Raw genomic sequence first — 144,179 nt, forward strand, 5'->3', positions numbered from 1 at the left:
CTGGCAAGTCATTAAGCTTCATGTTCCAAATGGTCTCTTGCTGAGGCTTGAGATGGGCACAAATGGTGGGGGAGATGAAGTCACAGGAGAGCTTTGAGCAACAAGATCCCAAAGATGCTCAGAGAGGGTAGGAAGGAGCAAGCTACAGTTTCCCATTGTTCTCACATTATTTCAGGGTGAAATTGTGGAGAAGTTCGGATAGAATGTTCAAATATTTGCTTAGATTTGTACTCGGTTGCTCTATGAGGACCCTCATATACAGCAACGTTGAAACGTTCATTGTAAAAAAGAGCGTACAAAGAAATTCACAAAAAAGAGACAATTAATGTTGAGCAGCCAAAAAGTCATGGTTTATTATATCGGAAGGGATTTCATAATTCAAACACAACCAAACTGTACATTTTACAATCACATTCTATTTGTAAACAGTTAAAAGCCACTGACTTCTTTTGCATCTTAGGACACAAACAGTTAGATCAAGGCAATGAAATGATGGCAAATTCTGCGCTGTTAAAATGTTTACCCTTGTTTGGCCCGTCTTCTTTGACTAAGCAAGCATTATAATACCATTTGTGGGCAAAAAAAGGGGGCGAGGAGAAAGTAAGTTTAAAAATGGTGTAACTCGTTAGTTTGCAACAACATTTAAAATTTTCTTTATACAATGAACAATTCTGTAAGCCCAATACCTTGGCTACAGTATGCATAGTTACTGATTTCGGCTTTAAGGTACAACAGTTCAACATTAACACAGTCACAAGAGAGCAGAAACAGAGAGAGCCACTTGATGGGGTTACAAAAAATTATCACCTATTATTAGCAAACCATCATCACTCACTAATAAAAAGACAGCATCTGAAAGCAGAATGTCAACTCCAGCTTTAAGCGATTTTTTGTTTTTGTTTTTTTTTGTTTTTTTTTTTTGTTTTTTTTTTTGTTTTGTTTTGTTTTTTGGCAGAGAAAATTCTTTAACAGAGCAATATGTAGTATCAGTGCTAAAAGTTGGGGTTTTGTTTTTCCTATAAGAAACTACAAGGAGTTATTTTTTTTATTTTTTTATTTTTTAAATTTTTTTTCCTAACTGGGGAACTGGTTTTCCTGAGAACCATGCTCTTGGATTTAGGACAGGAATAGAAAACAAAAGAACATGGCCAAATGCTGCTCCTTTTTCCCAGAGATAGAAAGCATCTTGTAAATCATCCTCCATTGTTTTTTTTTTTTTTTTTTGTCTTTTAAATTTTTTTTAAATGATGGAAGAGTAAACATTTTTTTTTTTCTCAAAAAACAAACAAAAAAATCTGTAAACAAGAAGGTTCACCGTGGGAACCTTCAAAACAAAATGGAAAGCCTATTCAAAGTGCAGGGCCCGTCCTGGGTGGCAGGGGGGCTGCAAGTCACAGCTGTGGCCACAGTTTTTCAAACTGCAGAGCGAAATTCTTTAGTTTTATAACATGAAAACACTGGTGCAATACTTTCATTTATAGTCCTAAGTCAGCATCAGAACTCGGTCTTTTAAACTCCACGACACCACAGTAAGGTAGGCAAACATCAAGGCATAGTAGAGAGCGCACACCTTTAAGAACATCCTTGAGTAAACATTTACACTGGAACAGCTGCCCCCCCATATTGCCGATTAGACGAGAGAACATCATTCAGTGCAAAGTTAAAAGCTCATACATTATCAGCCCAAAAAAATGGTTTTGCAAAAAAAAAAAAAAAAAAGAGAGAGAGAAAGAAAGAAAGAAGAAAGAGAGGAAGGAAAACAGGGAGGGAGGGATGTGGAGGGAAACAGGGAAGGGAGGGTGGTGGTGAAAAAAAGAACCCAAAGGCTAAACATGATGAATATACACAAGTGAGCTCATTCTATACGGTTTAGCATGTATGGCGCTATTTGGGAGTGTAAATAGATAGATACCTTTTCACATTATAATATTGGCCTGCATGATTCAAGTATTCAAACTGATATGTTTCAGGGAAAACAAAGTGGAAAATGTGCAGAGAAGAGCTGTTCCCACAGGTGGCCCCTGGCTGCAGGCGGCGAGCCCAACTTAGTGCTCCTTTCTTTCGCTTCTTGAGGTCACAGTTCGTGAGTCTACATCTACACGTTACATGGACTCTCCACCCCCACCCAGGTGGTCAACAGAAAGAAAAGCATTAATGGGGGATGGGCTGCTAATTCCCCGGGGGTCGCTGCTGCTGGGAGGACCCCACAGGCTTGTGGAATAATGTGGGGTCCCCCAGAGTGAAGTGCCGTGAAGGTCTCCACAGTTAGTTCCCGACAGCCCAGCACCATTCCAGTGATTGAGATCGGTCCGGCTGGAGAACGAGTGGGAACAGTCGAGGGAGCCCAGCCGGCTCTGGCTGGACCCGAGAGACTGCCAGCCGGGAGAAGGGGTCAGAGACTGACTTTGTGCAAAGAAACGGCTGATCTCCTCTTCACTGGCAAACTCAGCAAGAATAGTAGTGTTCCCCAATACACACCTGGAGGGAAGAGACACAGGGGGGTGCGGTGAAGACTCAGGGGATCTGGAAGATCTCACTGATTCGAAGTGAGAGGAGCACTCAGCTTCTGCTCAAAAGGCGAGGAGGATGGTGGGGGGTGGGGTGGTGGTGACACGCCCACTGCAGGGCTCTCCAGGGCCCGGAGCAAAACCTGCCCCGCGTGTATGGTGGTGGTATCCAGCTAGATTAAGGCCTTTTGCCTCCTATAGGTGATTTAAGAGATTTCCTAAGGCCGGTTTGAGGGGCGATGCTTCACCTTAGGAGTACTGACCTTGGAACCCAAGATAGAGGCGAGGTCGCTGCCTTACAATGCCCTTTCACCGCGGGACCCCACGCGCTGGCCCGGAGAGGACACACAGTGCCACCAGCTGTCCTTCCATACACAAGGGAACCCCACACTCTACTCATCAGGAGGGCATTTTCCAGGTGTCACACACCGGATGGCCAACTTACATGTGCAGAGACTTTTGTGCCTTCACTACCTCTTCTTTTGAACTGTAACGGACCAAAGCATTTCCATGTGGGAGGTTCAGGTGGAATGTTATCAGTGGGCCATGCTGCATGCACAGAGTACGCAGAGTTGAGCCGTCAATCTAGGAAACAGAGCATGAGGGGGCCGCCAGTTAGATGAGCTGCCACGAGGACCATCAGGGGACATCGTCCTCTCTTTCCTGCCCGAGGTTCTTCACTCCTGCTGCCATTCTTCACTGGGGCTCACTGCCGGGATGGGGTACGGTGCCCCCCTCCCCACCTCCACTGGTCCCAGAGCCATACCTCTGTGGCCTCTAGACTCCTGGACATTCCCCAGATCCCCACTTCCTTAGTTAGCCATGCCCCTGCTGTGGCTTCATGTCTTCTCTCTTCCCTGCCCTGAGGACAGGATTCATCAAGGCACTGCTCCCTGGGAGAGGAGGGGCGGGCTCTTAACATCCAGCCTCCAGAGGAGGGGTGGTCCGGGGCCTAAGGAGATGTTCCCATCCAGAAGAGCAGACCAGGGTTTCTCAAGAGCAGTACCAGGACCGCCTGCATCACAATGATCTGAGTGCCTTCAGGAGGGTGCAGACCCCGATCTTAGCCCGGATCTGCTCCATCAGAGGCTCTGGAGCCAGACTGGGGATCTATTTCGCTTGGCTCGGTGCACGTTCTACAGGGTAAACAAACACGGGTGGGACCGCAGCCCGCCTGAGGCCTCCGAGGACCATCCTCATCACTCCTCCCTCTGCCCGGCCTGGAGTCTACTCGGCCTCAGCTCAGCAACACTGGGACCTGCTGCGGTGCGCCTGGCGCACGTCTACTGGCCAGGACACCGGCTTGCTTACCTGAGGTGTGAGGTTCTTTAGAACAAGCCAATTTGTTATTCTCCCTGAGCTGCTCTCACCCCAACTGGAACCTGAGGACAAACAAGGCCAGGTCAGTTTTCCAAGGCTGTGGCCTCAGTGACACTGAGGACATGCACATCCCCGTCAGGTGACAGCTCTGCAGGGCCACCTGGCCCCTGGCCCCCTCCCCTTCCCTGTGGGGTCCTCTTCTCTCGGCTCAGAGGGCCCCTTGCTCCAGCTCTGACGATGCTTTACTTCTTGGGGCAGGTGGCTCTGCCTCTGGGCACTGAGCTCAGGCAGCCCGCAGCTCACTGCACCTCAGGCTTTTTGATCTATTTATAAAGCTCACACTATTTAAAAATGGCACCCTCTGGGGAAAGACCCCAGTTTCTGATTATCGAAGGTATCGTCTGGTGACCCTGCATGCATGTCTTACGGGAGATTTCAAAGCTTGCTATCAGTGCCCATCAGTAGACAAAAGGCTAAGGACAACGTGGTGTGTATACAGGATGGAGTATTACTCAGCTACAAGAAAGGATGAGACCCTGCCATGTGTGACAACATGGACGGACCTGGAAGGTATTGTGCTGAAATACGTCACAGAAAGACAAATACCATACGATTTTACTTGTATATGGAATTTAAAAAACAAAACAAAGAAACAAAGCTGAATCAGACCTATAAATACAGAGAACAAACTGATGGTTGCTGTGGCAGGGGTGGGTGGTGGGCAAAACAGGAAGGGGAAGAGGGAGGTACAGACTTCCGGTTATGGAATGACTAAGACCCCGGAGGAAAGGTTCAGTGTCGGGAATACAGTCAGTGGTACTGGTATAGCGTGTGGGGCAGAGGATAGCTCCATGTGTGGCGAGTGCAGCGTCGGTGCAGACTTGCTGCATATGTCATATGTCTGAAACCACTGTAATGATGTGTCCACTCTCCTTCAATCAGAAAGAGCAAGCTTGCAATAGCCCAGACATTTCTGTTTCTGTCTGGGCTCCAGAGGAGCTCCAACATCGGCCTTACTACTGTGCCCCAGGGCACTCGTGCTCCTGACAGCAGAACTTTATGACCCAATCATTCCTAGGAGTATGAGGTACCCCACCAACACTACAGTGTGCCTTAGGAAGACAGCTCTGTGACACAGCTCCTGCCTACTCATCTCTTCCTGAACTGAGTCATCTCACCCTCAAGTCTCTAACAACTCCAACAAGGAGCACCAGAGCTTTCCTGGGCCACTTGCACCTTGGCACACATGTCCCCTCTGCTTTGTCTGGCCTACCTTTACTTGGTTCCACCAACCCTCCTGAGCAGGGCGCTTCTAGGCCACTTTATTATCCTCCATCACTGTGTACTACTACCAGTCACTTAGCTGGCACTTGGAAATGCCTGTGGCTTGAAAGAACCGCTCACATAGGACACCAACTACATTCATATGCATTTAGTAGCTTGGATCCTTTCATGTAATTAAAACTCCAGCACACGTACATCAGGGCAGGGACACAATGCCAGTCCAAATCCAGTGCTAGTCATGTAGAGGAGGAGCAGGAAGGGAGGGGAAATGGGTGGTGGTATTCCTGGGACCGTGTGGCTTATGCCTGTGGCCCTGTGTGGTTAACTACAAGTACCCTCCTTCACGCTCACATGTCCCTCTTGAAACAATACAGGTTACGACCATCCTCAGTACACAGGCCAAGCTTCCACCCACACAGGCCTCCTTCCTCACAGCCCTGCTGGGCGGCTCCCACCTGCCCCAGCCTTTCCACACCTGCCACGAGCAGGAAGTAAGCATATGTTCTCAGACACACTCTGGAGAACTTCTGAGAGAAACAAGACGTCCATTCCTTAACATTAACACTGACTGTTGTATGTCTTTGGCAATGTTCTTAAGCAAACCAGGTACGATTTTAAGTAAAATTTAAGACTCACAAAGACCTAGAAATTTTAGAAGATGGCACTGCACTGGGAGTTGCATGTCTGTTTAAATTCAAATCCTATTTCACAGTGGGTAATGCACAGGTCTCTGTTAGATTCAACTGTGGGTACTGGTTCCTGTTCAGCAAATAAACCATAAGAAACCATCCCAGGAAGCATGTTTGTCTTACCTGGGGTGTACCTGGCGTCAGAATTTCCCCATCCTCCACCTACACGAAGGGGAGAGTTATCCCACGTAGACAAGGGTGGCTTCTGACCAGTGAGTCCCGGAGGTGGGCGGGACGGAGCAGTGATGTTTTTAGGTGGTAAAGGGACCTTCCACAGCTCATGAGCCAGAGAGGTGTTTGTAACTGAACCAGGAGACCATGTCAATTTGGAATCACTATTTCTGGCTACTCACAGGGGAAAAAAAAAACACGGGGGGGGAGGGGAGGTGGAGGAGATAATGCTTTTAGAAAAGAGAAAATTTAAATGATAGCACTCATTCTCCCAAGAAAAGCAAATCAGCCAAAAAGAACTCTGTTAAAAAATTCCCAAGTCAAACTAAACTGCCAAAAAACCCCACAAAAGCCAAAAGAGAACTACTCCCTTACTCAAAATACTCAAACCAGTTGCCTGTTATTAATAATTTCAAGACTTATGAAATTCTTAGCTCAGTGTACAAAACTGTACTGTAATCGAAATCAAAACAAAACAAAAAAACACTGCTTTCAATTGCCCTAAGACACCAACTGGGAACTCCTTACCTTTATGACTCTAACTGAGTCACTCGAGATCGTCACACAGGTCATTAAATAGATTTTAGAACACTCTGGTTTGCACACGGGAAAAAGGGCCACAAAAGTAGTCCCAGCTCAAGGAGTCATCAGAGCAGACGTTCACCAGGTGCCTCTCTGTGCTGAGCCCCAGGCTGCTGGGCACGTGGTGCATACTACCTCTAATCCTGACACACATTCTACCTAGGATCAGAGAGCTTAAGCAACTTGCCTATGGGTCCCATGCACAGCCAGGATTCAAACTCAGGCCTGTCTGGCCTTATTTTTTTTATTTTTTATTTTTTTTCTGTCTGGCTTTAAAAAACAAACAAACAAACAAACAAAAAAACAAAAAAGAGGGATCCCTGGGTGGCGCAGTGGTTTGGCACCTGCCTTTGGCCCAGGGCGCGATCCTGGAGACCCAGGATCGAATCCCACGTCAGGCTCCTGGTGCCTGGAGCCTGCTTCTCCCTTTGCCTGTGTCTCTGCCTCTCTCTCTCTCTCTCTCTCTGTGTGACTATCATAAATAAACTAACTAACTAACTAACTAACTAAAAAAGAAAGCTCACTCCCTGACGTGTGCTGCCTCATGGTGGTGGGGGTGTGCAGCGATCAGGCCCACAGTAAACTATTTGAAGATAATCCTAAAAAAACCACGAGAGGGCAGAAGTGCATGGAAAATTTTATCACTTCTATCACTGTCCACTACTTTTCTACTTGATTTTTAAAGTGGAAATCCTTTAAATCAGAGTGAGTCAAAGTGTGGTCAGAAGACTGGTCACTACGCAGGTTCTCACTGGTCTGGGACAGAATATGTACAGAAATTCAGAGCGAGCGTCTGTAAACGGACAATGGTCTGCCATTGCCACAGGCCCCCAATTATGGGATCGCTTTCTAACAATTCCAAGTTCAGGTTTACTATACTTTACAGAAATATCAGTCTGCAAAGGTTTGGAAAGTACAAAAATAAAAGCTGCTACTTTTGAGAACTGCTTCACATGAAATTGCATTTAACTGAGCTGGCTCTTGGATGATAGCAAGACTGGCTCAGTGAAAGTGGGTTGTTTTAGAAAATACAGTCAACTTTAATAAGGGACAAATGGTGTCACAAGTATTTTCCCAGGCTCGGGAATATATTCTCCTGCCTCCCTGAGAAGACTTCAGCTAGTGAGAGGAGAGTTCCACACAATAGCCCTAGCCCCAACCCCAGCCCCAGGTGCTGGCTCCCCCGTTCCTTGGCAAGCCCAGGACAAGGCCCACCTGAAGTGCTTTGTGCTGTACTGCTGAGGGGAACGTTGTAGTTGGAGGCACGAATGGATGACCAGGCACTAGTTGAAGGCAGCGTGGTGTTCAAGGATGAGGATGACCCTACGTGGGGGAAGAGCCCAATTAGTCAGCCCCAGAACAAGGGACATGGCAACTTGAAGAATAAGCAGAAGCATCCAGTGAGGCTTCAATGTAACAGTAAGGTCACAAGGAAGCAAATGGATGCTGGGACCCAGGGACGGTGCCCAAGGCTGCACCTGCCTACCTGTCTTCATAGCAGTGCACCCAAAGGGCCTGCTCATCATTCTGACTTGGGGTGGCTCAGGGAGGCATCTTCCCTCCCCTGCCTGACTCTTGGAACTGCCTGTGAGAAGGCATTCCACGGTGACACTCTGAGACAATGCTGGCTCTCAGTACCAATCTGGGCTCCAAAAGGAGGGCTAATTCCTCCTGCTCCCAAGCCCTGTCTGAACTACAGCGACATCTTACCAGAACCCCCACGCCCAGAGAACCCTGGCACTAGCACCAGCACGCCCTCACCCTCTGTCGCACCCCCAGCAGCCTCACAAACCCAGGCTTTCCCCTTATTTTCGACTCCCCCCCACCCCTTGGTTGATCATCATTCTCGCCCCAGGCTGGACTGCCATCTGAATCTGTAACAGCTCCATTCTGGCTTCCCACTCCATCCCTTTTGCCCACCACCATCAGACCACCTGCCCTCAATGGCAAGACTTCTCAAAACCTTCAATGGTTCACTTCTTCTAACATCAGATCTAAACTCTCCTGACAATCTTCCACAAACACGGAAGAAGTCGGTTTCTGCATGCTGCCTGATTCTTCTATCAACTACATACAAGGCTGTGTGAGGCTCTACCCTTGGCTCTGTCCCCACTGTTTTGCTGGGAAAGCAAAGGGTACTTTAACTACTTCTGCATAGTTGTCTGTTAAATTCAGTCATTTTAGAATGAGGAGGATTCTTTCCTTACACTGTGATATGGCAAACACTCACTAACAAAAGGTCATTCATTTAATGTAAAACAGCATTTTATACCTTGTTATAAAAGGTATAGAGGAACAGGAGGGTGTAGGTTTTGAACAGAATCAGAAAATATTTTCTTTCACTCCATTCACCTTCCTTCCGGTGCACACACAGAATACTCTACTCTGGGGTGAGGAATCCCCATATGGTAGGTGGTAGGATGATTTTATTCGATAACTTATTAAAAAGTGCATCTGGACTGGAGGGACTCTTCAACTGGTCTTAATTTTCACTTTCGGGCAAGCCTGGGTGGCTCAGCAGTTGAGCATCTGTCTTCGGCCCAGGGTGTGATCCTGGAGACCTGGGATCGAGTCCCATGTTGGGCTCCCTGCATGGAGCCGAGCCTGCCTCTCCCTCTGCCTGTGTCTCTGCGTCTCTCATCAATCAATAAATAAAATCTTAAAAAAAGAAAAAAAAAAAAAAAACCACAAAAAACAAAAAACTCACTTTCAGAGAGACAAAGCTAAATTGCTTCTTTACACAAAAGTCCTTTAACAACCAGAGTGTATAAATGAATAATAATATTCTTCATATAAATGAAGACTACCTGAACCTTTTTAATCTTTAGAAACATCCATTTCTTAATACAATACTGAAACTTGAAACTTGCTATAAGGTAGGGAACGACCCTTCAGTTGCTACTATAATTCCTGGAAGACAAATATTTGTTGGTCCTTTGTTTTAAGTAAACCTATGTGTTTATCATATCTAGTGATAATAAATCCTCATTTATAAAGTGGCAAAGAGTCACCTATAGGAAAACTGAGAATCCACTTTTCATTTTCATAATTCCCTTGGAATGTCAGGTGCTATGACAGGCTGAAAGTTTCACATCTGCCTTGAGCCATTCTTAAACCATGTCATCTAGCATCATTCAGAAATTCTGATTTGTACCCGCCTACGTACCACTGTTCCTGTCCCTGAGGTGGTCAACTTCCCGCACAGTATTAATTGAAAGATTGTTTATGACACTGCCAGGAGTGACGTAAGGGTCAGTTTCAGGGTCAATGTTTGGATAACCTTTCCATGGTTCACCAGGGCGAAATTCTGGAACAAAAACTTAAAATTAGTTCAGGCTCAATCATCACTTAAAAAAAAATCCATTATTAAATATCTAAAACTTATATTCCTAATGTCTATGCAATTCTTAAATATTTCCAGTTAATACTAGCACTCTAAAAGGCTGATTCAGTACTATGATTAGTGTAACATAAGCTGCTATTTATGAAAAACTTGCATAGTTTTGCAAATGAAATCATCTGTGTTTATATGTTTTTAGACTGTAACGTTTTATTTTTAAATTTTATTTTTAAGTAAACTGTACACCCAATGTGAGGCTCAAACTCACAACCTGGAGATCAAGAGCTGTATGCTCTACAGACTGAGCCAGCCAGCTGCTCTTAAACGGTAACATTTTAAAGTGCTTTATTAGATTATGAGCTATAGCAATGCAAACAGAAAGGAAGACTGTAAGTGCATTTTTCATAATGCCTCAGTCAGGATGAAACACCATCAAGTTAGTCCCTGACGCAGATGAAGAGGAACACTGAACAAAGGTTGTATGCTCTTCCTTACACCGGTCAGTGAGGCTCAATCCCCCTTCACTGCCTGGTTACACGCCAGACTGGCTCCTCTACCTGAGACTCAATGCTGAGCTTTCCATGCGTCATGTGTGCACTCTTCCCACCCTTAGCAGAAGTCAGTCCAATCTGCTAGAACTGGGCTACTTCACTAGAATATCTAGAGATAAGGAAATCACAATGGAAACAAAGCACTGTGATAGAAGCCGTCAGCCTTTTACCTGGTGGCCAGTTAACACTGCTAGAGCCGTTAGGCGATTTGGCACGTGGCCAGCCATCTCCTATTGAACCCGGAGGGCTGGCTGGAGAAGTACTGCTGTTCATAAAGTCATAGGGAACAAATGGAGACTCTTCCAGCCTGAAACCACTTGAAATAGCACCTAAAGAGAGAAAAATGAAAATGAATGTGAGGCAAAATACACTAGCAAATTTACTTCTTAGTTTCTTAATTTTCCTCAGGCATCACAAGAACACTCTGTATTGTATCTGTGGTCCCAAACTGTGTTCTGCAGATTGAGTGAAAAGGCAAGGGGAAAAGAAAACTCTGAACTCTTCCAGGCTTCAATCACTTTTAGTTCTCTTATGTCCTGAGGTCTGAACATTATCAAGTGAATTTTATTTTAAGGAGAAGAACAGGGCCCATAATCATCAATAAGTGACCAGAGTATGGGCACAAACTTATTTCCAAATCATTAAAACACTTGTATTTTGGCCTAAATTAAAAACAGGCACAGTGGGGCAGCCCGGGTGGCTCGGCGGTTTAGCACTGCCTTCGGCCCAGGGCATGATCCTGGAGACCTGGGATCGAGTCCCGCGTCGGGCTCCCTGTGTGGAGCCTGCTTCTCCCTCTGCCTGTCTCTCATGAATTAAAAAAAAAAAAAAAAAAAAAAGGCACAGTGGACTCCTTATCAGGGGGATGTGTGCTGTTGGGAGGTTGGTGAATAAGGAGAATTGGAGGGAAGAAGCACGGCTATGGTAAAGAAAGAATTATGGTGGAGAACACTGCAAGTGGCAGAGGTATCTGAGAATCCAGGAAACTGCTATGACCGCTGTATATAATGAAAACAAATATCCTTATCAGGATGTTTACATTTCTACCTATACACACAACCCTTGTGACTTATACACGGCATCGGTAAAGACACCTGTTACTGAAATTGAGTGTCCAATCCCACAAAAAGACAACTTACTCTTGCTTATAAACGGTCATTTGTTTTCTGGCGATTTATCCTCCATACTCATCCCTGAACACATCTTAAAATGATTAATGCTTTACACAAGTGAACCCCCCTCGCCGCCTAGCAGAACAGCTTGGGCTGCCACACTATGTGCTGGTCCTGTGGAGGCACAGACCAAGGGGCCGGGCCACACTACAGCATAGTCTACCAACAGCCTGGTGGGTACACAGAGGATGGAAAGGAAACAGAGGGAGGGCCACGCTGGCATGCAAGAAAGGTCCAGGGAGGAGACTCTGGGCAGTAGGAACAGCCTGCACAAAGACCCGAGGAGAAAAGCAGCTTGGCATGTGTGAGGAACTGAAAGACCATTTTTTTTTAAAGATTTTATTTATTTAAGAGAGCGCGCACACGCGCACCAAGAGCACGCATAAGCAGGGGAAAGGGCAGAAGGAGATGGAGAAGCAGGCTCCTCACTGAGCAGAGAGCCCAACTCGGGGCTTGATCCCAGGACCCCGAGATCATGACCTGAGCCAAAGGCAGCTGCTTAACTGAGCCCCCCCAGGCACCCCTGAAATAAAGTTCTGACAAACACCAGGAGAGTGAGTAACATGAAGCAGAACCCTGAGGTGTGCGGTGTGTGCTCTGGCTACCCCAGGCCCTGCCAACCCTGACTGTTCCTGAAGGCATGGGATTTTGCAACCCTCTCCTGCAGGGCTTTGCGGCACCCAGCAAGGAGTTCTTTACATTGTGACACCGCCTGATTTGTCCTGAGATCACAGCAGCTGCAGCATGGAGAACCGAAGGCATGCCAGCAGAGAACTTGAGGCATCCAACTGTGCCCTGTGGAAGGAGCACGGGCACCATTCACAGACGGATTGGGTGTGGAGGCCGGAGAAAGGAAGAAATCAAGTACATCTTTTAGACCCAAATATCCAGCACAGGATGAATGGATCAACCAAATATGGCACTGTCCGATACAAATGTCAATACAAACGCGCATACGTATTTGCACGCAGATGAACCCTGAGAACATCATGCCGCACCAACAGAGGCCCATCACAGAGGACTGGATCACATATGGTTCCACCGCCATGAATCGTCCAGCACAGGCAAATCCATGGCACACAGACTCGTTCTTGTGCACGACTGGGAGGGAAGGGAAGGGGCGGTGCAAAGAGAAACTCCTCCAGGGCTCTTCTGGGACAGGGGAAATGTTCGATTTGCACAACTCAGAGGATACTAAAAGTCACCGAGCCATACTTTTAAAAAGATAATTGCATTATGTGAACTAAGCTTCTAGCTTCAATAACCCAACGTGAGGATGCACACTTGCTAGTTAGGAGGAGAGAGGGTGAAGAGGAAAACCAACACCCACCCACTCCTGCCAGCTCTGAAGCAGGTGTGAGGAAAAGCCTTCATCACAGACACAAGGCTGCTCTGCTATGAGCGTCTGGAAAAATACAGCAGAGCCCTAAATGTTGCTTTAGCCTTGTTTACTCTGTGACAAAGGCTCCCCTGGTTGCAGTCATAGCGCCCAACTTTCTGGATCAGTTCTTCGGTAGCAGAGCTGGCCTTTTGACAGGACCTCATGTCACCAGTGCTGGTGGGCATCAACCGATTCCTGACTTGGCACACTTATTCCACCAATTCCATCCCCTCTCTTCTCTTGCTTCCTTATCTACTTACTTTGATCTGAGTGAAAAGTGTGTCTTTTTTGTAAAGTGAATTAAAATCACTTGGGAGCTGAGTGGGGTATGAACGAAGTAGCAGTTTCAAGTAATACACAGTAAGCAAGCACAGATGCCGAATTTTAAGTGATTCACTCTTCTGCAAGAACCTGAGATCTAAGTATTCCCCCGCTTTCAGTAAAAAATAAACAAACAAACAAATAAATAAACAAATAAATAAATAAATCCACTTCTACTTATTAAAACTTCACTTTATTAACAAGGAAAATAGGCTGGACATAAAGGCAGCTACAGTCCAGTTATGTTCTATTAACCACTGTATAGGAGGAGGTGCAGAAAATGGAAGGTAGGGTTGTATGGGTGGCAGGTGTAGCTGGAAGCGAGCAGGCCTGGATTTGCACTGGAGACACACCGTGGTCTTAAGAGGCAAGTGTGTTGGGACGCCTGGGTGGCTCAGTGGTTGAGCGCCTGCCTTAGGCTCAGGGCATGATCCTGGAGTCCCAGGACCGAGTCCCACATCAGGCTCCCTGCATGGAGCCTGCTTCTCCCTCTGCCTATGTCTCTCTGTCTCTCATGAATAAATAGAATCCTTAAAAAAAAAAAAAAAAAAAAGGCAGGTGTGTTGTGAGCCAACCACGAAGGCAGTAACTAAGAGGAAGTCCATGCTGACAGGCCACGTAAAGGGTAGTAGAGTCCCACCCTGTCCTAGTGCTTAAGTGCTCTGCAGGTGTTGCCTTATTCATCATCAAGACACCACAGGAGGTACTACACCATATTCCCATTTAGAAGGTAAAGGTTAAGTTATTTGCCAGTAGCTAATAAGTAGCAGAGTTAGCTCTCAAATCCAGGATATTAATTTTGCCATTTTGTCATCTGAGTCAACTACCATTCCCATTCTTTAGAAAAATTCCAAATGGGTATGCCACCAAATGGCAAATTCGACTTAGAATTCAGATCTGTCTGATTTAGGGTTCAAAGTTCTTTCTGCCACATGACTATCTCACCGTCAATTTCTGATAATCATTAGTCCAATGTTCACAAATCAGCAAACTGACCTTTAAGATAAGTTTAGTCAAATAAAGTTTCAGGATAAAATCCAACAGAAAGGAACAAATGTCACAAAAATATCCTTTTGGTATTAATCAGAGGAACAGATGTGATGTTGCTTAAATCAGAAAGCAAAGAGGCTCTCCTGGCTCCCCTATTATCTTAAATCACAAAGTCCTAACAATTCTGCTTACCATGGTTGTTGTTTTGGTTTGTTTGTTCTTTTGCACACCAGCAAAGCCTTCTGAATTACTTTGTTTTGGGTCGCTTGTATGCAGCAAAGATTTGGATTTTGCTTTATGATTCAATGTGAATTTCATTATTTAATAAATTAGCTTGGCCCATTTATATTTATCAATTTGACATATATTTGGTCCCAGTTTTTCATTATTTTATGATGCCTTCTATTTCTCTATAGACTCTTTAAAAACTCTGAAAATGTGGTATCTGTTTTTATTTTTTTCTGAAATTGTGTTTTTTTTTAAGATTCATTCATTCATTCATTCATTTATTTATGATAGACATAGAGAGAGAGAGAGAGAGGGAGAGGCAGAGACACAGGAGGAGGGAGAAGCAGGCTCCATGCCGGGAGCCTGATGCGGGACTTGATCCCGGGACTCCAGGATCATGCCCTGGGCCAAAGGCAGGCGCCAAACCGCTGAGCCACCCAGGGATCCCCTGCGGAGGGTTTTTTTTAGTGGATACTTTTTTTTTTTTAATTTTTATTTATTTATGATAGTCACAGAGAGAGAGAGAGAGAGAGAGAGAGAGAGGCGCAGAGACACAGGCAGAGGGAGAAGCAGGCTCCATGCACCGGGAGCCCGATGTGGGATTCGATCCCGGGTCTCCAGGATCGTGCCCTGGGCCAAAGGCAGGCGCCAAACCGCTGCGCCACCCAGGGATTCCCTAGTGGATACCTTTATAACTTGAATCTTGTCTTCAAAAAAATGTTTATATATATAGCTGACACAGAACATTGTATTAATTTAAGGTGTATAACATAATGATTCAACACTTCTCTATGTACTGTGAAACGATGGCATAACACTGTTATACTAGTCAGGCTACCATTGCTTCCTGTCTAAGCTCTGAATCATACACATAGGTTTCCCAGCCAATCTGCCTGTCTACCTCCACTCCCCAGGTATCCAAACCACAGCCAAATCCCAAAACACTTATCAGGCCACTTCTCAGCTTAACATTCTCCAACAGTTCTCCAAGGCAGAGGGGCTAACATTCAAACTCTTCAATCACTTATAATGCTTCCACCCATCACCCCTGGGGTCCCCTTCCCATCATCTCTGCTTGGTTAACTACTGTTATCTTTCATATCCCAGCTTAAAAGATCACAGGCCTTCTGGAATCCGTTCCCTACGGCCCTCAATCCTAAGACTGAATATTCTTTTATATCTGTGCCCCCTCCCCAGGACACTGTGCTGTGTGCTGACGAGGGGAAAAGATTTTATTTTTTTTAAAGATTTATTTATTTATTTATGATAGACATAAAGAGAGAGAGAGAGAGGAGAGACACAGGAGGAGGGAGAAGCAGGCTCCATGCCGGGAGCCCGACGTGGGACTTGATCCCGGGACTCCAGGATCGTGCCCTGGGCCAAAGGCAGGCGCTAAACCGCCGAGCCACCCAGGGATCCCCGGGAAAAGATTTTATAAATGGCCTTCTAGTTGCAGAATCTTAGGACCATAAAGCATCACAGATAATTTAGTCCAATCCTGCTGTGATACACAATTTTCTGATCAGATGTCCTTGCCTCCATTCCACCCTATTTCCCTTAATAAATCTAGCTTTCTTTACTCTGGGGGTTGTGCAGTAAAGGGTTAAGCACAGTAGGTCCAGTGTACACACTGCAAAGAGCTTCAGGCCTGGCTCTTAACTCCTCCAAGCCCAGAGAATACCCTGCAGGTAAGAGTACCTTTGCAGACCCTGGGCCTCAGCCATACCAGATCGTTTATGGCAATAACGTGACTTCTGGTGAACACCTGTATCTGTCTATCTAAGGCCTGGGTCATACTGTCATACTGTGTTTTTATCTGACCTCTGACAGGTCTGCAGGGGATTGGGGACTGACTGGTGCAGGTGCTTGATGACTATTATGACTGGCCGCAGTAGAAACCCAGGACATCAATCTTGGGAGAGCTTCTTTGGTCGGCAATACTTTGTACGTGGTTTCACACATCACTGCTGGAGAATTAGGTCTGTGAAACCCCAATGGGAGGGGACAATAGGAAATTTTTCCTGGACTGTGCCCTAAGCGTCTTTTTCCCCTGCTAACTTTCAATTGATTCTTTTGCTGTAATTAATACTCATAACCATGGGTATTACAGCTTTTCTGAGTTCTGTCAATTCTTCTGTCAACTCGAAAGTGGTCTTGGCCACCTCTGACACACAAGATCTCCTGCACTTGCTCTTTCTTCTTGCTCCAAAATTAACTTACTAGAGCTAAACGGTGATAAAAAGACAACCCACCTAAGATTGTGTTGCAAGTGGTCAATGCCAGCCAAGGCCTTCCCCACAGGCCTCTCCTTCCCACAGGCTCAGCTTATGTCTGATGTAAGCCTGAATATGACTATTACATCACCCCTCTTAACAATGACCTCTATGCTGCTCTACTGCTAGGGGATAACAGCCCCTCTTATCTATAACAGGGAAGCACAAATGCCAGCAAGGCTGCTCAGCATTTATAAAGAAGCAAAGGAGGCCGGTTACAGGCAAAATGCCATGGTCCTTCTCCAAACAAAAACACCACTATGGGGAAATATTTCCCCGGTTAGGGACTATAGGAAAATCTCTCTCCACCAAAGAGAGGAGGGGCACAGGTGTGAGGGGAGTGAGAAGAGAAAGGAAGCAAACCCCCCCCCCCCCCCACAGTCCCAAGTAAGGGCAAAGGCAAATGACACCAGCACTAAGCTGAGTAGAGAAGACAATAGGGAGGACAATGAGCCGCAAGCGCATGGGCTGTGGGCTACTCTGCTCTGGGTATGTACTGCTTTGGAGCCTGGGGCCGCCAGACCTCTGTATTTCTTTCTTTCTTACCTTTTCTTTTTTAAAAGATTTTATTTATTCATATGAGAGAGAGAGAGAGAGAGAGAGAGAGAGAGAGGCAAAGACACATGCAGAGGAAGAAGCAGGCTCCATACCGAGAGCCAGACGTGGGACTAGATCCTGGGACTCCAGGATCACGTCCTGGGCCAAAGGCAGGCGTTAAACAGCTGAGCCACCCAGAGATTCCCAGATCTCTGTATTTCTAATGAGATGCGAGAAGTCAGAATTTGTATGTGAAATTGCCTGAATGTTTACATAGATGCTGGTTCAAAAAGCTGACTTTCAAAATAGTGAGGGTCTAACAAAACGTAACATGTGGGCTGGCAGCTTTGGGAGAGAGCCCTCCTGAATACATTTAGATGTGAATTTTTTTTTTAAGGGAAAAAGGAAAATTACACCAGAGTATTAACATAATACGATAACATTTCTTTCTTTCTTTTTTTTTTTTTTTTAAACTTTTATGTATTCATGAGAGACAGAGAAAGAGGCAGAGACACAGGCACAGGGAGAAGTACGCTCCTTGTGGGGAGCACAACATGGGACTTGATCCCAGGACATTGGGATCATGCCCTGAGCCAAAGGCAGATGCTCAACCACTGAGCCACCCAGGTGCCCCTGTTTAATTTTATATTAGGAGAAGAGAAAACAAAGCCAACAAAGAGTGAACCCAAGAAGATGATTCTAAGTCTGCCAGGAGAGAGAAAGATACTAAGGGGAGAGAAGAGGAGCCACTGATCAAAAAGGAGCAGTTCGGGGAGCAAGTGAGAGTAACTGGAGGGTTATCATTATAAGAAAAAGCATTTTCTTTAAAAAGATTGAAAAGCAAAAAAAAAAAAAAAAAAAAAAAGATTGAAGTGCTTTTTTAAAAGGCCATTATTCCCCCCCCTTTTTTAAAGATTTTATTTATTTGAAAGAGAGAGCATGAGAGCACAGGCAGTGGTAGTGGTAGAAGGAGAAGCAGACTCCCTGCTGAGCAAGGACCCTGATGTGGGGCTGGAACCTGGGACCCCAGGATCATGACCTGAGCTAGAGACAGACAACTGACTGAGACATCCAGGTAGGTGCCCTCCTTTTTTTTTTTTTTTCTTGACAGAAAGCGAGCTAGTATGAGTGGGCCAAAGAGAGAGAATCTCAAGCACACTCCACACCCAGCACAGAGCCCGATGCAGGGCTTATATCACAACTCTGAGATCATGACCTGAGCCAATATTAAGAGTTGGATATTTAACCGATTGAGTGATCCACTGTCCCTAAAAAAGCCAACATTCTAAGACTTGAAATTCAGAAGGTTTTTACATACAGGTATCAAACTAACTGTCCTTTCTGGAGCTGAAGACCAAAACCACAACCAGCTCAAGGATTATTTCTGAAGTCACTTTTACAAAGAAGAAAAAACAACCATAAAGAAAGAATAAAAGCAACCAAACAGAGTAATACATCCTATCAAACATTCTTGATTTTAAGGGGATAAAATAAAAGTCTGGAGATATCAATAGTACCTAGGAAATGAAGACTACTGGCCTTGTTACCTAATATTAATTAAGCCACCTGCTAAAGTAGAGAAAACAAGAACATTCTGGGGGTGAGAGAACAGGTAAATATCAAGTAATCTGTATTACTGATAGGAAAATATGCTTAAAAATTTCTTAATAGAAAAATATTAAAAAAAATTTTTTAAAGATTTTATTTTATTTATTTATTTATTTTTTTAATTTTTATTTATTTATGATAGTCACAGAGAGAGAGAGAGAGGCAGAGACACAGGCAGAGGGAGAAGCAGGCTCCATGCACCGGGAGCCTGACGTGGGATTCGATCCCGGGTCTCCAGGATCGCGCCCTGGGCCAAAGGCAGGCGCTAAACCACTGCGCCACCCAGGGATCCCCTTTTTAAAGATTTTAGAGAGAGTGGACAAGCAAGCAGGAGTTGGTGGAAGGGGTAGTGGGAGAGGGAGAGAATCTCAAGTAGACCCCACACTGAGCGAAAAGCCTGACAGGGGGCTTGATCCCACAACCCTGAGATCATGATGTGAGCTGAAATCAAGAGCCGGATGCTTAACTGACTGAGCCATCCAGGAATCTGAGAAAAATACTTTTAAAAAACAAAGAAACGGGGACGCCTGGGTGGCTCAGCAGTTTAGCGTCTGCCTTCGGCCCAGGGCGTGATCCTGGGGACCCGGGATCAAGTCCCATGTAGGGCCTCCTGCGTGGAGCCTAATTCTCCCTCTGCCTGTGCCTCTGCCTCTCTGTGTCTCTCATGAATAAATAAATAAAATCTTAAAAAATAAAAGAAATTAAAAACAATAAAAAACATTAAAAAACAAAGAAAGAATGACTAATTTTCAAATGTCAATAAGTAAATGAAGAATGGGGTAGGAGGAGAAATATGACAGGGATCTAGACTGAAGAGATAAAGTATTCACCTCTTCCTCTGTATTCTGCAGAGAACACTCCCAGAATGCATTCATTAAATTGCTACGTATGGGCAGCCCCGGTGGCACAGCGGTTTGGCGCCGCCTGCAGCCTGGGGTGTGATCCTGGAGACCCGGGATCAAGTCCCACATCGGGCTCCCTGCATGGAGCCTGCTTCTCCCTCTGTCTGTGTCTCTGCCTCTCTGTCTATGAATAAATAAATAAAATATTTATTTATTTAAATAAGTTGCTATGTATACAGTAATAAAAATATTTATTGTTTAAGCGAATTATAGATTTGTGCAAAAGAAAACTGTATGCAATAAAATACAGTTAAAAATGATGATTGATACTAAGTTTAAAAAAGAAGACAAAATAAAACACAAAACCACTTTATTAACTGAAGTCAATCAAAGCAAACAAAATTAACAGGTTGCTTACAGGAAGCCTGCACCCGCTGCCCCATGCCTACACACCAGGTTCTAGGCAACAAGGGAGAGCTGAGCTACCTTGTTCAGTCCTCTCAACAATTCTGGGAGGTATCATTTCCTTTTGTAGATGTAAACACCATGGCTTAAGAAGTTTAGGAACTGGGATGGAATACCAAGTGTATCTGACTTCAAAACCTATGTTGCCCAAGGACTGTTGTATATTAAGACATGCCATCAGCCAGGACCTTGAGCACTGGACAACACATGAGGGATGGTAATGTCCACCACAGCAGTGCAAGGGAAGGGAGAGGTCATTTTTACAAAGAAACTCAGGCTTGGATATGCAAGGCAGACACGGGAAAATTCATTTTAACCTGAGAAGACAGAAAACCATATGGTGGAAATGTTTTGCTAGTTCTGTACATCTGACCTCTCCAGCCACTCCTTTCACCATGCACGGCTCCAGGATGCTGTCCTTGTTTTTTCTGGGCTCTGTCCCTCTGGGCAACTGTATCTCTGTCCATGACCTCAACATTCTGATGAGTACCAAATCTTATTCTAGCTCATATTTTTCTTGAGTGCTGGCCTCTATTTCTAATTTCTTACTGGGTATTGGGCAATCCCCCAAATACCAGGCCCAACAAGCCTAAAATCCATTTAGTATCTGTCCCACCAGGCCTCTGATTCCCACATTTACGCCCCCTGTTACCTGCACAACCACACTCTAATGCTCCCACCCAACCAATGTTCCCTGCAAGCTGTCATGTTACCCATGATCCCATGCTTGCCCAAGGAGTTAGGTTACACAGCCAGCCCTCCTGTCCTTAATTCTAAGGCTCGTTCTGGTGCACTCCTTCCACATCCATGGCCTTCTGTCTCATACTGCCTTGAGTCTTCTTTGCCCCTGGATAGCCACCACTTTCAAGTTTTAAATGACTTATAGCATAAAGTGGTCTGTGATTTGCTCCATACCTACTATCCTAGTTTTGCCTTCCTCCTTCCTCTTTGTCCCTTCACCTGTGACAGGCCCACACAACAGAACCCATCAGACTCTTCTGTTTTTTAACGTTTCAAATGCTACATACTGTTTTTGTTCCTCTTTCTCTACTTCTCTGTGTGATAAAGTGGAAGACTCGGCACAGCAGTCTCTGTGAAGCCCTTCCACACCTACCACACCCACCATTCCTCATTTCTGACTCAATCTTCCAATGGACTTCACATTATCATGCTATTTGTACCATCATATGGAATCATATTCATAGTACTTATCATAGTGTACTAAAGTTCTTCACATACTTATTTTTTGCACAAATGAGTTCCTTCAGGGTATTTTTCCTCACATATACTCAACTGTGTGCATGCATGTCCATATGTATCTATATATTCACAGTCCTTGGAAAGCAGAAGATATTTCATTAATACAGGTGAAGTGATAATATTTGATAAGGTAAAAATGAGATTAAAAAAATTTTAATTAGGGATCCCTGGGTGGCGCAGCGGTTTGGCGCCTGCCTTTGGCCCAGGGCGCGATCCTGGAGACCCGGGATCGAATCCCACATCGGGCTCCCGGTGCATGGAGCCTGCTTCTCCCTCTGCCTGTGTCTCTGCCTCTCTCTCTCTAGCTGTGTCTCTATGAATGAATAAATAAAGTCTTAAAAAAAAAAAAAAAAAATTTTAATTGATGGGTGAGGAAAAAATAATATTGAATCTATAAATGATTTACACATAGCAGTAAAATATATGAAGAAAATGTACCATTAAACAAAAATGGCAGAATCAAATTCTGCTGGGAATTAATACTCTCATCATACTAAATTGACTAAATGTTAAGTATAACATTACAAAAGCAACAAAAAACTGCAAAAACCTAAATAACCATCAAAGGGGGAAGAATTTTTAAAACACAAATGTATATTTAATCTCTATTTTGTACAATAGCTGTAATAAAGGTTAATTTTGCTTTTCTTTTTTAACTAATTCAGTAACTAATAAAACATTTTTCAGTAATGAGGAAACATTCTGCCTGCTGCTCCCCCTGCTTGTGCTCTCTCTTAAATAAAATAAATAAAACCTTAAAAAAAAAAAAAAAAAGAATAAGCTAAGAGGGATGCCTGGGAAGCCCAGCAGTTGAGCGCCTGCCTTTGGCCTGGGGCGTGTTGGAGTCCTGGGATCAAGTCCCACATCGGGCTCCCTGCATGGAGCCTGCTTCTCTCTCTGCCTATGTCTCTGCCTCTCTCTCTGTGTCTCCCATGAATAAATAAATAAAATCTTTAAAAGAAGAAAATAAGAGGTACAAATTCCTAATAATAAATGAAATAAAAAAAAGGTCTAGGGTTAGGGGGCACCTGGGTGGCTCAGTTGGTTAAGCCTCCAATTCTTGATCATGAGACTGAGCTGGGTGCTGGGGCTCTGTCCTGGGTGTGGAGTCTGCTTAAGATTCTCTCTCTTTCTGCCCTTATCCATCCCACCCCCTCCTAAAAATAAATAATAAAGACAATAAAATAAAGGCCTATATTTAGTATTCTACATTTTTTGTATGTGTAACATGCAAAAATGTATTTCCTACCATGTTTGCTGGAGTTTTGATCCAAAGATGTGTTCACAGAAATGCTGTCCACTGTAGTCCACTTCCTTAGTCTTGACTGTGGCTCTTTAATACTGTTCATATCCATATTTACATTCAAGTTTGAGTTCAAGCCTAAAAATAAAATAATACTTTAATAGAAAAACCTCTTTATAAACAATTTTTTTTAAAAGATTTTATTTATTCATTCATGAGAGACACACAGAGAGAGGCAGAGACAGGCAGGGGGAGAAGCAGGCTCTCTGTGGGAAGCCTGGTGCCAGACTCAATCCCAGGACCTGGGATCACAACCCGAGCTAAAGGCAGACACTCAAGCACTGAGCCCCCCAGGGTGTCCTGAAAAACCACTTTATAAAACATAGCACACTTTCCTTCTGATACCACAACTTCCATTTTCCAGAAAAACACACGTAACTAATCTGTTTTCAATCCTGTGAATGTGTCTTAATAAATATCACCCTGCAAATGTGGCATAGCCAAATGATTACAGACAAGGCAAGGCAGGCAGAACAGACTCTCTGGGCCCCCAGCCAAGGCTTGCAGAAACAACACTGAAAGAGCCATGGCTACGTTATCAATGAAAGCAACAAACAGAAATCCTAAATAGCTATTCTAATATTCAATAACCCAATGTTTTCAAACCACAAAACTGTTAAAACTATAATTGCATTAACTGTGGAAAATTGTTTCTCCATATAATTTTGATTATTTTTTAAAAAAAGATTTATTCATAAGAGACCAAGAGAGAGACAGACACAGGCATGGGGAGAAGTAGGATCCTTGCAGGGAGCCTGATGCGGGACTCAATCCCAGGAACCTGAGATCACGCCCTGAGCTGAAGGCAGATGCTCAACCACTGAGCCACCCAGGCGTCCCTAATTTTGATTATTTTACAATTTCTGTAAGAGATAATTATGGAAGCCAAATATTAAAGTTTATCTCTAATAAAATAGGTCTTTTATTTTTTAAACAAGAATTATTAATTTATTAGAGTGTGCACGTGGGGCGGCATGGAGGTGGGGGGGGGGGAGCACACACCCCACATGGGGCTCGATCTCACAGCTCTGAGGATCATGACCTGAGCTGAAACCAAGAGTCACACATTCAACCCACTGAGCCACCAGGCGTCCCTAAAATAGATCTCTTTAGCTATTTCCCAAGGGCACCATGCATGAAGAAATATGATCACTTTCAGTTGTTATCTTTTGCTTGTAAATAACAATTTTCAACTGGCTGACCAGACAAAAGACACTGTCATTTAAAAGTAAAAATGTCTTGCTCTAACAACTATTCTTAAGGGTGAGGCACCCATGTTTCAGGGCGCAATTTCCTTGAACCTTGCTGATGACACACATCAGGTTCAGATATTCTCTTGGAATAAGGATGGAAATTTCAATCTTAGATATTCTGGTCAGAAAACTGACTGGTAAGCGAGGGTTTCTTAAGCGTGACCCAGGGATCATCAACATCAGAATCATGTGAGATGCTGATTAAAAAAAAAAAAAGACTTTTTAGTGGGAGACAGAATCTTTAACACATGGTCAGGTGGTTCTTATTCTAAGGTTCCAAAACAAATGTGTATGTGTGTGTGTGTTTTTTTGTTTTTTGTTTTTTTAAGATTTTTATTCATGAGAGACACAGGGAGAGAGGCAGAGACACAGGCAGAGGGAGAAGCAAGCTCCCCACAAGGAGCCCAATGAGGGACTTGATCCCAGATCCTGGGATCATGCCCTGAACCGAAGGCAGACACTCAACGGCTGAGCCACCCAGGCATCCCCAAACAAATGGTTTTAAATACTGGGGTTTGATGACAGTCCATATGATATGAGGTCAAACTTAAAAACTTTAATAATGTGAATTCTCTAATATCATACCTATTTTTGGAAACAGCAATTACATTTGCCACTTCTCTGGACTCCTCAACTAGACCCAAGATCTGACAAATTTTTCTGTGAAGGTTCAGACAGTAACTGTATCTCAGGTCTGTGGCCACAAGGTCTGTGTCTCTATGCCTTTCTGTTGTAGCAAAAAAGCAGCCACAGAAAATACATTAACAAAAGAGTACAGCTGTGTTCCAATAAAACTTTATTTACAAAACCAGCAGCTGGCCAAATCTGGTCTACAGGCTCTAGTCTGCCAATGCCTGATTTAGACAACCATACCATGTTTGTATGGGTTACACAGACTTCTTAACCAGGAAGAAGTAGCTTTTTTTTTCTCTTTTATATTAATTTGAAACAGAGAGAGAGGGAGAGTGTGCACGCACGTGCAAGCAGACGCAGGGGGGAGGAGCAGGAGTGAGGGAGGGGAAAGAATCTCAAGCAGACTCTGTGCTGAGTGCTCAATCTCACAATCCTGAGATCACGACCTGAGCCAGAACCAAAAGTCGGACTGACCTTCCCAGGCACCCCTAAAAGTATCTCTTGCCGTAAAGTCTATCAGAACAGGAAATCCCATATTTAGAAACTTATCTCCTCATTGGCCCAATTTATATGTCCAGTATGCAAACACGAGAGTCACCTCACAACCTCTCACTGTGCTGGAGTATTCTTTCACCACCGTACTACTGTCTCCAAGATCACCTGGTCACCAACAAATGGCTTCTAAGGTATTCACCCACAGTGGTAACTGACAAGAGCCTGCTTCTGGAAACGTAAAGAGATTGCTAACAATCCCAAGGACTCAGAGTGCAACCGATATCCTAGCTGAGGAGTCCATGGAATGCCAGGGAAGCCAAATCGTGCACAGTCCAGCCAGGGTGAAGCAACAGCAGGCCCCAGCCCCCTGCCCAAAGCCTGGAACATGCTAGCTAACTGTCTGGGATAGCAACCAACCAAGCTGGTTTACAAGAAACCATTTTAAGGGAAAAGACAGGAAGAAAAGATGTAATGAAGAGGGTGGGAACAATCAAGGTTCAAAACAGAATCAAAGACACAAGGAGAAAAGAGTCCCAAAGAAGGAGAAAACATCCAGGCCTGAAATTTCCCAAAGGAATAAAAGCCTGGGGACAGAACGAAGAAAAAGACAAGGGACCAACTTTAGGGGTGACCAGGGTGATCAGCTCACCTTGACTAGAAAGTCATATCAGAGATCATCCCTAAGGATGTAGGTGATGATCACAATTCCAGGGTCTTAAAGGACAGAAGTGACTGTTCCCAGCTGCTCCTACACAGCAGCATGGCTCAGGGTGTCTCTGGCATACAGTTTCTGAGAACCTTTCCCATTCTGCTCTACGAGGAAACTTGAGAGCAACTTCATCTTTATTCTAACCCACTCTAAAGAGCAGGAAGTTTTGAAGGCAGTGTCACTTTCTTGCACGGAGACAGGCCTTGTAAAGCAAGAGTGCCAGCTGAACCCACAAGAACCAAGGCAGCTCTTGGAGAGGGAACAGACCCCAGGGCTAGCATGTTTTTCCCAATGGGACAGACCTCTGCCGCTTGGGAAGACGACACAGTAAAAGCCTGTGGCCCCGAGCATTAGCTGAATGCTCAGCCCCACGAGAAACCCACCTATCGGGAAGTTGCTGAAAGCATTTATTGGTGATGGCCCTTTCTGCAGCTCAGGTGTAGTGTGGGGCATGACATTCTCGAGGAAGGATTTCATGGCTGGCTGATGGAGTGGCTGCTGCTGAGATGGCGGGGTCTGCTGCTTCACCAACAGGCTGGGATCGAGTTGCCGGGACTGCTGCATCATCTGCTGCTGCACGCTAAGAGGTCGACCCTGGAAACAGCAAGATGTTGGGAAACAGTGGACAGATAGGATTCACAGCCAAATACTCCTCCTTGTTGCTGAATTCACCTCCTCCTCCTTGGCAGGAAGGGAACAATCACTATATACCAGTTAATATGACTCCCAGACAAACAGGAGACTTAACTAACCACATATTTCATTCTATTTTAATAAAAGCATTTTCCACTGCAGTGAGTTAGGCTAAACAAAGCCAGGGGAAGGATATGATCTACCTGCTGGTCTTGCTGCTGCCGGTTCCCAGAAGGCACGCTTCTCTGACTCTGCGCCCTTTGCTGCTGCGCTAACAATCTCTGGAGAGAAAGGGGTAAAAAGGTCATCAGTGTTGCAGCATCAAAGAGGTACGAGCTTCAGGTGACCACATGGGACACACACACCTACAGTGTGACTTCATCTAGGGTAACCTCTTCCTGGGACTCCCTGGCCTCGAGCCGCTGTTGAATTCTGTTTCTCATTCAGTCGAAACTTGTACTTCACCAGGGACATTTTCCCTGATCACACCACCCTTCCCCTCTGCCATCCTGACCTGGCTAGGGGTGCTCTCAAAGCTCCTGCCCTTTGAGTTCATGATCCGTCCTCAGTGATCCCTCTAAGCTCCCTGAGGGCAACTGCAGCCAGCTTTGTTTGTTACACTTCCCGCACACAAGAGAGGCTCAATAAATGTATACTGTATAAGGTCGTTACTCTACTTACCTGTAACTGGGAGATCTGAGAAAGCTGGTTTAGTTGGGATAGCTGGTTCAGCATGGCTACCTGTTGAGGGCCAAAGAGCGGATTCAGGCCACCGTTGTTTGGTGCATACTTCAGCAATGAAACTGGAACCTTAGGATCACAATGGCAAGTCAATAATGTTGATCACGTAACTCAAAACTAACTAAATGTATGGTATATTCTGTGCTGTCAATAGAGCAATTAAATCTGTGGACTATTACTTAGGAGGGTTGGTTATACTTGGTCTTCCTTTACTTTCCGATTCATATATACATTCCTGGGTTAACTGAAAGAGGATGGGGTGAATCTTAAACCAACCAATTTGCTTTGCTATTGCCCTCCTCCCCTCAAGAGGTTTTATGGAAGGTAATGGTCAATTTCAGGTTTCATTTAATGTGGACTCATTTTCTTCACCCTACTATGTCCTTCTGTAAGGACAGCTGACCCTGAATTAGCTGCATCTCAAAGACACCAACTGACCCAAGGATGAATAATTAGTTACCTCATCCAAATATCGTTTTTTCAGGTCAATAGGAGAGAGTAGGGCAAGAGTGATTACCTGAGGGGAGAGTAATGGAGGAGGCACTTGAGCACGAAGATTAGGCTGAGATGAACTAAGAGGTTGTGCTGGAGGCTGCTGCATGCCCCGGGGTTGTGCTGCTGTGTTTCCAACACCAAACATACTGGGATTGCCATTCTACAAAAACCAAGCCAACAGCAACAGAATACCAGTGGGATTCTTTAGGGAGAGATGTTGCAACACCACACTGTATTATTGATTTAAACACAGTAACTACATGTAAGAGAGATCTCATTACTTATACAAATCATTCAACAGAGAGCCTAAAATACACACATGGACTTACCTGTCTAACAGAATTCAAGTTTTGCATACCCAGCCCTGCTATGGAGCCAAGGGCCTGGTTAGGTAGTGCACTATTTGAAGGGGGAAGCTTCATGCTTTGACTGGACATAAACTGCATGTTTTGGGATTCATCTGCTACAATGCCATCCTGAGTGGACAGACAGAAAGATGTGCAACACCAGCCAAGCAAACAAGCAGAAGGGAGAAATCATTGCAGGAACAGAAGAGAAGTCACGTGACATTGCAGCACCAACAGGAAACGGGTAGAAAACAGAAGAGATTAGTGTTAATTCTAAAGTACACAAAAAGAACCAGACACATTTTACGGGATTAAGAAGAAAATACAAATGCAATCCCTATGCTAAACTGAAACATAAAGAAGAGAATGAACTACAAATCCAGTAATAGTACCAGATTATATAGTACCTTACATTAAATGCTCTAAACCACTGATGAGAAAATTACGCTATTAAGTGTATTTATCAGCCACAGGGGTAAAACAAAACAAAACAAACAAATGACTTACCTTATCAAAGTAAGGGCTGCGCTCCATGGAAGACTCTTTGGAAATCTGAGGCCGAGAACCAGGGCCTTTCCCGACCGTTCGATTGTAATCACCAATATTTAGGCTATGTTTATCTATCTCCATTCGTTTGTCCTGTAACATTCCTAAGAAGTACAGGAAACTATGTTACGTAGGAAGACAATCTCACTGATTCAGACAAATTTACACAGCAGCAAGCAAAACATTTACTTCCCCTGGGAGGACTTTTGCCTTGACAAGGACATGTAAAAAAATACATTCAATAAATCTTGCATTCCTCAGAAGTAAAGTTAGGTTTAACAGATACTGCTATTTGAACCAATTAACTTGAAAACAGACCGGTAATGACGGTTAAGACTTTTTGGTCATCTTTAAGTTGCTTAATAATAAAGAGATAGCTTCCAGTTACAAATAACTAAAACAGACACCATGACAAAGCACCATCTGATAGATACGTACTATGTGCCAGGTACTGTTTGAATTGTGTGTTCTAATTTAATGCTGGTAACGTTACTATTACTACCCCCATTAGCAAGCAGATGAGGAAACTGGAGACTAGACAGGTTCACATCATCCCCTCTCTCAGGTCTTCCTTTGTCCGTTACTCTTCTCATTCTGACTTCTCTGCATCTTTAAACTCAATTTCTTACCTACTGAATCCACTATTCCTATGTATTTCTTATCTCTAATAATGGCCACTTATTGATTTACTGCCTCTCAGCCCCAAATTCACCCTTTTCGACTGCTCAGTGAAAACACATCTGGACGCTTTACTTTTTTTTTCTTGTGCCAGTTGGTGCCAAGACTTCGTCAGTAGAGGGCGCTGGAGAGCCACTGCAGGAGGAGATTCAACATGCTCATACAGCAGCTTCCACTCTTGCAGCTCATGGAGCTCACCAACACCCCCTGGCCAGCATCTCCCAGCATTCCCACATACCTCCAAACTGCTTTGTAGCAGTGTCTTTAGTGAGACACCTCTCTACAAAAAGCTTTTCCCAGCACCTTAGAGGGCAGATTTCCAGCAAATTCCACCAGCACAGTGGCACAGCAACTTTTCTGCCATTCAGTGAGCCATGGAGGAGGCAGAGTCTAGTCCCCACAAGAACAGATCCCATATTCTGGATGTGAATTTGCTTTTCCTGCCCATAAAGCTTCTGCCCTCCATGGTCTCACAGAAGGCCTCATTCTCACTCTACCGTGCCTGATCAAGGAACACACTCCATAGCAAAGGAAGGACAGTAATGGGATCACACCCATGGGATCAACTGGTCTGACCACATACATCATCACCCCAAAGTAGCTAGCCAAACTGATAGGTAGAACTGGTTACGAAGCAAGTCGAGAGTAGGGGTGAGGGGCAAGGATGTGCTTCTGGGGCATCTGGGGGCACAGTCAGGTATTTGACGCTTGGTTTTGGCTTAGGTCATCATCTCAAGCTCCATACTGGGCTCTGTGCTCAGTGCAGAGTCCACTTGAGTTTCTCTCTCCTCCTGCCCCTGCTCATGCTCTCTCTCTCTCTCTCTCTCTCTCAAATAAACAAACACATCTTAAAAGGGGGGTGGGGAGGAATAAGCTTCTGCCTAACAAGACACAGTGTCTCCCACAACACCAGAATATAGAGGTCTGGGAATCAAAAGGTGAGAGCTGGAGTGGCTTCTCTATTAAGATGTCTCTCAGAATTCTTACTTTCTGCTCTGGCAACTCTGTAGGTTTGGAGATCACAATCCTCAAGAAAGAAAATGCTTTCTTTCATCACACATCAGTCAGCTGAATTGGAAGATGAACAGAGCACCTGGACATTTTATCTTTCTTGTGCCACTGAGCCACCAGGCAAAAAGGGACTTGTCTATTGGCTGGAGTGATTTTTTTTTTTTTAAGATTTTATTTATTTATTCATGAGAGACACAGAGAGAGAGGCAGAGACACAGGCAGAGGGAGAAGCAGGCTCCATGCAGTGAGTCTGATGTGGGACTCGACCCCGGGTCTCCAGGATCACACCCTGGGCTGAAGGTGGCGCTAAACCGCTGAACCACCCCGGTTGCCCAGAGTGATTGCTTCTGATCAGCAAGGGGAAATGGGTTTTGTAATACAGAATGAAGGCTCTGAGGACTCTGAAACCCAGGGGATTCTCTGGGAGGTGCTCCTTAATATTTCTGAGCCTTTACTAACCTAGTAAAGGTTAATGAAAAACTACAGCAATCAAGAAAAGGAGATGATTAAGGGCTAAGACTCTCTGGGAACAACGGTTTGCGTGACTCGACCGGCAAAGGACCCCAGGGTGCTGAGGTGCTGGCTGAGAGTGGGGCAGTATGCAATGGGTGCTGCAAGAAAGAAGCCATGGACATCAACCACAGCTTGTGACCAATGACAGAAACAAGGGCAGAATGAGCTCTGCATGTTTCTTATGGCTTGTTACAGGAGTGTAGTCGTCTCTATAGGCTGACCACTTACTTCTTTCTCTTTCCCATTTTTATTTTATTCACAAGCTGTGGCGAGTTAACTTTACAACTTAGTCTTTCAGTTTCAACTGTGACTGACTTGGAGTGGTAATAGCATAGCCAATGATAAATGCATGACTCTTGGGGCTGTGTCGGTCTCCTCAGTTTGGTTGGAGGGCAGACTTCCTCACTTTTGGGAAAGAAAGCTGTACCTCGTTGAGAAGAAAGACAGGGGTGCCTAGCCACTGCAGTGGAACATAAGTGCATTTAGAAGTGTGCATATTGAAGATGGGTAGTCAAGGGGGTGGGTGGGAGTCTGTACCAATCATCTACCCACTGCCTCTCAGCTCTAAATTCACCTTTGACTGGCCTGGAAAAACAAAACAAAAACAAAAACAAAACCAAAACAGATCTGGACCCTTTACATATTTTTCCCTTTGCCAGCTGACACTGAAGCTTTGTCGGCAGAGGATGCAGGAGACACCACCACAAGACAGACTGTGTCTCCCAGGTCCGGATGCTCTCTCTTGCAGCATGGGCAGCTGACCCAGCTGCAGGCCCTTGCCGGGCTCACCCTTCCCCCCAGCAGCTGCCTTGGCAGTTTTGTAGCAGAGCACAAGTGAGACACCTTCCCAAAAGATCTATCTCCTGCAGTTCCATGGGGTGGCATCACAGTGACGTCTCTGCCATGCGATAAGCAGAGGGCCAGGTCCAGGAGTTGGGATCTCAGTCCTGGCATCATATGCTCTCCTCCATGGATACACTATCTCTGTTCTTTTTTTTTCTTTTTTTTCTTTTTAAAAAAATTTTTTAAAAAAAATTTATTTATGATAGTCATACAGAGAGAGAGAGAGAGAGAGAGAGAGAGAGAGAGGCAGAGACATAGGCAGAGGGAGAAGCAGGCTCCATGCACCGGGAGCCTGACGTGGGATTCGATCCCGGGTCTCCAGGATCGCACCCAGGGCCAAAGGCAGGCGCCAAACCGCTGCGCCACCCAGGGATCGCTCTCTGTTCTAAGTTTAGGGATTTCTCCTTACCTCTGCTACTCTTCTTTAGTGGTCTCCTTACCTCTCACTAGCCAAACCCTTATACACTAATAATTCTTTATATTTATATCAAACCTGTCCTGTTCAAATCACTGTGTAGTCCATTCTCCTGCCTGGACTCAAACTGACAGGATAACTCTACCACCTATGAAGCAACCGGCAAGAAAGCTGGAAATCAGCTTTTATCACATGCTCTCCCCCATCTCTACAATGAACTGGTTCAGATTGGTTATCAATTTTTGTTGATTCTAATTCCTTCATCTCCACTGAATTAAGAATCTTCTCATCTACTGTGATTTAGTTTAGAGCTCTGAAATATTCACTGGCTACTACAACAAATCTAGAACCACTTTTGGTATCTATCTTTTTGTCAGTCCTCTGCTGCCAATCTTTTCTGTTCTAAGATCTTTTCAACCTATAGCCATAGTTTTTTTAAAAAACATAAATCCCACTCATGTCATTCTCCTGATTAAAATTATTTAATCCCTTGGGATCCCTGGGTGGCGCAGCGGTTTGGCGCCTGCCTTTGGCCCGGGGCACGATCCTGGAGACCCAGGATCGAATCCCACGTCGGGCTCCCGGTGCATGGAGCCTGCTTCTCCCTCTGCCTGTGTCTCTGCCTCTCTGTCTCTCTCTGTGTGACTATCATGAATAAATAAAATCTTTAAAAAAAAAATAAATAAATAAAAAAAATAAAATTATTTAATCCCCTACTTTGATAATGAAATTCAAACCCCCGCTCCTCATGATTTAGCACCTGCCTCGTTTTCTATTACCTTCCACTAGTCAAACCTTCTCTCATCACCACACCACACCACAACCAATTTCTTCTACTGCATGGAACAACTTCCATTTCTCTGGCATGGTTCAGGCTGTCTTTGTCGTAAAATCTGGGCCTTTGCATCTGCTGCTTCCTAAATTACTAAGCCTCTATCACTCAACCTGGATAACTCGTTCTTGACAGGATGAGATCTGAGGTAGCCACAGACTAAAATCACCATGACCTTAGTTAGATGTGCACAGTGATTTGTACTTAGAAGGCAGTATGTGGCACTCAAACCATAGCACCCTAGTGTATGCTGAGATAGAACACTGTGATAGGAACCCAGGTCTCCCCTTGCCTGGTCCAGGTCAGTGCTCACTTAGAAGGATCACATCACCGATATATTTGTCCATCAATGATGGATACACACCCAAACTGATTTAACTTTTTCTTACCTCCGGAAAGATCCATCTTATTGCTCTGTACATTTTCTTCGGGTGAGTCTCTCTGAAGCAAGAAAACACATTGTGTTAGCGGGCCTTGACTTATTAATGAAAATAAAAATGAAAAATTTTACTTTATATTTCAGTATTTGTCAAAAATCAAATGGACCGCAAAACTCTTTCCACTGCCTAATAAGAAAATTTTAAAAATAAGATATGTGATCAATGTTTTTAGCTAAAAGTGTAAAAAGACAGAAAGCTTCATGGCCAATTTTACTCTAACCTCCAGCATATACATAAAGACTCAAAGATAATTTGTTAAGAAAACAAAAAACTGAAGTTAGGGTAAATTTACAGACCATCACTCAAAGAAGGGCTGCTATAAAAATACACTTACCGAAAAACTGATATTTGAAAACTGTTTAACGAATGGATTTATCCATGCTTCTTCTTGTTTGTTTCCACCTTTCATGGTTCCCTTTGCAAAACAAAAGAGTAGAAAGCTGCCATGGCCACCTCTATTGATCTAGGTACAGTGATGGATTAATAAAACTTCAAGACAATTCCCAATTCTCATATTTAGCCAATTAATTTCTCCTCCAACCAATTTTAGCAGAGTTGTTAACAATTACAAATCAACTTATTTAATTTTCAACTTTCTTTGCTCCAGTCCTCTGGTATGGCTGTAACGTACAGAGAAATCTCTAACAGCAAGCAGTCAGAAGGAAAAGACGGAAGCAAAGGGCCTTGATGATCCACAAAAAGAAAAAAAAAGGTCCTCACAATAACAGAGAACTGCTCATCACAATTTCCAGTTTACAACTGGACTATGTTCTAAGAGCTTAATTATAACCTCGATTTGTGGCATTCTCATAACACACCAAAGTAAAAGTACTCGTTAGGTTCCTCAGGTTAGTCCAAAGAAACCGACATAACCCACGATTTAATTACGCTATGCGCACTGTACTGAAAAACTATAAAAAAAAAAAAACAAACCAAAACTATTTTAAAATTTCAATTTGTGTCACTGAGAACACAGTACTCCAATGGCAGCTGAGCTGGGGGTTCCCCCCACCCCCCTCCACCTTGGTGCCAGTGCCGTAGTTGGCTAGGCACAGGCAGTACAGAAACGCCTTTGAGGCACACTCTCAAGGAACCACGAGCCTGGCTGTCGGGGAGGCTGGATGCCACAGGGACCAAGGTCTCCAATGAATATGAAGACCACGGGGCTGTTCTTGGTCTGACCTTAATTCCCCTTTCCCGTTGCTACCGCCTGTTCCTTCCGACTGTGGGACAGAACACAGTTTCATGATCCCCCCCAAGTGCAGGTCTCTGAAGCAAGCACCTAACCCTTGCCAAGGTTTCTGAAGTCCTCCTTGATTCCTCTGCCTCCCCCTGCCCTCTTGCCTAACTGGCTGCCAAAGCCTCTGTCCCTCTGATTTCGAAATGCCTCTCTACTCAGTCTCTTGCACTACACATCCACTTTGGTTTCCCAGTTCAAGCCCTCACTTCTCACCCGAATGAGTGCAGAAGCTTCCTGACTGAGACTCCCCCAACTCTGGTCTCTCCTCTGTGCCAATTATCTTTCATACCATCACTGGTTAGCTTTCTTTAAAGAAAGTAGTTTTTAAAAGCCCAAGGTCATGTTGCCTTCTATGCAATTTCATTGGCTCCATATCTTAGAATAAAGTTCAAATTCTTTGGCATGGTATTGAAAATACTTTACAATCTAGCCTTAATTTAACTATAGAGCCAGATCTCCTATCACCTCTTTCAGAAATTCTCCACTTTAGTATGTCAGGCTACTCTTTTCCTTAGCATATCCCACCCGCAGGCATCTTCCAAACTCAAGTGGCCACTCCTTAGCGCTCTCCTACTGTCCCATACTAGACTCTGAGTTCCTCGAAGGTGCAGCTCATTTCTTAGTGTTTCTGAACCCCCAGCACCAAGCACAGTACCTGGCACACAGCAGAAGCTAAATAAATGTTTGCAGTTGCTTTCTAAAAGATTTTTACTAGCAGAAACAAAGGAGAAAGAGTAAAAAGGCTACACACCCTTTCCCTTCTCCTTTTTTTGCCACTCAGACCCTGTAAGGAAAGACAAAGTCACAAAACAGCATGGTCCAGTGGGAAGAACACAGGGTTTGGAATTAGAAGACCTAAAATTAAGTCCTTGCTCTGTCAACTAGTTATGCATCTTTGGGCAAGTCACCACCTTTGACAGTCTCAAATTCCTCATCGGTATTCTACCTCAGAAGGTCATGAGGATCAAATGGCTTATGTAAAATATGGGAAAGCATTTCATAAGCTATATGCAGTGGCAATAGGCAAATTCAGCCAAATGCAACATCTTTTTAAATGAAAATGGCAGGTCCTAGACTGAGAATCCCAGGATTAAAAGGGAGGGACCCTGGTGGCCAACTAATGTAACTACTGGATATTTGACCTCTAAGATCCCGGGGGCTGGGGGTAGGGGGGTAGGGGCGGTGGGTTGGTGGCGCACACCAGTTTTCAAATAGAGTGAGGCGGAGAGAACCACCTGAGGGTCTGGGCACATATTTTGAAAATGGTCCCCAAGAGAATCTGGCACCAGCATCCAACACCACCTCTTAAGAGACAGTGCTCTACATCAGTGGTTCTCAGCTCTAGCTCTGCATCAGAGACATATGGGGTCCAATTTCCAAAACTACAGGAGGCCTGGGATATAGTAAGCTGTACCTGTAACAAATGCCATAGGACTCTGATGTACTCAACAGGTTTGGGAATAAGATTTGTCCACATATCAGAGGAAAATCAAATGGCTCATTCCTAGGGATTTTTGTCACAGGACCTTTAGGGCTAGGGGAAGGGATACAGATGGGGGATGAAAAAGGAAGCCACCGATTCTGGGTAAAGGGGAGGGCTGGGGACTGCGGGTGAAGCGGAACTGGGAGTCAACATGGAGATTTGCCCTTCTCTTCACCCCCACCGCTGCAAGCCCACCTTGGGGTGAGGGGCTGTCCCAGGCAGCACTGGTGGAGGGAGAGGAGGAGAGAAATCCCAAGCTGTAGCAGTGGGGAGAAAGGAAGTTCCTGCAGTCTTATGGCTTTCTAGGTGGCTGCCCATACAAAAGGCTATACCTAAATTGGGGACTGCCTGGCCTGTACTCATTGCCATAAATGGGCAGGAAGAACATAAATTTCCTGAGGGTAAACTACCTTTGGAATTGAAAATTTCAAGGGCTTTGCCCTTGAAATGTTTACCTTCGATGACATTTTCTTTGTATATGGAGGCCAATTTAAAGATGAGTTAAGCTCTTGAGATGAATTACTATTCCACATTCCAATCTCTACATCCTCTTCCTCTTCCCAGCCAGTGGGGCGATTTCCAGGCAATGGCATATCATCACCACACCAGCCATCTTGCATAGATTTTGGCCCTGATTGTGATTTGTGATACAAAGAGAAACATGATTTAATCAAACAATTCTTTCTGGAGAACAAGCACTCATTATGGGGGTGGGGAATCTAGGAAAAACCCCACTTTTATTTCCCTTCACAAATCTACATGGTAGGAATCTATGTTTTATACTTGAAGTTTCCACTAAGCAAGATTTTTTTTTTTTTAAAGTAATCTCTACACCCAACATGGACCCTGAACTCATGACCCTGAGAGAGCAAGAGTCTTACGCTCTACACCACCTGAGTGAATCAGGTATGCCTGGGTGGCTCAGTCAGTTAAGTGTCCAACTTTTGATCTCGGATCAGGTCTTTTTTTTTTTTTTTTTTTTTTTTAATTTATTTATGACAGTCACACAGAGAGAAAGAGAGAGGCAGAGACACAGGCAGAGGGAGAAGCAGGCTCCATGCACCGGGAGCCCGACGTGGGATTCGATCCCGGGTCTCCAGGATCGCGCCCTGGGCCAAAGGCAGGCGCCAAACCGCCGCGCCACCCAGGGATCCCTCGGATCAGGTCTTGATCTCAGGGTCTTGATCAAGCCTCCCACTGGGCTCCCTGCTGGGTGTGGAGATTACTTTACAAAAAAAAAAAAAAAGGAAGGAAGGAAGGAAAGGAAAAAGGAAAAAGGAAAAAGGAAAGGAAAAAAAGTATCTCCCGTTCTTTTTACAAACAGACCATTCCTAAACATGGCCTTCTTGTTCAAACTCAACAATCTGTATGGCAACACACAGGGCAGAAAGGATCGAGGAAATTTCAAAGAATTCATTTTGATATATATTTTCAAAGAGAATGGCCAGAAAGTATTGCAAGTTATGAGCAGAAAGCATCTCAACTGGATACTCAGCTTTTGGAATTCCTATGGGGACCCCACATACAACTTATGGGATAGTAATGATGTTCATCTGAATGTTGAATCAGGTCTTTCCTGAACTTTGTTGATTTTCTGTATAATATTCAGGGAGTAATCTGGAACTGAGCCAGTTTGGATATGCATCCACATTACTCTATAACCTGTCTCTAATGCTGGATAACATGAAAGTTGCTTGATTAGGTAATCTGATTTGGTAAAAGAGAACTTCGATTTGGTGAAGTAAATGCAAATCCTTATAGTTAACAGTTCTAAGGAAAGACAAGAACATCCAGAAAGCTAAAAAGAGCAAATCAAATTACAAATTCAAAGAAACAAACAGTAAAATCACATAGTAGGATACACAGATACATTTATCAATGATACAAACATTATCTGATTATTTAATTGTAGTCAACAAGAGATCACCACTGTGACAAAAGAGCCACCAGGAATTATCAATAACTTACCAGATTTGCTTAATGCTTGAGGACCAACAGAGCTGGAGCCCCACGTGGATGTGTTGGATGCTGCAGCAATGGGCTCCCCCCAGCTGGGACCACTGTCTATGGGTTTACCCCATGCTGAAGTACCATTATCCACAGTTGTGGCTGGAGTAGAAGGCTCCCCCCAGGGCTCACCCCAGCCTTTAGAAAGTGTGGGAAAAGAAGTCATCAGCACAAGGTAGGGTGGTGCAGGGCAATAAGGAGTACTCAGGGAACAAAAGATGAAGATGTTCATATTCACAGACTGAATAATGATGCTGCAATGGGCATGGGCAAAGACAATGGCTTCTGTTTTATGCAAAGAAGACAAATCATTTCCCATCATCATAATTTAACTACCGGTGTGAAATTTTTTTTTTTCCATCACCTATTTCATAATTGCCCTCTGGGTGTAGAGCGGACTTTTTTTTGAATGACCTTAATTATGGCAAGTTATCCTCCTTTGAAAATGAATTTAATTCCTGGAAAAGTCAAGTCAATCTGAGGCAAACCTAGTAAATCCAAGCAGGTAATCAAGTTGGGTAATAGTGTACATAAACGATTTTTACCATAAGTGCAACCTTTCAACATCACTATTCTGGGGCAAAAAAAATTAACTACAATACCAACAATAGGTAGACATCCTACTTTTATACACGCTGGACAACACTTCTTAAAAATCCAGAGGTATCAGGTTGTCTAATGTAAAGCCATAAACAACATTCAAAAGAACTCAAACAGCCTTTTCCTTAGATGAATACCTCTTTCTTCTATGAATTAAATCCAAATACCATAAACTATCCTGGGGGGAAAAGAATTAGACGCTGAAAGGTTAGCTCATGAAAACATTCCTATCCCTCCAACGGGACTGCTTATTATTCCATTACCAAAGACAATGCATTCCAATGACACTTAATGAAAATGTCGTTGTCAAGATAATCTGCAGAGATAGGAATTAGCTCCTTGTTATGAGAGTGGGAATATGTGGGAATACACCAGAAAGGTATTATCAAATGTTTTGAGCACACAAACATACACACTGTATAACTAATAGACTTGGATTTCATGCCTACTTAAATAAATCCCTTCCAAGGCCAAATATAGCACAGGGTATTTAGAGAATATTGTACTTGGATGCTTGTTTTCTTTCTGGGGATTCTGTAATCAAATAACAAAACAAAGTAAGTAACGACTTGACTCAGAAGAACTGAGAAGTGTACAGCATCCCCAACAGATACCACTTTCCCAACTCTACCTTCTGCTGTCTTCCTAGCAGAGAACGGAGTGTGGGAGATTCACAACCAACATGGCCACAGACAGAGCTCGGTTCCTGATGTTAAACACCTTGCCCATTCTTTTATTCACTAGAAGCTCCTCCTGGGTTGGAGGGAGGGGGGAAAGCCCTTTGTGCGCATATGCAAATACTGTTAAATCTTACAGCACCCGGTACATTGAAAGGAGGCTTACAATACTGTGAAACATTTTGTAACACCATCAGACTCCATTAAATGAAAACTTACCAGAGCCACTGCCTGCCTCTTTGTTTGAGATGGCACTTGCAGATGGTAGCAACTGGTGTACCTGTGCTTGCTGGTCTGAACGGCTGCTGCCATTTGGGACATTTTTGTTCCACATGTTCACATTTTTGTAGTTGTATTTGCTCGGATCTCCCCAAGCTGAAGTTCCGTCATCGATCTCCATTTTGCGACGTATGGATTCTGGGGATGGTTCCTCCCAGCCTGTGGGCTCTTCTTCTTTTGTTGGGGCTGGTATAGGTCCTCCCAGCCAGCCTGTACCAGGAGGTTTGCCTGTTGCTGGTGGGATTCCCCAAGACCCGACAATGTCTTGTTGCTTGTTCCAGTCTGGAGAAGTGACTGGCTTTGACGAATCTCCCCAACCTAGAGACTGATTAGACTTTGGAGGATCTCCCCATCCCTGGGAAGGATTAGGTTTAGAAGATTCATCCCATCCTGACGAATTATTTGGATTTATGTTATTTCCCCAAGTAAAAGAACTAGTTTTACCAAGTTCATTCCAACCAGAAACAGACCTGTCACTGTCACTACCTCCTGAGCTAGATTTCTTATTAGCCTCACCCCAATGGTTACTCCTTGACGTTTCTCCCCAGTTATCACTGGCAGAAACGGACCACCCTTGGTTTGATTTCTGTCCATCACCCCATCCCTGTTTGCTCTTTTGCGAATCATTCCATGCGGACTTCTCTTCTTTGCTGTTCCCCCACTGATTGCTCTTGACCATTCCTGTAGCAGCAGCATCATCTTCCCATCCCCCCTGGCAGCTTGAGCCTTTGGAATCTCCCCACCTCAGAGCAGGTTTGGGATCTCCCCACCCCGATACAGATGAGGTATCATTACTAGTAGGGCTAGTCTTATCTGTACATGCCCCTGAGTTAAAAGTCTGTGTTGCAGAGCTTCCCCAGGCCTCTGTCCCATTGTCAGTCTTTCTTTCCCCTCTAGGTGATGTTTCCGTATCCCAGGCAGTATTCTGCTTAATAGGAGTCTGTCCCCAACCAGAGTTGGAGAGGACACGTGGATCCAAGTCAGTTCTGTTTACGATGCTTTGGAGTAATGTGTGCTGATCAATTTTTCTCCGATCTCTACTCTGATTTTCCCCAGTGGCTTTCTCCTCGAGGCGTCCAGTGCTTTCTGTACTACCTTCACTCTCCACTGTACCTCCTGTTTTGGCCCACACACTGTTCTGCTCAGTTGTCTGAGATGCGGCAGAAGCCTGATCCTCTTCCTCAGTAGATTTCCATCCATTTGTAAACTTCTTACCATTGCCATTTGCACTGTCATTGGAATGCTGATTGCTAGGCAGTTTGCTCCACTCCACGCTGGGTATATTAGTGCCAGTGTTTTGTGCAGGAGTTCCCCATCCTCGTCGACTTCCTCCAGAATTTGCGCCATTTCCACTTCCCCACGATGCATTCTGGGAATTCGTTGCCCCAGACTCCCACACACCTCCTCCTTTATTTGTGTTCACTTGAAAGTTAGTGCCCATAGGCCCATTTATGCCAGGCTGCATTAGAGTTGCATTCACAGTGTCACCATTAGCTTGGCCGTTAGGGCTCGAACATTTGTCTCCAGAGTAATTAGAACCATAGGCACCCCACGTAGTACCGTAAGAGCCTCCACTTTTTGGCTCTCCATTGCTAAGATGAGAAAGGGAAGTGCCATTCATAACCGATGGAGCCTGTATCTGAGGATGATTCATTGTGCTCACACGCCAGGCCCCTGTATTACTAGGCAGTTCGTTATTCTGTACTGAACCGGAGTTTGGTAAACTAGAGGTCATAAAGTTAGTAGTGTTATTTGGTCCAGTCATCTCAGTGGTAATATTCTGAGGTTGACCACTGAATGAAACCTTCTGTGTACCACTTACTTCAGATTCACAAGTTTCCTGAAGGCTTCCCCAGGTACCATGGGTGGAAGAACCACCCACTTTAGAGTTAATACTCTGATTGTTAGGCATCTGGCCTATGGTACTACACTGAATATTGATGCCAGAACTACCGCTCCCTACAGGCCCTTTGAGGGCAAGTCCGTTGTTGTCTAATACTGGCCAGGCACCATGGTTGCTAGCTGAATTCAAAGTGCTTGGATTTAACCCTCCATTTGATGAAGAACTTACAGTGCCCCAAGCATTCATTCTATTGTTGCTACTTTCTGATTTGCTTTCAGGAGCATCCACAGAGACCTGACATGTGCTTATTATGGCTCCATGGGAAAAACCCCATGGCCCAGGACTACTTCCATGGCCCACATTATTGCTGCTGCTACCAACCACAAACTTGTTTTGGGAACCAAGTCCAGTGCTATTCCGAAGGCCATCTTTTTCACCACCTGTGCTCCCTGAAGCCATGATAGTGATGTTTCTCTCTGATTCAGAACTGGAGGCAGAATCAGCATCCATACATTCTGAAGCCAACTCTGGATCACTGCCAGGGACTGAGGGCCATGCTTCTGTCTCAGGGGAGTCGTTTACAACAGCATTCTTACAATTTGTGCTAGAGTCACTCGGAGAAGACACAGGTCCCCGCTGTGAATTTTCATAATGGGATCCTGAAGTACTGTGGTTTATATCTAGAATAAAGGAGAAATACAAAAACTATTAAGTGCTTGGAAAGATGAGAAATGTTATAAACATATGTGGTTCCTCGACATTAACAAAATTTGATACTTGGCAGTATGGTTACAAAAGCACGGATTATATCCCAGCTACCAACTTTCCTTATCTAGTCATTAATTCCACACAGGCAGGGTATTTTGCGTTTTATTCACTGATGTTATCCTATGAGCCTAGGGCAGTACCTGGAACACAAGAGTCCCTCTCATTAGAGATCTGCTGCTGAATGAACAAACTATTACTTATCAGCAAGTAGAAGAATTTTAGTGTCAGGAAGAACTAGGTTGTAGTAATGTATTAGGATAATGAAGCAACCCAGGCCTAGAGGCCTGACGTGGAAAAAAAAAGGGGGGGCTGGGAAGGAGATGGGTAAGGACAAAGGAGCAGGACAAACTTGACTAAATGTATTAGAAACATATGAGAAATCCTTTCCTGTCTTTCCTTTCTTAGAGGAGCTTTTTCACACAACGGTTTTGGGTATTAGAACAAGTTTATAAAAATTACAAAGCCTTTCTTTCCCATTTTATTTCCATTTCATTAGTGTTTATGTTCAACCTGAAATACTGCATGCAAGTACAAATATTTTTAGTTGCATTCTCCTTCATAAAAATTTAATTTACCTTCATAGCCATATTTTTTAGGAGATCACAGAATTATGATGATTAAAAAAATCAAGTGCTGACACTGAACATCATTAATGATCAGTCATAGAATCCTATAATCTTGGACTCACCGCTATACATTATCATCTAGTTATCTTCCTGCAGGTAGAGGGCAGGCAGTTCTCATGCTTCTAATACTTCCCCAGATTCATTCCTCTCATTCGGTTTAAGGATCTGGTAGTTAAAAGTTCCTCAGGGATATTAACCTGCATAAGATGTCTGCATTTAGACTGTCTTTAGGGGGTTGCTTATGTTGTAGTTTTCAACTAGAGTAGTACTCAGAATCCTACGTAGTGCTTTTAAATAACATACATGTTCAAATCACATCCTCACATCCCAGACCTAATAAACCAACTGCTAGGAGTTGCAAGCCTAGAAAACAAATGTAACTCACTACCAATGTACTGCAAATATAGAAAATCAGGTTCATCTTCCATCATTTCTCTCAAAGCACAATCATCAAGCATTAAAAAACTAGGAGTTAGAAAGAAGAGCAGAAAAAAGACTAAAGAGAGACTAAAGGCGTATACATAATTCACCAATTACATGAATCTTAAAGTTCCATAACAAACTCTTATCTCCACTCCCAGTTGGGAATCATTTTTTTAAGCTGTCAAATGAAGTTTTTCATCATCTTTCAGTGCCCATGAGAAGCATTTTCCTCATGAAACACAGGATATCGAACAGTTTGTCTCATGGGGTAAAAACAAACCAATATATCAACACCGGCACCAGCAGTATCATCAATCAGGACCACGGATCATGTGTTTTCTCTGCATTTTTGTCACTGACTCCTTGAAACAACCCTAAAGCACCGGATACTACCTTTACTTTGTAGCTGGGAAAATAAATGAAGGCCCAGAGGCTAAGTTACAGAAAATCAGGTGAGGAAAGCAGGATTCAGCATTGAGTAATAAAGCAAGGTGGCTAAGTACATTGCTGAAACTCCACAGACACCAAGACTCAAGTCTGGGCTCTCTGCAGCAGTTGTATGACCAAATTTGCACAACAGGGAGACAGACAGTACCTCTTTACCCAGCTGTTAACTATACTGTCCTATGTGAAGTATTTAGTTCAGTGCCAGCTTCAAAGAAATGCTCCACCAGTGGCAGTTTGGTATAGTGATTAAGAGCACAACTTTGTAGTCAGACTGCTTGGGCTTAAAAGCTGCTCTGTCATTTCCTAGTTATATGATCACAGGCAAGATCCTCAATCTTTCTGTATCTTAGTTTCCTCATCTGTAAAGTGAGAACAGTAATTGCACCTGTCTCAAACAGAATACTAACTCCTGGATCATTCCCCCACAGATGCCTATTCCCAAAGGAGAAAAAAAATTCTGCTTTTTTACTGGTTTTCTTCGTCTCAGTAAGTTTCCTAAAACCTAAGATTTATCCTTGCTTGCTTACTGTGCATGGCAAATCCCAACCACCACCGAACCCCAAATCCATCCACTTTTCTCCAGATCTAACAACCAAGCCACCATCACCATCATCAGCACCTCAAAGACGTCGAGTAAAAGTACTTGTTGCCCATTATTTGTTTTTTCACATGCATGTGTGTTTCTTGCCACTTCCACAGAGCAAGCGTAAGAAAGGAAGATTGAGAATGTTCGACAAAACCGCCTAGGCTGAACACAAAAGGACAGACCTGGAATTTAACAGTGCAGCAGCAGAAGCATTCCCATACTGACAGGAAAAGGCAAGGTACTTGGCATCAACACTAATGCTCAGCCTTGCGCTGGGACTACTGACCAATGAAAGAGGACCCAGAAATAAAGGGTAAAGATAGTGGAAAAGAAACAAAAGAAGCTAACATGTATGAAGCAATAGTTTTCCTATATACCAGAAGTAGTTGACAAGAAAATGTAATTGAGAAAAGAACCTAACTCTAACAGCCACAAAAATCACAAAGCAACTTAGAATACGGCTAACAGAAATATTTAAAGTTATATGTGATTACGTTTTATTGCAGGCCACAGAAGACAACTTGATTAAGTACAGATACTTGTTCCTGAACAGGAAGACAGAATAATATTCTTTCTTAAAGTGTAATTCAATTATAAGAAATTACTAACAGGAGTCTGTAGCATGGATAAAGTGATTTAAAAATTCATATAAAACATGAGAGGATGAAAAAGAAAATCTCAATAGTGGGATGGGGACAGGGGGAAGCTGCAGGGTCATGCAACAGCTAACAAGTGCTGCACTGCCAGAGTAACTAAGCTTCAGCTGCATGGCATGAGTAAGCCAGGGAGAGACCCAAGTATTTATCAAATGTTAGTATTTTAAATCAGTAGGAGAGAAGGAATAATTCAATACTTTAAAAAGATTTTTAAAAATCAGACTATTTGGGCAGCCCCGGTGGCGCAGCGGCTTAGCACCGCCTGCAGCCCGGGGTGTGATCCTGGAGACCCCGGATCAAGTCCCACGTCAGGCTCCCTGCGTATAGCCTGCTTCTCTCCCTGCCTGTGTCTCTGCCTCTCTTTCGCTCTCTCTGAATAAATAAATAAATAAATAAATCTTTAAAAAAAAAAAATCAGACTATTTATCAAAAATAATCTCATCTGATTGTGTTAAAAGATGAAACCAAAAAGTTATCAGTAAATGAGAATTTTTTATACCTAAAAGCAAAGAAACCACAAAAAGAAAGGATACAGATTTGATTACTTACCCAAAATGTGAAGTCATTTTATGTCAGAATAAATCAAAAGCAAGGAAGCAAGCAAAAACCCCAGCAAACAGCAGGATCCATTTTGCAAACCAAACTTTATGTTAGTAAAAATTTCTCTCAGAATCTGGTCATGACCTAGTTCAGAGGAGGCAGGGGAAGGTGGTCCAAATTTGTCTTTTGCTATATATTCCTGTGTATTTTAGGAAAATGAAAGACATCATCTCACCATTGATGAGCTAAAATTTCATTTTAATCTGAAAATCACTTGATACTTAAAAAAAAAAAAAAAAAACCCAAAATTCGAAAACCGTGTTTCAGCCAAGGACCTTTTGGTTATGAAAAACATGTAGCTCAGATAGAGGTGGGGATATCCCAGTCCAACTAAAGCTGTGAAAAGAACAGGACTCCTCAGCAATCGCAACTAGTATGTCTCACAGAGACAGACTCTTTCAGAACTGGGAGAGGTGAAAATTTTAATGTTTCCCTTACAGACAGGAAGCTAAAACCCATCATCACAAATGATCCAGAGGATAAACGCAGAAGAACATTATTAACAATCCTGTTAAGTTTTTCCAGGAAATAGTGAGAAACAGTAGACTGAAGCCCCATGCTGGTGGGAGGAAAGGGAGACAGCTGAGTTTTACTGAGCGTGATGCAAAATAGAAATTTTTACAGACTGCACTGATATTAGGCAAATGAAGATCTGGAAGACTGAGCATTGCCAAAGAGCACTGGAAATCCAAAATAATACCACAAGCTCCTATTTTCACACAAAATTACCTGAGAACTGGGGCCAGCTCCAGCACCACACATCAGAACAATAGTGCATTTCTATAGCACCTATTCACAAAGATCAAAGAGGGTATGTGGGGGCAGAGCAAAGACTGGCTATAATTCAAGTGATTTGTAAAGGAACAGTATCATCTGCTCAGGAATAATTTATATTCAGGAAAATTCATTTATTTTTCTTATTAAATATACAGCATGTAAGAAAAATAAACACGTGCCTTCTGCCTTGAAGGCTTTCATTCTCACCAGAAAGGGAAAGTCCTTCAGAAGTAAATGTACTTTGGTTTTAGAGTAATTCTGGGGAAGTATGACACAGTATCACTTGGGAATATGAGAGAACCTGACATGCACAGTTTCAAATAGCACTCAGTGACAAAGTTCAAAATGTTTCTTTTGGTTATTCTGCCTCTAGCCCAGGGGCTGGCAAACTCTTTCTGTAAAGGTCCAATTAGTGAATATCCTAAGTTTTGCCAGCCAGATGGTCTCTGTGGCAACTACTGTGCCATTGTAGCCTGAAAGCAGCCGGAGCTAACATGTAAATGAATGGGCATGGCAGACTTCCAACAGGACTTGACTGAAATGGGCTGCAAACCATCCTCTGTTCTAGATAAAGATGACAAATGCAATACTACCATCCAAATGTGATGCATGGATCATGACTGGTCTCTGGTTTGAGAGATGAGGTGAAGGTGTTCGGGAGACAGCCATAAAAGACAATCTAGGGGCTGCTGCTTTAGACCGAATGGCGAGTGCCTTCAGCCAGCGGTGATGCCTGAGCACACAAGAGAGGAGGGCTGAGAGACATTTAGAGTTGAAATCAGCAGGACATGGGAAACCAGTCGCCTGGGAGACATGGAGATGGCAAATCAAACATGATTTTAAGATTTCTAGATGGGAGGTGATGGGTGTGCTAACTCTTGAGCAACAGAACCCAGAAAGACATGCTGGCAGGACGAGGAGTTCAATTTTGGATGTGTGGAGTTTGAGGGGCCCAACATCAGCTGAAGACATCTGGAAGCAATGAATCTAAAACTGAGGAGAGATCTGAAGCAAAGTCATGGGAGAGAATAAAATCTGAAAACTAGTTGAATAAAAGAACAAGAATGGTGCTCGCTTTGGCAGCACATATACTAAAATTGGAACGATACAGAGATTAGCATGGCCCCTGTGCAAGGACTACACGCAAATTTGTGAAGCGTTCCATATTTTTAGCCCTGGTGGCTCAGCGGTTTAGCACCGCCTTCAGTCCAGGATGTGATCCTGGAGACCCGGGACTGAGTCCCGCGTCAGGCCTCCTGCATGGAGCCTGTGTCTCTGCGTCTCTCTCTGTGTCTCTCATGAATAAATAAATAAAATCTTAAAAAACTCTAAGGCCTACCACCTTCAGAAGTCCACCTGTGGCAAGTGTGGCTACCCTGCCAAGCGGAAGAGAAAGTATAACTGGAGCGCCAAGGCTAAAAGATGGAATACCACTGGGACCGGTCGAATGAGGCACCTAAAAATTGTATACCGCAGATTCAGGCATGGATTCCGTGAAGGAACGACACCTAAGCCCAAGAGGGCAGCTGTTGCAGCATCCAGTTCATCTTAAGGATTTCAACGATTAGTCAAAATAAACGTTCTGGTTTTAAAAAGGAAAAAAAAAAAAAAGGTAGGTATCTATAACAATGAAAAAGGAAAAGTCTGTTACCACAGCTACATGTGAAAATCACTAAGCTTGGATTTGACATTCAGAAAACCAATGACCTTAGTAAGAGCTATTTTAGTCAAGTGAGCAGGAGCCAGATTACAGAGGACTGAAGTCATGCATTAGAGACTACAGACTACTCTGTAAGAAGGGGAAGGAGAGAAAGTCTACATGTCCTAGAGACTGGGGGTTTAAATTTTTTTTTTAAAAGATGACACAAGCTTAACTATGTTTATCGACTAGGGGGAAAGGGTACCAGTAAAGATCAAGAAGTGCAAATTCCACGACATCAAAGATGGATACCACATTGAAAAGACAGTAAAGAGCACAGATGGAGGATGGTATTTTCATCTTTAAATGTCTCTGGAAGGGCATCTAGGTGGCTCAGTTGGTTGAGCATCTGTTTTCAGCTCAGGTCATAGTCCCAGTGTCCTGGGATCGAGCCCCCCACATCAGGCTCCCTGCTGAGCAGGGAGTCTGCTTCTCCCTCTGCTCTACCCATCCACCCCGCTCATGCTTGCTTTCTTTCTCTGGAATAAATGAAATCTTAAAAAGGATTGAGGTACTGATAATATGGATAAAAACTTTTTATTTTTATTTATTTATTTATTTTCATTAAAAAGGCCCCTTTCAAAAAAAAAAAAAAAAGGCCCCATTTCTTGGTCATTTATCATTCTAGCTCAACTCTCCCAGAGATTCCCTAAAAAGAAAAATTCAAATGTAGTAAAGGCTGTAAAGAGTAATAGAGACAAAACCCACATACCCCTCCCTTAAATAACTAGTATAGAAAACTCCTGTGTACTCCTTCTCTGATCACATCTCCTTCCTTCCCCACTGGGTCACTAAGTGGTAATCACTCAAAATGCTCTATCTGAACTCATCCCTAAGCAATATAGCAGCTTTATATTTTATATAAATGCTATCATACTATAAATAAACAACGGCATTCTTGGGACAACTAATGGAAATTTGAACATAAACTACCTATTACAGGATCTGCTTAATGTGTCCCCCTTTTGCCTAGGAATGGATTGTGGTATCATGATTGTATAGAGACCATCCTTATTCTCAGGGAATTTCCAGTATTAAAGATGAAGTATACTGAATGTGCATATGAGTGCATACATATGTACATATGATGGGGAAGGTGTACATGTCTGGTCGAAGAGGAAGGTGAGGGTAAGGGTGGAAAGGAGGCATGCATTTGAAGATGGGAAAACATAAACAACTGCTGGATCTGGGCGCAGGGTATATGGGTATTTTTTCTCTATTAACTTTTCAGAACGTATGCCAGTTGGATGATAAAATGTGAGCTGGAACACACGGGTCTACAAGAACAACACTGCCAAATGAGCACCCCCACATCCTCTATTACATAAAGACCTGTAAGTCCCCCAACTTCAGAGTTATTTGGGCACTATCAGAGCCTGATACCGTGAGGCTCTAGGAAATCAATTGCAGAAGAGAAGTCTCGGTGTTGAATGAAAGCATCACTAGGGGTCTGAGGCATAGCCACAGACTGGCCACTGAGCCCGAAAAGCCAGCTGGTTTGACCAGGGCAGGTCTCTAAAGGCTTGTAAGGTACCTAGGCAGGATACAAAGTCACTACATTTACCCCAGTTCCTGTCACTCCTTTTCATCTTCTACCTCACTTACCTGCTAGCCTGAGAAAGTGCTTGGCTTAGGATCTCTGATTTATAAAACACCTCTTCTCATCCCGGGACTATCCCTGCTCCCTGACTGCACTGAATGAATGAGAACTGAGTTATGTGAGGACAAGGGAGGAGCATCCAACACACTGCACCTTTCATTTTTATCATGAAAACTTTAAGTATCTGTGTATGTATTTATTCTATGTTATTGACCTACATATCAAATCTACTCCATTCATTAACTGTATTTGTTCAGGAAACAAGTGAAACACAGATACAAAAATAAAAAGTTAAGATTATGTTCACATAGCTCTGAACTACCTGTGGTTCACAACATACAACTTTTGTGTTTGTGGACTCTTGATCAAGCTTTTTATAATGGATACTACACTGCTCTTCACTGATCCATAACCTGTAAGAGGAGGACCGAATGCGTTAATTCAGTGTGTGTGTGTCTAAGGAGCACCCTGTTAGAGTCAGTCACTGGATCACTATTGTCATTACTGTTGTAAATCACCCTTAGAGGCCAGGGCAGACCTAACAGTCTAAGAAGAAGGCTTCCCTAGTTCATAGACATCCATTGGTCTCTTAGGTGGCTAAAGTTGCTACTACTCCTAGCAGCATCTACACAGATATTTTAAGTTAAATATGTGGCATATGCTGGAAAGTGGAGATTCACAAATGTTTTTTAAAAAGACAAAAACAAAAATCTAGTTTTTCTGCAGTGCTCTGCCTTCGTCACCCACATTAATTCTGGACATCAGCCAGACTGCTACATTCTCCTGGCTTCCATCCCCACCTCCACATGAATGCAGTGTTCCTTCATAAAGTCCTCTCAGAAACAAGCAGGGCATTTGTCCTTTTCAGCCTTTGTTGAAGACTTCTTCCTATGCTCACATAGGCCTTCTTTTTATCTGAATGCACATCTCTAATATTTTTGGGATTTCTGATCCTAACCATTTTTGATAAACATTTTTACACTATTTTTCATTTCAAAAACAGCTCTCTTTCATTTCCCAAATTAAAAGTGGTACTCAACATACCACTTTCTAAATTTATGAGCCTATTTCCCCTGGTCATTTTGTTAAGTGTAATAACCACCATTGTTTAGCTCTTAATAAGTACTCAAGCATTCACTGTGTGAATAACCTCTCCTAAGGCTTAGATCACATTTTTAAAATACATGCCCATGACCCACTACATCATCTGCTTCCAGGCTGATTTCTTGGATGAACTTCAAATTAACTGCTTGGTGCTATATGTAATATGTCTAAACCAGAGTCTTCTTCCTGAAAAGTACAGGTCCTTTCGTAAAAGTTTGGGGGAAGATAATTCATTCAGTACCTAAATGTCAGGCACTAACTACCGTGCTTAAACACTCACATAATTTAATCCTCAAAGCAACCATATAGGTTGCGCACTAATGTCCATACTTTATAGCTTAGAGAGGGCTGAGGTAAATTAAGTGATATGGCCAATCTCACACAAGGTAATAAGTGATGACGAGGGTAGTATTAATTCAGGGTGATACTGAGTTTGTATCCTGTCCAATAATGTACTGCTCTGATTATCTATGTTAGAGAAATCACATTCATGTCCTCTTCCTCCTTACCTACCACATCCAGTATGCTGCCAAAGTACAGCAAGGCTGTTACAAACCCAGCTCTGGAATCAAACAGATCTTGATGTAACGCCAGCTCTGCTACTTATTAGCTGTGAAGTACCATAATCTAAAGGACAGAGGAGTCCTTGATATATGTAAGAGAGCAGAGACAGAGAGTAATTCTTGCTGGGACAGTTAGCAAAGGCTGGTCAGATGAGATGCAGACCCACAGAGCAATAAAGTAACATGCCCAAGGGCAGAGACACTGGTATGTATGGAACTAGGATTTAAAAACCTGGTCCATTTGGCTCTAGAAACTTTGTTCATAACCAGTATATGCTAGTGTTTTCATGCGTGGGAACCTTGATTCTATGTGGCTTGTAGTAAATGCTTCAAAATAGTTTGATAAATGAATGGACACACAAAATATTAGAACCTATCAGAACATACTGCAACAAACTGGCCTCTGAGAAAACCATAATCACATACATTTTCTCCCTCCCCATCATTACTGAACTCAGAAAGGCCCTTCTGTGGCAATCACTGAGTGCCATGTGCTATGTGAATACCATTTCCGGAAGCAACAATCTTTCTCTGGCACAGGGTAACTGAGTGATCATGGGCAAGTTATCAAATGTCCTGGTACCTCAGTTTCCTCTACTGAAAAGTGAGGATAAGAACAATTTATGCTTCACAGGGCTGCTGAGGATTAACTGCAATAATATGTACAACTGCTTAACACATATACTGAGGGGGAGGTGAGGGGTGCTTAATTTTAAGTGTAGACTTATCAATTTAAGCTTTTATAAATTGCTTGTGAAAATGGGTAGAACCTGGAGGGAGGGTGATTAAAATAATCATTTAAAAAGTAGAATTGGCAGTCAGTTTACAGGAAACGTTTAAGGATTCCCAATTGGTAACTTCCTGCACGGAACTCTAATTTTGTAACGCAGATATTGATGGACACAAATACATCCCCAACAAGCCATGAATGTATCAACTTGCTATGCTGCTAATGAGGACAGTTGGAGTCTCGTAAGAAATGCCTTCTCTCACCTGACTGGTTTTTGCTGTTCTGCACCTCTCCGTTATTTTGTGGCTGTTGATTTGTTAAAGCACTGCTTTCTGACTGGCTGCTTAACACTTTAACAGCAGATCCCAGGTTTGCTGCTATGACAGGAAAATGCTGACCCCTCTTTAGAAGCTGTTTGTGTTCCTGGTGGCGAAATCGTGGTGGTACTTCCCGAGGATACCGAGGCAAGGCCTGTGCTGGCTGCGGCTGCTGCTGTGGCGGCTGCGGTGGCTGCTGCGGCGGCTGCTGTGGCTGCTGTGGCGGCTGTGGCTGCTGCTGCTGCTGCGGATTGTTGGCTGTGGCTCGCTTGGCATTATTATTAGTGCTGGTTGCTGTGGAAGTGCCGTTATTAGAGTTGGCAGGCTGAGGCTGGCTTACACTGGGCTTTATCTGTTCTGGCACTAATCCCAACAAAAGAAAAGGGGTGGAAAAGATTAGCCAGTAAAGTGTACCTCCACAGTAAGCCATCTAAGTAAAAAGGCACTACGAAAAACAACCCTAAAGGAACAGAAAGTTCAAGCGTGCGAGGATATCCTCATTCACAGGCTCAGGTTTTCTTAGGAGAGAGTTCAATTTTACTTCTGCAACTACTCCTCCAACAAGGGGACGGACACCATCGGCATCCCCTGGCTTGTATGACAGCTCCTGCGCACCAGCTCTGGCCCGTATTATTTCAATCAGAGAACAAACACTGATTGTATAACTATGGAACTCACAACAGCTCAAAGAGCAAATGTGGTGAATCAAATTTTGGTTATCTTAAAAGAACCCTCAATTCCCTGTAAACTGTTCTTTGTCTGCCTCATTTTCAAAGTGTTTGGTCCCTATTCTTCATTTCTGAAAGACAACACAAGAACAGATAGAAAAGGTAGAAAACACTCTGACAAGTTCTTTACAAAAAAGGCAAAGTTTACAGGATTTGTTGTTGTTAAAAGGTAAAGTCTGAATCAAATAAGACAAACTCGGAATGGAGAAGTAAATACAAAGATTATAGAATGAAATCTACAAAACTAATCAAAACTGGAGAAATAATGTAGATCCCCTGTCTTAAGCAAATCTGAGAAACAGACATTTGTCCACTATATGAACAATGTGCGATCATAAACAATGGATTTCTAGACTCTTAAAAGAGATCAAATAAGTAAACAAACTAATGCAAATGCCTTAATCTGGTAAAGATACACCCAATCTCTAAAACTACAGAGACAGTATGGTATATGAACTTTTGATGCCAGATGGACCCAGGTTTTAATCCCAGTGCTGCCTTTACTAAGTTTTGTGTCTTTGGGCAAGGTGTATATACCAGACTGAGCCTATGGTCTCCTCTATAAAGTGGAGATAAGGAGGGGATCCCTGGGTGGCGCAGCAGTTTGGCGCCTGCCTTTGGCCCAGGGAAGAATCCTGGAGACCCGGGATCGAATCCCACGTCGGGCTGCTGGTGCATGGAGCCTGCTTTTCCCTCTGCCTGTGTCTCTGCCTCTCTCTCTCTCTCTCTGTGTGACTATCATAAATAAATAAAAACTTTTAAAAAAAAAAAAAAAAAAAAAAAAAAAAAAAAAAAAAGTGGAGATAAGGAGATAACACCTATACCTTGCAAGGCTATCCTAAAATTAAATATGTTACCACTTACAGAGTACCAAATACAAAGCTAGATGAATAGTGGGCATTTTTTAATGACTGGCACAATACCACCTTACAATTTCGTAATAGTTGAACATTTCTGTGAGAGTTTGATGCATCTTTACAGATGCCACTGTCAGATAAACAAAGTGAAACATCTCCATGTGACCAGTGAGGAGACTCAGAGAAAAAGCTGTTCAAGGGCTAAGAGCTCCAGGCCTGAAATTAGAATAGCCCACCACCAGAACTGGATTATCTCTGCGTCCTTCTCCTTGCCTGTACAGTACAGGCAGTTCTGGTCGGTACCCAGCACAATGTAAGAACCCAGTAAACAGAGCTATTCTGTGGGCCAAATAAAGGCAATATTCGTCAAATGCTCACAATGTGCATGACACTTTGATAAAGGTGGTCACCAGTATTGCTTCTAGTAGCCACCCAAACCCTGACAACATCTCTCCCGGACCTGCCCCTCCCACCCCTCTGCCCCCCTCCCCCCATCCTTGCTCTAAAGGCCCCTTCACTTGGCAGTCTGGCCTCACTACCGCCTTCTTTCTCTGAGCCACTGGTGAAGTTAGTCTACATCATATCACTTATATATTGTTAATACATGATCTAGCCTCTTATTTTTTCAAATATGACTCTGATTTTTTCTAAAGCAATGCAAGCAAATTATCGTTCAGGAGGAATTACATGAAAAATCAGACATTCTATCTACTACTTGGAATCCTTTCCATTCTTTTTGAAGGCAACTAAAAAGCTTTGTTTTAATAATTTGAGTCAAGTACGTTCTAGGTTTAATTAATTATGAATGAAATTTTTATCTCCCAGATAATTTAATGTTCCCAGAAAGTACCAATAATGTATATTCCTTTTTAACAAGGAAAATGAGGCACTAGAATATTCTAAAGTACTTCCGAAATAAAAAAAAAAAAGTACATGTAGCTATGAAATCATAAAGGACACAAAAACTCTAACTCAGCCTTTACATATTTAGTATCAAGCTCAGCATGGTTTCTGACAATTGAATGTAACCTTATAATACTTAAAATACTATCCACAGCTAAAAATACAGGCTTGCCTGCCACTTTATTACTAGGAGGAAAAGAAAAGATTATAATAAAGATTATAATAATTTAAAACCCCAAAAAGATATTGTTTATATGAGATAGCTACAGGAAAATATTCTTTAATACCTTCAAGGAAGTAGAAGATGGCCTACATGGACAATGTATGTAAGAACCTCAACACTTCATCCAAAGTGACCAGAAATTCAGAAGCAGTATTTACATCTGTCAGCCAGCTGCCCCATTCCTACCTCAAATTCAGAGAGCTGCTGTACTTACCAATAAAGTATCACAGGGAAAAAAGGCGAGATAGTTCTCTTTTCTGGGGCCAGATAATTTCACCAAAACCAGTAAAAACATTAAGATAATATAACTATTGATTATAAAACTGAACTAAATAATCTGAAGTGAAATCTCAGATGTAAACATGAAACATACCAGAAGAGTAAAGAGGAAATTAACTGTGTGTAGGTAGGGCGGTAAGGATGGGGTTGCTGGGTAACAGATATAATTACTGAATATTTTGGCTATTGTGGATGCAGAGTTAACATTTAGGTTAATTATCAGTAAATATCCAAACCACTGAAAAGAGAAAAAGGAAAATGAGAAAACAAGAAAACTCCATTCATTCGACGGATACAGAAAATGCAATAAAAAGAATTATTTTGGAACTGCAATTAATATTAAACACAAAAGATGATGTTGAGCATAAGCCCCCAAAATCTGTAATCAAAATAAATGTGAATGAATTAAAAAATAATAAATGTGAATGAATTAAATTCACTTGTTAATAAAAGCTCTTTTGTTAAGAAAAGAAAAATCTGGGATCCCTGGGTGGCGCAGCGGTTTGGCGCCTGCCTCTGGCCCAGGGCGCGATCCTGGAGACCCGGGATCGAATCCCATGTCGGGCTCCCGGTGCATGGAGCCTGCTTCTCCCTCTGCCTGTGTCTCTGCCTCTCTCTCTCTCTCTCTGTGTGACTATCATAAATAAATAAAAAAAAAAAAATTAAAAAAAAGAAAAAGAAAAAAGAAAAAAATCTAAGGAATATACTTTGCAAAAATCACCACTGAAACAAAACTATATAGGAAGTTGAGGGGGGGGGGGAAGTACAGAGACTGATGTAGAAGCAAAACTGCTAACAAAATTTAAATAAAAGTAATATTAATATCAGGTTTAAAAAAATTCAATCATAAAAGCATCATAAAGAATGAGATATCTCACAATGATAGAGGAAAACAACTAAAAAGATATAAACAGCTAAGAACACTTATGTACCAAACTTTAGTTATCAAAACATGTAAATCCAATGGAGACAGAAAACCTGAAAAAGGAAAACTATCTACTATAAAAAAAGATAACACCTTTTTTGACAAATACCGATGGAACAGTCATAGAAAGTACATACACACACACAGACACCCATACAGCACTAAAGAAAACACCACTAAATTGCAAAAAGTACAAATAATATAGGTGGTATTTCTGGATTACAATGCAACCACATTAGAAAACAACGAAACTAGCTAATATAACTGCCTTAAATTTTGAGCTAAAGAAAGAAATATCAGAACTGTATGATCATCAAGAAAATACTTGTGAAAACATACACATAATAAATTTTAAGATACCGCTAAACCAGTGATCAAGGAAAAATTCCTGGTCTTTATTGTTTTCAACAAGTAAGAATGAATATGAAGCATCTTACACAAGTTAAAAAATGAACTGGAGGAAGAAGGAGGAATTAGTGAAGATAAAAGTAGCAACTGATGACTTTACAAGTGAACTAATAACTTCAAGGCATGACTTCATGAAAAAACTTAATTTTAAAAAATGAAAATGGAAAAAATGAGATGATTTTCTAAAATTAAGGTATTTCTTTAGACTCAACTATAAATAATTTGAAAAGATGGAGGAGGGATTTAACACTGACCTCAGAAGAGGGAAGAAAATAAAGATTAATTGGCACAGAAGAAATGAAGGGATTGATAAAATCACCCATCAGGATCAGACAGTTTGATCAATATTCCCATACATTATTTTTTGTTTATTAGCACATTTTTAAGAAACATGTAACTCTAAGTCTAATGCTATTTAAATTGTTTAAGAGCACAGAAGATGGAACACCAACACTGTTACCAGTAAGTTTGACAAAATTTTAGTAATCCCAAACAATGGGGGGGGGAGGGGGGGGTAGAATATAAATAGTGCCAGGGATAAAAAAGACATAACTTCAAATGTAGAGATTCTGGAAATACAAGAAAATGTTATGTACAATCGATACCAATAAAAACAGGAAACCCAGCTAAATGGAACAATGTTCCATAACATGGCTTGGCACATCTTTCCAGTAAAGGGCCAGAGAGTAATAAGCATTTTAGGTTTTGCAGGCCATACAGTCTCTCTTGCAACTACTCTACTCTACTGTTGTAGCACAAAAAGTTGCCACAGACTACACGTAAATGAATGGATGTGGCTGTGTTCCAGCAAAATCTGATATATAAAAATAGGCAGTGGGCCAAATTTGCAAGCTATAGTTACCCAGTGTCTGTTCTAGAAAATAAAATTTACCAAAATGAGCTCATAGAAAAGATCCTTTAATAGCAGAAGACACCAAAAAGGTTCTCCAAGATTTACCTCTCTAAAAAGCACTAGGCCCAGATGACTTTATAGGGAATGTGCATATTAAAATCCTCAAGAAACATGGAATATAAATCTATACAAACTGTTCCAGAACAAAGACGTGCAGGTTCAAAAGACTGACTAGATTCAAATCTTGGCTAGACATATAACCTGGGCTAGGTACCTAACCACCCTGGCACCTCAGTTCCCTCATCTGTAAAACAGGGTAAGTATTAAAACCTCTACCACGTAGGGTTGTTGTGAGGTTTTGCAAGATGTAAAGAACTGAGAATAATAGCTGGCACCTACCTAGTACTCAATAAATGTTAGTGACCACTATTGCCATGTAGGTTAAAAAAAAAAAAAAAGAGGGGGGCATCCCTGGGTGGCTCAGCGGTTTAGCGCCTGCCTTCGGCCCAAGGTGCGATCCTGGAATCCCGGGATCGAGTCCCGCATCGGGCTCCCAGCATGGAGCCTGCTTCTCCCTCTGCCTGTGTCTCTGCCTCTCTTTCTATGTCTATCATGAATAAATAAATAAAATCTTAAAAAAAAAAAAAAAAAAAAGAGAGAGAGAGAGGAATAAAAGAACTCTCAGGTTTTTGGCCTGAAGCGTGAACAGACAGTGGTACCATTTACCAAGACATGAAACAGAAGATAAAACCTAAGTTTCAAAAAAATAAAACAAAACAAAACAAAAAAAACAACAAAAAAAGCACCTAAGTTTCAGGGATCCCCGGGTGGCTCAGTGGTTTAGCGCCTGCCTTTGGCCCAGGGCGTGATGCTGGAGTCCCGGGATCGAGTCCCACATCAGGCTCCCTGTATGGAGCCTGCTTCTCCCTCTGCCTGTGTCTCTGCCTCTCTCTCTCTCTCTCTCTCTCTCTCTCTGTGTCTCTCATGAATAAATAAAATCTTAAAAAAGAAAAACAACGTAAGTTTCAGAAATACGTGAAAGAGTAAGTTTAGCTTTTGATTATTTGTTGTAATACTATAGGACAGCAATTCTCAAACGTTTGATCTCAAGACTCCTTTGAATTTTTAAGTTACTGAGAATATCAAAGGTCTTCTGTTTAGTGGGTTATAACTATATTTACCAGATTAAAATTTTAAACAGGAAAATTCTTAAAAATAGTAATTTTTAAAATAAACCCTTACATGAATCAACATATATTTTCATTGAATGAATATATTTTCTGAAATAATTGTTTCCCAAAACAAAAAGTGAAAAGCATGCACTGTTTTACATTTTTCCAAATTTCTTTAATATGTGGCTTAAGAGAAGCAAGTAGATTCTCCTATCTACTTCTGCTTTTAATTTGTTGTAACATCTACATTATGGAGCCTCTAGAAAATACTACATACTCATAAGAAAAAAGTGAATAAGACAAAGTCTTCCTATCATTATGAAAAGTTTGACCTTGTGGATCTCATGACAGTTTCAGGCAGCCCCTCAGGAGTCCTCAGATAAACTCTGAAAACCATGCTCATAGGATATTCATGTGTAGAATATAACTCAATATACGGTTCTAAAGTTTAGTGAAAGTATGGACTGAAAATATAAATTTAGGGTTCAGCATACAGGTGGGGGAGAAAAAAAGTCATGAGAGTAGCAGAATGAGAAGAAATGGCAAGACCTACAGGATAGGTTTCCATAGCAGAGAGAGAAGTAAAAGGCAAGAAGAATAAGTCAGGACTGCCAGAGAGGTAGGAGAGAATGGGTGGGCTTATTTTAGAAAATGGCCTCACTGTTTACTCAAGCAAGGATTTCTCCCTCTCCAACAGATTATCTCCCTGATAGAATTCAACTGCATCCTTATTATCTTTAAAGTCCCTGCAGTGATTTAGGTCCTCCATCAATTTACTCTGGCAAAAACTTCCTGATTGGTCTTCTTGGCTTACATCTTGACCCCTCCCAATTTTTACCCTCTCCCGCAAATCTATTATCTCTGCCCAAGTTATCTGTGTTGTTAAAATGATTTCAGAAATCTTCTAAAGTACTAAGGATGACCCTATCTACCACTTTCCAGATTCATATCCCATTACGTCCACACGTTTCCTTCTTTCCCACACCACGTATCTGCAACACTCCAAAAGGTACCATTCTTTTGTATGATGTTCCTTGTGCCTAAAATGCCTTGATGCCTTTCTTGAAAATCTTTCCGTCCACCTTTCCTAGGAAACAATCACCTCCGACTCTCATCCTCAGTTCTGCTAAACTTAAAAGCATTTCTGACAACCAATTTCCCCTCCTCTATTCCCATAAAACTCTTCTTAATGCATTCCTTACCCTACACATGCTTACTTTAAGTGCTGGCTTTTCCTCTCTCCTCCCCCTTTATCACTGGCATTCCCAGCACCAAGCACAGCAAATGGCCAAGAACTGTTAGCTCAATGAACAACTGAAGAACTATCAGCATATGGGATGGCTGAACCAAAGTACAACACAGAATGATACTGAAGGTGAAACACTGCTCAACACTGACATTTAAAAGGTAGAATAAATAAGAACATGTAAAGGAGAGAGAGAATGATCAAGAGAAGTAGAAAGAGTAATAAGGAAGATGACGGTAGCTGGTTAGTATGTTGATGAATAACTCCGCGGTTACAAATCTGCTCTAAAAAATAAAAATAAAAATAAAAAATTCTAGAGCCAAGATCCAGAGAACAAGTCCAGTCAGTATGATTGTTTTCTGGAAAGATACCCTAATCCACCACAACATCATATCATCCATAACACCAGAAAATTGTTTCGAAGGAATTTCATTCAGCCAGTACAAAATACATATATGCACTACATTTTTTTTTAATGTTCACATTTTACCATACTGTGACCCAACTAACTGGTCTTTTGCACAGTTTAAAGCAGATGGGCAAAATTGAATAGGTCTATAAATAAACAACTTTAAAAAATTATTTTAGAATGGAAAAATTACTTGTGCAAAGAATTTAAACCAACATTTGCCTAAATCGTGCTCCAAATCAAGACTTCCCACTTTGCAAAACAGTAAAAGAATCAATATTACAATTAAATTATTAACTTTTGCTTTCATGTGTTTGATATTTCTTATGTATAAATATTCTATCATTCTGTAAACCTGAAACTGTTCTAAAAACAGCCTATTAAATGGGGGGGGGGGGGAGCCCCACAGCAACTGTCTTATATTAAGGTAAAAAGCAAGACTAGATAAGAGACAATTTAATATGCAAAAATCCTAAATATACCAAGTTCTCAATTAAAAATTTTTAAAATTTATGGTCATTATTAAAATTATATTAACATTTACTTCTATCTTTAAAATAACATTTTAAGATGCCATTTAAATAAATTTATTTCAGAAAACAGTAAATAAGTGAACTTCCTATTGGATATCTACAAATTTAATAGAAACAATTGAAATATAAAGCAGCCATCAACATTCTGAATTACCACATCTTAATACCTCAAGCCCTTCCTTTATTCTTATCCTTCCAAAGTCTATAATTTAGCTTTGTGTAAGAGTTTTCAAATTGGCTACATTGTAAATCTTCTAGAAAACATTGGCTTAAGTAACAGGCATAGTATACAAAAATGCCATTTTAAGACATGATTTCATTTTCACAGAATGGAGCATTTAATTGACCTCCAAAAATAAAAACCATACACAGATTTCCTTTTGAATCCCTAAAAGAATTGAAATAGCTGAAATTACCGGATTAAAATAATACTTAATATGCATCTATAGAATACACAGAGCTTTTTAAGACTGTTTTAGGCAAACTTTAAATTTTCCTAAAGTAACTATTTCTAATCTCAAAATATATCATTATATAGGAAAAACAAAACCATCATGCTAAGTTCTTTGAAGACAAATGGTGAGCATCAATGAAAGCTCAATTGGAAAATGTTATTCTCACATAAGGACCAAAGTACTGGATTTTCCTAAGTATTTTTTATTTTTATGAAGAAAAAATTTCCTACCTTCTCAAACAAATATGAGTAGGTATAATCAACAAGATAAAAAATGTACTAAAGTAATTCAGTAAGAAGCCAGAGTTTCCAGCAAATAAATGGCAGTATTTCTAGCTGTCAATAATTAGGTTAAATTCCAAATACTTGATGCTTAAGAAAATCCTTACCATTGCTCAAATAGTATTTTAAAAAATAAATATCATCTATAAACATTCTTTAAAATCTTCATTACAGAGAATGATTTTATGCTCTTTTAAAAAATTTTTTTAAATTTTATGCTCAAAAGTCACAAAATAACTTCTGGAGGAAAAGTTAACATGCTAGGAACTAGTATATTTACATTGTAACTGCATATCAGGCAACACCACATATTTGTCTTTCTTCCCTACTGTTAATGTTTCCAATAAGTAATTACAATCTCATTAAGCCTAAACTCTCAAATCAATCATTCTAGCTGCCCTAACACAATAAGGTAGTTTTCAATAGTCTTCACTTTAAAGACTGCCTCATGATCAGAATTAGAGCAAACAAGCACAGATGAAATCAATTCTTCCAGGTTTCCTGGTTAGTAGCAGCAGCAATGTCCCACTGGGACACAGAGTTTCAAAAAGCACAAACCTGATGAAAACTTCAAGCAGATTAGAAAATTCTCTATACCAAGAAATTTCAAAGAAGGGGGCTTCCAACTTCTGTTGCTTTCCAAATCCACAGCTTTCCCCAGAAAATGGAGGAAAGCTACAGTGTCACTTTCCCATTACGGAGGTACTGCTCGCCAATTTCCCTGTATTTAAGGCCCAATAACTCAAATTCCATCTCCTTATATTTTAAGAGGAACAGGAGGGGAAAGAAGAAGCCAGTTGGTTAAGCAATGCAAAGAGTATTCTGTTTAATTAAAATTGAGCCTATAAATCAAACTTATTTAAAACTTGGCCAAATATTATACTACTATAGGGCAGCCCTGGTGGTGCAACGGTTTAGCGCCGCCTGCAGCCAAGGGCGTGATCCTGGAGACTCTGGATCGAGTCCCACGTCTGGCTCTCTGCGTGGAGCCTGCTTCTCCCTCTGTCTGTGTCTCTGCCTCTCTCTCTCTCTCTCTGCATCTCTATGAATAAATAAATAAAATCTTCTAAAAAATATTATACTACTATAAAAATCCTCTTCTTATTCATTAACAAGCATCCTGGATGATTTATAATAGGCTTCCCCTGCATAATATACATTCCCTGCCATATACTAACTTCAGTTTGTTCTAGAATGCTGAAGGGCACTGAAGGGCACAGAGGGAGCAAGTCTGGCTTTTAAGTTGATACATATAGATCAATGCTAGAATTTTCATTGTTAACAAACTGCTGCAGTTTTAAGTGCCACAAGTCAACCTGGAAAATACCTAAATGTTTGTCAATCCGTTACCTTCTGTTAATCTTAGCAAGTAGGTTGAACTAAATGGCGATTTGAGACCATGAAAAAATAAGACCTAAAGACTAATATGAAATATAACAAGCTGTATTTATACTTTACACAAATTTCATTATTTCTGCTAAAAAGTTCCTAAAGTAGGGAAAAATAAGCGGCGAGATACCATAAACAATCAATTCAAAATTAAATACTGAAATTAAAGATTACACTGAATTCATTTAGTCATAATTCACTTCACAAATCTTCAAGAAATGGTAATTGTATCTTTTCCTGGCTCTTAGGGAAGCACCTGCCTCCAATCCCTCAAGGAACTTGATCTTCCTACTCAAACATCTCCCACCTCAAATTACTAACAAAATGAAACATAGCTGATTTGCCTCAATACAATCCTCTACTCTTCAGCAAAATGCCTAAAATCTGTTCTAAAGTACAGACCTTCTCTAACAGCTGGAGGATATCCACATGACATTCATAGCACGGAATTTCCAAGATCTATAGTTAATTTATCCATCAAATCTTGTCCAAATATGTGAGATTTAGAACAGTGGGATGATGAAAGATACAGTTTTCAGGCAGAGGCACTTGCTTTAAAAGAAAAAAAGACTGCCCTGAAGTCTCTTTCATAACTTAGAATTCTAGAAGTGATCCTTGAATTTTTGTTTTGTTTTTTTGAATTTGTTTAATTAGAACTGCTATGGGATACTTGTTTAAAAAAAAAAAAAGATTCTTTAGCCTCACAGATTTACTAAATCAGAATGTGTATTTTTTAAAACAAGATCACAAGTGGTTCTCATGTCTGAGTAAATTTGGAAAACTGTTCCGGCTGATACTGTAGCTGCATCTAGAGAGCTTCTGATTTCCATTTGTGACTCAAAAAAAAAAAAAAGGGTAACACCTAACAATTCAACTAGAAGTCAGTAATAGGCACAATTAACCAAAGTCCCAAACACATTGAAATTTTAAAAATTAAGAAAGATCACAAAAGTTATGCAATAAAGGAAATGTCCTAAATCACTGAAAAGAACATATTATTTAGGAAATACAGGTGGTTAGTTGATTCTATTAGAAAAAAATAAAGTTCAGAGGTGCCTAGGTGGCTCAGTCAATTTAGTGTGTCAGACTCTTGATACCGGCTCAGGTCATGACCTCAGAGTTCTGAGCCCCATGTAGGGCTCCTGTAGGGCTCCAAGCTTCGTGTTGGAGCTTGCTTAGGATTCTCTCCCCCTCTGGCCCTCCCCACCGCTATGCTCTCTCTCGCTCTCTCTCTCTTAAAAACAAAACAAAAAAAAGTTTAGATAAATCAAACAGTTAATAGTACTACAAAATGCTGGCATTTTTAAAAGCTTTTAGAAAACATAGGCAAAAATTTTTCTAAATCTGGATAAATGGCCGCATAAAAGGCAAGTAATCAAAAAATCAAAAATTGTTAAGTTTGACCAAATAAAATTATGTCATATAATTTATTTTAGCAAAGGTGTGAGTGTGTGTGTTAAAAATTAAAAGGCAAGCTAGAAAAATATTTGTCCTGTGGAACAAGTTTTAAAGGGATCCGTTCTCCCTCCTCTCCCACTCTCTACCCCAATTTTCCCTAATAGAAGGAAAAGAGGTACTGTTTTGGGTAAGGCCCATAAAGCTAACACCGGCAAACATTCCATAGGGTCCCTAGAGTTTAGGGCCAGAGTTCGAGCTAAGAGTATAAGTTATTTAATTTTGCTTTCCTTCTTCTGAATATCAATTTGCATCCTCTGCATATATACCCCCTTCCAGGGTCTACTACTTGGCAAAATTTAGATATTTCTGCCTGGTATCTCAAATCTTCAGAACAACTTCAAACATATCATATAGTCCAAGATATTGGAAATATTTGCATCAAATATATGAGACAGAACGCTAATAAGCATATTATACAAAAAACTCATGTAAACTGGTAACAAAAGCGCTTAAGGCCCAGGAGGTAAATGGGTTAAGAACAAGAATGGGCAATTCGTAAGATGAAAGAAAGCACAAGTAGTTAAATGATGATATTCCATTTTACCAATAAACAAATACAAAGTAAAGCAATAAAATGCCAATTTGGGCCTGCCAAACTAAAAGGTGATATATCTCATTCTCGTGCTGCAAGACCTATTCTTTGAACTATGGCAGAGACGCTGTACTATGATTCACCCATGCTGGGTTGGGCTTGATTTTAATGAGAGGAAAAACCAAATCATCGTCTGGGTGAGGAGGAGGAACTCTGAAGTGACTGAGGACACTGCTAGTACACTGAGTCAAGAGGCTGAAAGGTTTCTAGGATACTGCACAACCATAGAGGTGGGAATTCAAATTCACCAAGTATTAGCTGGATGCCAGGCACTATATCTAATACAGCTCTAGCCTCATTATTCTATAAATTTGAAATATTACTTCCATTTTACAGATGAGACAGTTAAGGCTTAGAAGAAGGCTGCCCATGGGACACCTGGGTGGCTCAGTGGTTGAGGGTCTGCCTTTGGCTCAGGATGTAAACCCAGAATCCCGGGATAGAGTCCTGCACTGGTTTCCCTGCAGGGAGCCTGCTTCTTCCTCTGCCTGACTCTGCCATCTCTCTCTCTTTCTCTCGTGAATAAATAAAACCTTAAAAAAAAAAAAAAGGGTGGCTGCCCATGATCAAGCATATAGTAAATGGCAGAGCGGAAATTTAAAACCAAACTGGACCAATGTTCCACTTCATATAAATTAAGTTTCCTCTTACTTATAAGAACAAAATCAAACTCTCCAAAAATAGGGAAGTCACTAATTATGGCTTAGTCACACTGAAAACTGCAAATCAAAAATTTCTATAATAAGATATCTATACTCAGCATTTACTACCCTCTAGTCCTATGATTTATGTTCTTTATTGTTTCATTCCACAATATCAAGTAGTCTGGATTATCTCCTTTCCATAGAGCCAAACTGAGGCGTAGAGGTTAAGGAACTTGCCCAAGGTCACAGAAATAAGAACAGTAAAGGCAATATTCAAACCCAATGCTATCTGACTCAGAAGCCTGGACTTTTAACACTATGCTGTGTTTATGCTAGAATTCCATGATTATCATCTTCAGTAGAAGATTCAATACTTTTTTGCTTCAGGCCAAATGCTCTTTGCAGCTGGTTTTATCAAGTGTATTTCCACTAAGCCTCTCACTCAGTGCACGTTTGGAAGCACAGTTACTACTCTTAGAACCAACTAAAGGGCAGCCCAGGTGGCTCAGCGGTTTAGCGCCACCTTTAGCTCAGGGCGTGATCCTGGAGACCTGGGATCGAGTCCCATGTCAGGCTCCCTGCATGGAGCCTGGTTCTCCCTCTGTCTGTGTCTCTGCTTCTCTCTGTGTGTGTGTCTCTCATGAATAAATAAATAAAAATTAAAAAAAAAAAAAAAGAACCAACTAAAGAACAAGTACAAACTATGATAAAAATACCATGTTATTTTCTAGCCTGGAAGTTTCTCTTACCTGGTTATAGCTGATCAAGCTATTCTTGCTCATCTCTCCTGACTTCTCCAAAATTTAAACCTGAAGACTCTTCTGATTTGTCTTCTTTGAAACTAAATGCCTAATTGTTCCCAAGGCAGAATCTCAGGGCTTAGGACACAACCTTACGATACTCCCACAAACCTCCAACAACCATGGGATCACTGGGCCTTCAATCTACTTTCCAAAAACAGTTTGCTTTGCTGACTGCACTGATCTCTGCTTTTCTATTTCCCATCTTTGCCTTGCCTCACCTTATCACAGACATCTAAAGTTACAAAATCTTTCATTGTTATCTAAAAATTTTGATTTTTTAAAAATTATTTATTTATTCACGAGACACACAGAGAGAAGGCAGAGACACAGGCAGAGGGAGAAGCAGACTCCTCGCAGGAGCCCGATGTGGGACCCGATCCCAGAACTCCAGGATCACACCCTGGGCCAAAGGCAGATGCTCAACCGCTGAGCCACTCAGGCCTCCCAAAATTTTGATATTTATAAGCAAACATACCTACATTTACTAGAAACAGTCCTTACGAGCAAAATGGGGTCCTTAGCGCCCTTTGCTACCTCATTGAGTATATAAACATATATACATATACAAATCATTTTCCTTTCTCAATAGGAGAAAAGGAAAAATGGTGACTGTGATATACCTAAACCTTTACTATTTCCATGGAAGCAAAAGGCCATATCCCCCTCCTGTTAGCACAGCACTATAAAAAGATTTACAAACTCAGAGACATCTTCCATAGGAAGAAAGAACTTTGCTATTAGTAAATTTTCACCAGCAAGAAACTCTGCTTCTCCTTCAAAGAGGTCAGCACACATGTGTCTTCACAATTTCTCATAAACTGAACATACTATGAGGGCACATTTGGAATCAGAACCTGGTCTGCCCAAATTACTTAATGCCTGCTTATAACATGTAAGTCTTGTTTCTACTATATATTATAGAGAAAAACACTGCATGGAAGCCCCAATTCTAACAGAACTTTCTGACCTATGTGACAGAAACAGTGTGCTGAGAGGAGGAGTGCCTCAGAGGCTGATGACCAGACTCCCTGGGACTGCCAGCCTAAGCTGGGAGTAGCTCCTCCTGTTTACCCTAACAGCCCCCCATATACCATTCTCCATGTGAGCTGTTAGATGAACAAGGTCAGGCAAAGCCACTTAAAGTCACACCTGTTTGGGCTTCAATTTCTCCTGTGAAAACCTGTGTAGCACAGGAGTTCTTTGCCAAGCCACCAAAGTTCTTAATTTCATTATCACAGGATTGTGACTGAGAAACTTAAGATCTTATGAAGTAATAAACTGAGACCACAGGTAAATGTATTTACCTCTACTCAAGTAAAGCAAAGATGAGAATGGAAGCACAATGGCAAGGAGGAGTTGGTTGTGTTCATGCACAACAGTACATGAAACAGGGTCAGCACACAAACATTTCACGAATGTTAAATGAAAAAGACAATGACACTTTATGGATCCTAACTTTAGGAGAATGGATCACCACACAATTATTTTTCATTTATCTTTGTTTCCCATGTAAACAAAGATGACCTCATGAAATTGTGCAACACAGCGAATATTGGCAGTGGCAATTAATAGAAAGAGTGCTTACTTATTATGAGAAGGGAACAAATTAAACACTTCTTCCTTCAACTCACACGGAGTCATCTCAATCATATTTCCATTGTTAAACTGTGTCCCATGCCTTTATCAGCTTTCTCGGTCAATAAGCATACAGAAAAGAAAGGATCTGACTGCTGCCCATGCTTATCAGAAGGTACTTCATCCCTCCTTCTGAAGAATGAGATGGAGGTGACGTGGGGTTCTTGCCAAAGTCTCTTTACATCTCCCTGAAAGAGGCGGAGCAAGGCATTTCAAACTTAATTAGAAATCAGGTTTTGTTCCAAAAGGGGATTAGTTTCACTGTGTAGAGGTCTAACACATGAAGGAAGCTTTCAGAAAATCAGCTTCTTGCTTGGTCCTCAAAACTCCTATTTTTTTTTTCATCAACAAAGATGATGTAAACCATTTCAGAGATTCCTGAAAAGCCAGCCACTTTACACACTGCAGTTGTCAGATGCTCCCCACGAAATTAGTGATACAATTCTCTGGTGGTGATACAATTTTCTAGTTCTTTCTTTGTGCTTGGAGAAATACCATAAAACCTGTTAAAAAATCTTTCTGGACTATTTCTAAAACATGCATTGTTAGTTCATTCAATGAATATTATTAAAGCACTAGTGTAGCCTTCCTACTTTGTTTTCTATGTAAATATAGGGCTGTTTTCAAAGAGAAAGCAGCAGTAGAGCCCACTAGAGTTAGTCATCAAATCCTGGCTCAGGCACTCACCAGCTGCAGAACCAAAAAGCAAGTGACTTTTCTTAGCCTCAATTTCACTTCTAAATATGATGATACTATCTACTTTCATAGGGCTGCTGAAGGGATTAAATGCAGACTTACATTGTTCTAGTACACATTGATGAAGCCCCACTTCCATATTAGTTTTTAAATCTCCTATTTCATGAAGCCTCAGAGTTCCCAGCCTCCTGAACCAGCCCCTCCCCTGAGTCCCACACATTTCCCAAAATTCAATAGCTAAAAGATTACTCTTACCACATGAAGCTTTTAGGACCTTGCTCCAGTATGTGTTCTGAATCACTGGTGACCATTCATTATTTGTGATTAAATATTTAGAATATTCCCTTTGATTAAAAGTAAATATAAAACTGTGCCTGACACATAGTAGGTGTTCAAAGTTATCATGATGTCTCCAATAGGATTTGACATGCAGCTGACTTAATAACTGCTGAATATTTTGATGACTTCCCAGGAGCAATGGAATAAAGCAACAAAATTGTGTTTGACATAAAAAAAATGTAGGGCACCTGCATGGGGCAGTCAGTTGTACGTCCAACTCTTGATTTCAGCTCAGGTCATGATCTCAGGGTCATGGGCTTGAGCCCCATGTCTGGCTCCATGCTCAGCACAGAGTCGGCTTGGGATTCTCTCTCCTTCTCCCTCTACCCCTCTCACTCATTCTCTCACTCTCTCAAGTAAATACATCTTAAAAAAAAAAAAATTTGCAAGACTAGACCAGAGTAAAAATAAAAACAAAAAAAAAAACAAAAAAAAAGAGAGAGAGAGAGAGAGAGAACTGAACAAGAATAATGGCTTCCAAATGTGGCAAGGAACAAAAATGTGTTTTATTATTTTTTTTTAATTTTTTTTATTTATTTATGATAGTCAGAGAGAGAGGGAGAGAAAGAGAGACAGGCAGAGGGAGAAGCAGGCTCCATGCACCAGGAGCCCGATGTGGGATTCGATCCCGGGTCTCCAGGATCGCGCCCTGGACCAAAGGCAGGCGCCAAACCGCTGCGCCACCCAGGGATCCCCAAAAATGTGTTTTAAATGTTGATGTAGGGCAGCCCTGGTGGCGCAGTGGTTTGGTGCCTCCTGCAGCCTGGGGTGTGATCCTGGAGACCCGGGATCAAGTCCCACATCAGGCTCCCTGCATGGAGCCTGCTTCTCCCCTCTCCCTGTGTCTCTGCCTCTGTGTCTATGAATAAATAAATAAATAAAATCTTTAAAAAAATAAAATAAAATAAATGTTGATGTAATTTTCTTTAAGAGTTTTTAATTAGGGCAGCCTGGGTGGCTCAGCGGTTTAGCGCCGCCTTCGGTCCAGGGCGTGACCCTGGAGACCCGGGATCGAGTCCCATGTCAGGCTCGCTGAATGGAGCCTGCTTCTCCCTCTGCCTGTGTCTCTGCTTCTTTCTCTCTCTCTGTTTCTCATTAATAAATAAATAAAATCCTTTAAAAAAAAAGTTTTTAATTAGTCCAGAAAGAGAACAGTAGCAATGAACTTCCTTTTGGGATCACCAGAAAACAAACAAAATCTTTATCCACTACTCTCCATTCCTGCTTCCATCAACCTCCCCTCATCTCCTTTCAGAGCTCCAGGGTTTGTTATTCTCTGGAATATAACTTACTTATAAAATCACCTGAAGAAAGTATTGGCATGAGACGAAAGCAGGGGGAGAGATGGGGAGATGTTAGCTATCAAAAATTAACAGTGCTTATACTTTTGCAAGGAATGTATAACCAGCATGCTTCCGACACAAATCAGTGTCAGAGCTGAAAAGCTGTTTTTGAAAAACTACTTCTCTTAATCAAGTTCCCAACAGCATTCTAAAGAAGGGATATTAACTCTTTCCCTGCCTTTACATTATGTAGGCCACGGGGCATCTTACAATGTATCCATGTATTCCTACACCTCACCATAAATTTTTCAGCATTTCACTCCCCTGCTGTTTCAAGGCGATACTCATACATATTTTTATTTTATTTTTTTTTTTTTTATTTATGATAGTCACAGAGAGAGAGAGAGAGAGAGAGAGGCAGAGACACAGGCAGAGGGAGAAGCAGGCTCCATGCACTGGGAGCCCGATGTGGGATTCGATCCCGGGTCTCCAGGATCGCGCCCTAGGCCGAAGGCAGGCGCCAAACCGCTGCGCCACCTAGGGATCCCTCATACATATTTTTAAAAGACATTTTCAAACATTCAACATTCAAATATTCATGCTCCTTAGCTTTTCAAAGCTCAAGTCACATGGTAGGAATAAAACTTCCAAGAATTTCATTATGTCTTGCATTATGTTGGTCCACATTTTTATTAGGTAAGTTATCCATTGCACCAAAAAATAAACATCCACTTGTCTTCATATAAGAAAGCTGGGGATCCCTGGGTGGCGCAGTGGTTTAGCGCCTGCCTTTGGCCCAGGGCGTGATCCTGGAGACCCGGGATCGAATCCCACGTCGGGCTCCTGGTGCATGGAGCCTGCTTCTCCCTCTGCCTATGTCTCTTTCCCTCTCTCTCTCTCTCTCTCTCTCTCTGTGTGCGTGACTATCATAAATAAATAAAAAATTAAAAAAAAAAAAGAAAGCTGGTCAAGAATTTAATTTATGATACTTTACAAAAACCCTAATTTTATATAAACTATCTTACCATGGAGTGGAAGCAATATTCATGTTATTTAACCAGAAATGACAGTAGCCTTAGAAAGAACAGTTCATTAAGGCAGAATTCTAGAGAGGGTGCTGCAGTCTAACTACCACGTTCAGTCTGAACACTAAGATCTGGACTCCAGACAATCAAGAAGACTCTAATAATTTAAAATTCAGTTCCTCAGTCACAGCAGCCACATTTCTTTCAAGTACTTGACAGCCACGAGTTACCAGACTTGGGTCTGATATAGACTCCACTACAGGACAAAAAATGACATGGACAGTAAAAACTGCAAGAGAAACTGCAATTTTTGATGATATGGATTCTCCTGATTTATATACCTTGGCAATTGGAAGCATAAAGGATAATGAAAACACTGTGTGGAGACCAGAAGAGACTAAAGAGACGAGACATGACAACTAAATGCATTTGTGTATCTGGCACTGGATTTTAGAACAGAAATAAGTTAATGGAAGAAATAGGGAAATCTCAATAGTCTGGAGTTCCATTAATACCAATATCAGTTTCTTAGTTTTGACAAAGGTGCCACAGAAATGCAAGCTATCAATCATGGGAAAATCAAGTGAGATATAAGTGGGAAAGCTCTCTACTACCTTTTCAACTTCTCTATGATTCATAAATTCTTCCAAAACCAAACGTTTAAACAGTAACAACTGTGTGTGCCAGACCCATCCCACAAGCCTCCAGTTTGTAATCTATAGTCACCATGAATCCCAAATCATAGACACCACATAGATATTATACATGGGACAAAAAAGAAAACATTTTCATAAATCAAAATAACTGACCAACCACGGAGCTGCTATTAGAGGACAGGTAGAATAAGTAAAACAGCTAGCAAAACAGCATAACGCATCTTGAAGCAAGTTTCATACACTTAGCCTAACATTCTCAGAACTGTGGAAAGTCTAAAATTAAGTTTCAAATATGTTCATATTTCATGTATGGATGTAAAAAAAAAGGATTTATATTTGGAAAGAGTATAAACAGTAGGTATTCAAAGATCATGTTGGAGAAGCAAATACCCATGGGCCAAAAATCTAAGATGGACCATAATCAAGTGCCCCAAATTTAAGATACATCATAACATCCTAAGAAATCGGGAAGGGATGATCAATGGCCACTGGAGCGATCCATTAGAAGATGAGCTCTGTGAGGGCTAGAGACACTGAAAGGCCTCCTTCTCTGAGGAGTTGAATCAAAAAAGAAATAGAAACAGGAATGAACACGAAAGAGACGAGAATGCTCTGAAAAGTATAAAGGAATGAGAGGCAACAGGCTGGTTAGATCACAGTAGGTCAGATTAAAGAGGGCCTTAAAAGCCAAGCAGAGGAATTTGAAGCAGAGCAAAGGGACAATATAAATCCCTGTAGAGGGGAGTGGTGTGCGGAAAGTGGAACTTGAAGATGATGAATTTGGTCATGTTCCTGTTAAATTAATTTGCCAACGTTTCCCCCTACATCATTCCACACCCCTTTAACTTTCTTACATGTCCAGATTCAAAGCCACAATGTCACCTTCAAATCAATCTTCTTTTTTTTTTTTTTTTTTTTTTTTTTTTTTTTTTCAAATCAATCTTCTGTCACCGGCTACAATCCTGCAAATTCTAGACCTCACGTATCTTTAATCCATCTCCTACCCCTGCTGCCAAGACCTCAGTTCAAATAATCTTTATCCTCTCTATGCCTCTACCTTCCCTGGTACTGCCTCTATTGGTGACACTAAATATTGCTGACAAAGAAAAGCTCCTAAAAGCATAGCTTATGACTATGACCTTTGTGGGCTCTCCACTCTCTCTAGGACTCAAATTGATAGTTCACTTATTTTTATTCCAGTATCACTAACAGACAGTGTCATACTAGTCTCAGGTGTTTAACATGGTGAAACACCAAGTTAATTGGTGTTTTCACCAATTTAAATTGGTGAATTCACCAATGCCATACATCACACAGGCTGGCTCCCCTCTAACCACATGAGGCCCTACATTTCCCCCTACCTCAGACCTATATCCTGTCACTTCCCCTCATCACCCCACTTATTTTCTGAATATTCCCTCCTCTTATTGACCTTTCTCTGCCCAGAGTGCCTTTCTTCTCTTAGCCCCATCTTTCAGCCAACACTTTCCATGCACAGTGACTGACAGCTTTTAAGAAAGGACCAAAAAAAAAAAACACATGTCACTCTTCTGCTTAAACTCTTCAATGGCTCTTAATTGTCTATAAAACAGAGTCCAAGTTCCTTGGTACACAGAGCATATATAAGGACTTCTTTGACCCAACCCCTACGTATCTCTTCAGAAAAGTCCTTCTACCCAACCTACATATTGCTGGATATTTAATGCTCTAAGAATATCCACTGCAAATATCACCACATTATTTCTTATCTATCTTCAATCATGTTGATTGATTCTTCTGCCATTTCATCCTTTCTTGGATTGGCTGTTTCATCTTTTAAGATTCATAATCTCAAGGACTTTCCTTAGCCCCCTGTGTCAAATAAGCTACTCATCACTCTGTGCTCCAGTACAACGGCATTGTTACCTGAAGCAAATGAAATAATTATACTACGATGTGTTTAGGTGGGTCCTTCTATTGCCACTTCCTCCAATAAAATATAAGCTAAGGGGGGATCCCTGGGTGGCGCAGCGGTTTGGCGCCTGCCTTTGGCCCAGGGGCGCGATCCTGGAGACCCGGGATCGAATCCCACATCGGGCTCCCAGTGCATGGGGCCTGATTCTCTCTCTGCCTGTGTCTCTGCCTCTCTCTCTCTCTGTGACTATCATAAATAAAAAAAATAATAATAATTATAAAAAATATATATATAAGCTAGGGGGCAGCCCGGGTGGCTCAGAGGTTTAGCACTGCCTTCAGCCCAGGGCCTGATCCTGGAGACTCGGGATCAAGTCCCACGTCAGGCTCCCTGCATGGAGCCTGCTCCTCCCTCTGCCTGTGTCTCTGCCCCTCTCTCTCTCTGTGTGTCTCTCATGAATAAATAAAATCTTAAAAAAAAAAAAAAAGCTAAGGCTGGTCTTATTCACTCTTACACACTTGCACCTAATGTTACCTTAATGAATGCTGACCTCAAATAAAAATAGGCAGTACTGGCTACATATCTCAATCAAACGCAGACTTTATACTTCTGATACAGCTACATGTAAAAAATTCAGAATCTTCAAGCCTAACAAATTCAGCATCTGAGAGCCCTACACCTTTCATTATCAAGCAGTCAGCTCCTGGGAGGGTGAAGAATTCCTGATTCAGGATCTGAGAAGAATGATGTTCCTGTTTCCTCAGCAGCCTGAAGGCTCCTGTTTGATGTGTACCGGGAGCTGTGCAGCCTGGTAAAATGACCATCAAGTTAGCAATCTACTATTCTCAGTAATTATAGAGTGGGTATCAGGGTGGGGGACAACTGTATACAGAGACCAAGAAATAACGCAAAGGACGGCATAATCCCAGACAAGACTTTCACGTGGAAGACTTAAGGGAAGGTACACGTGCTCAAAGGCTCAAATCAAGAGTATGTCAGGAAGTGGTGTCCAACCTAGCATACAGTTATGGTAGGTCTCAAGGTGGTATTATTTTAAAAGTGGTAATATACACCATGGTAAAACATTAACCCCAAGAGATGACTCCAAGGTGATGTCACTGAAGAAGTCTGTCCCCACCCCTCTGTTCTTTCATGCTCTTCGCTCTCCCAATCCTGGAGGTGAATAAAAATGCATATCAACAACCTTACTTTAATGAAAAAAAAAAAAAAGATAAAAATAGCTTTAAACAACGTACCTTTGATTTTTTGTTCAGTGGCCTAAAAACAAACAAACAAACAAAAAACAATGTAAATATGAAACTGAAAGAAATGGATTGTTATGATAAAATGTTCATATATATTATATAAGACATATACACTTTTATTAAATAAGGAATTTGTCATTTAGATGAACTGCATAGGAAAAGATATGCAAAGAAAGCATGCTTTTCCCACAGATGTGCCCCATTGTCTCTGATAACAATGTTTATTAATGAAAAATGTTTGAAGTGTTTCTTTAGATACAAAGCAGAGAAGACCTCATTGTATGACAGTAAATAATAATGGCACTGGACTTTTCTCAGTAAGTTTTTAAATGATTTTTCTATAGCTGTCACCTTTAACATTAAATGGATCTACTGAATTTTGCTTAAGTTTAAATGGATTCAAAAATTCTTATTTCAAGTGATAAAAAGTGAATTAGGTTTTCTGGAAGAGAAGCTGAATATAAACACTTTGCCAAATCAGTAATAAATTTAACTCCAGGAAGTTAGGCTGCTCTTTCACTTAAATGTAGTTAACTTTTATGTATTACTGAGTGGGAAAAAATTTCAAACCTATCCGTCACTTCTGAAGCATCTGACAATTCATTGAAATTACCGTGTTCAGAAGTTAAATTGATGCAAATGCTCCTTTCCCACGCCTACCCTGTCATCCACTCTCTCTGGCATAACAAGGAGCAGGGCTTGAGGGCAGCAGGGCTGCCTCAAGGTACCTCACTCAAACTTCAAGTGCCCCAAAAGGAAAAAACTGGTTATAGACCGAGGCCACAAGCAAAAATCAACTTTTTAGTTAAAGCCAATTGCATGGAGTCCTAAAAATAAAAGATATAAGGACAGGCAGGGAGGTGAGGAAAGACTGAATAATTGTAGCTGAAAAACCAAGAATTGTTCCTAAATATAGATAAAGCCTTCCTTAAGTGCCATGGGGCATGATAATTCTGCTTAGTTGTATTAAATTATTGCTATTAAAAATATCATTTTTTGAATCAGATCATTATAGAACTAGATGGCAGGAGACTACATGGCAATTACCCTGATCGTGAAGCCACACCAATCTTTCCCTGGTGAGCCAGAGAGTCAGTCTAGGTGGTGAGCTACTTCACCAAGTTTTAGAGCACTAGTGTAATGTTAAATAATGGAGGCCCATCTTTTACTTTATATGATTCAAAAATTTAAAAAAAAAAATTGATGGAAGGACAATGGCAAAAGACCAGTCAACTACTGGAACACTTAATGTACTTCTGGAGAAACTGTTTTTAAAATCTGATGGTAGAAAAACCGTCTTATTAGAGAGAACCTGGTATATGAATACTTTATGAGGAGTACTAAGGTCAAACAATAAGATACATAATTTTCTGAAGCCAAAACATTTTAGCTCAAAAATCATTCTGCATGCTGAAAATCTTTTTTTTTTTTTTTTTTTTTTTAACTCTCCTGGTCTCTCCCATAGTTTACTTCCAAAGGAAACTAAGTTACAATACACAGAAGCCATAACCACATTACTAACTCCCAAGATAGGGTTGTTCTCAAGGACACATACTCTCCAACTCCCTCTGTAAAACAACTCTAAAACAACTCCACGTTGCTTCAGAACAACAGTCAACTTCAAGCATTATTCTGTCATCTACAGAGAATGGCACCGAGAAGACATCCAAGGTGTTTGCCCATCAGAATATTGACTAGTATACTGAAGGTATGTGAATAATAGAACCCAAGAGCTCCTAACAGGTTAAGAGGAAACAGAACTCAGCAAGTGACTCTTCTTTAAAATAAGTCTTTGTGGGGAAAAAAAAAAAAAAAAAAAAAGTCTTTGTGGATTGGACCAGGAACATAGCATATTACTCAAACCATTAAAAGGGTAATTTTCCAAACAGGCTCAGTGATTTTAAGAGTATTTGTCTACACTGTTCAAAATGGTAGCCATGTTCATATGTTGCTACCAACCCCTGAAGTAAACGGAGTCCAAACTGCTATGTGTAAAATACCAGATTTCTACTTTTTAGCACTAAAAAAAGGTAAAATATCTCATTAACAATATTTGCTACGGATTACATGTTAGAAAATTAACATGTTAGATATGTTTGGTTACATAAAATATGTTAAAACTAACTATCATTTCTTTTTTACTTTTATATGACCTTATCATTTAAACCCTATGGGTCTCAGTTTCCTTATTCCTCAAATCGAGGGGGCTGGCAGGGACTGTATTGCTTACCTTTCAGGGCTATTATGAGGCTCAACTACAACACAGAAAGATTTTTTTTTTTTTTACAACATTATTCAAATGTTAGGTATCACTGTAGATCCTCTTGTACAACAGAATTATAAAGGAATCTGTCAAATCTAGAAGTGAGATTATTTCCATATTGACTTTTTTTTCTTAAAAACAAAAACAAAAACAGAGGTATCTGGCTGGCTCAGTTGGTGGAGCATGTGACTCTTGATCTCAGGGTCATGAGTTTGAGCCCCACGTTGGGTATAGAGCCTGCTTAAAAAAAAAAAAAAAAAAAAGCTGTGATTCCACATGCAATTACTACAATTGCCTTGCTTCATGAAGAAAGGTATCAGACAAGTGGTAGACACACAGAATGCCATGTTCTTTGTTTCTGTCAGGCTCTGCACCACTTGTCCCAACCCCTCAATCCCTAAGCGTACTTGAGTGGCTAAGAGCTCAGTGTCTGAAGCCAGACTCTGAATCCTGCCTCCACCATTTAACACTATGTGACCTTGGTCAAAATTAGTTAACTTCCCTAAAGCTCAGTTTCCTCATCTATAAGACAGGAACAAAAACACCTACCCCTGGCAGCCCGGGTGGCTCAGCGGTTTAGCGCTGCCTTCAGCCCAGGGCCTGATCCTGGAGACACAGGATCGAGTCCCGCATCGGGCTCCCTGCATGGAGCCTGCTTCTCCCTCTGCCTGGTGTCTCTGCCTCTCTCCCTCTCTCTCTCTCTCTGTGCCTCTCATGGATAAATAAAACCTTAAAAAACAAAAACAAAAACAAAAACACCTATCCCGAAGCTGTTGTGAGCCTAGATGGACTGAATTCATGAAGAGCTAGGGGTGGGGGGTAGGTGGAGGGTGGCCTTAAGGACCCTGCCAGGCATGCAGGAAGCATTCAAGAGGTATTAATTGTTGTTGCTGCTGCTGCTGTCACCAACCACATGTGCTGGTGCCCTGGCTTAGTCTTTTCACCCTGGGAAATGGCCCAACTGAAACACACTCCAGGTTCCCATGTCCCATTTCTTTTTTCTTTTCCAAATCATCTACCATATCTCACAGTGCTAGGTATTAATAACTAGTATCAGGAATAAAGAATTGATGGCTCAATTCATCCATTTTGAATGAGATAATTAGGAGTCAGAAAGCTTTTCCAGGATTTCTTAGCAAGCAGCACTCAGCCTAGACCTTAGACCGCTGCATATGGCAGGTTTTTTTTGTTTGTTTGTTTTTTATTTTTATTTTTTTATTTTTTTGTTTTTTTGTTTTTTTGTTTTTTAAAAAGGGAACTGAGACATGTCAGCTGAAATCGGGGGCAGGACTGTAAGAGAACACTTGGCTGCCCTAGAGGACTGTAGTGCTCCAGCCTGGTTATGTTACCTTACCACCCAGGCTACTGAGAAAGTTTGCTATTTGCACACTGAACATGATCCCTAGTCTCAGAACAACATGCATGGCCTTTGGGAGACATGATGATTAATACTAAAATTCCAGAAAAGAGGAATGAAAGTTGGAAGTTTCCTATAATGTAAGTCTCCCTTAAACCCAAACTGAGTACATTTAAATCCACAAAGCCTGTAACAATCCCTTTAGCTCCTAACACAGTAACAGAAATACTCATAAACACTAACTTTAAAGCATTCTCAACACTGAAAGATCCCAATTTGTATTGCTGCTTCCCTTTGGCCCCTCAACCATTATTTGCTTTCTAGGAACTACAATTACATGCTTAAAGGTTATACTAAATTATCCCTCTCTAATTAATCTATTTCTCAACCTCTTTTCCCCTCCTCACAACATTTTTCTCTAGATTCCTTCTAGATACTTCATCTAAAAACAGATCCTGGAGACAAATCCATGGTAACAAGCCACTGCTACCACTGTTGCCCCTTTTTTTTAAGTATAGAAGCTAAATTCCTTATTTCCTAAGCCTTGGACTTAGAAGACAATAGCCCTGATTCTTAGATATGAAATCAAAAGCTTTTCAAGTAACAAAATTAAAAATAGAGCCATCCAGTCACTGATCTCGTTGTGAGAGATGTACTGAGGCTGAAATGTCATGAAAATATATAAAATTTGTGTAAAATTTCTTGAAAGAGGAATTTAAATACTTAAATTTATGTTTAAGTAGACAAAATTTTTAAAAAACTACCATAATAAAAACATTACAGTGAGCCTTGCTGGTGTCTCATCATTTATAGGAGTTGTGTTACCTGGTTATTATTTAAAATAGAAAATAACCTGTAATCTGAATTTGAATTCCTTAAAAATATCACAATGGCCTCCAGGAACTATGTTTCTGTACACAGCATAAAGATCTCTTAAATGCTTTACAGAAATTACGTTTTATTATTTGCAGCTTTAAAAAAAAAAGTTCACCTTTAGGTGGTGAAAAATAAGTATAAAGGACAGGGGCACCCAGCTGGCTCACTTGGTGGAACGTGTGACTCTGAATTTCAGGGTTGTGAGTTTGATCCCCACACGGGGTCTAGAGATTACTTAAAAATAAAATCTTTAAAAAAAAAAGTACAAAGGAAACACCATGGCATCTAGTTTTGGAAAAGTGTCAGCTGGGGGTCTAAGAAGCTTCCTATCCTATTCCCAGTTCTGTCACTCTGACAAAAACATGGTTGGCCACTTAACTCATTTTAATGCTTGGGCTCCTTCTACCTAAAATGAATAGATCAGAACAGATAGTTATCTGAAGTCTTTTTCAGAAATAAAAATAGGGTTTTTTTTTTAAACATATGCATACATTACATAAAACAGGCAGATTGTTTTTATCATAGTGAGTTTATGTTCCAACATTCATATAAATGGGCCTGCCTACCTGGCTTATGTAGATGTCTGCCACCTACCTGTATACACCTGCTGGCTCCTACCACAGACAAAAAACAAGCTTAAGGAAACTTGTCTTAAAAGTCTTGTGACTCACAATCTTTCATATGGGCTGTAAGCATGCCAACTTGGGATTCTTTTTTGTTTTGTTTTGTTTTTTAATAGCTATTTGGTAACAGCCTATAGAAATACCAGCTGTCCTTACTTCACCAATGTGTGTTATTCAAATTCAGTTGTAAGCTGATTATTTGGAATTTGAAGAACAGTCTTATTTACAGTGGCAGTCTACCCTCCTACACTTAACATTTATTCGAGGTATTAAATTTCCTTTATATTGTGTTCAGTGGCCAGATATTACTGTGTCTACAGGATACACAGGAATACCCTACCAATGCTGAAGATCTGGCTGAAGAAAAAGAAAACACTCTCTGTTATCGCTAAGCCTCTGTGATGATTCCAGTAGGACATGGTTAGGGTGAGAGACTGGAATGGGGTGAGGCAGGGATGGAGTGGGAAAGAATATGAAAAGCTGTCACTTCAGAGGCCAAATGGCACAAAAGTCATCATTCTCATGTTAAAGACACTGACTTGGTGAGTCAGAGATTTGGTTATATGAAAGACCATAAAGATGAGCCTTGGCAATTAGAGCCATTATTTGTATTTGTTACAACCCTAAATATTTTTACTTACATCACTCCTTTTAAAAATGTAACTTTTAAAGAAATCATTCCAGTGACTCCCCTCCCTTTTTCAGAATTTCCTTAGTAAATAGGGTAAAATCTAAAGAAACACGCATTATGTAGTACCTTAGGCTTCTTCTCTAGCCATTTCGTAGACAACCTAACAGCTACATTCTGAATTCCTTAGAAGCAGGAATCAACAGGTCTAATGTCAACACTCAGATGCTTGCCACACTACCAATTCTACATAAAGTATACCTATGTATCTTCTTACAAGTCTCTGAAGTTTCCTAGCATGTCCCTATCACTCAGTAAATGGTCTTCACACCAAAGACCAAGAGTCTCAGAACCTTCTCCCAACTTTAACTTAAAGAAGATAAAACTTTTTCCACAACAAATTCTCAGCTAAAGACTGATCACAACATGGCAAACACCAACCTGTGTCAACAGGCCTCTCACAGAGATCTATGGTATTGGCAATGCCAAAACTACATACTAGAAACCTATTCCAAAGCCTGATTGTGACAATTACAGATGCATCCCTCCCAGTCACTTCTGAGAGCAGGCAAAAGGCCAAATGCCAAGGGTCACCTATCACCTCTTCACCCTCGATTGTCCAGAGCTCTGTAATCTACCCTTCCCCAGCACTCGCTGATCATGCGGTCAGCTCAGCACTCCAGGACAAAATTCTCTTTCTCCCTTTCTATTCCCTAATCTGGTTAACTGCTCCTGAGATGTACTCCCATCACTCAGTCTGGAACCTGAGCGTCAATTGAAGTCCCTCTCCTTTCATATCCTTCCAACAAACTCTGTGCGTTCTTTCCACAGTCCCTCTACTAGCATCCGAGCCTCTAGTTTCTACTTCTTCCAATCCAAGCCCACGGTTTGCTAAAGTAAACATTCTCAAACACAAACTTTTACCTCAGTCGACTGAAAGGCCTTCAGTGTTTTCCCCAACACCTAATAGCTGAAACCCGGAGAAGAGTCCACAGCCTACCACCACCCTCTGCAGTTTCACCCTCTGATACTTCTGCCCTTGGCGTCCTGCCCCTCACCCCCAATCAAAGCTCATACTCTTCTAAGGCTGCAGGTTGAGTATCGTTGGGTTGACTCAGCTTGCAATCCCGTTTTATTCCACTCCTGGTTCACTTGGCTAACTTCTACTCTAAGACAATTTTCCCTTCCATCGGCCCCATTCCAGGTGGAGTGAAAGCAGTTCTCTGTGCTTCAACAGCTCCCTACCTACCACAGATTTGGATGCTATTTTTCCCTATTAAATAATGTGGAGGTAAGTGTGCAGCTATAACACAGTGCCTGGCACAAAAGGTTAGAAATTAAAGTCAGAGCTGTTAATGGAATGTAAGAGTATAATAGTAATTTCACTGGGTCTTTAAAAAAATTTTTAAGGTCCTTGAAACCTTGATACAGTAGGAGATGAGTGCCCAGCTGTAATCAGGATTCAGAATTTGTAAAAACAAACAAAAACTTTATAATTAAGAACATAATCTTTTCTCTTTCCACAGTTTGTATTGTTCTGATTACAGCTTCTGACTATGTACCTTCTAGAGACCCTCTGTAGCAAATTACACCTCAGGCTTATTTTCAAATATCTTAACGTAAGTAGCAAATTCTTGAAATCAGCCCAGGTACTAAACAAAAAGTGAAAAGGAAACTGACACCTTATTTCCTACTATGTGCATTGTGTATTATCTCGTTTAAATTCTCATTTTACAAAACATAAGGAAACTAAGGCCCAGAGAGGCTAAATAAAGTTTAAGGACACACCATGTAGTACACTATGTGGGAGAGCCAGATTTCAATGCAGCTCTCTATGCAGCTACAAATTCCATGTTCTTCTCAAGTAGAGAGAGATGTATATGAGAACCTAGGAACAGCTCATTACTTATATAAAGCACTTACCTTTGAAAAAACTATCGGCAAGATTAAATAACTATGCATTAAATTGTACACACTTGGCAAGTTACTACATATGCATAATCAGAAACATTAAATATTAAAATGAATCTCCACTAAAGTTAAAACATACAATCAAATGCTTTAAAAGATCCAATAAGAGTAGTTTTCTTTTTAAATCTGTTTAGACTGCTTAATAGATAGTTTATACATATATACTACCTTCTTTTGAGCAGCTTCCTTCTTTTTCTTGTCGTCTTTTTTCTTTTTCTTTTCTTCCATCAACTGTTCTTCTTCTTGCACTAAATCCCTGAACCACACAGTTGCAATTAACTTTCCCAGAATGTATTAAGAAATAAAAATAATGTTGCATACAGATTCATTTTCACTCTTATTAGAAATAAAGACATGACAAATTACTCTTTTCATCATTCACTGAAATAAAGCACAACCTGCAACCTCAGTCTAACTCTGGGGCTGCTATTTTGTACTTTGCTTTAGTCAAGTCACAAGTAGCAGAGCTTTTATCTTCATGTCAAGTCAAGGAAGACAACCTAAAATTAGCAAATTTTACTCTAGGAAACAAGCTACTCCCTCCAATTCTAGAATGTAAATCTTGTGTAAGCCAGAGTTACCTTGCTTCTCACGCCAATCATCAATTAATAGCTAGGAGCAATGCCTCAGACCTCCCCACAACCCTCTCTCCCCAAGTATCTGGGGTATCTTTGGCTTTCCTTGCTCTAAAAAACTATTATTTTTTCAAAACACAAGTTATTCATAAAAATATCATGCATTTCAGCTTTACATTAATTTCATATTCTATAAACATTCCAAACCATTCTATCAATACATGAGAATCAATAATACACTTATTATACAAGTCTGTTTCAATTCTAAAGATCAGAAAAGCTCAGAGTTGTCAACAGAACCCCTGGTTCAGGATTTCAAAATGAGAGACTGGGCAAATGGGACTGCCTCTTCCTTTCCACTCCCCCTTACTGAAATGATAGGAAAAAAGGTAATCTATCTCTTCAGAGCTGAGGCATATGCAAAAGCAAAGAAAGCTACAACCCGAGAGAAGTCTTGAATGGAGGTACGTGCCATCCTCTGGTGGAGCTCCAGAGAGGTTCCAACAGAGCAGGAAAAGCAGAAATAGACACGGAGCAAAGAGACTGCCTGACGAATAGAAAGGCCAAACTATTCAATATCTCCTACCCACTCTCCATCCCCGTGAATACATGGCCACACTATAGCAGCTGAACTTGAATCCAGCCTAAAAGCAGAAAAACACTCTCTAAAGGAACCAGACCTGGGCAGGAGGCAGGCAAGGCTCCTGCAAGGGTTTTGTGGCCCAGATCAAAGTCTTTATTGGAAAGTATCAGTGGTGATACTTCCATCATACCCTGAAGCGAAGCCTTCCAATCACCACACTTCTCAGATACAGAGCTGCAGGCCAGCCATTCCAGTCAAGGCAGAAATATCTACAGAAATGAGCCAAGTTAGAGGAAACTCACTCTAGTTACCTACATCAATCACCCTAGATTCTAGAACGTAAACCTTTATCCACAATATCAACAGACACCAAAAACCAGATAGTTGAAGAAAATCAATACATAAAGAGGAACTACCTAATTGTCCTGAGGAAGCTTCCTGGAGAGAATATTATAAATACGGGGCAGACAAGGTAAGGTTCAAGGAACATGAAGTAGACATTTTGGGGAACTGCAAATAGTTTACTGAGGCCAAAATGCAGGTGGCACTGGGGATGCAGAAGAGAGAATCAGAGACAAGCAAATATGTGGGAAACTGGAGTGCAGTGACATCATGCTGAACTGCAGCTGGCTTAGCTGATGGGACACCCTGAGAGGAGCTGCAGGTAGGCAGTGAAAACCAGAACGAGTGACACTGTGAATGATTGATAGTAATCCAGCAAAGTTGAGTATGTGACCACTAACTTTAGTCAGAAATTGGAAAGAGAGTAGAACTGTTGCTATATTCCGTTGTCATTTTGTTCCAAGTAGAACTGCCATGTGGCTAACAGAGTAGCAAAACAGACTCATGCCAACTACAACCATGACTCACTCTCGCGCCTCTTCTGTGTCAGGGAGGCAAGTAGAGTGAGCAAGCCCACGCACTGTGATCCCGACTAAGTCAGGGATGGAACTAGCCATGGCATATGATTAACAGTATAATCAGTAAACACATGAACTTATGTCACTGTCCTGTCCTCCATCAAGAGCAGATTACCAGCTCTAACTATTTAACCTTCTATAGCCTCAGTGTCTTCCTTAAAATTGGAGATAATTTCTGTACTTCGTAACATTTTTGTACAGATTGAATGAGGAGTGCTTACTTAACACAGTGCCTCTAGTAAGCACTCAAATGCCTAGTTATAAACTCCTCTCACCAGTTCTCAGTGGCACTCATGACTGACTTTACTTTTTTTTTTTTTTTTTTTTTTTTTTTACTGTCTTTACTTTTATCAAGATTTTTTTAAAAAGATTTTATTGGGATCCCTGGGTGGCGCAGCGGTTTGGCGCCTGCCTTTGGCCCAGGGCGCGATCCTGGAGACCCGGGATCGAATCCCACGTCGGGCTCCCGGTGCATGGAGCCTGCTTCTCCCTCTGCCTGTGTCTCTGCCTTTCTCTCTCTCTCTGTGTGTGACTATCATAAATAAAAAAATAAAAATAAAAAAATAAAAAAGATTTTATTTACTTATTCATGAGAGACAGAGGGAGAAAGAGAGGCAAAGACACACAGAGAGAGGCAGAGACACAGGCAGAGGGAGAAGCAGGCTCCATGCAGGAAGCCCAACGTGGGACTCAATCCGGGGACTCGATCCGGAGACTCCAGGATCATGCCCTGGGCTGAAGGCAGGCGCTCAACCGCTGGGCCATCCAGGCGTCCCTTTTATCAAGATTTTATGGGCACTTATTATGCAGAAACATCAGGAATCTTCAGCACGGGGGTGCCCTCCCGTGAATTACAGACACAGGTCTTTGTCCAATCTTCTTGTCACTGTAATTCTGCCCTATGGCATGCTCCCTTACTATTTACCTGGAGTTTTTTCTCTCTTCTCATTTTTCATTTTGAAGGCTTTTTGATGAGGTTAGCAAGTGTTTTCCAGGCCCCAAATGGTGGCTTTAGTACTTAGAAGATGCAGCACAAAAAAAAAAAAAAAAGAAGATGCAGCACATAGTTCTCAAGGGAATACTACAGTCTCAGCTGATATTCTAAAGAGAGGGAAAAGTTCTATTCTTCAGTACTGTCACAACAGCCAACTGCCCACACCTAACTCACATCTCCTCCTCCAGAAAGCCAAGTGGAAAAATATATAAATATACCCACCTGGGCCAAAACACCTGTACCCAAACACTTTGGCTTTTGGGATTTTTTTTTTAAGATTTTATTTATTTATTCACGACAAACACACAGAGAGAGGCAGAGACACAGGCAGAGGGAGAAAGCCGATGTGGGACTCCATCCTGGAACCCCAGGATCACGCCCTGAGATGAAGGCAGCCGCCCAACCACTGAGCCACCCAGGTGTCCCAAGCTTTTGGGATTTAAATGCTAGTAGAGTCACTTAAGACATCTGACTCCTAACATTTACATATCTATCAGAAGGAGGAAAGGCTGATGGATCTGATAGATCTATGTGGTTCACCATATTGGACAAATGCTCCACAACGTAACATTTCAGTCAGCAATCATTCATTCCTTGAAGGTTACTAGCAGGGCACCTCAAATCTGTAAGTTCTGGAACTAGGAATGAGAAGAAACCTCAGAGTGATTAAAATGTCAGTGACTAGGGCACCTGGGTGGCTCAGTGGTTGAGCATCTTCCTTGGGTCCAGGGTCCTGGGATCAAGTTCTGCATCCGGATCTCTGCAGGGAGCCTGCTTCTCCTCTGCCTATCTCTCTCTCTCTCTCTCTCTGTGTCTCCCATGGATAAATAAATAAATAACCCCCCCCCCCCTTTTTAATGTGACTAAGGGTACCTGGGTAGCTCAGCCAGTTAAGCATTCGATCTTGGTTTCAACTCAGGTCTTGACTCAGAATTGTGCAATGTCCCACATCAGGCTCCATGCTGAGTGTGGAACCTACTTAAGATTCTCTCTACCCACCCCCCCACCCCCCGCCTCTCTATACCCCTCTATAAAAAAATGAACATCAGAGACTATTCTGGGCACTTCATGTATATTTTCCCATTTCATTATCACTTTTTAAAAAATGATAAAGATGTTACCCTTTTACAGATGAAAAGACTGAAACACAGAAAAGTGAAATCAATTGTCCAAGGTCATATAGCTATAGGGAGAAGTCAAGATTCAAATCAAGGTTCTCAATGTCCTGGTCTTTCCTCTACAGCATGAAACCTCCCACAGTAAAGTACCAGCTCCTTTCAGGAGTCACAGAGAACAAAACCTTTTGCTTTAGACATATTAAACTGATAGATCTTCTAGTATATCTTTCCCCAGACTGCATGCCTCCACAATCCTTTCCTTATTTCCTTCCACCTTTTACAAGAAGGTAATCTACCAATATGGTAAAATGTACTGCAGGAAAGACAAGATATTAGAGTTACAAGAACCATAGCTGTGTTATCAGGAGCAAGAGGAAAAACAAACAAACAAACAAACAAAAAACAAAGACAAAGACTGAGCAGCTGGTCTCAACAAGAGGAGACCAGGCACTGGTGATCTTTGAGAGCAACTGCAGCATTTCTTTTGTGAATGTCTATGGGATGGTGACGTGGGAGAAACAACTAGATACAGCTAGTGCGTGGCTGTAAGGTCTCATATCTGAGGAGTTCAATATCTGAGGCAAGAGGCAGGGGAAGGTAGCTAGAATGCCACCAGAAGTGAGCAAAAAAGCCTGTCCTTTAGGAAAAATTCATCATGGAAAATGTCAGATGCATGACAGAGTACACAGTATGCTATCATCTGTGTAAAAAGCAAGGGAGAGGATATGCACTCCCATTTCCCTGTACGTGTACAAACTGACTATAAAAGAACTCCTCAGGGAAAAAAAAGGAACTACTCAGAAACAAATAGTGACTGTGAGGAGGAGGGAGGAACTAGGCAGGTGAGGGATGGGAGCATGGCTTTCACTATACAAACCTCTTCATATATTTTAATTTCTGAACCATGTGTGAATGATAGCATTAAAAAATTAAATATTAGGGATCCCTGGGTGGCGCAGCGGTTTAGCACCTGCCTTTGGCCCAGGGCCTCCCCTCCGCCTATGTCTCTGCCCCTCTCTCTCTGTGTGACTATCATAAATAAATAAAAATTTAAAAAAAATTTAAATATTAAAATTTTCAAGCATTAACATTAAATGAGTAAATGTTAATATTTTAAAAAGTAAAAGGCTGTTCTCAGGTTCTGGTTTGCTGGGAGATTTGGTCAGGGGTGCCTGCAATACTTTGTTGGATTTCTTTCTTGTATCTACTGAAACGGTTATATGCTTTTCATCTTTTGATGGCTAATGATTAATTGTGTTGATGGATTTCCTAGTAGTGAACCAAATTTATATTTGCTAGTATCAAACTTCTAAATATTATTTTTAAAAACAAATTTTTCTTTTCGGTAAATGCAAATTTAAAAAATGAAATTATAATGTTATACTTTTGTTTTTCTAATTTTACTGGCAAAAATGTTCAAGAGTAATAATACCTAGTGCTGGGCAGCCCTGGTGGCTCAGAGGTTTAGTGCCGCCTTCAGCCCAGGGCCTGATCCTGGAGACCCGGGATCGAATCCCACATCGGGCTCCCGGGGCATGGAGCCTGCTTCTCCCTCCGCCTGTCTGCCTCTCTCTCTCTCTGTGTCTCTCATGAATAAATAAAATCTTTAAAAAAAAAATAATAATAATACCTAGTGCTAACAAGAATGACAGCTAAAAGGTTCTCTTATATTGCTGGTGAAAAACTATTATAATCTTTTGGAAAGTATTGTGGTAAGAGTTTTAACAAGTTATACACGTGGTAGTTAGCCAACTTATTCAGCAGAATGTATCTGAAGGTGATAAACTCCTAGTATGCAAGGCCATGTGCAATTCAAAGTTCACTGCAAGGTTCACAAGGGCTGAAAAGCAGAAAAACGAAATGTCTGTTAATGAAGAAATGGCTATTCTATGGCATAGCAGAGCATTTTGTATCGAAAAGGAGTTGATCTGTTTATTGATTTGAAGGAATATTCTTTTTAAAAATCTTTTGAAGATCTTTTAATTTTAAAAAAGTTTAAGATTTTTTAATTTTTAAAGGTTTTATTTAAAAATTTTTAAAGATTTTATATTAATTTAAATGTTTATTCTATTATAAAGATTGTACTATTTTTTAAATTAATCACTATAATCACTACACCTAATGTGGGGCTTAAACCCACAACCCTAAGACCAGGAGTCCCAGGCTCCACCGACTGAGCCAGCCAGCCACGGCAGAATATTCCTTTTTTTAAAAAAAGGAAAAGCAAATTGCAGAAATGTGAATGTTATCCCATACTTTTTTCAAGCTGTTTGTATGTGTTTGAACAACTTTATACAAATTTAGAGAAAAAGACACAAGGAAACATCCTCCTGAACTAGGAACAGAGTAACCTCACAAGTAACCTCACAACTGAACCAAGTATTTAGAGAAATTAATTTTTTTTAAAAAGTGCATCTTGGGACTCCTGGGTGGCTCAGTGGTTGAGTGCCTGCCTTCAGCCCAGGGCGTGATCCCGGAGTCCCAGGATCGAGTCCCACATCAGGCTCCCTGCATGGAGCCTGCTTCTCCTTCTGCCTGTGTCGCTGTCTCTCTCTCTCTCTCTGTGTCTCTCATGAATAAATAAATAAAATCTTTTAAAAAATTAAAAAAATAAAATAAATAAAAAGTGCATCTTGGGGGCTCCTGGCTGGCTCAGTCAGAAGTGTGTGACTCGATCTCAGGGTGGAGACTGTTCAAGTCCCATGCTGGGTATAGATATTACTTAAATACACAACCTTTAATAAAAAGTACATCTCAATTTGAAATGTTAACATGTATGTTATTTTTGTAAATTACTACCAAAGAAATGTTTAAAATACCCTAAAGCCCAGGATTTGCTTTCACTACTCCAGGCCCCACCCCATTCCTCAAAAAAGGAAAAGAGAAAAATGCAACATGATTGACAAAATGTTGGCAATTGCTGAAATGGGTGCACGTAGCTTCCTTATTCAGTTCTGTTCTAATCTATGTACGTTTGAAATTATCTGTAATAAAAGACAAAAAAATTACAAGCCTCCAAACATATGATTAAAGGCAATAAGGAGAGAGATTAGAGAGAGGAAGAAGCAAAAGAGTGTCAGAACAGTCTTGGGAGCAGGAAGAGAATGGGTAAGACAAGTGCACAGCTGGGATCTAGAATGCCCTTCCTTGTCCTGCTCTTCTCGGTGCTTGATGGGTCAGTTTTTCCTACATTCCCAACAGGAATATCATTAGAAGTAATCACTTCCAGGGTACAGGGGTGGGTCAGTCAGTTAAGCCTCTGCCTTTGGCTCAGGTCATGATCTCAGAGTCCTGAGATCTAGCCCCATGTCAGGCTCCCTACTGAGTGGGGAGTCTGCTTCTCCCTCTCCCTCTGCCTGCCATTGTGCCTACTTGTGCTCTTCCCTTTCTCTGTCAAAATAAATAAATAAAAATCTTTTTTTTTAATAAAAATCTTTTTAAAAACTAAAAAAAAGTAATCACTTTCAAAGGGTACTTTTGTAAGCTGCTGTTGAAGTATGGACTTCTAGAGTCCACCAGTGAAGAAGTTGGAAGTATCTAATATCAGATTTTCAAATGTCACTATGCTATGATCCATCAATTCCAATCTAAGCCCAAAAAAAAAAGAAATTGTACAAAAACAGATCCTGTAAAATAGCCTAAAAGCCAATCAACAGAGAAAAGTTAAACCATAATATACTCATACCATAGAATCCTACACAGCAGGTTAAGAAATGGAAGGAGGCTTGTAGATTTCCATGGCATGCAGAAAAGAGTTAACACAGCAGGTCTGAGACTGTGATCCTTACAAAGGTCAGCCCTTGGCTTGGTGTCAAGGCAGCTGGATTTCAGAGAGGTTCCCATCATTCCCTAAATGATAAGGGTAAACTATACAAACAATACAGTTTATGCTGAAAACCTTTCCCTTTGGGAATCTGGAATGTTGGTACATGTTAGACAGAGGGTGCCTATGTGACCGGCCCCTAAAAGAAACCTGAATTTCTAATGAGCTTTCATGGTAGATGTCTTACACATGTTGTCATAATTTGATGCTAGACAAATTAAGCATGTCTTGTGTGACATGACAGGGAGAGAACTCTTGGCAACAGACACCTAGTTTCCTCTGCATTTTGTTCAATGTGCCTTTTCTGATACTTTTGATGTAATAGATCATAGCCATGAGTACAGCTGTATGTTGAAACCCAGTGAATCATCAAACCTGAGGGTGATCTTGGGGACCACCTAACAAACAGCTTTACAGATAAAGATCTCTAGGACACACTCCTGAGAAGGTCACACTATTCAGATCAGTATATCATTTGTTAGGGAAAAAAAATCCCATTAAAAAGTACACTTTTTCCACAGTACAGTTGAGAAGCAGACCCTCAAAGTTACGTGGATGAGCTGACTCTGCATCCAAAACCATTTAGTGATAACTTATACAATGTTTAGTCAATGAAACAATAAAACTTGCTTAGGAATTCCTACAAGCCAAGCAGTCTCTGGCACTAGGAAAACCTAAGCAGAAAACATGATTTTAAACTAGAATTTTGTAGAAACAACTGAACACACCTAAATAAGGAAACAAGCAATCATTTGGCAGAGGCTGTAAGCAAGTACAGGAAAGTAAGATATGCACATGAGCTGTTAGAGCTACGGAAGTCTTCAAGGAGCAGTAAGTTGATCTTCTTGAAGAGTCTTCTACAGATAAAGGTGGGCCTTTTCAGGCAAGGGAGCAGAGATGGACACCAGTAAAGCAGGGAGAATGGTCAGCATGGTGATTTCAGGGAGCAGTACTGACAGGGAAAGAAAAAGGGAGGAATAGCTAGGTAAAAGTAGGACACAACCTGCTAATAAACAGGGATAGAAACCTAGTGTACTAATTCGAGTAAATGTGTAACATCCTCAGCCACAATGGTGGACTGGACTGGAAATGAAAAGCAAAGAATAACACCAAAGTAATCTTAAGAAACTAGAATAGTTGACGGTATTAATAAGAATGACAGGAGAGATAGGTTAATGACAACTCCAGGTTTTAGAAAGCAAACATTTTTAAATGGAGGCTCTGCTGTTGAAACTGATCATGCCATAATGGGACAAGGGGTTATATCTTGTTTTACGAAACAGAAGACGGGGCAGCGTTCCAGAGGGCCCAACTGGCCTATCAGTCAGCAATGTACCACAAGCCAGCTCATCACCATGCAGAAGCCAGCTGTATGTGACAAGCTGGTTATGAAAATACATTTCATATCTTCTGCCAAAAATGCTCTTCTCCTACTTTTCCCCTTACACTCTATTCTATTTTCTCCTAGCCTTCCTGCTTCCCCTTTTCTAGCTGCTTGCCAATCCTCCCTTCTCTTTTTGTCCTTCTCGCCCTCCTACATGTAAATTAATCACCAAAGCCAGTCTAGCACCACACAGTACAAAGTCACTGGTAATCGTCAGAACTATGACCTCGCCACATGGTACAGATGGAAACTCAGCTGCAGGAGAATAGGTAAGAATGAAATCAGGGGTTTGGAGATGCTTTTCAAAACCTTTGGCAGTGATACAAAGATGACAATAAAAATGAAACCTTAAAAATAAAGACAACTAGGGATGCCTGGGTGGCTCAGCAGTTTAGCCTCTGCCTTCGGCTCAGGGCATGATCCCAAAGTCCCAGGATCAAGTCCCATATCGGGCTCCATGCATGGACCCTGCTTCCCCCCTCTGCCTGTGTCTCTGCCTCTCTCTGTCTCTCATGAATAAATAAAATCTTTAAAATACATACATACATACGTATATACATACTAGTAATTATTTGCAGGTAGAAAAGGGGTCAAGGAATAAAAGTAACAGAGAAAGTGGTGGCAGAGGGGATGGCACAAAAGAGGCTAGTTTCCAGTCACAGGTAGTTTAATCTCCACAAATACTGAAGGAGTTCAATAAAAGTGATGCATCCATAAAATGGAATTTATACAACTATAAAACAAAGATGACCTCTATGTTCTGGACAGAAAGGATCAGGAAGGTGTGAAGTTAACTGGAAGAAAACTCTGAGGTTCAGTATACTATGTTTTGTGTTAAAAGGAAGAAACATAAAAATATATATCCCCATGTGTTTGTATTTGCATAAAGAAATTCTGGAAACACATACATAAATAAGAATATTTGTGGCAGGAATATGTGGAGCAAAAAGGACAAAAGAAAGGATGGCAACAATACTGTATATTTCTAGAAACTATGGGATTTTGAGCCATAAAGCATAGACAGAAAGCTTATCTCTAGAGGCACAGGTGGGAGTGAAGAGTCAGTGTATCTTTCCCTTAAGAATGAATGGAAAATAGGACAGAGAGAGCAGTGTGTCATCCAATGATAAATAGTCTGGATCTCTTCAAAGAGTAAGAGCTGAGCCCTAAAAGGGGGTTTCCACTGGCCCCATAATCTGAGCAACAAAATAAGGCAAATAAAGGATTATTATCCATTGAATAGAATATTATTAAGAATCCATGAGTTCTTACTGATATTAATAAATGAATGGATGGATGAATGAACAGGGTAAAGGGAAAGATCTTGAGGCAGAATGTCGACTAATGTAGAAAAAATGATGGGCCGTGGAAAGTCACTATTTGGCGATCCATTGACTCAGGCAGGAATCCTAATGAAAAACAAAGTATTTTACATAGTCTCAAAGTTCTCCCATCAATAATTATTAACTACAAAAGCATTTACAAACCTGACATGTATCACCCTAACCAAGTAATTGAAGTTACGATCACCAGTAATGGGATAAATGAATGTCACGCACTTCCTGACAGGACACACTACTGAACACACAACATCCGGTTCTGCGCTATTCCTGCCAAAAATGCATTAACCTGAACCCAATCGAGAAAAAACATCACACAAATATGGACTAAAAGACATCCTACCGAATAACTAGCCTGTACCCTCTAAAAAATATTAAGGCCTTCGAAAACAAAGACTGAGAAGCTTCCAGAATGCAGGTGACTAAATGAACATGAAAACTAAATGCAAAAACAAAACAAAACAAAAACAAAATGCACCGGAGTTAAATGCAACCTGAGTTCCCGGATTAAATCTCTGATGAGAAAAAAAAATTTTTATTTGCTCTAATAGGCATTGAGACAACTGGCAAAATTTGAGTAAGGTCTGTAGCTTCACTATTAAGACTGCACCAACACTACTTTCCCAATTTTTTTTTAAGATTTTATTTATTCATGAGGGAGAGAAAGAGAGAGGCAGAGACACAGGCAGAGGGAGAAGCAGGCTCCATGCAGGGAGCCCGACGTGGGACTCATCCCGGGTCTCCAGGATCACACCCTGGGTTGAAGGTGGTGCTAAACCGCTGAGCCACCCGGGCTGCCCTACTTTCCCAATTTTGATAATGGTACTGCAATCACTAAGAAAATGTCTTTGGGGTGCTTGGGTGGCTCAATCAGCTACGTGTCTGACTTCAGCCCAGGTCTTGATCTCAGGGTTGTGAGTTCAAGCCCTGCATTGGCAGTCTACCTTTTTTTTTTTTAAGTCTTTGCTTTTAGGAAATAACTATTTAAAAGTTTTTAGGTAAAGGAATATTGTGCTTTCAGGACACTCTAAAAGGGTTCAGAAAAAAATAGTATATGTAAAAAGAGAAAATGATAAAAAAATATGGTTAAATGTTAGCATTTGAGGAATACACGTGATGGATATTCAGGAATTCTTTGATCTATTCTTGCAAAATTTCTCTAAATCTGAAATTATTTTAAAATAAAAAGCTCAGGTTGAGGACAGTTGGTGAGATTAGAAACAGGAGAACAGATACCCCATCACATGACAGAAACACTCTATAGGAGCACCTGGGTGGCTCAGTTTGTTAGGTGTCTTCCTTCTGATCAGGTCATGATCTTGGGTCCTGGGATTGAGCCCCATGTCGGGCTCCCTGGTCAGTGTATGCTCCCTCTCTCCCCTTGTCCCTCCCCCACACTCACCCTTTCTCAAATAAATAAATAAAATCTTTAAAAAGAAAGAAAGAGGGCAGCCCGGGTGGCTCAGCAATTTAGTGCACCTTCGGCCCAAGGAGTGATCCTGGAGACCCTGGAGACCCAGGATCAAGTCCCACGTCGGGCTTCCTGCATGGAGCCTGCTTCTCCCTCTGCCTGTGTCTCTGCCTCTCTCTTTGCCTCTCTCTCTCTGTGTCTCTCATGAATAAATAAATATTTTTAAAAAATAAAATTAAAAAATAAAAAGAAAGGAAGAAAGGGGGGGGGGGAGAAGGAAGAAAGGGAAGAAAGTAAGCCTAAGTGATTTGTACAGTACACTGATCCAAAACCTGGTTTGCTAAACTACCTTCCTAAACTCTACTTCTCTTTTGAGGCTTAAGTTAATTACTAGTTCCTTCATGATTCTTTCCAACTCATACAAACCTCACCCTTGACCTCTAATTAAACAATGCTCATTTTCTAATTATTTCAGATGTTAATCTCACTCTTCCAAATAGGACTAATTGCAGCTCTGAGGGCAAAAACCAGTTCTACTTGTATTGTACTCCCCAGCACTGGGCCCTGCAATTAAATTCCTGCTTCCTTGCTTTTACTAACACTCTAACCCTATTACCATCACCAAAGAGGTGTTCTTTTCACTCTTACTTCTACCCGCGCGGTCTGCTACTTATGGGCTTCAGTCTCCACTACCTACTTGTGTCAGCAACTGGTTTGTTTTCTCTGAAGCTTCCATCTCCTCATTTATAAGAAGTCTCAAATTGTACTTCCTACCTAGCATTATTGTGAAAATTAAATTAGGTAAGTGGTTAACAGATGCACAGAATATGTACACTCATTGTTAGCTACAAGACTTAGGTACAAGACACTGTACTAAGACTAACAGTTGGGATACAAAGGTTGCAATTGAAGAAGGGAGAACCTACAGTAGAAAACAAAACTGATACAGCATTTCGAATGACTTTCATCAAGACAAAAGATAACAAGTGTCAATGAGCACACCAAAGAAAGGGAACCCTTTGCCCTGCTGGGAATGTAACTTGGTGAACCCACTAAGTTACAACTTAAAGGCTCCTCAAAAAATTAAAAATACAACTACCAATGACCCAGTAATCCCACTTCTGGGTATATATCCAAAGGAAATAAAAACAATATATCAAAAGTGTATGTGCCCTCCCATGTTTACTGCAGCATGATTCACAATAGCCAAGATATGGAAACAATCTAAGTATCCATCGGTCAGTGAACGAAGTAGATGTGGGGTGTGTGAGCGCACGCACAATGGAATATTATTCAGCCATAAGAAGGAAATTTTGCCATTTGCAATAACCTGGATGGGCCTCTAGGGCACTGTGCTAAGTGAAATAAGAGAAAGACAAATACTGTACTTATGTGTAGAATCTAAACAAAGTTGAACTTGTAGAAACAAAGCAAACAGTGGTTACCAGGGGCTAGGGAATGGGGGGAATTGGAGAGATGCTGTCAAAGTATACAAACTTGAAACTAGAATAGGAATAAGTTCTGGAAATCAAGTAAACAGAATCGTGATTATAGCCAATACCGTATTATATACTTCAAAGTTGCTAAAACGCTAGATCTCAAATGTTCTCACCAAAAAAAGAATGCTAACTATGTGACAAAATAGAGGTGTTAACCAACACTATGGTGGTAATAATACCACAATATATAAACATATTATATCAGTATACTCTACAACTTCAACTTACACAAAGTTAGATTCCAGTATCTTAAAAACAAAAATAAAAACAGCACACAAGGGCAATGCACTAAACTCTGGGAGGAAAATGAGTTAACCGTATCTTTATAAAGCTAGAAAAACTTGAAAACAGAACTCTACACATAAAAATAATTATTTTAACACAGTGAAGAATGATAGATGCCAGAACATTTCAAGATCCCAGATTCCAAACCAGACCAAACTAAGTACCAGGAACCAAAAGAAGACAAAGATATCAAAACTCCAGACTAATAACTTTTATGCATACAGACACAAAAACCCTGAAAAGACGACTAATAAATCGAACCAGCAACATATAAAAAGGACAAATCAAGCCCTAGTGGGATTTACCCCAAGAATGCAAGGTGGGCTTAGCATATGAAAAGCAATGTAATACAACATATTAAGAGAACAAAGGACAGAAACTACTTGATGATCTTACTAGACACAGAAAAAACACCTGACAAAAATCCAAACTTTCATGACAAGATAAAAAACACTCAAACTAGGAGAAGGAAATTTCCATAACCTGATAAAGGCCATCTACAAAAAGCCCACAGCTCACAACACACACAACAGTTAAAACCGAATGCTTGGGATCCCTGGGTGGTGCAGCGGTTTAGCGCCTGCCTTTGGCCCAGGGCGCGATCCTGGAGACCCGGGATCGAATCCCACGTCGGGCTCCCCGCATGGAGCCTGCTTCTCCCTCTGCCTGTGTCTCTGCCTCTCTCTCTCTCTCTGTGACTATCATAAATAAATATAAATTAAAAAAAAAAAAACCGAATGCTTTTTCTCCAAGATGAGAATAGAGACAAAAATGTTCACTCTTGCCACTTCTAGTCAACACTGTACTGTAGGTTCCATTCAGAAAAACTGGGCAAGAAAAATACATAAATACAGGGACTGGAAAGGAACTTATATAAAAACATCTCTATTCACCGATGATACAGGCTTTAGAGAGCTAGCCCTGAAATACACATACACACACACACACACACACACACACACACACCGGCTAATAGAAATACTAAGTTCAGCACAGTTGCAGGATAGAGGATCAACATACAATTATCAACAAATTGGGCGCCTGGGTGGCTCAGCTGGTTAAGCATCCAACTACTGATTTCATCCCAGGCCATGATCTCAGGGTCCTGAGATCAAGTCCCATGTCAGGCTCCATGCTGGGTGTGGAGTTGGCTTAGGATTCTCTCTCTGCGTTTGCTCCTTCCCTCCTCCCTTAGTTGGGCACACGTGAGTATGCGCGCTCTCCCTCTCTCTAATAAATAAATAAAATCATCAATTGACAGATGGGCTACAACATGGACGAACCTTGAGGATGTTATGCTAAGGGAAATAAGCTAGTCACAAAAGGTCAAATATTCTATGATTCCACTCATCTGAGGTATCTAGAACAAATTCATGGAGCAGAAAGCAGAATGGTGTCTGCCAGAAGTTGAAGAATGGGAAATTATTGTTTAATAGGTCAGAGTTTCAATTTTGCAAGATCAGAAGAGTTGTGGAGATGGCTAGTGGGGACAGCTGCACAACACTATGAAAGTAATGTAGTTAATGTCACTGAAATGTACACTCAGAATTGGTTAAGATGGTAAACTGGACATAACAAAATTTTAAACTTTTACGTAGTGAGGGACAACACCAAGAAAAAAGGTAATCCACAGAATGGGAGAAAATATCTGTAAGTCATGTATCTAATAAATAACATGTATCTAGAATATATAAAGAACCCTTTAGGGGCACCTGGGTGGCTCAGTGGTTGAGCGTCTGTCTGCTTTTGGCTCAGGTTGTGATCCTGGGGTCCTGGGATGGAGTCCCTCATCAAGCTCCCCGCAGGGAGCCTACTTCTCCCTTCTGCCTCTCTGTGTCTCTCATGAGTAAATTAATAAAATCTTAAAACTCCAAAATCAAGCTGGATCAAGAGTTTCAAGTCCAACAAACTAAGCCACATATAAAGAGTTCTTTTTTTTTTTAAGTTCAAGTCCCACATTGGGTAGAGTACGATTCAAGATTTTTTTTATTCATTTGAGAGAGACACAGAGACAGAGTGAGAGAGGGAGCATGAGCCTAAGCAGGAGGAATGGGTCCTTGGGAGAAGACGACTCCCTGCTGAGCAGGAAGCCCAAAGCCAGCCAGGCTGGATCCCAGGACCCTGAGATCATGACTTCAGCCAAAGGCAGACAGACACTTAACCAACTGAGCTCCCAGTGGTCCTTGAGATTACTTAAAAATCTTAAAAACAAAACAAAACAAAACTCAATAAAAAAATGACCAAATTTTAAAATGGGCACAGAATCTAAGTAGATATTTCCCCAAATCAGATACACAAATGGCCAAGAAGCACACAAAAAGATGCTCACAGCATTAGTTATTAGCGAAATGCAAATCAAAACCACAATGAGATACCACCTCACAAGATGACAATAAAAAAAAAAAGAAAAAAATGAAAAAAAAAAAAAAGAATAACAAGTGTTGGTGACGATGTGGAGAAACCAGAGCCCTCATACATCACTGGTGGGAAAGTAAAATGGCCCAGATACTTTGAACAGTCCAGCAGTTCCTTGCAAAGGTAAACACAGAATTACCATACGCCCCAGCAATTCTGCTTCCAGGTATGTACCCAAGAGAACTGAAAACACTATGGTCACAGCAACACTCACGCAACACTCATTCGGGAATGTTCACATTGTCATTATTCACAATAACCTTAAAGTGAAAACCCTAATAACACCCACCAACTGAGGAGTCGCTAAAGAAAATGTGGTCTTGGGGCGCCTGAGTGGCTCAAGGGTTGAGCGTCTGCCTTTGGCTCAGGGCATGATCCCGGGGTCCAGGATCGAGTCCAGAATCAGGCTCTCCGTGAGGAGCCTGCCTCTCCCTCTGTCTCTCTCATGAATGAATAAAAAAGAAAACTGAGGGAAACATTCAGAGAAGAATTGAGGATAGGGATAAACTAGAGACAGATAAACTGAGCACAAACAAGAGTTGGGCTTAAGTTCCAGATTCAATGGGGAGCTAGCCAAGGTTTCTAAGAAATAGTGAGGGACAAGCTCAGAACTGTGGCTTGAGGTTGATTAACTTGCAGCAGCGTAGAGGACGCACTTGATGCCCTTTCCTACCTTTATGTGGTAAGAGCCTCACACACATATGCCCCACATCACCCAGAGCTTCACAAGTAGAATACTAAGTAAAACCGACCTCTCTGACATCCTTTGTGTGGTCAACTATCAAACAGTGAAGTAATGCTTAAAAACACATTTAAGAGCAGTGCGTATTTGAGCACCACATAGTACTATTTCCTTGTGTTTTAGAGGGATACTTCAAAAGAATAAGACCAAAGTCAACAAAACACAGATGTCAAAATCATAAAAATACTCAATTATTACTGAAGCAAGCTGCTCAGTAAATGCTAAATGACTCAAAACCACTAGTAAGAACAGCAAACCAAGTGACTTGGTTTAATCTTGTTGGTTATTATACCAAATCCAATCAATCGCTGTTTGCAGAAAATATCTTGTAAGGTTCAAAGTATAAAATTCCTTAGCCAGGTTTCAATCTGTTGTGAACATTCCATCTGAAACTGGAAGTCAGCTGAGTCCTCGGCACACAACATGCTGCTGCAAATTCAACATGCTCTTCCCTAGTTTCTGCTTCATAGCCAACTCACACACCCAGAGTATGCAAATCATTTTTTAAAATAAGACCACCTTAATAGGAAATTTAAACTATATTTATTTTCATGCGTTTTTTTTTTTAAGAGAGAAACTACACCTTTGTTGAACATTACTTTCTCTTTTTGAATCTTAAAATCTCCCTTCTAGTCGCCACTGCCCAGCTCCTCTGATAGCCTCCCTGCAACATTGTTTTACTCTTTGGGGAGCCCTGACCCTCTGAAATCTGATAAATGCTAACGACCATCTTTTTTTTTTTTTTTTTTTTTTTTTTAAGAACATATTCAGTTTTTCAAACTACTTCATACCATCTATATCCCTGTGTGGAATCCAGGATGTGAATCTCTGTTCTGGCGGCATCCTTTTTCAGAATGCAGATCACAAGCCCAGGCCCTAGGTTTGTTTCATTTTCTTACTCAGGTTATCAGTTTATCAGTGGTGAAAGTTGAAAGCAAGGAACTTTTATGTCTAACAATTAGGGAGCTATCTACAGAATGACCCTTCAAAAAATCTGCAGTCATTACAAGTGATCAGTTTAAACATGAAGACCTGTAATTACTATAACCTCAACTATTTAAAAGCATATCTCAGTTTGACCTAATTGTTGGCATGTCTAAAAATGAAAGAAACAGCATGAAGGTAAAAGTACTAGGTCTACTTTCAGTTAATTTGCTTAGAAATGGTGGGGAAAGGAGCCTGACATGACTACTTGAGAGCATATCACCTGTGCACTATTCCTGCCAAAAAGGTTTCACTGAATCTAATCCTACAGAAACCAGCAGAAAAAGCCATAATGAAGACTGCAAAAACGAGTCTGGACTATTCTAAAATGTCAATGTCATGAAAGGGGAAGACAAAGGTAAGGAGCTGCTCCTGATGGAAAGAAATCACAGACAACTAAAAGTGACCCTGGGTTAAGGAATGGAGGAGGAAAAACCCAATCTATTTAAAAAGACATTACTGAGATGACTGGGAAAATTTGAATATGGACAAAAAGGCAGCGCGACAATGTTAAAGTTACCCGTGCATGATAATGCGACTGTTATATAGAATGCCCTTGTTCTTAGGAGATGAGTGCTGTCTTACTTAGGAATGAACTGGCATGATAATATGATATGGCAAAATATTAATAACTGGTAAACTTAGGGAGAGATACAGGTGTTCACTTATTCTTGCTACTTTACTGAAGGTCAGAAGGATTTTTTTTTTTAAATTTTAAATGAGAGGACATTTTCTTGACTTTGAGTGAGAGACCTGTCCTAAGTCATTCTGAGCAGAATACACACAGCACATTCTATTTTAGTCTTTCCAATCATGGGCCATGCTTCTGAGGTTGTCAGAAAACAGAAATGTAAAAGACCTTAATTTATTATACTTGCAGACTTACTTCAGATGCCAAAAACACAAGAGGTTACGGAGTGGTACTCAGACTTTTTAATGATGTTCATATTTAAATTTTCCAAAGAGGGTTGTTGCACGTTTTTAAATTAAACTTAGTTTGTGATTCATTTACTCTACCAATTGACTTACCACATAGCCACCAAATTAAGCTAGAAAGAAACCTACCAATATGAATTTGCTGGCCCATAAAACACATCACAGGAAGGCAACAGAAAAGCTCAACAAAATTGGAAGATAATTTTTTTCAGAATTATTTTTTAACAAATTGCAAGAGCAGGGTCTCTTATCTACAAAGACTTAATGCCCTGGTTAATTCCTGCTGCCCCTAATCTTCTCTTATGTAGCACCTGCCCCAGGCAAAAGTGCTTCAGATAACAACAATCCCAGTTTAGATGCTACAGAATATGGCATTAACAGCATCTTTAACAATTTTTCTTAAATGATGGTGTTCAATAGTTTGGGAGGGGGGGTGTGGAATCACCTAACACGAAATGTGTAATTTTTACTTTAGATAATACATCCTACATTATAATAAGTTACTAGAATGGGCACAAACATTTTCAGATAGAAAGGAGAAACCAACGTTATCATTCTTCTATCGTGCAATATAAAATAAAATACCACACACAGTTGCAAGACCCGGTAGTTGGAATCCCAGGTCTGTCACTTGAGAGAATATAGCCTTGACTGAGTTACTGGATCTGTTTTAACCATAGCTGTCTCATTTGTAAAATGGAAAAGATCAGAATACTGGCTGGTCTTCTCTGATGTCATGGTCCCACTCTAAATACTCAAGGATTCTATGGCTTTGGCCTCCAAAATATTTTTTTAAAATTAGGTCAGTTGGTCTTAGATTTTTTTACAACTAGAAAATGTGACTTACCATCTTCTCTCACCAAACTCCTATTTCTGTTCTGACCTCTTTTCTGTTCAGAGGCTGGGTCAATCAAGACACTGTTTAGACCTCTCTACAATTAATCCCAACCTAGTTAGCTGCCAAATCCCAGACTCCACTTCCTCTGTATCTCCCACTCTCAGCTCCCTTCTTCTACCACTGTAATTCAGGTCTTCATCAACGCCTGCCTTATTCTATCATATCATAACTATCCTACCCAAGAGCATGTAATAGCTCTACACTACTGAAAAGATCTATGCCAGAAGTCCTCAACCTAATAATATTCAAGAACCTGTGTGCCCGTCCCTGCTCTTCGGTGCCAATCTAACCAAACTACCCATTGTATTTCAAAACCCCCAGTACTTCCTGGATTTTGTGCCATTAGTTCTGGTGTTCTTACGCTGCCCTTTTCTCTGCCTTTCAAAACTGATTTCATCCTTTAAAGTTCAGTTCCAGTTGTGACCACCACCCCTATCTAGACATCACAGTTGCCTCTTGTATGCCCATGATATTGACATAAAGTGACAACTTCAATGGTTGACATGAATTAAGAAATACAGTTTACCCCAGGTAGTAAACTAAATTTCTCTTGTGCCCATTTTGTCTCACTGGCACTGGCTACCTGGCACACTGTTTTGAGGGTCTGCCACTTAGCAGAGGAAAAGGGGAATGGCTACACAACTCTAACATTCAGAGGCTAGAGGGCCAGCACAATAGGATGTGGACTTCCCTGGCATAAAGACATAGTAATCAATTTAACATTTAAATGTTTAACCTTCAAAGTCCCTATGTTTGGTTGTCTTCAGGGAATATGAAGCTCTAAGATAACAGTTCTCAACTGGAGGTGATTGTGCCTCCCAGAGAACATTTAGCAATATCCACAGACCTTTCTGATTGTCAGGACTGGGTGGGGAGTGCGACAGGCAGATGCTGCTGACCACAAATGTCAACAGAGCCCAAGTTAAGAAACTCTGATCTAGGAGAATCGCATGTACCTGCTGGTTCTGCCTCCTCAAAGATATTTTCCAAACTTTTCAAAATGAAGAACGATGTCTCTAGTAAAAGACGATTCAGTATGATCCAAAGCCTGACAGCTCCTCCAATTGCCAGTGGTGTGGCCTCCTGAAAGTTACTTAACCTCCTTGTGCCTCAAAGTCCTCGTCTATTAACCAGTAATAACAGTACCTACTTCAAACAGTGATCCAGGGATCAGAAGAGTCCATGGCAAGTCTTCAAAAGAGTGTGCCAGGCAGAGAGGAGGCTTTCAGTACTTTTAGCTACTTGGGTTCTTCCCCTCCCTAGGGCCTAGTCTTGCACTTGGAACACAGAAGACGCTCCAGAAGTGTTTGCTAAAGGAATACTAAGAAAAATGCCCTGATTTCCTGGAGGGAGCATAAATGCTTCAAGAAATACACTCATTATTTGGGAAAAAGGAAGCACAGAACTAGAGACGGAGTCAAAGGAAAGCATTTGCCCATCTAATCACACCTCTCCCCCCTCAGAATGCTATTAACCTGTAGGTTATGCTACCGTCTTCACAGTCCTAATACACTACCTTGTAACCCTCCTTGATAATTGTTCTTCCTCTTCATCCCTGAGAACCAACTGAAGATCCTCATGTATGGAATGCGATGGTATCTTAACCTCTACAGCAACTACCTTGTATTAATTATGTACATATGACAGTCTTCCTACCAGATTGTACATGCTCTCTGTGGCCAGGGATGGTACTTGACCCCTTATTATACAACTCAAGGGGCCTCACACACCTTAGCAACTGACTGGCCCAAACCTCTTGTTTTACAGATTACACACAGAGAGGCTAAATGATTTGCCAAGAGTCAAGGTCATATTTTAAGTGGCAGAGCTGGGATCCAAATTCTGATACACAGCTAATATACTCTAAGTTCTAACAATAACAGCATATGAAAATTATACCTGTGGTAAAGGCAATTGTTAATTAAGCCCCAGAAAACCTCCACAGCAACTATACTGATATGGTTACCTGACAAAGCAAAAATGGGAAGAAAAATGGACTCCAAGTTCCTTTCCACTGCTGAAAATTCAATCTGTTTTCTTTAATGGTTTCATACCTCAACATTTTTTTAAGCTTCTGACAAGAAAACTTATTAGATATCCAAAGAACAGTTGTTTAGTCAGTGATGTCAGGCTTAATTTCCTTGAACCAGTCCCCATAATTATAACAGAAAATCTCTTATTTGGCGAGTCAGTGATGCCCAACCTTCACCCACCGAAAAGATTTTTTTAACAATCACCTTAACAGATCAATATCTATAAAATCAAAAGACCAGCAATTTGGGATGATTTTTTATAGTGAAAAAAATACACACGATTTGAACTGTTATTAACTCCATCATAAACCTAAAACTCACAGTCGTCAAGGACAAACTACATTAAAACCTGAGATAGAAGAGATTTTGTTTTATCCTGTCCAAGTGAAAAAGAAGGCCGTATACTGATAAGGTTCATCTAGAAGTTTCTCTGAGTCTCTCCATATAATTCAAAAGAAGCCGGCCAATAAAGAAAGGACTATAAGAAAATGAATCTGAAAAAGAGTTAAATACAGTGCAATGCTCTGATGCTTTAAGCAATTACAGCTCAATAAAGCTAAACGTTTCCATAAAGGCAACGTTTAAAAACCAAAAAAACTCCTTTTGTGGCGATGATTTAAGTTACCAGTGCAAAAGCACTCTGGGCCCAGTAGAAATGATAACCACTTATTGGAAACAGAATTTTTTAAATCGCTTTACCAGTTGATAAAAAGAGCACACACCGACCATAGACTCAAATTTAGTTTCAAAAGAAAACAAAACGCAGTTTATGCTCGGTAAAGTTCAAGGGCAAAACTGTTTCCAGTGCAACAGAATCTGCCTGACTACAATGTGTTGGGAGAGGAAAAAAAAAATTAATAATAATAATAATAATGCGAACATAGTATCTTCTTATAAAGGCAACAATTTGAGTTACAAAGTAATAACGGGGAAGCCAAAACAGTTTGACAGCCCGCCATAAGGGCCGCCTCAATCATGAGTCACACAATGCCTGCAACCATTTACGATAGTAATTAATGCACAAGTCCCCTAATTAAATTCTAAAAGGGTGAGAACGCTTTAACTAAGTTTACAAGAATTGCTTTTCGCTGTTTTGTTGTGTGTGTGTGTGTTTTCTTTCCCTCCCCCAAAGAAAAGAACACACGCGTAATGAACGCATCTCCCCGCAATCCCTCCCATCCAATATTCCCTCCGGCCTCTTCTCCCGAATGTCTATTCCCTGCGTGCGAAAAGAAAAATGACACGGGGTGGGGGTGGGGGGGGACTTCTAGACCCAGAACGGGGCGAACCCGAGTGGAAATACACGATGAATGGGGCGACAGAGACGGAAGCTCGCCCATCTTACCTGCTAAGAGTCCTTTCTACGTCTTTGGTAGCTTTAGCTTCCAATTCTCTGCAAGAGAAAAGAAAAGGAGAGAGAGAGAGAGAGAGAGGGAGGGAGGGAGGGAGGGAGGGAGATGCGCGTGAAAACGGAGCTGCTGCGGCAGAGGCTCGCGCCGGGGCGGATGGGGGAGGGGAGGGGAGCCCGGGGGTGCTCACAAAGCTGCGGGGCTGCAGCCCGGACTGCGGGCAGGCGGCGCGGGCGAGCCGCAGCCCCCGGCCCGGCCCCAGCGGCGCAGCGCGGCCCCTCCGGGCTTCCCGCCGGGCCCCCGCAGGGGCGCCCCCGCCCCGCACCCCCCTCCCCCGCCGCGGCCCGAGGTCTCGGGGACGCCCGCCGCCGCCGCCGCCACCCGCGGTCGCGGGCCCTGCGGCAGCGCCCCAGGCTCCTCCCGCCCGGAGGGAGGCCCCCGCCCCGCTCACCTCATGTGTGTAAAGTGCACGAGCAAGTGGGGCGCGGCGAGTGAGGCTCGCGAGCCTCAAGCCCTCCGCAGCGCCGCGGGGAGAGGCCCGAGCCGCTGCACCAGCGCCATTTTCTACACCGACCCGCTGCCGCCGCCGCCGCCACCGCCGCCGCCGCAGGCCCCAGACCGGAAGTGAATGCCCCGTTCGGCAACCCCTTCCGGGGGCGCCGCGGCCACCGGCCTCAAGATGGAGGCCCTAGCAACTAGCCCCGCAGCCGGGGCAGGCCCTTGGCAACCGCCCGGGCGCGCGGGCCGGACCTCTCTGGACTGGGGTCACCGCCTCCAAGGCGCCCTGCACAGCGGCTGGAGGGGCCCGCCGAGCCCCGGGCCCAGCCTCTGTCGCCGCGGCCGGCTGCGATCCGCCTGGAGTCCCGCCCCTCCTCCTCCTCCTCCTCCTCCTCCTCCTTTGCTGCGACACAAGTTTCCTTCTCTGCCACCCGGCCCCTCCCCCACCGAAACACACCAAAAAAAAAAAAAAAAAAAAAAGGCCAAAACCGCAAATTCTACCCCTGCCGCAGCCAAATGAGCCCGCGCGGCTTTTGAAATCCGCCACTTGTAATTATTTGTTGACCTTGGGCCAGTTATTTAACCTCTGTGCTCCTCCGCTTCCTCCTCAGGTGAAGGAGGCATACCTGAGGTGGACTGGGAGGCTCACGGCGGTTTTTAGCCACCGAATTTTGCAGACCGTTTGACTCAGCAGTTCCGCCGGCGCGGATGTCTCTGCTCCGAAAACAATCCCGGGTCCCTAGGAATATTTCACCGTCAACATGGGAAGCCCGGGCGTCGGTGATGGTGAAAAAAGACTGTAAACGGCCAACATGTCCAAGCCTCGGAGGTGGCTCCCGACACCGAAGCCCCGGCGGCGTGCGAGAGGGTGGTGCGAAAATGATGGGGAGGAAGAGCCGCGGCGTGGGGACGGTGGTTACAATAGACCCAGCCAAGACGCGGGTTCGAGACTCGCTCCCCACCCCCGGCAGGAAGCGTGAAGATACAATACGATACATACGTGTAGCAAAGTACAAATATCTGTGTCCTGGGAGCTTCGTGCAAGCTTACAGGGAGATACGGCCGTACACTTACGTGTAGATTACAAGTGCCCTGGGAGCTTCATGCATGCTTATAGGGAGATACGGCCGTACACTTACATGTAGCTACAATAAGAGACGCGTGTGCCTGTGTGTATGTGCATCTTCTTTCCCAAAACGCTCCCCACCCCACCCCCCCGCACTTCATCAAAAGATGATCCCTCCTCTCTCTGCTTACAATCCATTCCTTCTCAGAAACCTCACTCGGAGGATCATCCCATTTTCCTCTTTCTAAACTAGGTCTTTCTTTCCACTGGTTCTAAAACATGCCCACATCTCTCCCATTTAAAAAGAGAAAAAAGAAAAAAAAGAAAAACAGCAGCAGCAAAACGTTCCTTGACTGCCCAGTTCTCCTCTCAGGAAGATGGGTGATCAATCAGTTAATGAATAAATGAATGGATGCACACAAAGTCCTTAAAGCATAGGCACCAAAATGGGAACGGATGGTATTGTTGAGGGTTTTAATTTTCTTCTCTGAATGTATCTGGCTTTTTTGTTTTGTCTCATTTTTATACAACGAGCGTGTTAAAACACACACAGACGCACACAAAACTAAGAAAACCAGGTGTATAGGGGCGCCTAGCTGGTTCAGTGGGTGGAGCATGTAATTCTTGATCTTGGGGTCGTAGGTTTGAGCCTCACATTGGGTGTACAGATGACTTTAAAAAATAAAATACCTTTTTTTTTTTTTTTTTAAGAGACAGGGCAGAGGGGGGAGGGGTAGAGGGAGAGACAGAGAGAGGAGATGAGAAAATTTTATGCAGGCTCCACGCCCAGTATGGATCCCAAGGCGGGCTTGATCTCACAACCCTGAGATCATGACCTGGGCCAAAATCAAGAATCCAACGCTTAACAGACTGAGCCACCCAGGCGCCCCCAAAATAAAATCTTTTCATTTATTCATGAGAGACACAGAGAGAAAGGTGCAGACATAGGCAGAGGGAGAAGCAGGCTCCCCAAAGGGAGCCCGAAGTGGCATTCCATCCCAGGACCCCGGAATCTTGACCTGAGCCCAAGGCAGACACTCAACCACTGAGCCACACAGGTGTCCCATCCCAAAATAAAATATTTTATTTTTTTAAGATTTCATTTATTTATTCATGAGAAACACAGAGAGACAGAGATAGAGCCAGAGAGAGAAGCAGGCTCCACGCAGGGAGCCCCATGTGGGACTTGATCCCTGGACGACAGGATCACACCCTGAGCCAAAGGCAGATGCTCAACCGCTGAGCCACTCAGGTGCCCCCCAAAATAAAAGCTTAAAAAAAATCAGGTTTACAAAATGTAAAATATAGAGAACACCAAATAAATACTAAGTGATTTTCCCTTTCCAGTCATCATCCCTAAGGTCCATCCATACATATATTTGGTTTGGTATTATGATTCTTTCTACTTAAAATGTTAAAAATGATGTATCATTTATTTAGGAGTTAAAAAATACGAACACATATGAACAGCACAATATGTTTTCATACCAGGTTTATGGATAATTTTCAATGACAGCGTAACGCAATGAAAACAATATCAACATTTAGAGAGTTGTTAATATTAGCTGATTTTTTAAAAATTAGACTTCCTTAGGTTTGAATAACCCGTGGTTGTCAGCTGGGACATTTAGCAATATCTGTTTTTGAGCTGTTACATTTGGATGCTACCGGTCTACTGGGTAGAGGTCAGGAGTTCTGCTAAATATCCTACAGCACAAAGGACGTTCCCCCACAACACGAGATTATCTGAACCAAAATGCCATTAGCACCCAAGATTGGGAAACTCTGGAACTAATTCCCAGCCCCAGGGAAGTTGAGAAGGTAGGATTTCTGGAAGATCTTTGCAATGGTTTAACATGACCCCTCCAGGCTTGCATTAGGAAGTCATGCTAATCACTTTTTAATGAGCTCTTATGCATAGAGGTAGATCAAAGAAGAATGATCTTGTAAGACAAGCAGTGATTCCTTATCAGTAACCTAGTAAGGAATGTTGTCTTCTTATTATTCTTTCTCTTTATTAAATAAGTAGTCTCTCTTTCTACTGAATATTTCCCATTTTCATTAACAGTAACTTCCACTTAAAAAAAAATGATGCTTATCACAAGTACTGAGTAATGTACAGAATTGTTGGAATATTACATTATACATCTGATACTAATATAGCACTGTATGTTAATTATATGTTCTTTTAAAAAAAGATACATGTTAAAATGATTTTTTAAATGCTCCTTGCAAAAAAAAAAAAAATGCTCCTTGCTTCTCACAAGGAGATGTGGGTTATTTCTTTGAATGGATTTGCTGACCATTCTGTAATTCATGTACATAATTGGGTTTTTTTTGGTACATAATTGTTTTAAAACAATAAAGATATTTCTAAGAGTGAAAAAAAGAAAAAAACATAAAACAACAGCAACAAAAAACTCAGTTGATGCCTCATTACTCCCCAGCTCCATCTTCCTTCTCTCCTTCCTAGCAAAGCTTCTTGGAAAAGTGCCCTACATTAGCTACTTCCAGTTGCTTACCTCCTGTCCCAACCCCCTTTCACCTAACATAGCTACTCCTGCCCCAAAATTGCTCTTATGAATGTCACAAATGACCTTGAAGCTGTTAAATTCAATGGTAATATTTCTTCCCTTGTCTTGACTAAGTTCTTAGCTGTATTTTCACAACTGGCCACTCCTTTCTTTCAAGAGTCTCTTCTCTTGGTTGTCTTGGCAGCACATTCTCCCTGAATTTCTTTTTTACCTCTCTAGCCATTCTTTTTTCTTGTGTGTGTGGGGGGGTGGGCGTGGGTGTGTATGTGTATCCTTTGCCAGCATCTCCTGATTTACACCAAATAAATGTCAGGATCCCCAAGGCTCTTTTCCAGATTTCCCACACACACACTCTTCTCCCCACTTTCTCCTTGGGATGGGTGATCTCATCTATTTTCTTGTATTTAAATGCAGATGACTTTCAAATTCCAAGCTTTGGCCCATATCTCATGTGTATACTCCAGAATGCCAAAATGACAGATCACCATGCAACAAATATTTATTAAGCACCTACTGTATGCTAGCTACTGTGTTACGGCCTGGTTCTCTGCCATTTGTGAGGAACTACTGTGGTGGATTAAGTCTAATGGGGCAGAGAAGGGTTTTTTTTAAAGGTTTTATTTATTCATGAGAGACACACAGAGAGAGGCAGAGACATAGGCAGAGGGAGAAGCAGGCTCTCTGCAGGGAGCCCAATGTGGAACTCCATCCCCTAACCCTGGGATCATGCCTGGGCCAAAGGCAGACGCTCAACCACTGAGCCACCCAGGCGACCCAAGAGATTTTTTTTTAAAGCAAACTAAAGTATATAATTACAAACCAATGACAAGTGCACAGAAGGAAAGGAATGTTGTTCTAAGCAAGTGTAAAACAGGACCATAACATAGACTATGTGGTCAAAGAAGGTTTCTTTGGAAATGTCAAGCTTCATCTGAGAGCTAAAGACTGAGGGGCAGCCAACCAGGATCCAGGAAACAGGAGAGGAAAGTTCTCAGGCTGGAGGTTGACATTTGTGAGTCTTTGTTGTGGATGAAAACAGGCTTTGCATTGCATTTGGCTCTAAATCCACTGGAGCCACCATTTTTATTTTACTTGCATAATGAATTCAGAACAAAACCAGAAACAAGGTCTGGTATACAGAGTAATGGGTTTCATGATCACTGCTCATTGATGTAAGCAGATGCCATTTCCTACAACAAGCATATTCCCTAGATTCAGTGAATATTAGAATATTTCACATAGCTCATTGTTGAAGTTTACAGTTTGAGAATTTGGAGATAACATGAAATGCCTTTCCAATGAAAGCTTCTTATGAAATAACGCATCTTGTTTCTTCTTGGTGAGCATAAAAAGAAATATAGGCTGTACAAATTTAAATAAGACCTTTTCTCATTTGTCTTTCTTCTTTGGGTTCATGTTTCTTTGGTTTCTGAGGTTACCAGAACATAAATGTTCTCCAACCCTCTCTTCTTTACCTCACTGGGAAAGTAAATGACTAGCTTTACTTGGGAAATTATGTGCTTGAAAGAAAATGATTTTTTTTTCTCCCAAGTCTCACCGAGTGTCATTATATCTACAAATGTATTTTTTAGGCAAAGCTCACTCAACATATTTTTAAATTTGGAAAATTTTCCACAATAATGCATAGTGGGAATTGAAGGCATGACCATGAATAAAATTTCCTGGATAGAGTATTTATTTTCTTTAAACTTTATTTGGCACTTAATATGTGCCAGGCATGCATTATTCTAAGTGTTTTTTGTTTGTTTGTTTTTTAAGATTTTATTTATTTATTCATGAGAAACCGAAAGAGAGAGAGGTAGAGACACAGGCAGAGGGCAGAGGGAGAAGCAGGCTCTACTCAGGGAGCCGGATGTGGGACTCGATCCCGGAACTCTAGGATCATGCCCTGAGCCGAAGGCTGATACTCAACCGCTGAGCCACCCAGGCGTCCCTATTCTAAGTGTTTTACAAATATTAACCAAACATTCATTGTTTTCCTCACACAGCTCCATGAGGTAGAAACGTGATCCCCATTTTACAGATGAGAATAATTGACTTGCCCAAAGTCACATAAATTGCAGTAGTAAAACCAAGCAGTTTGCCTCCTGAGCCCATGTAGATGGGTTTATCTCAACCATATTAGACTCTGCAGGACCTTTTGATAACAAATATTTTGTTATACCACGCCTTACTACCCCAAAATGATAATCCTAGATCATATAATCTAACACATAATTTCAAAATGTGTATATAATCACTTATCTCTGATTTAAAAGAGAAATAAGAGAAAAGCAAATATAAAATAAAATGTCTTTCACTAGGTGAACGCTTGGGAATGGTCTCCACTGAAGCCTCAGTAAAGTAGGCAGATGCTGGCAACTATATGTAGAATCCGGACTACAAATGCAGACTGACACAGTAGTGTCACATTGATTACTCACACACCAGGAGCTGTAATGATGTTGGAGGCAAAATTTTTCTGGAATACAGAGCAATTCTCCAGTTCTGAACAACTAGACAATAATTCCCCCTCAACTGATGTAGTAATTGCATTACCAGAAATTTTAGGGTCTGTTAAAACTGAAAAAAGGAGTTAGGTCCTGGGATAACTATAAACACACCTTTCACCTGTGTGAGTGCGCAGCGAGAGAGAGAATTTTACATTTTGTGGGACTATCCAGTACTCATGGCTCCTACCCACCAAATCTCAGCACACCCTCCACCACTTTGTGACAACCAAAACCACTCTTAATGGTTTTCCCAAACCCTCTGAGGAATGGGGGTAAAGTATTATTTTATTGAGAATCCTTGCTATAGAATGAGAATAGTCTTGTTGATGTGTGATACTCCAGGGAAGAAACCAAGAAAAATGGGGTAAGTGTAGTCTAATGGGGCCAAGTGATGCCTCCCAGACATCTCAGACATCTCAGACTGACATGTCAAAGCCAAGGCTCCTTCGTCCTCCTCTGCTCCCTACCCCCCCACACACACACAAACGTGTCCCCAAGGGGACAGTTTTTCTCAGATCAGTAATAACACTACCAGTCACTGAGCTGCCCAGCCAGAAACCTAAGAGTCAGTTTTGACTTTTCCCTCAGGCTCCCCCAGTGCATCAATAAATTATTTCACCTCCAAACTTTTCTCTTATTTGTCCCTTTCTCTGTTTCTCCTCTGCCACCTTCCTAAAAACGTCACAGATTCTCTCCTTTCTCCCTTTTATTTCTTGGTTGTGTTATAGTTTATGTAAAATAAAATGCTCCCATGTGAAGTGAAAAATTCAATCAGTTTTGACAAATAAATACACACAGGTCAATATATAAAACATGTCAATCACCCCAGAACATTCCCTTGGGCTTCTTTTCTGTTGTTCATCTGCTCCCCCAGCACACATACACCTGACACCAGGAAACTATGCTTCTGACTTTTAACCCCATAAATGAGTATTGTCGGTTCAAGAGCTCATGTAAATGGAGTCATACACTGTATTTATCCTTTGTGACCTATTTCTCTTGCTCAATGTCTGTAAGAGTCATTCATGTTGAAAGTATCAGAAGTATGTTTCTTTTTATTATTGAGAAGTATTCCATTGAGTGAATACACCACAGCTTGTTCATCATCTTCTGTTGACTGACATTTGAGTTATTTCCAGTTTGGGGTTATTATGAATAAAGCTGCTAAGAACATTTTTGTACACATCTTTTTTGTCTGTGTAAGGACAGCAGACATATGTTTTTATTTCTCTTGGATAAATAGCTAGGAACACAATTACTAAATCACAAGATAAGTGTATATTTAACTATATGAAAAACTCAAGGCTGTTTCTAAAATGGTTACACCAGGTTACATTTCCCACCCTGGGAAGAGTCCTGTTGCTCCACATCCTGGTCAGAACCATACATGAATGCTCTTTGCCTCTTGAATAGTTCTCCACAAGGCATCGTTACTGATTTTTTCTTAAAATGAAGACACCTGGGTGGCTCAGTGGTTGAGTGTCTGCCTTTGGCTCAGGTCATGAATCTGGGGTCCTGGAATCGAGTCCCGCATCGGGCTCCCTGCAGGGAGCCTGCTTCTCCCTCTGCCTATGTCTCTGCCTCTCTCTGTGTCTCCCATGAATAAATAAATAAAATCTTTTAAAAAATGATTTTTTTTCTTAAAATGAAAGCTTAATCATCTTACTCTCCAGCCTAAAATAACTCAAAGACTTTCTCCAAGGCTCTTGATTCAAAGCCTAGTATCTTCAACATGGTCTGCTGTATCTCCTCAATGGTGTCTCTGGTCATTCCCCCTGTTCATAAGTCCAGATAATCCAAAGGCCCTTCTTTCACTTCCTAAAAGGTGCCCAGCTTCTTGATCCAGCCCAGTTCTTTTTTTTTTTTAATTTATTTATTCATGATAGTCACACAGAGAGAGAGAGAGAGGCAGAGACACAGGCAGAGGGAGAAGCAGGCTCCATGCCGGGAGCCCGATGCGAGACTCGATCCCGGGACTCCAGGATCGCGCCCTGGGCCAAAGGCGGGCGCTAAACCGCTGAGCCACCCAGGGATCCCTGTAACATAGTATTTCTGTCATTATTTATTTAATCTTTGATTCTCCAGATTCTTTGTAAGCTCCAGAAGAGCAAGGAAGGATCATGTCTACCTTGTTCTCACTATATCTTTAGTATCTATCACAATGCCTACTGTGTATTAGGCCCTTAATAATAGCAAGTGTAGGAATGGTTCTTTTGTGCATTGCTCACCTGCCTCTATCTAAACATCCACAATACCACCAAAATAATCTTTCAATAAGTAAATCAGGGGCAGCCTGGGTGGCTCAGCAGTTTAGCTCCGCCTTCAGCCCCGGGCATGATGCTGTAGACCCTGGATCAAGTCCCACGTCGGATTCCCTGCATGGAGCCTGCTTCTCCCTCTGCCTGTGCCTTTGCCTCTCTCTCTCTCTCTCTCTCTCTCTCTGTGTGTGTGTGTGTGTGTCTCATGAATAAATAAAATCTTTAAAAAAAAAAGTAAATCAGGTCAGGTAGCGCTGCTGCTTAAAATTCCTGTCTCTCTGAATTCTATAGGTTACTATCTGAAACCCCTTGCCTAGCATAAAAGGCCGTTCAAGAATTCTTACTAACCAAATCTGCCCAATTTCTTAGAATTCTTATTTTGTGTTCCAGTGATACTGAATTATCACTACTCTCTTATGTTTTTCAATGCCTCCATGACTTGAACATGTTATTTCTTCTGAGCGGAACGCCTCCCTTACTATGTCCACCCAACAGCTCCTACTTCAAAGCCTGGTTCGGGGCACCTGGGTGGCTCAGTGGTTAAGCATCTGCCTTTGATTCAGGTCGTGATCTCGGGGTTCTGGAATCAAGTCCTATACCAGGCTCCCCACAGGGAGCCTGCTTTTCCCTCTGCCTCTATCTCTCATGAGTAAATAAATAATAAAATCTTTTTTTAAAAACAACAACAAAACAAAAACAAAGCCTGGTTCAAGAGTTTCAACAAGCCTTCCCTGGGATTCTCTGGATCTCATAACAATGCAGATAGGATTCAAGTATCAGTACTGACATAGACTTCACTGACTCATCCCCTCCTAATTCAGGTAGAAACTCAGCCCTCTGGAAAGAATCCGTGAGCATTAATGGCTGGAATTTCACACATTCTCAGAAGATAACTCATTTTATCCAGACACTGCTGGCATGTAAGGCCCCGAGAATGGGGACTTGTCTGTTGGGTTCAGTGTATTGTTCCCCAGGACCTACAGCAGTGCCTAAGAGGTATTAAACATTGAATTAATACTTGTTGAATGATGAAGAATGAATGTCTTTGTTCCAAGCAGTTCCATAATGTGTGTCAAGGAGCATCATTGTTCTCCCAGGTACTTGCTTGTTATCATCTTGACCGCCAACAAGAACTAGATTCATTAGGGATGCCTGGGTGGCTCAGAGATTGGGTATCTGCCTTTGGCTCAGGGCGTGATCCTGGAGCCCTGGGGTAGGGTCCTGCGTCAGACTCCCTGCATGGAGCCTGCTTCTCCCTCTGCCTGTGTCTCTGCCTCTCTCTCTGTATCTCTCATGAATAAGTACATAAAATCTTAAAAAAAAAAAAAGAACTAGATTCATCTAAACATCTGCTTGCCTTCTTAGATCTGCTGAGTTTTACTTTATCTTACAGATGCAAACATCATTCTTTCTATAATACATTTTTCTGCCATCAGACCCACCAGGTGCCTCTATTGTTTTGTTGAGAATAAAGTGGGTACTTCTACCCTTTACTAGGTCCCTCAGACACTCAGTGTTAAAATAATCAGTCATTGGGCCTGGCTGGTTCAGTTAGTAGAGTGGGCAACTCTTGATCTTAGGTTGTAAGTTAGCATCCCATGCTGGATGCAGAGATTACTTAAAAATAAGATTTTTTAAAAAGATTTTATTTATCTGACAGAGAAAGAGAGAGAGCAAAAGCAGGTGGACTGGCAGGCAGAGGGGGAGGGAGAATCGGGCTCTTCAGTGAGCAAGGAGCCCAATGTGGGGCTCTATCCCAGAATCCCAAGATCATGACCTGAGCCAAAGATAGACAACTGATTGAGCCACCTAGGTGTCCCCCAAAATAATATCTTTTAAAAAGTAAAATCTAAAAAAAAAAAAAAAAAAAAAAAAAAAAAGTAAAATCTTTTTATTACTTAAAAAATAAAATCTTACTAAGAAAAATAATAATCAGTTGTTGTTTCCTGATTTTTTTCTATGAATGGACCAAATAATAATGGCATCCTGCTTTTCCTTGAAGGCCAACTCCTTCACTCTTAGTCCATTCATTTGGGTGGAGAAATGTTGCATTGAGCATTTTTATATTTTAAAATGTTTATGCCCATTGGCCAAATTTAGGATAATTTTAACATTGAAATAAGTAAAGACAGTAAGGGGGCACCTGGGTGGCTCAGTCAGTTAAACATGTGGCTTCTGCTCAGGTCATGACCTTGGGGTCCTGGGATCAAGCCCTGTGTCAGTCTCCCTGCTCAGCTGGGGAGTCTGCTTCGCCCTCTCCCTCTCCCTCTGTGTGTGCTCTCTCTCTCTCTCTCTCTCTCAAATAAATAAATAAATAAAATCTTTTTAAAAATAATGACAATAAGGGATTATAACCCACTCAATAAAATAGGAAACTATATGTTTGTATAGACACAAATATATTGCATTCACTCATTTATCCATCCATCCATCCATCCATCCATCCATCCATCCATCCATCCAGTGTTTGATGAGAAACAGGCTCTTCTGCTTCCAACTGAGATGGAGCAGATAAAGCTATATTTACCTTCTCTCCTAAAACAACTAAAAACACACACAAAATTTATGAAACAACAGTTTTTAGGACATTGGAAATCAAGTAATGAAAGACAGTAGTCCCTGATGGGAGAAAAATATTTAGAAATGAAAACAGCATCCTTCTATATACCCCAAGAGTCAGAGAAGAAATCAAAAGGAAAACAAGAATGTATAAATACATGAAAATGAAAACACAGCACACCACAATTTGTAGAATGTGGCTAATGCAGTAGAGGGTTATTTATAGCACATGAAATATCAATATTAGAAAAGACGGTCTCAGATCAATGACCTTAGTTTCTACCTTAAGACACTAGAAAAAGAAGAGCAAATGAAAATCAAAATAGGGACGCCTGGGTGGCTCAGCAGGTTGAGCACCTGCCTTTGGCTCAGGGCGTGATCCCGGAGTCCCTGGATCGAGTCCTACACTGGGCTCCCTGCTTGAAGGCTGCTTCTCCCTCTGCCTGTGTCTCTGTGTCTCTCATGAATAAATAAATAAAATATTAAAAAAAAAAAGAGGGATCCCTGGGTGGCGCAGCGGTTTGGCGCCTGCCTTTGGCCCAGGGTGCGATCCTGGAGACCCAGGATCGAATCCCACGTCGGGCTCCCGGTGCATGGAGCCTGCTTCTCCCTCTGCCTGTGTCTCTGCCTCTCTCTCTCTGTGACTATCATAAATAAATAAAAAAATAAAAAAGAAAAAAAATTAAAAAAAGAAAAGAAAAATAAAGAGAAGAAAAGGAAAAATAAAGCTCAGAGTGGCAACAATGAAACAGAAAACAGAAAAATAAGTGAGGAAAATCCATGAAACAAAAAACTAGTTTTTTGAGAAAATCAATAAAATACACAAATTTTTGGCTAAGAGAAAAAGATAGAAGGATACCAAGTAGTAACATCAGAAATAGGCGAGGTGATATCACTGCAAGTTCTGTAGAGACTAAAATAACAATAAGGAAATACTGCAAACCAGTTTATACCCCCAACATCAGCAATTTAAGTAAAAGGAACAAATTTCTTGAAAGACACAAACTAAAAAATTCACTCAGGAAGAAATTTATGGCCTGTATAGTCCTATATCTATTTAAAAATTTGATTTTGTGGGCAGCCCCGGTGGCGTAGCAGTTTAGCACTGCCTGCAGCCCGGGGTGTGATCCTGGAGATCCGGGATCCAGTCCTGTGTTGGGCTCCCTGCATGGAGCCTGCTTCTCCCTCTGCCTGTGTCTCTGCCTCTTTTCTCTCTCTCTCTCTCTCTCTCTTTCTGTCTCTCATGAATAAATAAATAAGTAAATATTTTTAAAAATTTGATTTTGTGGGGTGGTTCAATCAGTTAAGCATCTGACTCTTGATTTTGGGTGAGGTCATGATCTCAGGGTCTGAGATTGAGCCCCATGTCAGACTCCAGGCTAAGTGTGGAGCCTGCTTAAGATTCTCACTCCAGGGACACCTGGATGGCTCAGCGGTTAAGCATCTGTCTTCGGCTCAGGGCATGTTCCCCGGGTCCCAGGATCAAGTCCCACATTGGGCTTCCTGCATGGAGCCTGCTTCTCCCTCTGCCCGTCTCTGCCCCTCTCTCTGTGCCTCTCATGAATAAATAAATAAAATCTGAAAAATAAAAAAGTCTCGCTCTAACTCTCCTTTTGCCCCTCCTCCCCAAAATAAATAAAAATAATGAAAATCAGATTAAAAGGTTTTTAAAAATTGACTTTATGGTTAGAAATTTCCCATGAAGAAAACTCCAGGTCCAGATGGTTTCACTTACTCTACCAAATATTTAAGATGTAAAATAATACAACTCCTACAAAACTTTTTCAGAAAATTAAAGAGAAGGGACTCTTTCCCAATTCCTTCAATGAAGTCAACATCACTCCAGAACAAAGGCTAAGATATTGCAAGAAAACTATAGACCAACATCTCTAATGAACACAAATGTACAAATTTAAAAACTATTGCCAGGTTCAACCCTATATAAAAATAATGATATTCCACAATCAAGTGGTATTATCCAGAAATGCAATGAGTTGGGGCACCTGGGTGGCTCAGTCAGTTGAGCATGCAACTCTTGATTTCAGCTCAGGTCATGATCTCAGGGTGGTGGAATTGAGCCCTGTGTCAGGCTCTGTGCTCAACCTAGAGTCTGCTTGTCTCTCTCCCTCTGCTTCACCCCCTACTCATTGTCTCTCTCTCTCATAAATAAATAAATAAATAAATAAATAAATAAATAAATAAAATGCAATTGGCATAATTCATCATATTATAAAATCATTTATCTCAATAAATGCAGAGAAAGCTTTTGACAAAATCCAATATCCACTCCTGATTTAAAAAAAAAAAAAAAAAAAAGCCTTGGGATACCAGGATGGCTCAGTGGGTTAAGCATTCAGCTCTTGGTTTCAGTTCAGATCATGATCTCATGGATTGTGAGATCAAGCCCCATGTGGGGCTCTGTGCTCATAGTGGAGTCGGCTTGAAATTCTTTAGCTCTCCCTCTACCCTTCCTCCTTCTTGTATTATCTCTCTCTCTTTAAAATAAATAAAGTCTTTAAGAACAAAAAAGCCCCCCCCCCCCAAAAAAAAAGCAAAAGCCTCACAGAAAACTAGTGAGAGAAGGGAAATTCCTCAGCATGGTAAAGGTCATGGACAAAAATTTTACAACATCATACTTAATGATGAAATATTGAATATTTTCCCTCTAATATCAGGAACAAGACAAAAATATTTCTTTGAACTACTTCTATTCAACATTGTTCTGGAGCTTCTTTTTTTTCTTTTATGATAGTCACACAGAGAGAGAGAGAGGCAGAGACACAGGCAGAGGGAGAAGCAGGCTCCATGCACCGGGAGCCCAACGTGGGATTTGATCCCGGGTCTCCAGGATCGCGCCCTGGGCCAAAGGCGGGCGCCAAACCGCTGCGCCACCAAGGGATCCCTTTCTTTTTTTTTCTATTTTTTAATTTTTTTTATGTTCTGGAGCTTCTGACCAATGCATAAGAGTGGAAATGAAAATATAAATCCATCTTTATTCACAGATGGCATGATGATCTGGGCAGAAATTCTATGGCATCTCTGAAGAAGATACTAGGTTCATAAGCAACTTAAATGAAGTTATAGAAAATAAATAAATAAATAAATGAAGTTATAGAATATAAAGGCAACACACAAAAAATCAGTTACATTTTTTAAAAAAGATTTTATTTATTTATTCATAAGAGACACAGAGAGAGAGAGAGAGGCAGAGACATAGGCAGAGGGAGAACCAGGCTCCATGCAGGGACCCCGACATGGGACTCGACCCCAGGGCCCCTGGATCACACCCTGAGCTGAAGGCAGATGCTCAACCGCCGTGCTATCCAGGCATCCCAGTTGCATTTATATACAATAGCGATGATCAATCAGGAATTGGAATGAAAGGGGTGCCTAGCTGGCTCAGTCAGTGGAGTGTGCAACTCTTGATCTCAGAGCTGTGGGTTTGAGCCCCATACTGGGTGTAGAGATTACTTGAAAATAGTAAATTTTTTTCATTTAAAAAAATGAAATTGGAACTAAAAACAACCATTTTTAAAAAATGTGAAATACTGGGATGCCTGGGTGGCTCAGTGGTTGAGTATTTGCCTTTGGCTCAGGGCGTAATCCCGGGTCTGGGGATCGAGTCCCACATTGGGCTCCCTGTGAGGTGCCTGCTTCTCCCTCTGCCTGTCTCTGCCTGTCTCTGTCTCTCATGAATAAATAAATAATTTTTTAAAATGAGAAATACTTAGAGATAAATCTAATTAGAGATAATCTGTCTCTAGAGAGACAAAACGTGCAAAATCTATATACACAGAACTATAAAATATCACTGAGACAAATTAAAGAAATAAATAGGGGTGCCTGGGTGGCTCAGTCGGTTAAGCATTTGCCTTATGGTCCTAGGGGCATGGGATCAAGTCCCATGTTGGGCTCACTGCTCAGTGGGGAGCCTGCTTCTCCCTCTGCTTCTCCCCGCTGGCTTGTGCTCTCTCTTTCTCACTCTTTCTCCCTCTCAAATACACACATACATACATATGGACAGACATAAATTTTAAAATCCTTTTAAAAGTAGAAAGAATACCTAAATAAACAGAAGCATATTGTGTTTAAGGATCAGAAGGCTCAATACTGGCAGGGTGTCATTTTTTCCCAAATTGATTTACAGATTTAATGCAATGATAATCAAAAACCCCAGGAGGCTTGGCTTTTTCTGGTTTGGTAAAAATTGGCAAGTTGATTCTCAATCTCATATAGAATTGCATAAGAGATAGAATAGCCAAAACAATCTTGGAAAGACCAAAATTGGGGTGCCTGGCTGTCCATAGAGCAGGCAACTCTTGATCTTGGGATCATGAGTTCAAGCCCCATGTAGGACATAGAGCTTTACTTAAAAATAAAATAATTACATTTTTTTTAAAGGAAAAGATCAAAATTGGAGGATGTAGACAACTTGACTTTAAGACTTATCGGAAAGCAGTAGTAACCAAGACAGTGGGGCCTTGGCGTCAAGAGAGATGAATAGGTCAATGTAACAGAACAGGAAGATGTGGAGCACCTGTAGCTCTCATACACTGCTGGAGGGCACGTAAAATCACTCAATTCCTTTGGGAAGCCATTATGGTTGTTTCCTAAAAAGAAAGGCACACATACGACCTAGCCGTTACAGTCCTATATACTTACCCAAGAGACGTGAAAACATTTGTCCATTCAAAGATTTGTGCACGAATGTTTACAGAAGCTTCATTTGTAATACCCCCAAACTAGGATTATCCATCAACAGAAGAAACAAATTGGTGTATATCCATATAATGGAATATTCTTCAGCACTTAAAATGAATGAACTGCCAGTGTACACAACATGGATGAATTTTAAAATAATTATGCTGATAGAAAGAACTCAGACCCCAAGAAAGAAGAAAGTATCACTCAATTAAAATAAAATTCTAGATAATGTAACTTGTTCTATAGTAAAGGAAAGTAGATCAGTGCTTGCCTGGGGATGGGGAAGATGCAGGAAAAGTGAGAGAGGAAGATTACAAAAGGCAGGAGAAAACATTTGGGGGTGACAGAGGTTTATTATCTTGATTGTGGTGATGGTTTCACAGCTGTATACATATGTCAAAACTTAACAAGATTACACACTTAAAAAATTTTTTTTCATCTATTTATTGACAGAGAAAGAGCAAGAGAGCGCATAAGCAGGGGGAACAGGGGATCTCTGGGTGGCTCAGCAGTTGAGCCCCTGCCTCCGGCCCAGGGTGTGATCCTGAGGTCCCGGGATCGAGTCCCACATCGGGCTTCCTGCATGGAGCCTGCTTCTCCCTCTGCCTGTGTCTCTGTCTCTCTCTCTCTCTGTCTCTCATGAATAAATAAATAAAATCTTTAAAAAAAAAAAAACAGGGGGAGCAGCAGAGGGAGGCAGAAGCAAGCTCCCCATTGAACAGGCAGCCTGACATGGGGCTCGATCCCAGGACCCTAGATCATGACCTGAGCTGAAGGCAGACACGTAACTGACTGAGCCACCCAGGCACCCCCAGATTACACACTTGAAATATGTGAGTCAATAGACCATTCCCACACACGCAAAAAAAGTTTGACAAAAACCAGTATATTTATCTAATATCAAAACACCTCCCAGAAGACAAAGAGATTGTAATTTTACAATAGAGAAGCCTGAGAGACACCGCCTTAACAGAGCCATCGAAGGGAAAGGCCTCAGGAATGGGACGCCTCAAAATCTAGCAGACCCTGGTAGGATGCAGTGAGAAGCTCTTGCTCAGTTCCTCTCAAAGGTGCATAGCCTGAACCTAATGATGAGGAAAGCTCAGCCCAACGAAATTGTGGCGCTTTCTTCAGAATACCTGGCTTGCAATTCTTTCAAGTGTTGAGGTTAATGAAAGTCAAGGAAAGACTGAAGAGCTGTTTGTGGTTGAAAGAAACAAAAAATGGCGTAACTAAAAGCGATGTTGGAGGGGCACCTGTGTGGCTCAGTAGGTTGAGCAGCCACTCTTGATTTTGGCTCAGGTCCTGATCTCAGGGTGGTGAGATGGAGCCCCAGCACATTTGAGCCCCCTGCTCAGCGTGGAGTCTGCTTCTCTCTCTCCCTGCCCCTCCCCCTGCTCAGGTGCTTGCTCTCACTCCCTCAAAAAAAAAAAAAAAAAAAAAAAGCAATGCTGGGATTCTCAGATCCTTTTGCTAAAAAGACAGTATTGAGATAATTATGGGTTTTAAAGGGGTCTCAGGATTAGATAACATCAATGCTAATTTTCTGATTTCAATGATTGTGTTGAGGCTATATAGGAGAACTTCTTAGCTTGTAGGAAATATACTCTAACTTATTCCAGGGTCTATTTCCAAATTGTGTCAGCAGTTGGTTCCAGAAAAAAAATTTCCTTTTTCTGTACTTCCAACCTTTCTATTAGTTTGTGATGGTTAAAGCAAATCATTCTATTTACACCTTTGTTTAGATATCTGAGATCTCTGTGGCATAGATTCATGGAAGTAGATTAGTTGGGTCAAAGGATATGATAGTTTAAAAATATAATAAATATTACAAAACTGCCTTTCAAAAAGATTGTGCCAATTTATACTTGGCAGCAATTTATGAAAGCACCTATTTCCTTACTCATTTGGAGCACTATGAAACACCTGTATTCTTGCCAATCTGTTAGCTCATTTAAATTTATATTTCTTTAGTCTCTAGTGAGGTTGAGAAACATTCTATGTGTTTATAAGCAATTTGTATTTCTTTTTTATGAGCTACATCTTTATATTCTTTGTCCAATTTTAAAGGTATTCCTATTTACCTTTTTATTTATAAGAGCTCTTTGTATATTGAGGACATGGGTTTTTTATTTTTTATCTGTTGTCTGGATTTTAAAACCATTTTTTTCTAGCTTGCTACTTACCTTTTAACTTAGTTTAACTTAGTATGTGCTATTTTTATACTGTGCAGCTATTTTATTTATTTTTTAATCAGAGAGAGTGTGCATGTGCGAGTGTGCACACAAGGAGGCAGGGGACAGAGGGAGGGGGAGAGAGAGAATCTTAAGCAGATATCATACCCAACATGAAGCCCTACATGGGGCTCAGTCTTACAACCCTGAAATCATGACCTGAGCCAAAATCGAGAGTTGGACCAAGACGCCTGTATTTTAAATTTTATACAATTTTTTTTTAGCTTCTAGTTTTCTCTCTTGCCAAAAAAAGATTTTATCCATCAGAATTATTTGTGTGCATGTGTGTTTGCTTCCACATTTTCTTCTTGTTTCATTTTTTAAAATATTTTATTTATTTATATAGAGAAAGAGAGTGCACAAGCAGGGTGAGGGGCAGAGGGAGAGAGAGAGAACCTCAAGCAGACTCCCTCCTGAGCATGCAGTCTGATGCGGGGCTTGATCCCATGACCCCCAAGATCATGATCTGAGCCGAAGTCAAGAGTTGGACACCTAACTAACTGAGCTACCCAGGCGCCCCTCGTTGTCTCATGTATTTACATTTAAATTATGTATCAGTCTGGAATTTATTTGGTGTATGGAATCAGATAGGCATCCAACATTAACTTATGTTTTTCCAAATGGCTAGCCAATCTCCCCAACACCGATTACTGAACTATATAATTTTATTTTCTTCCTCCCTCATTCAAAAAATAGCTTTATTATATACTAGCTTCTCAAATATATTTGGGTTGATTTCTAGATTCTAATCTCTTTTGTTAATCTGCCTTTCTCTTCATGTACGAGTACCAAACTTTTTCATAAATGCAGCTTTATAGTATGCTTTGATACATACTAGGGTTAATCCTTTTTTTTTAAAGATTGTATTTATTTATTTACTCATGGAGACACACACACACACAGAGAAAGAGAGAGAGAAAGAGGCAGAGGGAGAAGCAGGCTCCATGCAGGGAGCCCAACGTGGGACCTGATCCCCGGTCTCCAGGATCACACCCTGTGCCCGAGGCGGCGCTAAACCGCTGAGCCACCGGGGCTGCCCAAGGGTTAATGCTTCTTTATTACTTTCCTTTTTCAGAATTTTCCTGGATAGTCTCACTTGTTTATTTTTCCATTTGAACTTTAGACTCAGTGAGTCAATTTCCCAAAAAAACCTCATAATGTACTTTTTATTGATATGAAATTAATGTAAAGTTCAGTGTAGCAAAAACATGCATCTTTATACCATTAAATCTTCTTATTGGTGAACAGGATACATCTTTCATTTGTTTCTTCTTTCATTTTCCTTCATTTTTGTTGTTGTCGATGTTGTAATAGTTGGTGTTGGCGCTTTTTTAAGTACAACACTTTCTTTCTTTTTTTTTCTAGCTTTTTTTTGGAAACATTGAAATGCTGTTGATTTGGGGTATTCATTTTATAACCAGCTACCTTTCTGACTTAATTCACTGTTTACAAGAGACTTTGAATTAGTACTCTTGGATTATCTAGATATGTAATTCTATTACTTAAAAATAATTATCCTATTTTCTGTATTTTCAGAATTCTTAAACTCCTTATTTTTAAATCTTGTTACATCCAGAATAATGTTAAATAATAGGGGTAATATATTCCTCTTATCCTAGCATCCAATATTAAACATGATGCATTTTAAAACTGAAATGTGTTTTTATCATGTCAATAATGGATGTTGAAATTTATTAAATACTCTTTTAGTCTCTAAGAAGGGTCATGTGGTCCTTCTCCGGTAGCCAGTATTAAGGATTCCTTTAATATCAATAAAGAGTCTGTGTGACAAAGAATTTGAGAGGTCACACTGTCTGGTTCAAGTGCTAGATCTCCTAATTGCCCACTAGGTAAGTTTCTTAACTTTTCTGTGCCTTTGTCCCCTCAATCAACCAGGGGCACCTGGCTGGCTCAGTCGGTGGAGCATGTGACTCTTGATCTTGGGGTTGTGAGTTTAAGCCCCACATTGGACACAGTGATTACTTTAAAAATTAAAAAAATAAAATAAAATACAACTGGGCAGCCCGGGTGGCTCAGTGGTTTAGTGCCGCCTTCAGCCCAGGGTGCAGGATCAAGTCCCACGTCATGCTCCCTGCATGGAGCCTGCTTCTCCTTCTGTCTGTCTGTCTGTGTCCCTCTCTCTGTCTCTCTCAGGAATAAATAAATAAAATCTTAAAAAAAAATACAACCAACAATAGCACCTAACTCATAGGATTTAAATTCATAAATATATATAAGGTCCTTGGAATAGTATATGCTGCATAGTAAATGCCCCATAAGTGTTAGTTATTAGCATTCCATTCCTGAGAAAAACACAACTATAGTGTTAAGGTTTTGTGTTTGTTTAAATAAACTTATGTATATATGGGAGCAAAAGGTGCAAAACTGGATGAACTACTATAAAAGTTAATACACACATGCAACTCCACCCCCAGAAGATCCCCACAACCTCCTCTCAGTTTCAACTCTACACCCCTCCCCACAGGAAACCACCAGCCTCCTTGCTAACAGGTTGTGGTGCACCATGGTTTTAAGCTGCAACTAATTCTGATTTGCGTATCAACATTATGCTGCCTTTGTGGAAAAGCTTGAAAGATTTTCTTTTCACTGTATATGAAGTTGAACCAAACCGAACTGCAAATGTTCAACTGTTTTGGAATTACAAAAATAGCAATTAAGTCAGAGAAGATTTAAATAATGGAAGGACATCCAAAAGACTCAATACTGTTAAGGTAGCAACACTCCTCAAATTGATCAGGAGATATAACAGTCTGTATTGGAATCCCAGCTGTATTCTTTATAGAAATTAACAAGTCAGTCCTGAAATTTATATGGAAATGCAAGGGATCCAGAACAGCTAAAAGCATCTAAAAGAAGAACAGGGATCCTTGGGTGGCACAGCGGTTTAGCGCCTGCCTTTGGCCCAGGGCGCGATCCTGGGGACCCGGAATCGAGTCCCATGTCGGGCTCCCGGTGCATGGAGCCTGCTTCTCCCTCTGCCTGTGTCTCTGCCTCTCTCTCTCTCTCTCTCTCTCTGTGACTATCATAAATTAAAAAAAAAAAAAAAGTTGGGAGACTCACGGTTCTCAAAAAAAATTTTAAGATTTTATTTATTTTTTCATAAGAAACACAGAGAGACAGAGAAACACAGGCAGAGGGAGAAGCAGGGTCCCCGCAGGGAGCCCAATGGAGGACTGGATCCCAAGACCCCGGGATCACAACCTGAGACAAAAGCAGATGCTCAACCACTGAGCCACCCAGGTGGCCATGTTTCTCAATTTTAAAAGTTACCACAAAACATAGTAATTAAATGGTTTGATACTAATGCAAGGATAGACATACAGATCAATGGAATAGAATTGAGAACACAGATTTTAAAAAAAGAGAATACAGAAGTAAACCCTCACATTTATGATCAATTGATTTTCAACAGAGATGTTAAAACAATTCAATGAGGAAAAGAGTAGTCTTTTTAACAAATGGTGCCGGGACAACAGGATATTCAAATTTGAAGAATGAGGCTTGATCCATATCTCATGCTACATACAAACGTTAACTCAAAGACCTAAATGTAAGGGCTAAAACTGTAAAACTCTTAGAACAAAATATAGGAGTAAATTTTTATGATCTCAGATTTGGCTATGATTTCTTAGATATGACACTGAAAGTACAAGACACAAAACCACAAAATAGATTAATTAAACAGATCAATTGGACTTCATCAAAATTAGAAACTTTGGTGCATCCCAAGGACAGTACCAAGAAACTGAAAAGACAATCCACATAGTTTAAGAAAACATTTGCAACTGATATGTTTGATGAGGGACTTGTATCTAGAAATTAAATATAATGAACTCTTACAACTCAAGAATAAAAAGACACATAACCCAAATTAGAGATGCCCAAAGATCAGTATGGACAGTCCACCAAGAAGTTATACAAATGTCCGATAGAGCATGAAAATTTGATCAACGTCATTAGTTGGAAAATGTAAATCAAAGCCACGATGAGATATTATTCATCACACTAGGAGTGCTATGATCAAAAAGACAGATAATAATAAAGACTGGTAAGAATGTGGAGAAGTTGGAACCCTTGATGGGAACATAAAATGGTGCAGCCACATTGGAAAACAGTGTAGTAGTTCCTCAAAAAGTTAAACTTAGTTACCATATGGATCCATTGACTCCGCTTCTAAGTATCTACCCAAGGGACCCTGGGTGGCTCAGTGGTTTAGCGCCTGCCTTTGGCCCAGGGCGCCATCCTGGAGTCCTGGGATCGAGTCCCATGTCGGGCTTCCTGCATGGAGCCTGCTTCTCCCTCTGCCTATGTCTTTGTCTCTCTCTGTGTGTCTTTCATGAATTAAAAAAAAAAAAAGTTTCTACCCAAGAGTAATGAAGCATATATCCACTCAAGAACTTGTGCATAAATGGATTCAGCAGTTCTGTTCATAATAGTCAAGAAGTAGAAATAACCCAAATGTCTATCAACTGATGAGTGTATAAACAAATGTAGTATATTCATTCAGTGGATTATTATTTGGCCATAAAAAGGGATGAAGTACTGAGGGCACCTGGGTGGCTCAGTTGGTTAAGTGGCTGCCTTCGGCTCAGGTCATGATCTCAGGGTTGTGGGATCAAGCACCACATCAGGCTCCCTGCTTGGCAGGGAGTCTGCTTCTCCCTCTCCATCTGTCTCTGCCCGTCCCCCTATTTGTGCTCTCTCTCAAATAAATGAAGAAATAAATCTTTTTAAAAAGGGGGATGAAGGGCAGCCCGGGTGGCTCAGCGGTTTAGCACCTGTCTTTAGCTCAGGGTGTGATCCTGGAGACCCGGGATCGAGTCCCACCCATGTCGGGCTCCCTGCATGGAGCCTGCTTCTCCCTCTGCCTGTGTTGTGTCTCTGCCTCTCTCTCTCTCTCTCTCTCTCTCTCCCTCTGCCTGTGTCTCTGCCTCTCTCTCTCTCTCTCTCTCTGTGTGTGTCTCTCATGAATAAATAAATAAAATCTTTAAAAAAATAAATAAAAAGGGGATGAAGTACTGACACGTATTACACAAATGAATCTTGAAAATATTACGCCAAGTGAAAGAAGCCAGGCAGAAAAAAATCACATATTATATGTTCCATTTATGAAATGTCCAGAATAGGCAAATCCATAGAGACATGTAGTAAATTAATGGTTGCCTAAGGCATGGGTGGGGGGGTTGGGGGCCTGGGAGGTGATAGTTCAAGGATATTGGGATTTCTTTTTGAGGTGATAAAAATGTTCTAAAGTAGATTGTGATGGTTGCACAATCCTGTGAATATACTAGAAACCACTGAATTGTACTCTTTATTGTATTTTTTTAATTAAAGTATAGTTGACACATGATGTTACCTTAGTTACAGGTGTCCATGATGTACACTTTAAATGTGTGAATTGTAAGTATGTGAGTTATATCTCAATAAAGCTGTTGCCAGAAAAAAGAAGGCAATTTCATATGGTTCAACTTAGTGTCTGAATAGAAATGATAGACTATGGTATGTCCTGAAGTTTTTTCTTTTTTTTTTTTTTTATAAGATTTATTTATTTATTTGAGGGGGGAGGGGAGGCAGAGAGAGAAACTCTCAAGCAGACTCCACTGAGCTCAGAGCCCCAACACAGGGCTCAATCTCATGATGCTGAGGTCATGAGCTGAAACCAAGTTGTCCACTCAACCGACTGTGCCACCCAGGTGCCCTGGAATGGACTGCAGATTTGATAGAGCTTATGTATGAGGCCTGGCCTTCTGCATAGAAGGAGAAAGAACCAGCAGAATGGGAGATGAAGGAACTGGCCTGAGGTTGATGGACGGACCCCAGAGTCTGGGTGGAAGAAATCATATTGGAGGGGGTCCAGTTTCTTTTCCATAAGACCAGAGGAAAGAGGAACGGATGAGGTCAGATACTAATTAGCTGGTGGTGCAGAGAATATTTTTTCCCCTTATTTTCTCAGGAAAGAAGGCACAGTCATTTGCAAAATGAGAGGAGAGAGAGCAGGACAGTGGGTTTGAGGGAAGGGGAAAGTTGCTGAGAGTTTAATAAGAGAGTGAGAGTGAGTGGGGAACTCAGAGGGGACTCAGGGAGCATCAGAGGCCCTGCGGCCAGCAGAGGAAGGAATTCTAAAGTGCAGGAGATCTGGTTCCTGAAGGGTTCCCCTCCAGTTCCCTGCAGCCTTGTTTGGGAGCCACCTCCTCCTGAGTCATCTCTGCTTTAGGCCAGACAACCCCAATTCTTTCAATGTTACTCATACATCTTGGCTTTGAGCCTCTCACTCTGGACAATCTCCTGTGAACTGGCTGCCTTTGGCAACCTTCCTCCCAGAACTGAATGTTCTTCCCCGATGAGGACTGATCCAAGTCCACCTCCCGGGTTCTGGGCCCTATGCCTTCATTAATTCAGCCTGGGATGACAGATTCCATTTGGCAGCCTCCTGGCATTGGGTTGATGACAAATCCAAAGAGCGGAGGGAGGTCTGTGTGACAATGGGTCAGTCCTCCTTGTTAGCCACAGGAGAAGGTGGGATGGGAGGAGACCAGGCTTTGTTAAAGAAGCTGGAAAAGATGATTAATGTGTTGAGAAGTGGAGAATGTCTAAAGGTGTGGGATCAGGGATCAGATATGGAACCACGTAGGTGGGGTATTCCCTGCTGCCAGGATCTCCTCTGGTAGGCCAGCCGGATAGATAGGCTCGGCACTCATCACCTTGAACCTAGTTATTGAACACAGCCAATCAAGCACTTCCACCCAGGAGATCCACAGCCAATGAGAGCTCAGGAACGCAGCAAGAGGATGGGAAGAGTGTGAGGGAAACCTCCAGGACACCTTCTGAAAAAAAAATGAGATTTGGGATGCCTGGGTGGCTCAGTGGTTCAGCATTGGGGTTGAGCATTCAACTCAGGGCATGATCTTGGGTCTCAGGATTGGGCTCGCCGTGAAGAGCCTGCTTTTTCCCTCTGCCTATGCCCCTGCCACTCTCTCTCTGTGTCTCTCATGAATAAATAAATACATGATCTTTTTTAAAAGTTTAAGATTTTGTTTTTCAACTTAGGTCTTGATCTCAGGTTGCCAGGTCAAGCCTTTCACTGGGCTCTGTGCTGGGCAAAGAGTCAGCTTGAGATTCTCTTCCTCTCCCCCTGCCCCTACCACCTCTTAAAAAAAAAAAAAGGTGTCCCCAAGGGACACCTGGCTGGCTCAGTTGGTGGAGCGTGCAACTCTTGGTCTTAGGTCATGAGTTCAAGCCCCACATTAGGTGTAGAGATTACTTAAAAATTGGAGTTGGGGGAGCTCCGTCAGAAGCCCCTTTTACCCAGCCCAGCTCTGCCTGCATCTCACCTGGTCATCCTGCAGGCCTCATCTGGCCCTTTTCTGTCTCCCGCAAGCCTTCCTGGTCAGGCGTCCCCCTTCTGCACTCCCACAGTACTACCCACTCTGCTCATCCTCTGCATAGGACTAATCACACCACACCCAGAACTCTCTACCTGTCCATCTCCCCACAGGTCTGTGGAGGCGGGAGTGCTATCTGGCTCGTCCTTGTGTCTCCAGCTCAAGGCACATCCCAGGCACTCAATAGGCATGTGTTGATGGAATGAAGTTTTGAAGGAGACATGAGATGATGCTTTGTCTAGCCCAGGACTCTCAGACCACACTGCTGGGTGTAAAAATAAGAGCACAGAAAATTCTTATCCACCTTCTACCCTTTCTGTAATAGGTTCTTTGGCTCCCTTAATATTCTCCCTAAAGACTGTGGGGAGACCCCAAGGAAAAGAGCACGGACTCCAGAAACAGAATTTTTCAGAGTCACTTACTAGCTCTGTGATTTACCCTACTTGTGCCTCGGTTTTACTTATCCATGAAATGAGTCATAAGGTTGCCATGGAGATTAAGTGTGCTACCACTGGTATAGCACTTGGTAACAGTGCCTGGAACTGTAAACACCATATAAATTTTATTTATTTTTTAAGATTTTATTTATTTATTCATGAGAGAGAGAGAGAGAGGCAGAGACACAGGCAGAGAGAGAAGCAGGCTCCATGCAGGGATCCCGGTGCGGGACTTGATCCTGGAACTCCAGGATAACACCCTGGGCTGAAGGCAGACACTCCAGCGCTGAGCCACCCGGGTGTCCCTACACCATATAAGTTTTAAATAAATATCCAGAAAATGCTCCACAAACTGGTCCTTCTGGCTGCCCTGCCATGTTCCCTCTTTCCACTCCAGCTGCCTATGATGATCTCCCAGTAGTGATGATGCCCCAAATGGTACCTAATCCAGTCTTGTGGGGGTCCAGGCAACCTCTATGCATTGATTAGGTTGCATTCAGCCACACTCCTACAATCACCGAAACCAGGGCTTCTCACGCTTTGATGTACCTATGGACCAACTCAGGATGTTGTAGATTCTGATTTGGAATCTGAGGCAGGCCTGAGAATCTGCATTTCTAACAAGATCCCAGATGATGTCAATGCCTTGGGTCTGTGGATCACATTTACTTGACAAGGACCTAAACAATAAGGATTTATTTTTCTCACAAATCTGTGAGAAGCAAGCTTATAAACAAACATTAGAAAAAGGCTTAAAGGGATCCCTGGGTGGCACAGCGGTTTGGCGCCTGCCTTTGGCCCAGGGCACGATCCTGGGGACCCGGGATCGAATCCCACGTCGGGCTCCCGGTGCATGGGGCCTGCTTCTCCCTCTGCCTGTGTCTCTGCCTCTCTCTCTCTCTGTAACTATCATAAATAAATAAAAATTAAAAAAAAAGAAAAAGGCTTAAAAAAAAAGAAACATGAAAAGATATCGAGAGGGAGGTCGTATCTGTCATTGCTTTAACATTTTAATATTACTAGAGTCTGTGCCTCTGTGATTCTCTGGGCCACAAAATGGCTGCTTCGGCTCCAGCCATAAAGTCAGTGATCAAGGCAAAAAGAGGGATGGATAAAGGGGAGGGCAAATTCTGAGTGTACCTTTTCCTTTTGTAAAGATTTTATTTATTTATCTACTTATTTATTTATTCATGAGAGACACAGAGAGAGAGAGAGGCAGAGACACAGGCAGAGGGAGAAGCAGGCTCCACACAGGCAGCCAGATGTGGGACTCGATCTCGGGTCCCCAGGATCATGCCCTGGGCCTAAAACCACTGAGCCACCGGGCTGCCCCTGAGCATACCTTTTTAATACAAAAGCCTAAGCTATCCCACACACCTCGAGCAAAGCTCTGCTTACAGGTCATTGGCAAGAATGCCTTCATGTGGCCACCACCAGCGCTGAGGAAGGATGAGAAGGTGACTGACTGTGCACAGTCTTGCCCAACACAAAACAGGGAAGAATGAGAAGAATGGATATTAGGTAAGCAGTTGGCAGTGTCAGCCACAGTCTGTACTTATGCCCAGAGGCCTATGCACATCAAGTCTTGTCACACTCAGATTACAGGATTAGTAACATAGTATCTCCCAGCCTCCAAGGCTCAGGGCTGTGTCTAAATGGGGATGGTGGGAGGATAATCTGAGGGCTGGTCTCAGAGCTCTCACCTCTGACCCATTATCTTTGAGGCAAAACAAAACTTTATTTATTTATTTATTTATTTATTTATTTATTTATTTATTTAATTTATTTATAAAGATTTTCTTTATTTATTCATGAGAGACACACAGAGAGGCAGAGACACAGGCAGAGGGAGAAGCAGGCTCCGTGCGGCAGGGAGCCCGATGCGGGACTGGATCCCAGGACCTGAGTCGAAGGCAGATGCTCAACCACTGAGTCACCCAGGTGCCCCCAAACAAAACTTTTAGCATGAATTCTTCTGCAGGAAGCATCTCAAACTCAGATATATGAAGAGAGCAGTGGAATCCCCTTCACCCCCAACACACCCCCTCCCCGCAGGGAGCCACTCCCCTCGTTTTTTGCTTTTTAAAATTTTATTTATTTATTCATGAGAGACACACAGACAGAGGCAGAGACACAGGCAGAGGGAGAAGCAGGCTCTCTGTGGGGAGCCCGATGCAGGACTCGATTCCGGGACCTCGGGATCATGACCTGGGCTAAAGGCAGATAGAGCCACCCAGGCATCCAGTCATTCCCTTCTTGAGGCAATAGCATAGTGGCATTGCTTGGAGGGAGTTAGACTACACCCACCCCCCATCCTCATAGCATCCCTCTATGCTTCGGCAAACTGACCAACCTCAAGCTCAAGGGGTGGGGCCTGGAACTAAAGCCAGATCAGTGTGCCCCACATCCCTAAACTACCAGTGATTAGTTCAGAGCCAAATCAATCATCAGATTGAATATTGGAATGAGCTTATGCTTTAACACAAGGAACCAGTGGCAAGGCTAAGAATGCTTTTGAGCCATGCCGTGTCCTTTGGAAATAAGATGCTCTGAGATAGGAATTCCTATGCCCGTATCTACCCCTTATTTTTATTCAGTGATGCATATTATTAGTCTCTAGCATTTCTGGTGCTCTGGTAGATGAGCTAAAGTTAGCAGAACCGGAGTCCCTAGAGATCTGAGCTGCTGCGCCCCAGCTCCCCCCACACAATGGCTGACATTACCAGTTGATTGGCAGTCAATCTGTTGAGCCCAGCTACAGGGGAACACCTGGGCACGTTAACAGGGGTGTTCTCAGGGAGTGACCCTCATGCAGCCTCTTGGGTATCGTGGCAGCTAGAGGATCAGGAGAGGGCATGTGGGGGTCAAGGAGAGATGTTCATCTTGGCCATCAAGCCTCACCAGTTAAACCAATCTCCAGAGCTAAAAAGACTCGATCCAGTGCTTTGGGTTGTAATATTGGAGAAGCAAACTTGCTTTTCCATGCTGCATGTCAGCAAGGATGGCCACAGCTTCAGAAGATTGAGGAAGCCCTCTTGAAATCCCAAGGAGGTGACCATCACCAAAAACAGAGCCAGCTATGAGGAGGTGGAATGAAGACTCAGAAAAAAAGAAGAGTCACAGGGTTTATGACCTACGTAAACCACGCTTGGACCATTACATTTGGTAACATAATACAGCTGAAAGCACCATAGCTAATGCAAGGAGGCATCACAGTTTGGGGTGATTATACACATGGCTCCAGCATCAGACAAATCAGAGGGTGACTCATCCTCCCACCACTTGCTAACTGCTTGACCTCACTTCCAAGAAGCTCTTTCTTCAGCTCTAAAAGGAAAAAGCTGCCTTGGTGGGACAGGCTCCGTCTGCTCAGGTGCAAGGAAAGTCACAGTACATTGTGGGACTTCTTACATCACATTAAAGGCCTGGGAGCCCCAACAGCTCAGGGGACCTGTTGGAAGTGTCAGTTATGCCCTTGGTGGGTGATGAGCCTGGGAGAGCTCTGAGGGCTGGCCCTTGGGTCACTGTACTTAGTGCCATTGTCTGAGCCCACATGTGGGTTTTTAAAATTTTTTATTAAAAAATTTTTTTTTCACCTGTGGGTTTTTTAAACTTAAATGGCTTTAAGTGGCTTGGCCATTCTGCTGAGCACAGAGGCCTTGGCTAAGCTGGAGCCCCAGGCCACAGTCCAAATGAGCACATGAGGTCATTTCCCCCAGGGGCACTGTCACCTTCCCAGGTGGCATACGAGGTGGGAGGGGCAGGGGAGGGAGGGTAGAGGATCAGTCAGGTTCCAGGGCCTCATGCTTTCCCTCGATCTAAAATACTTTTCTCCCCTCATCCTCAGAGATGACCCAACATATGTCCCACAACGAATAATATTTTGGAGAGCAAAGCCAGAAATGGGTATTGTTTAGACTTCTGCTGTCTTTCATAGCAACCAACCCCCTGCAGGTGAGAGAACATGCAGTCTGATTTTCTTCTGAGAGCAAGGGACGAACAAATCCGTTGGGGACAAACTATGAATCCATAGCTCACTAAATTATCTTGCTATCACACAAGTATATTATTTTTCACAATACTATTACTATTAAATTGTTATTTTAAATATATAGCAGTTGGGAATGTATTTACCAATTTACCCTCAGGTAAACACAGCTTTGACTCAAACCTGAGATCTCTAGGATTTGCATTAAATGGTTCTGTGTGCCTATTGAGACTGTAGTATTAGTTTTCTTCCCTAGGTCTTCACAAAGAACAATTCCTGGTGAGGTGTTAGATATCTAAGGTTGACTGCCACTTTTTTTTTTAGAAGTTTTTTTTTTAATTTTTATTTATTTATGATAGTCACAGAGAGAGAGAGAGAGAGGCAGAGGGAGAAGCAGGCTCCATGCACCGGGAGCCCGACGTGGGATTCGATCCTGGGTCTCCAGGATCGCGCTCTGGGCCAAAGGCAGGCGCCAAACCGCTGCGCCACCCAGGGATCCCCTCACTTTTTTTTTTTTTTTAAGATTGTCTTTATTTATTCATGAGAGACACAGAGAGATAGACAGAGGGAGAAGCAGACTCCCTGTGGGGAGCCCAATGCGGGGGACTCCATTTGAGGACCCTAGGATCATGACCTGAGTCAAAGGGCATATGCTCAACCACTGAGCCACCCAGTGCCCGTTCTTTTCTTTTTTAAAAGATTTATTTATTTGAGAGATAGAGAAAAAAACATGGGGGAGGAGCAGAGGGATAGGGGGAGAGAATCTCAAGCAGACTCCCCACTGAGTGTGGAGCCAGACTCGAGGCTCAGATCCCACAACCCTGAGATCATGACCTGAGCTGAAATCAAGAGTCAGAGGCTTAACCAACTGAGTCACGCAGGTGCCCTAGGGCCGACTACCTCTTAAATAAATAGTGAAAATGTCAGTATAGTATGATACTATTTGTGTAATTTTTTTTTTTTAAAGCACATAGCAACAGTATATAGATACTATACAAAAGGATCTGTTTAGAGGAACATCTGGAAGGCTACACTCCAAACACAATAAAGGCAGGGAAAAGAATCCCAGGACTAGTGACGGTGACCAAAGGAGACTTTAGCCTTATCTGCCACATTGTAATTCTTTTTTAAAAGGAGAATACATTCAGGTATTATGTATACAATTAAAATAGCTTTCCAACAACTTAAGTCACAATAAAACAACAACAACATCAACATGTGGGTGAGAGAGGAGTCAAGTGGCCCCAAGTAGGGTATCCACAAAGCACCCTTTGCTCTGCTTCTTGCCCTTGAGGCTTTTGCCCCCAAGGGGTTTCCATCACTGTATTTGCGAGTTTGTTTACAAAAGGAACAAGGCGTCCTTTCTCTAAAATCTGGTTGACTCTGTGCTCTAAGCTCCAAAGATCTTTACCTTTCTGGGTCTGTTTCTGTCCTCCAACAAGCCCCAGGCAGCTCCTAGAGGTGATGACTATGGAAACACAAAGTGGAGATGTGGAAGCCACAGAGAGAGAGAGAGAGAGAGAGAGAGAGAGAGAGAGAGAGAGAGATAACTAAGAATCGTGGTGAAAAGGCTAGCCACTTCTTGAGGTCAGGTTTAGCTACCTTTGACGAAGGAGACTTGGAAGAAAGGCAGGCAGGGACAAGGTCCCCAGATCCACACCTAAGAGGAAACCACCTTTAAAAGGATTTTTACTCCACCCAGGAAAGAGCCCTCCACCCTTTCCTACAAGATAGATGACAAAAACCTGATTGGATAACAGGTGCATGGAGGTTAATCAGATTAAAACAGCCTGCCAACAAGCCCATAAAAACCCCTTAGACTAAAAACCAACCAAACAGAACAAAAAACCCTTAGACTTAGAAACTCCGGTGGCAACCCTCTTGAGTTCCCTCTCCCTTTAGGAGCTTTTTGCTATCACTCAGTAAACTTTGCCTTGATGCCCACCACTCTTCATCTGGTCTTCATACTTCAAAGTGGCATGACCAAGAACTGTAGGAACTCAAGGGAAAGAAATCCTGTAACATCTTTACTTTTTACCTTTTCTTCTTCTTTTTTTTATTTTATTTATTTGAGAGAGAGAGAGAGAGCACAAACGGGGAGCGGGAGAGGGAGGAGCAGACTCCCTGCTGAGCAGGGAACCTGATGGGGGACTCTATTTGGGGGCCCCAGGATCATGACCTGAGCCGACAGCAGATGCTCAACCCATTGAGCCATCCAGGCGCCCCTACCCTTTACTTTTTTTTTTTTCCCTACCCTTTACTTTTAAAAAATATTTTATTTTTAGAGAGTGCATAGGGTGGAGGGGCAGAGGGAGAGGGAGAGAGAGCATCTCAGGCAGACTTCGTGCTTAGCCAAAGAGCCTGACTCCAGCTCCATCTTGTGACTGTGAGATAATGACCTGGGCTTAACTGACTAAGCCACCCAGAAACCTCTATATTTACTTTTTAAAAACCTTTATACTTCCTCTCATGGATACCCTTTGAAAGATTTCATTCATCTAATCACACTTAGCCTTCACAATGAATTCATTTTCTCTTTCCTTGTCTTTTCTAATACTACCGCTCATAGCTGCTGAGGAACATGACTTTAAGTTAGCATCATACAATCAAAAAGGAGAACAGAGTGCTGTTGAATGGACCCGGGTCCAGAACTAATGCCACTGTGCCATCTTGGGTGGCTTACTTTTCATCATTGGCTTTTGGTTCCCTTATCTATAAAGTGGAGAATAAGTAAAGTAATAGTTGTGAACAGATTGGAATGATGCCTGTAGTAGGGGCCCAATAAATACTTGGGTTACTTTACCATAATAGTAGTTACTTTTGTGCACTTAGTCAGCCACAGAATATGGAAAGGTACTGTTCCCTGAAGCTTTTTGTTGAGTAAAACCTCTACTTTTGAAGAGCATTTACTGGGAACTTCTGGATGAGTAATTTCACCTCCCAACTCCTTATTTCTTTACTCTTTAAAATTTTTTTCTTCACAGAATGGATCGCCATATTACCAATTTTTAAAAAATAATTTTTAAAAGATTTTTATTTGAGAGAGCACAGAGGGAGAGGGAGAAGCAGATTCTCTGGTATACCATATAACCAATTTTGTATGTGTACTTACTCATTTTCTTTATTGTCTGTCCCTCCATGAAGCTGTTGATTCTACAGGGGCAGCAATTGTGTCTGTCTTGTTCACTGCTCTATCTCCAGCAGCTAGCACAGTGCTGGCCCAGGAGAGCTCAAAAAAACAGGTTGGATGAATGAATAAATATTCCTAAAATTTCTCCTGGCCTGTCATGTGGTCTCATCTCAGAGCATTTGGAGCCTGAAGAAGAATCCTTGTCCATGTGTATATTTCAGCTTCCAGTCCAGTGTCACCTTCATTGTCCTTGGTCTACGCCCATACAAGAATGGTCTACGCCCATACAAGAATGGTCTTCAATCCCATTCACTTTCCTCACTACCACCAGAGGGCTCTTTTAAAGCATTAGATCTGGCCATGTTACTCTCTCTGGAAGATCCTAGGTTGCCTCTTGATGGCTAGTTCTCCATGCCACATGTTTATACCAGTTGGGATGCTTCTGGATTTTTTTTTTCTCCAACCAGAAAACATGTCTCCTTCTGGTTTACACAATGTGGAAGCTAATCAAACCCAATAAGGAGTCCAGATATGGAGACTTTAAGTCTAATTGGACCCAGTGGCTCCTGCCTCATTTGCCTTGGTTCAGTCCTACATAGATTTCGTTCACAGGCTTGTAGAGAAAACAGCCTCAATGCTGGCTTCACTTCCTCACCCAACAATGTCCGCAAGAGGAGGGACCAATGTATCTCGAGCATCATGAGTCTTTGTCTAACTCACTGGGCCTCAATAGACTGAGTTGGGTCACTGCCCATCCTTAAGCCAATCCTTTCCTCTGAGAAAATGCCACACGTGGATTGACATAGGTCTAGATTTCTGAATCACTGATGTAGAAGATGAAATATCCAAAATGGTTTTGTCAATCAGGATTCTCCCCTTTTCCTGCTTGACCCTGGTGCTGAGGGTCAATGTCTCAAGGTGCTTCAGAATGTCAGAGAGGATGTAGAAAGTGTGCTGAAGGGACGGCAAAATCTCCTTTACAATTTATTTCATAGCATCCCGTACACTATTATTTTGATCACAGTTGTTATTTTAAATAAATGTGAGTGAGTAAATAAATGAGTAGGATTTCACCTGTTAGCAAAGGAGAGAAGGATGTCGAAGAAAGTTGGGACAGCCCTTTAAATTCATGGCTTCTTAAGGTTTATTACAACTGGAGCCTAGGGTGGTGGGCTGGGAAGAATTTCCAGAAATTTTATTAAGTATGATGAATGTATTAGTCAGGGTTCTTCAAAGAAACAGATCTAATAGGATATATAGAAAGAGATTTATGATAAACAATTGACTCACCTGATTATGGAGGATGAGAAATCTAAACCCAGGAGAGCCAATGGTATTGTTCTAGTCCAATTCCAAAGACCTGAGACCCAGGAGAGCCAGTGGTATAAATCCCAGCCCGAGTCTGAAGCTGAAGGCAGGAGACTAATGTCTCAGCTTGAATACAGTCAGGCAGAGAAAGAAAATTCTTTCTTATACAGCCTGTTAATTCTGTTCAGGTCTTCAACAGATTAGATGAGCCCCACCAGCACCATTAATCTGTTTTACTCAGTCTACCAATTCCAACGGTAATCACATCCAAAAACACTCTTACAGATGCATCCAAAAATAGTGTTTAACCAAACATCTGGACACCCTGTGGCCCAGTCAAACTGACACATAAAATTGACCATCACAGAAGGTGTTAGTCAAATTGCAAGCATGACAAGGAGATTAGACTTAGCTTTCAGCCATTCAATTGTTCACATTTTCGCTGATCTCTTACTCCACGGACTGTGCTCAGAGGTGGGAATAAGATGCAGGAAATAATGCAAATATGATCCCTGACTTTAAGGAAGTAGGAGGAGGTATAGATGTTAAATAGCTAATTATCTAGACGCTCCCTCCTCTGGTAAGGTCTCTCTCACTGCTCATCCTCCAATTCTCCACAGAGACTGTCTCTCTCCTCTGGGTTCCCAGGGTCCTTTGAGGTGGTGGCAATGTTACAACAGATCTAAGGGTACTGTCCTAGGTGCTTGCCCTCGCTCACTTAAACCTCAAGTAGCTCTGTGCAGCGGGCACTAGGACAGTCCGCACTGAACAGAGAGGTTAACTAACTTGCCCAAGCTGGTAAGTAGTAGAGCTGAAACCTGAACCAGTCAGTGTCATGCCAGAAGGCAGACCCCCTAACCACCATGCTATGTAATGCCCCCAAGGGGTAACCCCATTTTACAGATGAGAAGACCGAGGCTTGGGCTCAGACTCAGGATTTGCCTAAGGCCACAGAGTTTAGGAGCTGATTCTAATGCAGGCAGGTGGCAGAGGTTGAGCTTGCCATCATGGGTCCACACCACCCTGCAGAGCCCTCTGTCAAGGCGCGAGGCATACTGGACTGTGCTTAGCCATCCACATGTCTGTCCCTTCAGTAGACAGGCTCCTCAAGACCGAAGACCCAGTCTATTCTGCTCATTTCTTCAGTTCCAGAACAGTTTTGGGATTTAATCCAGTACACAAGTGTTTGTTGAATGAATAAAACTATTTTTTTAAAAATGAAAGGATGAATGAATGAATGAATGAATGGCTGTTAGTGAAATTTCTAGACTCAGGGTATGACCTGTGATTAGGGGGACTTAAAAATATTCTTAGCTAACCAGAGATGCGTGTGAGCCTCTGTGTCCTCAGCCGCAGTAAGAAACAAAACCCTCGAAAAGGAAGACAGAAAGAAAATGGGGCGTAGCAAGGATTCCGGGTTGGATTCCATGACGTCACCCTCAAGTTGGATGTCTGGGCTGGTAAACAAAGGCTCTTGTGACATGGGCCCTGGCTGGGCGGCCCACCCGGCCGGCGTGGGGGAGGCAGTTAAAGTGGCTTGCCTCAACCCTGGCCTCCGCCCCGAGCTTTAGCCCAGACGCCTCTGCATTCAGCAGGTATCTCGTCCAAGGGAAAACCAGGACAGGAAATCACGTTGCCATGGAGACCAGAGAGGCCCTTCCAGACACAGGGGAAAATAAACACGTTCTGGTTGGACTTAACCCCAACGAAGCCAGGGTAGCCTCACCTCCTAATCTGAGAGGTCCTGCTTTTCACTAGAAATATCCAGGGGCCCCTCCTCCAAGGGCCTCCAGTACCAAGGGCTGTGCAGCCCCTCCAGCCCCTTCAAGCTCTCTGGGAGCAATGTCACGCAGGGCTGAAGGAGGAAGGCATTTCTTTTGCCCAGACCTAAGACCTCTGTCTCCTTCACAGCTGAGTGCTTAACGTTGACAAGGACTAATGCTGGGCACGTTTCTACACACTGTTGGTCTATGAACTCATTCAGTCATCACGAGAACCCAGGGAGAACGGCCTTGTGATTATTTTCATGCCCATTTTACTGACAAGGAAACTGAGACACAGAGGGACGAAGTGACTCACCCGAGGTTGCCAGATAGTGGATGGTGGCATCTGAATACGAGGCACTTTGAGAGTTCTGGAGCAACAGAGGAAAGCACTCTGAAGCCTCCCAAACCAGCTGTGTGGCCTTGAGCAAGTTAAGTCACCTCTCTGAGCCTCAGACGTCCCCTTGGCATGTAGGCACCTACCTTGAGGCCCTGTTGTGGGGTTAATGTACGTTTATTGAGCACTGACTGTATGCGAGGCACTATCCTGGGACTTGAAAGTACAGTGGGAACAAAGACAGATGCAGTCCCATGATCACGCAGTGGGCAGGTGCACTCAGGACAGAGGGAAGTGCCCTTCTGGAAGCCCTGAGGCAGGAAGGAGTTGGCCCCTTGGAAGAATTGGGAATATGCCAGAGGGGCTGAAGTTCCCGGCACTGTGCAGGCGAGAGCCAGAAGCTGGATCGCACAGGGCCCATGGTCGATTTATCTTAACCGGAGGAGGTGGGGTTTGTTCCCAGGCCTGACCCTGAGCGAATGCAGAAGAAAGTCAGGTTTCATGTGCACTGCTAGGGGGTCCGTTGTACCTGAAGAGGCCCACACCTGGGGGTGGCTAATTTCAGACTAAGGGCTTAACCTGGCTTGCCACTTGTTTTTGTTTGTTTTAAAATTTTACTTATTTATTTGAGAGAGAGAGAGTGCATGAGAGAGACAGCAAGTACAAGTCGGGGGAAGGGCAGAGGCAGAGGGAGAAGCAGATGCCTCGCTGAGCAGGGAGCCTGATGCGGGGCTCGATCCCAGGACCCCAGGATTATGACCGGAGTCAAAGGCAGACGCTTAACTGACTGAGCCATCCAGGTGCCCGCCGGCTGCTTGTTTTTGTATGGTCCTCCAGCTAAGAATGATTGTAAGTTGTTGAAAAAGAATCCAAGAAATATTATTTTGTGACATGAAATTCAGATATCAGTGTCCATATAAAGGTTTATTGGAACCCAGCCCTGCCCGCGTTTACAGATCATCTCTGGCGTCTTTTGCCCTGGGAAGGCAGCGGTGGGTTGGTGGCAGGGAGGTATGGCCCACGAAGCCAGAAATACTGACTAGCTGGCCCCTTACA

General features: G+C 41.9%; 1 protein-coding gene, 2 long non-coding RNA genes and 1 other non-coding gene across 28 annotated transcripts in view; 3 read left to right on the forward strand and 1 right to left on the reverse strand.

Annotated features, from left to right (window-relative positions):
* Positions 1-328: 328 nt before the first annotated feature.
* On the reverse strand, positions 329-107,713 carry TNRC6A (trinucleotide repeat containing adaptor 6A). 21 transcript variants are annotated; one of them, XM_025416148.3, is made up of 25 exons: positions 107,516-107,713; positions 106,388-106,435; positions 83,271-83,358; positions 75,376-75,397; positions 52,380-52,796; positions 39,635-42,217; positions 38,100-38,276; positions 36,587-36,762; positions 35,400-35,432; positions 33,743-33,823; positions 33,358-33,409; positions 28,638-28,780; positions 28,113-28,259; positions 27,806-27,943; positions 27,229-27,357; positions 26,751-26,828; positions 26,298-26,508; positions 22,771-22,902; positions 10,615-10,773; positions 9,720-9,860; positions 7,769-7,876; positions 5,924-6,145; positions 3,819-3,889; positions 2,953-3,092; positions 329-2,478 (listed from the first exon to the last, which is right to left on the reverse strand). In XM_025416148.3, exons 3-25 carry the CDS (start codon positions 83,328-83,330, stop codon positions 2,103-2,105), a joined length of 5,796 nt encoding a protein of 1,931 aa, XP_025271933.1. In that variant the 5' UTR covers positions 83,331-83,358; positions 106,388-106,435; positions 107,516-107,713; the 3' UTR covers positions 329-2,102. The 21 variants fall into 21 exon arrangements, 19 of the variants coding, with proteins under 19 accessions (XP_025271933.1, XP_025271931.1, XP_035573504.1 ...); XM_025416146.3 differs by lacking the exon at positions 107,516-107,713 and adding an exon at positions 106,843-107,256; XM_035717611.2 differs by lacking the exon at positions 107,516-107,713 and adding an exon at positions 106,843-107,239 and having other exon boundaries at positions 27,229-27,288.
* LOC125755268 (uncharacterized) lies at positions 16,952-22,775 on the forward strand. The gene is made up of 3 exons (XR_007411231.1): positions 16,952-18,125; positions 18,261-18,421; positions 18,667-22,775. It is a non-coding gene; the product is annotated as an uncharacterized LOC125755268 (long non-coding RNA).
* LOC112641136 (U6 spliceosomal RNA) lies at positions 47,488-47,591 on the forward strand. The gene has a single exon (XR_003124523.1). It is a non-coding gene; the product is annotated as a U6 spliceosomal RNA (small nuclear RNA).
* Positions 107,714-142,489: 34,776 nt separating the features above from the next.
* LOC112640226 (uncharacterized) overlaps positions 142,490-144,179 on the forward strand; it is a 14,903-nt gene continuing 13,213 nt past the window's right edge. For 2 of the 5 annotated variants that reach the window (XR_007411229.1, XR_003123911.3), the window contains exon 1: positions 142,515-143,972. This is a non-coding gene — a long non-coding RNA (uncharacterized LOC112640226). Of the gene's footprint in view, positions 143,973-144,179 lie in introns of all 5 variants that reach the window. The other 3 variants (XR_007411230.1, XR_003123915.3, XR_003123912.3) reach the window with 3 other exon arrangements.

Source organism: Canis lupus, chromosome 6, assembly GCF_003254725.2.
Source record: "Canis lupus dingo isolate Sandy chromosome 6, ASM325472v2, whole genome shotgun sequence".
NCBI classification, from domain to species: Eukaryota; Metazoa; Chordata; class Mammalia; order Carnivora; family Canidae; genus Canis; species Canis lupus.

Coding starts and splice junctions, on each gene's coding strand:
- TNRC6A (XM_025416146.3), bottom strand. Junction 27,944..28,112: donor ACTTGAATTCTGTTAGACAG/GTAAGTCCATGT, acceptor TGGTTTTTGTAG/AATGGCAATCCCAGTATGTT. Junction 10,774..22,770: donor TCAAAACTCCAGCAAACATG/GTAGGAAATACA, acceptor TTCTCTCTTTAG/GTGCTATTTCAAGTGGTTTC.